General features: G+C 38.4%; 13 protein-coding genes and 2 non-coding genes across 18 annotated transcripts; 3 read left to right on the forward strand and 12 right to left on the reverse strand.

Moving 5' to 3' along the window:
• Positions 1-21,106: 21,106 nt before the first annotated feature.
• Positions 21,107-22,131, reverse strand: LOC115634119. The gene is made up of 4 exons (XM_030531686.1): positions 22,122-22,131; positions 21,820-21,929; positions 21,347-21,759; positions 21,107-21,290 (listed from the first exon to the last, which is right to left on the reverse strand). The coding sequence occupies exons 1-4, from the start codon at positions 22,129-22,131 to the stop codon at positions 21,107-21,109; spliced, it is 717 nt and encodes a 238-aa protein (XP_030387546.1).
• A 241-nt stretch (positions 22,132-22,372) lies between these two features.
• LOC115634125 lies at positions 22,373-23,135 on the reverse strand. Its single transcript, XM_030531694.1, has 2 exons — positions 22,612-23,135; positions 22,373-22,544 (listed from the first exon to the last, which is right to left on the reverse strand). Exons 1-2 carry the CDS (start codon positions 23,133-23,135, stop codon positions 22,373-22,375), a joined length of 696 nt encoding a protein of 231 aa, XP_030387554.1.
• Positions 23,136-24,776: 1,641 nt separating this feature from the next.
• On the forward strand, positions 24,777-27,937 carry LOC115634136. The gene is made up of 5 exons (XM_030531706.1): positions 24,777-24,893; positions 24,954-25,073; positions 25,131-25,402; positions 25,459-25,874; positions 27,736-27,937. The coding sequence occupies exons 1-4, from the start codon at positions 24,777-24,779 to the stop codon at positions 25,604-25,606; spliced, it is 657 nt and encodes a 218-aa protein (XP_030387566.1). The 3' UTR covers positions 25,607-25,874; positions 27,736-27,937.
• Positions 27,938-45,436: 17,499 nt separating this feature from the next.
• Positions 45,437-46,132, reverse strand: LOC115634080. The gene is made up of 2 exons (XM_030531634.1): positions 45,975-46,132; positions 45,437-45,910 (listed from the first exon to the last, which is right to left on the reverse strand). The coding sequence occupies exons 1-2, from the start codon at positions 46,066-46,068 to the stop codon at positions 45,687-45,689; spliced, it is 318 nt and encodes a 105-aa protein (XP_030387494.1). The 5' UTR covers positions 46,069-46,132; the 3' UTR covers positions 45,437-45,686.
• Positions 46,133-46,888: 756 nt separating this feature from the next.
• Positions 46,889-48,652, reverse strand: LOC115633667 (syntaxin-12). Its single transcript, XM_030531111.1, has 3 exons — positions 48,615-48,652; positions 47,379-48,052; positions 46,889-47,308 (listed from the first exon to the last, which is right to left on the reverse strand). Exons 2-3 carry the CDS (start codon positions 48,016-48,018, stop codon positions 47,133-47,135), a joined length of 816 nt encoding a protein of 271 aa, XP_030386971.1. The 5' UTR covers positions 48,019-48,052; positions 48,615-48,652; the 3' UTR covers positions 46,889-47,132.
• A 579-nt stretch (positions 48,653-49,231) lies between these two features.
• On the reverse strand, positions 49,232-51,310 carry LOC115622648 (40S ribosomal protein S4). The gene is made up of 5 exons (XM_030516659.1): positions 51,293-51,310; positions 50,691-50,949; positions 50,533-50,630; positions 49,834-50,005; positions 49,232-49,586 (listed from the first exon to the last, which is right to left on the reverse strand). The coding sequence occupies exons 1-5, from the start codon at positions 51,293-51,295 to the stop codon at positions 49,333-49,335; spliced, it is 786 nt and encodes a 261-aa protein (XP_030372519.1). The 5' UTR covers positions 51,296-51,310; the 3' UTR covers positions 49,232-49,332.
• Positions 49,652-49,800, reverse strand: LOC115620100. Its single transcript, XR_003995197.1, has one exon. It is a non-coding gene; the product is annotated as a small nucleolar RNA psi28S-3327 (small nucleolar RNA).
• Positions 50,367-50,508, reverse strand: LOC115620098. Its single transcript, XR_003995195.1, has one exon. It is a non-coding gene; the product is annotated as a small nucleolar RNA psi28S-3327 (small nucleolar RNA).
• Positions 51,311-51,527: 217 nt separating the features above from the next.
• LOC115633878 (serine/arginine repetitive matrix protein 1) lies at positions 51,528-58,242 on the reverse strand. The gene is made up of 5 exons (XM_030531379.1): positions 57,768-58,242; positions 56,672-57,612; positions 56,196-56,606; positions 55,432-56,006; positions 51,528-53,101 (listed from the first exon to the last, which is right to left on the reverse strand). The coding sequence occupies exons 1-5, from the start codon at positions 57,777-57,779 to the stop codon at positions 52,038-52,040; spliced, it is 3,003 nt and encodes a 1,000-aa protein (XP_030387239.1). The 5' UTR covers positions 57,780-58,242; the 3' UTR covers positions 51,528-52,037.
• A 1,301-nt stretch (positions 58,243-59,543) lies between these two features.
• On the reverse strand, positions 59,544-67,000 carry LOC115634346. Its single transcript, XM_030532001.1, has 5 exons — positions 66,965-67,000; positions 60,569-60,756; positions 60,341-60,501; positions 60,037-60,220; positions 59,544-59,727 (listed from the first exon to the last, which is right to left on the reverse strand). Exons 1-5 carry the CDS (start codon positions 66,998-67,000, stop codon positions 59,544-59,546), a joined length of 753 nt encoding a protein of 250 aa, XP_030387861.1.
• A 5,827-nt stretch (positions 67,001-72,827) lies between these two features.
• LOC115632348 (eukaryotic translation initiation factor 2A) lies at positions 72,828-76,959 on the forward strand. 2 transcript variants are annotated; one of them, XR_003996284.1, is made up of 4 exons: positions 72,828-72,989; positions 73,257-74,418; positions 75,571-76,121; positions 76,180-76,322. XR_003996284.1 is itself a non-coding variant. In XM_030529458.1 (4 exons), exons 1-4 carry the CDS (start codon positions 72,956-72,958, stop codon positions 76,638-76,640), a joined length of 1,932 nt encoding a protein of 643 aa, XP_030385318.1. In that variant the 5' UTR covers positions 72,829-72,955; the 3' UTR covers positions 76,641-76,959. The 2 variants fall into 2 exon arrangements, 1 of the variants encoding a protein (XP_030385318.1); XM_030529458.1 differs by having other exon boundaries at positions 72,829-72,989; positions 75,571-75,845; positions 76,180-76,959.
• Positions 76,857-77,455, reverse strand: LOC115632356 (small integral membrane protein 8). The gene is made up of 2 exons (XM_030529476.1): positions 77,185-77,455; positions 76,857-77,120 (listed from the first exon to the last, which is right to left on the reverse strand). Exons 1-2 carry the CDS (start codon positions 77,284-77,286, stop codon positions 76,962-76,964), a joined length of 261 nt encoding a protein of 86 aa, XP_030385336.1. The 5' UTR covers positions 77,287-77,455; the 3' UTR covers positions 76,857-76,961.
• A 1,078-nt stretch (positions 77,456-78,533) lies between these two features.
• LOC115621060 (nucleolar protein dao-5) lies at positions 78,534-81,954 on the forward strand. Of its 3 annotated transcripts, none has more exons than XM_030514603.1 (4): positions 78,534-78,749; positions 79,005-80,456; positions 80,516-80,677; positions 80,915-81,604. In XM_030514603.1, the coding sequence occupies exons 1-4, from the start codon at positions 78,651-78,653 to the stop codon at positions 81,362-81,364; spliced, it is 2,163 nt and encodes a 720-aa protein (XP_030370463.1). In that variant the 5' UTR covers positions 78,534-78,650; the 3' UTR covers positions 81,365-81,604. The 3 variants fall into 3 exon arrangements, with proteins under 3 accessions (XP_030370463.1, XP_030370455.1, XP_030370447.1); XM_030514595.1 differs by having other exon boundaries at positions 78,559-78,749; positions 81,461-81,954; XM_030514587.1 differs by lacking the exon at positions 80,516-80,677 and having other exon boundaries at positions 78,565-78,749.
• Positions 81,955-84,636: 2,682 nt separating this feature from the next.
• On the reverse strand, positions 84,637-88,913 carry LOC115621508 (delta-1-pyrroline-5-carboxylate dehydrogenase, mitochondrial). Its single transcript, XM_030515180.1, has 8 exons — positions 88,812-88,913; positions 87,341-87,469; positions 86,801-87,274; positions 86,508-86,679; positions 86,259-86,446; positions 85,974-86,196; positions 85,354-85,721; positions 84,637-85,290 (listed from the first exon to the last, which is right to left on the reverse strand). The coding sequence occupies exons 2-8, from the start codon at positions 87,397-87,399 to the stop codon at positions 85,056-85,058; spliced, it is 1,719 nt and encodes a 572-aa protein (XP_030371040.1). The 5' UTR covers positions 87,400-87,469; positions 88,812-88,913; the 3' UTR covers positions 84,637-85,055.
• Positions 88,914-89,303: 390 nt separating this feature from the next.
• Positions 89,304-89,744, reverse strand: LOC115634143 (prisilkin-39). The gene is made up of 2 exons (XM_030531720.1): positions 89,462-89,744; positions 89,304-89,377 (listed from the first exon to the last, which is right to left on the reverse strand). Exons 1-2 carry the CDS (start codon positions 89,742-89,744, stop codon positions 89,304-89,306), a joined length of 357 nt encoding a protein of 118 aa, XP_030387580.1.
• Between the last annotated feature and the right edge of the window lie 54,036 nt (positions 89,745-143,780).

Raw genomic sequence — 143,780 nt, forward strand, 5'->3', positions numbered from 1 at the left:
TTGCTGTGAAAAATTCGCCAACAAATGAAATTCCTGTACAACAGCAAAAAGGGTGCGACTCTGCAGTGAACTTCCGGCAGGAGTGACCAAAACTGCAACAGGACCCAGACTGCGTCGCCTTTTTTGTTGCTGCCTTTGCTTTTATTTTCATCGTCCTCGTCGTCACCGCTGTTTTGTTTGTTTATTGCCACACCATTTCGCTCTACTATACAATGTCCTTCCGGCCATTTATTAGCTTCTGTGAAACACTGCATGTCAGCACTGTGATTTTTGACTGCGAATGGTGCAATGTGGGCTCTGGTTTACTGGTCTCGGCCACCAATTCGATGTACATAGCTGCGACGATTTGTCACACAATCAAAAGATATTTCAGTTCAGTTGAATGCTGTGGTCTTACTCTACGTTTTCCTGTTGACTATAAAGCAAAACAAGTAAAGCAAATTTCTCTGCAAACTAATTTGAAAATATTCAATGTTGGCTGGAAGCAAATCGAAACTAAAGCTAATACTTGTAAGTCTCAAAGCCAAATTTATGTAACAGACAGGGGCAGACGTGGCTTATGTGTACGTCGAAATATTATCTGCATGCGAATCTATATAGACTTCTTCTGTCCGTCCATATGAACTTCGAGAACGCTTGAATTATGACAGCTATAAGTAAAAGTGTTATTATAAATTAAATTACAAATTAATGACTATTTATTAATGTTACTCATTCGCTCAGAATATAATGGTTAATTGTGATAAATGAAATAAAACCTATAGAGAATTGATTATTCTTTAAGTTTTACTTTTTTGATAAAAAAAATAAACATCAAGTTGTAATTGTTCCTGCCTTTTTCATACGAAATAAGGAACAAATGTATATATATCCTTAAAAAATAAACCAAGACGAACCGCTAAAGTATAGCTTTGGGCCAAAAAAAACATCCCGAAAAAAATAGCTATAGAATGAAGATTTGGATTCAAATTGTTTCACATCAAACAATAGCAGGATATTGTCCTTCATGATGATGTTGCATAATTTGCAACTCACATTTGGCGACCGTACTTGTGGAATAGCATTTGGTAGTAGAGATACAAATGGGCTACAATCATTTAGTCACCGACAAATTTATAACAGAGTCAGTATGGAAACATTTCTTTTAGAGCGAACCAAATTCGTCATAGTCGGGAAGCACATGCTTTATTCTTCAGCTATTTTCCAGACAGATTGAAATTGAATAATCTGTATTAAGCCTAACTGCTGACCAATAAGATATTTGCTCCCTGGAGCACAATGAATCCTGCCATGATTTTCTATTAATAAAATTGGTAAGAATTTACTTGATCTATTGAAAATTTAAATTTCAGGTTAGGTTTTGGAAATTGAGTCAAGAAAATAACACCCCCATCTATCTCGGAATGATATATATTTTGTTTGCGGTGCTCATTTGACAAGTATGGCAGAAATAACTGCAAGAACAGAGAACCCCACAAACGACTACTCGTATAAGCAGCTGGCTCTACTAGAACAAGTACTTCCTGCCTAATGGCAACAAACTACGTAATAATAATTGTCAATTGCCAACACGTACGATGATTACACATGTTGAAATGGCAGCTGGCTGGTTAGACGGCTGGATGGCTGGATAGCTGGATGGCAAACTATTACCAAGGCAGGCAACCAAGCTGGAGTCCAACATGCACGCAGACTAAAGTAATAGGTTTAATATGTGAGACAGCCCCTAAGTAGCCTTAAGGCGGGATAACAAGCATTATATGCGACACAGACACGAACGACCAGACGACATCCACACACACACACACACACACACACACACATACATGTACATGCATACACATGAACATGCCATACAAAACACGCCTCGCCCAGCTCTTACTGCCTGTTGAGTAATCCCCAATTAAATTTTATTCTAAAGCAATTTTGCCAAACATTCTTCGACGCTCCTGATAAGCAAACAGTGGCCAAATTCTAATGAAATTTCATTTTGGTTATTGTAAAAATTGACACGGGCGTGCTGCAAATAGCCCCGTAAACATGGGGATTAGCAGACCATTTCACTTTGTTCGTGTCTATAGTTGCCGACACCGCACCGAGTATCGCTCACCTAATGATAACTAGGAGTATTGTGTGTGGAAAGGAAACGGATATGTCACAAGATTGCCCGACTAGGCCAACAATGGCCATACACACTCGCAAAAGGAAGTTGCCATCTTATGTTGTTGTTGCTCTCATATATGTATGTAATCCTTGCTTGGTTCTTGCCCATTGTACCAATATTTATGTGTCATTCTCAATTGTATGCAAGACATTGATGGCCGACAGCACCGCAACGGGCCAATTGCTCAGCTGCTTCTCGCCCAATGTCTAAGTAAATACGAAACAAATGTACATATGACTTCCTCTAGGCTCTGCTCTTCTTTGTAGGTTTTATAGGTGTCGTCGCTGGGGATTTTCCCACTGTGCCCGGGGCTACTTGCTCTCTGGTTTGTCAGTCATTGTTGAAAAATTGTCATGAAATTGGCTTACAATGAACCATGCACATTGTCATGTGATGTAACGGTGTAGTACAAGAAATCTAACAATTTGTCCCAATTCATGGTCTTCAAATGGCCCATACAGGTATTTGGTAGCGTTACGTTATGGCTGATAGGCGCATCTAATGTTTTGCGGAAGACTTTTGTGGGAGCAGACAGGAAGTTGGAAAGACAATGGCTGAAAGAATCCTACAAGCAATACGAACCGGAAGGTCTAATACTGTGATTGATAGAACAGTCTTAAATACAAACTTTCCCAAACAGCTCCTACTTTTTATGTTAACTCCAAACGTACAAAAGTATAAATTATAAACGTACAGTATATTACGTATATTACTGCAAGATATTCGCCTTATTGTAAACATTTAAACTATCAAGCACATAAGGCAACAGATAATATACAAGTAATACTACAAGTATATCTGGTATCCCAAAGCCTTAGTCAAAATGTACTACTCTGCACAAATATGACCCGGAATTATGCCCAGAAATCTTTATGACTTCGATAAAGTTGTGAATGGTGTAAAATGCTCGAAGAGGCAGTGTTGCCAACTTTTTAAAGGGAAAAAAGCTGTTTTTGTCGGGAAGGAGAGTGAAAAAAAGCTAAAAATTATTGCAAAGAAGCGTAATAAAAAGCTACATTTATTTTTACAAGAAATGCTCTAAAAAAAACCTTGGAAAATACATTTTTCTATCATCTTGGTGAACATTTCAGAAGCGGTCAATCTGCGCTACTGCTGTATGCTGAGCAAGAAAAAGGTACAGAGCTGCTTCTTTCTTCAGTAGCTTTACAAAACTAATTTTGTTTGTCCCATAGAAAGTCTGTGTTTCTTTGTGAGTGAGCCAAAAATCACGGCATTTTTTATTGCATTCTTTCGGCATTCCCACCTTTACAAATTAAGCGCATTTTTGAGATAAAGATGGTTTAAATTAGTGATGTCATGTGTAGAATAACCACAGCAGTCTCTTTGTCAATACGTAGGGCCTACTTTCACAAGCGAGTGCCACTACTGTCATAAACGAGCGGCATTATATACATAATTAGTAATTGTAAGTCATTTTTTGCATAAAAATCACTCAACAATCTGCCATCATTAACCACACATAGGCAAATATTGATTTTAAAAAAATGATAAAGCTGCCTCGTTTCCATTTTTTTAACATAAATGTTGGCAAAATTACAAAAAGCGAAAAAAAAGCTAAATGTATTTTTAAAAATCCAGAACTCCGGCTTCCCGCAATTTCGAATATTTTCCCGCAATCTCATTTCGAAAACAACCAGATTTGACGGGAAAAAAGCTAAATTGGCAACACTGCTAAGAGGGTCCACACCCAAGATGTCCAGGAACATCAACTTATAAATAACACCAAGGGCATACGCAGCTTTTCCCAAAGGGGGGCCAAATATTTAAATTTTGATTAAATAATGCACGATGATTTAAAATATTAATTTATGCATTGGCATTTCTAATCGATAAATCAACACCATTTAAAGAGAAAACAAAAAAACTACACCACTGCTATCATTCTTTCTTGTTTATTCGCCAAAAATAAGACGCATATCGTTCCACAGCCTTTTATTAATTTAATTTTCTGGCTATTTGACAAATTGAAAAGACCACCTCGGGGATACTGTTTTGTCACCATAGAGAAAATGGAAGACTACTTCTGGATTGGAAAAGACGGTGGCATATGTGCAATGCATCCGAAGAGAATTACTTTTAACTTTAAGTTCGTTCCTGGCTATATGACCCAGTTCGAATCACGGCCCCAAACATCATCGCATAAAGCATGATATCAAAATTACTTACAGTTTAAAAATTCTGTGGCCTCTTATCTAAAAAATCTCGAACTGTGGTGTTATGGCCCAAACAAAAAAAAAGCAGTATATTTCAAATCACACACTATAATCATAAAACGAACGTTATTATAATTTAGTCAAAACCGGGACTTAAACTGCTTCCTGCGAACCATTTACAACTACCAAGTAGAATTCTCATTCAATAACTTTTAAGTGTCATTAGGATGAGATGCAAGTCAATCATTTAAATGCCATGAAATTGAAGGAATTTGATTTTATTGGACACAGCACCCAATCAGAAATAATTGCTAGCTGTTCTTACTGATGATTATACATACGGCCAGCGCTGGTGAGGTGCGTGCTTGAGTTTGCTCGAAAATTATAGGTTACTGCAGTCGTACCAAATTAATCCAAATAACTTCACAGTCGTCGCTGATAATTTAAAGAACGAAAGCAACAAATTCAAGGAGAAATGACGTTTGTCACGCAACGTGGTGGCTCAGGCGATTTTGGCAGCTTCGGCTTCAAATGCGGGACTTTTTATTTTTATTGTTGATTTTTTTTTTAGTGAACTTTTGCGAAATTGGCCGATTGCTTGCCGCTTAATTATATGCATAGTTTGGGGCACAATCAACGCTTCGCTGGTTTTTAAAACTTTTAAGGTGTATGCGCCCGAATAAAAAAAAGTTGACTACTTTTTCGTCACATTGCGCCCTAATGCTGGCAGTGCATTTTGCTCTCTTAAGATAAAGTTTTAGCGGTCTTAGCTCATTAATCACACGGCACAAAAGCCCGCGGCAAACTTTGACGGAGCGCACCAGAAAAAGCCTTGGGCTAAGAGGCAAAAATATGTATATATACACATATATATGTATGTATTACGTACCTCAGTAAGTCGCATGCATTCAAGTCTAACAAATCAACGTGCAATTTGCTCATTGAACTATGATCGCTTCGCAAATTAAAGTTGAAAGTCCTGAGGGGGAGGGGGGCGGAGCGGACGGAGATTGGTATGGCTTGGCAAACTTGATGACATAAAACTTCTGGTGCTACTGATGCTGTTGGATAAAGTTTGGGGCGACTGCGCTTTTGAAAAGTTGGTCGCTGCTTTGCGTGATTTATAACGCATGCCTGGCAAGCCTGGCATGCCTGGCGGGCAATGGAGACACGTTTTCAATAAAGTTTTCGCCTAGACATAGTATTCATATTTTATACATAAATTCACGCAAATGACATTTGAAAGCTGCAATTGAAATTTGAGCCAATATTAAAATATATGTATATACTTGTATGTACGTGCATGTATACTCGTTTATAGGGGAAGAGTGAAAGGAACGCTCTTATGAACTGGTCAAGCGCATACCCATCACAACAAAAACAAAAGACCCTTTCTTTCTGAAATCAGTTTCCACCTGCATCCTTTCAAGGGAAACAACGGGCAACTGTATCTTTTTTTGGTAGGCTACCTTTTCATGCAGGTATAAAACCCGCTCCATGCGAGTGCTCGGCTCCTCGTTCGATTAGCATTTGAAATCATTAGCCAGCCAGGCTGCAAGGTGCATTTTGTGGTCGACCAACATCAGACCAAACATCAACATCATCATCATCATCATCGTTGCTTTTATCTCGCATTGTGTATCTTTTTTTGTTTCGTTCTTTTGGGTCTGTTTAGTATTTTCGAAAGCCAGCGGCGTCAAATTTGTAAATGCACCTGGATTTTACGTTTGTTCTTCTTTTGTGTGCCTTCCGTACCCGACAACACGCCAGGCCTATATTTCTTTTCTTTTCTCCTCGCTGCATATCCTTTGACATTGACAGCGTGCAGCCAGTCAGAGGCAGGCATCATCATCCATCACAAATGATTGTCGAAAGATGTTACGGCACTTCTCTTCTGATTTATAATTCAAACATTCAATTAGTTTAATTGCAGATATTATACTTGTAGTTCTGCCTTTGCGAGCGAGCAGGTGAAGCTGCATTTTGCGAAATTGCTTATACTCGTATGCACCGAAAAATTGAAACGAGGATTAGCTACTATGCTATGGAACACCAAAGACAATAGGCCAGCTCAAAAGGCAGATATATAGAAGTGAAACAAGGGCACTTTCACAAAGTACTTACTACTATATATAACAGACATAATTTGTACAAGAACTAATGCATACACAAGTTAATGTTGTAGTTACTGGTAAAGCCTTTTTCAATCCGAGCAGAAGGATGCAGGTTAAATAATATTTAACTATACGAGTAGTATACTCGTATGTACGAGGTCTGTTCAAAAGAAAATATGAATGTTGATTTTTTAATTATCGCGGGCTGTTTTCGTTATGTTTGTACACATATGTTCATCATATGTTGGCAATATCAGCCAATGTAGATTAGTAGTTTGTTGTTGGCAACTGAAAAGGTTAGTCACGTTTTGGTATGTACTTCTATATTTGAATTTTGAAAAAAATGGATCAAAAAATATGTATGTATTAACAAAAACAACACGCAACACACAATCATGCTCCAACAACCGTATTCATCGGATTTGGCTCCCTGCGACTTTTTCCTATTCCCAAAACTGAAGATACCAATGAAAGGAGATCGTTTTGCCACAATTGATGAGATAAATTCAGAATCGAAGAAGGAGCTGATGCCATACCGAAAATCGCATTGCAGAAGTGCTTCGAGGATTAGAAGAAGCGCTGGGATAAGTGCATTATATCTGAGGGGGATTTCTTTAAAGAGGACATAATGGATATTGATGAATAAAACATTACTTTTCAAATAAATTCAAAATTCAGCATTTGTTTTGAACGACCTTGTATATACATATTTGAAAGCCTGCACTCCAAGTTGGATGACTTTGTCTATTAACCCAAAAGATAGTTATATTAATGAGCTATGTGTAAATTATATAAACAAAACGAACAAAAATGCAGCTACCAATTTACAAGTACTAGAAATAGCTACAACAAATGGAATCTGCGGATAAGTAGAAAAAGTATTTGGCTGTTGCGCTTTGGGAAGAAAGGGACCGCTGTGTTCCGTGATTACACGAGAAGAGTACATTAACTTCAATTACAAGGTTTAAGCTTAAATTAACAATTAAAATCTAAATATTCTACCTTAAATGACTAACAATTCAATTTTGCATCTATTAACTTAAATGACTAACAATCCAATTTCAACAATCCATAAATGCCAACTCAAATATAAAAATACAAAATATAATATTATAAAACAACACTATGCTTATAAAAAGAATGCGTACTTAGTGGCACTTTTTAAGCGGTTTGTTAACAATTGCTTACACTCGCAACAATCTGATTGTCATAATATACTTATTCTATTCTTTGGTAATGGGTTACATTAATTGAAGAAGGGAAACTCAGTTTTTGTTACAAATTCGTCTTTATTTACTCGACAGCATTTAAACATGTTGTCCAAAAGAATAGCAATATTTAGGCTTGAGTTTGGAATGAAACCTGTTCCGCAATCAGAAATCAAATTAATAATGAAACTCTCGTACCATCTGAATTGGGCAAAGCATAGTTATTATACGCTCGTATTTCAATGATAACGTATATTAACCAAAGAAAAATGTCGATAATGTCAACGGATTGGGGCAAGGGCCACTATGGAGCACTTGGCCTATCTGGCTGCTTATCTAAACCAAAGTTTCTTTTAATTAAAAGCAAAGCAAGGCAAACAAATGCGGCAACGCAGTCGACACACCGAGTCTGTGCCAATGACCCGCATGTCGTGGTCTGGCAAGCAGCCAAAAGCCTGTCCGAGCGGACCCTGTCGATCCGAGAGAGTGAAGACAAATGCAGTAATGCACCGGCACATTATTCATTCCGTTATCAGTGGAATTGGCCGCGCCGGCTGCCAGCACACCTAGCTCGCCGACGAATCGGCCATTCGGTCAGTCGACGCTTTCAAACGCAGACTGAGTTAAATGAGAAATGCGTGCCACATGCCCCCCGAATGCTCCATCTTCGGCTCTGTAAATATGTATGCACGGGAGTTGGCCACCTTCTTCGTTCTTGCTTTTTTAGCTTTGTAGGTCGTGGGTGTATTCTAACCTCCCGTTCAATCCCTGGCAATTGGCCACCTATAGGCTATCGGCATCGGTCGATCACTTGCGTCCGCAAGTTGCCTCAAGTACTTGAAACTTTTATTTTCAGACCGGCCTTAGCATGCGGCTATAACTTGGAAAGTACAGGGGGTAAAGCGGTGGCATAAAATGGGCAACGATAAGCAGCACAGTGTGTGAAACGTGGAAAAGTTATTCAAATGTTTGGTAAGAGACTGACAGTTGCCTCGCAAATAGACCAAACCTACAAACACTAAACTGCAGCTGCAAGTATTAAAGCGTCAAAGCGAGGACCACACCCTGATAAAGATCTGAAAACCCCTGGAGGTAAATGTCAGTGGGCAGGCGCCGCTGCTCTCTTTAATAGGACAACTCAGGACCCCGCAATTTAATTGAGAGTTTGCGTACAAGTGCAGCATTGCATTCAGTTTTCTTTTTAATAACGTGCAGCCTCTAACCTTTGTAGGCGTAACCCAGGCGTGCTTGCCTCATTCTAATCCCGGAGGATGCCTATGGAGGGATTTCTCTTGACGTACCTGTCCAGAGACATGCGGACGTATACTTGTAGAAATATATTAATTTAAGAAAATCGATAGCGAAGGGCACCAAAATAAAAAAAATGTGTTCATATAGGGACACTTGGCATTTGTAGAGCGCATTGATTGTTTTGAGCTGAAGAAAATGATGGACACAATTACTAATTACCGGGGTATCTAATCTCCCTGTTACAACTTGGTTTTAATCTGTTGCTGTCAGGGGTGCTTGCATTAATTGCAAGGTTGTTAAGTGTGGACCGTTATAGGTCACTCAAACAAGTGAGCCGGTTTATGTGCAGGACCCCAAAAGATTGGACAATTTTCTTGGAATTCATTCTCATCTTACGAGTATAAGTATGTGTGCCGGAAGCCTGGAAATCCTCAACTGCGCATAATATATGCAACTGACCCAACATCCAAGTGCCAACTATCGAGTGTCATTGCTACTACTTAGCATTTATATGGTCGTCGGCACATTTCCGCTCTCGTTGCCGCGACGGATTGTCTACCAAGGCAACACCCAAAGGTACGCAACGTCGAGTGCAATTGAAATTCCAAAGAGTTGATAGCGACGAGAACATATTAACATTTAATTAGAAATCAAATAAAGTAAAAGTGAAGTAAATGCTCCATTGCAAGGCTAAAGTTTTCAGGCCCAGCACAGCTCATTAGGAATGCGTGTGCATTGTCGTCCTTCTTTGTCGGCAATAGGTGGCAAAAGTCAAGCAGAAAGCAGAAAGCAGTCAGTCAATCGGGACTGACTGGCATTAGGCACCTCTCTGACTATTTCAGAGAATTGTAAAGACAGGCACATTAGCATTTTCAATACGTGTGTGCAATACATGAGAGCTAATGAAATTTAAATTGCCATTGACCGATCAACTCAGCCTGGCTAAGCTCCATTCAGGCTCAATAGGTCGACACAAAGTCTCCGGCTAGTTCTTTTTCTCTTTTTATGTTAATCAAGCGCCTTGTCCGAGGGGTGCAGTGCGGCCCCATGCAGCTCAAAATTTGTATAGTGTTATGTAAATTTGTGGCACCATCCACCGGCGGACAAAGAGATTATTTAATTTACGCATCACCCGAAGGCTTAGGGGCCACAACTTGGAGGCATTCGTCGAGTAGTCGTTTTATTTATTCGCATTAATTTACACGCATGTTATGTGCTAGACATTTTTTATCGATCTTTATGTGACTTTTCATAAATTCATTTACCACAGCTCAGTCCGACATTATAAAGAGGAAGAAGATTCTATGTACAGTTGTGAATTAGTTCTGCGCCGTGGGGGTGCTTTAGAAAAAATTACAGCATTTAACACTCTTCACCACATTTAATCATCTCTCAGACAATCCCAGATTTGCGCTTCCATAAAAATTCCGAAGCATGCGTGCCTTTCAGTATATTTGTGAGTTGGTGGTGTGCACAAATGTTGGTCTTTATAACTGGTTCCACTTTTCAACGCAGCAGACAAAAGTTGGCTTAATTTCATAGCAAGGCTAGCCATATCAGCTTCTGTCATTCTGTGTGACACACCAAAATAATCCCGACAGCTTAATTATGTACGGTGTAATGTGCGGCCGATTGCAAGGGACAATAGCCAGCGCAAATACATGTACATGTCCTTTTTTCAAGCGAGCTGCCAGAAAGGATTTATGCCACAGCCGCCCGCTCAGAATATGCAGGTCTGGGCAGCATTATGAATTTTCATAGTGCTGGACTGAATGGCTTAAGCGCTGGGTTCGGCTTTCCGTCGCTCTCGGTGTCTGGATCGGACTCAGTTTCGGGCGATATGCAAGAATTCCATGTTGAGTTAATTATTTCGAACAAAAGGACAATAAACTGTCATCAAGTATGACACTGTATAATAATTGTCGACCGAAAATGGGAAAATTTATCATGGGAACGAGACTCGCATGTGCGAGAAAGTGTGATTAAAATGTTTGTCGTTTCGCTGCAACAACTGTTAAATATCACACCCCGGCGAAAGGCACAACAACAAGCAGCAGCCGATAGGGTGTGGAAACTAACACTTCGGGCATTCAAATACGCAAATATTCTTATCGAGCACGCTAAAACAAATTACCGAGCCAGGATGCAGCTCCAGCTAAACAACTCCGTCAACAACAAAAGAGGCGGCAGCAGGAAGTCTCTTATCGGAATAAGAGTGAAAACATTTCATACTCGTAGATATCAGCAGCACGATGAACATTAAAAATAGAAGCAAAAGCCTGCCGCGACATGTGTAGGTGTTTTACAAATATTTGAGGGGATTTTAGAAAGTTCGAGTGCATTTAAATCAAAACTCCCGGTCCCCAGGCCGCCGCGGAAGTTTTTCTCTTATCGATGTGTGCGCGGTGTGTTTTTCAGTCTCCGTCTGGATAATCCCTGGTAATAATTTTCATTGCGCAGCACAGCAAGTGATACAATTAAAGCTGACATTGACATTGTCGGAACACGTGGAACAGCGATAAGTAGCAGGAGGAACGGGAACACGAAGGTGATGAATGTGGGGAACTTGAAAGTGATGCTGTCTAAGATAACGTGTGGAAATGGAAGTGGTGGTGAGGGTGGATGTGGATTTGGAGGCGTAGAAATTGTGGTAAAGACATATTTTTTTATTAATCCTATGAAAGATATCTAAGTTGCTTAAGGCTACTATGCTACTATGTAATGTTAAATAAAATACACTGACAGAAATTGTCATTATTCAATTTGGAACGAATCAATTTTTGTGGTTTCCATACAAAAGTTTCATTTAAATAACAAACGATACAAATAAATACAAATACAGAAAAAAATGCAAGAGTCGTTATAGCCCAAGATGAGTTAATATAGCTCTATTCGAATGTCTATGCAAGTACAAGTATTAGGCCTAGAAAAGAAAACTTAGCATACAGAGTTTTTGGATATACAAGTACTTACATTATTTAGCACAAGATGTAGTTTAATTATTATTTTCTGTCCAAGATCTCCACAGCAGCTGTTGTTTTTGTTGCTGATTTAGGTAAACTCTGTACTCTACATAGAAACAATCCCGACGTCAATTTATGCTTTAAGAACTTTACACCACTCTTGCATACGTTTTACATTCTTGGTTTATTATTTTCACATAATTTGTTTAATTACGAAAAATATGAATGTACTTCTATTTTCCACTCTTGTTTAATTACTTGCTGTTTACGAAGAATACTATAGTAGGGAACTATACATATATGTATGTATATACTATATATTCATGAACAGCATGAAAATACGGGTAGTCCTGCATCTATCGGTCAGTCATTTCATCTGCATAACTGTTTGGATGAGCGCAGAACCTCCGAAGAATAAGAGGTAGAACTTGGGGGGCCAACACGTTCTGTTATAGCTTCAGTAATTCTTGAATTTTATATCTCACATTATCTTATTTTTATTATTTTTGTATGGTACAAATCGATTTGGGTTAGTTGTTGCAAAAAAGCAATAAAGCAATCATTAATTTCGTAGCTAAGCTGATACAAAAATTCAGGTTCCTGTGAAGAATATTCGAATACGAGCCATGCTTGCCATATTAAAGACTTCAATAAAGGCTGAATAAAGAATGCGCCCATACAAGAATTTGGCCGCGATAAAAAGACGTTAATAATTGCCTTCTGTCTAAAGATTCGTTACATAACAAAAGCAGCCTCAAAAAAGGACGATTGCATTATCACCTTTTAGCAACGCAAAGGACAAACATCAAGGGAGGTCCTCGCACAGGCGCTCAAGCGGAGGGAACAGACAATGAGAACAGCAGCACCCTAGCCCTGTAGGCTCGTTAAATTTTCATTCGTTTGCGTTTCATTAGCAAAGCTGTAATAATTTTCTTTGGAACAAATGCAAGGAAAACTAAAGAAGTATATGCTGGGAGCCGTGCTCGCGCTGCAATGCTAGTGGCTTGGAACTGTTCTGATCTGGTTTAAATATTACAGTGGCAATGCGGCTGTTGCAACAGCGATTGTCTGCCATGCCGCAGTCTGCCGGCGCAGCGGCGGCAGTTCAAAAGGATCTGCGGCAGTCCGTGTGCTAAGTCTCGAATACATTTTGATTAACCATGAAGTCGTGTCGACGCCGGCTAGGGGCATGGGCCTTTTGTTTTTCCACATTAAAATCTTTAATTTATTTCTGAAAATGCAGCAGCGTCATCATCATGGGATCAGTTGTATTGAACTTGAACAAACAACACTCAAGTGCAAGCGCATTAGGCACAGTCATTCGGACTGGACCCAATCAAGAACTCGACCGGCCGGCTATATCTATTTGTAGTCTGGGTGTGAAGTGCCGCACATTTTCGTTAGGCGTTGCGGGAAAGGTGGGCGGGCGATTCTCCACAGCAGCGCAGGCATGTGTTCGGTGGGTGTGTGTGCTCGGCCACATTAGACGCAGTATGCGGCGGCATCATTGCCATTGGCATTGGCTCTGGCATTGGCCCTAACGCCCCTGCTCCCGACGACTAGAACTACGGTAAGTGCAGCAACTGTCAGCCGGCACTTGAGCGCTGATTGTGCAATAAAAATGCGTGCGGGCGTTGTGGACATGAGTGTGTGTGCTGGAAGAGGGCGTGGCATTGCAAATTGCTTTACCGCTGCCATGGCCACAGATGTGTGGTATTGGTCATGCTTTTCATTTCGTTTATTTACAGTGCGTTCACACTGCGGCTTTTCGAAAGGTGCGAGCCCATTGTGGGGTGACACCTTATGAAGAGCTCAATTTGTTAGGCAGCTGGCGGCGCCAACTTGCATTCCATAATGGGACACAAACAGATTTCTTATAAATGATGTTTAAATTTATGGGCCATGCCTAATAAATTTGATACGACAAGCGACAGTTGCGCGGATGTCCTCTAAGCTCTGTATCTCTATATCCACTGCTCGTATGTCGAAGTAAGCTATAAATTTAATTAAAATCTTCGCCAAAAGCAGGCAACCCTAAAGCAAAACTTGAAAGGCAACAGCTGTAAAGCAAGAATAAAAACTCAAACAAAAGCGAGTGCTCACAAATGTATGCACTTGCCAAGGGAATGCATGCAGGAGCAGAATAAAGGGTCTGCATTCTCTTGAATGAATGCCAATGACAAATTTATGTACACACATGCATATGTACATACATACATGCATACCTATGTATGCATAAACTTTAGTACTAAAGTGCCACTAACTAACTAACAAAACATGCGCGGCAGCACACACACACATCACGGGTGCAATGGCACACACGGCAGATTCGCAAATAGGCGGCGCACAGTGTCCCCAAAATGCAATTCTCCTAACTTCACTGTCGGGCTTGCTCGACTGTAGCGTTCGCTCTTGATAGTTTTGGGGGACCCCAAAAGAAATTAAAGAATGGTTGCGATTGTTACACGCTTTGTTGCCCCTCAAATGGGCATATTTTATTTCAAGCCTTCGTCTATCGACTGTTAGAGCTTATGTAACTAAAACCTTAACGCTTTACTTTTCCCAGAATATATTGCTTTAACCTTAGCTTTCTTACTTTTCGCACCAATTGCAATTTTCGTACACAAATACTATATAAGCAAATTTTTGTTGTTAAGCTTTCAGTCAAAAAAAAGAAGACAAGAGCCCGACTCTTGACTGCCCGGCCCGTCACACCCAGTTCTTAAACTTGTTGGCTGGCCAGCAACTCTAAAATGAGGCCGCGATAAGAATAACTTTGAAATTAAACAATAATAAAACCCAACAATTAGAACTACATTAAAAAGTACGGGCTGAGCAAGCCAATCTCAGAAAATATGCTTTAGGCAAATCAAGATAAAGCTAAATTATTCGATCACGTTCACGAAGTCTTAATGCTAACAATGATTCAACCTTTGAGTACAAGGTATTAAAACATGAACAGTCAAATGGAGCTTACAAGTATAGAAACGTTCCTTATATTATTGTAAAACAGTACACGTTTATCTGCGCTTCATTATCTGCGAGAACACACAATCTAGCACCGTATATATACTTTATATAAAAGTTGTTTTGCAAGAAAGAACTAAATAAGGGTGTAAAAAAGAAATATGATGGTACCGATATTGGTTGTGTTTGAGGTGTTTTCATAATTTTCCAATTTTCCAAGATCCACAATTCACGAAAGAATAAATCAACAACATTTAAGTTACGCTTATAAAAAAGTTGCATAGTATAAATGAATATTTTCATATTTAATTAAATTTTCTAATATTTCGTATTTAAATCAAATAAAAACAATTAAATTCCATAGTAAATTTTAATATTTCAACTATATTAATTTAAATAATATTAAACTGAAAATATATTAAATTTTAATATTTTTCATAGTTAATGTTTTAATATTTTCAAATTTAAAATAGAGACAAACATTGACTAGAATTCCCAAGTTGGGTTTCAACGGATATGCGGTATAAATACAAAATTTAACCTCTTGATATATGTGGTTGTTAAGAATGTAATAAGTAAGGGTATTCAATCAGCTATTACTCACTTTTAATAACGTGTAAGGGCTAATGATTACTTTCTGATAAAAATGGGTCTATATTAAAATAAATTCATACATATATAGTATTTATGAAATGTCATAATTAATAACAGCTAAAATACAGTAGAGGAGTAGGTCAAAGTCGGAAAAATATTTTATAATCATAAAAAAATAAACCTTTTTAATTTAATATGATCACACTTTAATTTTAATATTAAACTCGAAATTGAAATGTTGATTGATATCTACTAAAACATACTAAGGAAAAAAATCAATGGATAAAATATTTAAATCTACGGGTGCATATTAAAATTTACGTGTGTTTTTATACCCGGTACCCAAAGGGTAAAAGGGTATACTAGGTTAGTGCGAACGTATGTACACACAGAAGGAGGCGTGTGAGGCAGTATGACAAGACGAGTCTATATGGCCATGTCCGTCTGTCTGCAAGTACAAGAGCTAGGATAACAAAACTTGCTATTCAGGTTCTCCTGAGCCCTTTTGTGTGTATGAATATATGTACATATGTATGTAATGAATATTTTAATTTAATTAATTAATTTAATTTAATTTTTTTATATTTTTGTTTAATTTCGTTTTATGTGGAGAGTACAGGGTAATTTAAAGTTGGGCTTTCTCGGCTCTACCATTCTCTCTTGTTTTATTTTATGAGTATACTTAATACTTCAATAAAAGCATTTGCTTTTTCATTTTACTAATAAATAATAAACACTGCACATACCAACTTAGACTTTAAAAAAACGTAAGGTCTATAGACTTTTTGCTGTCCCACTGTGCCGTTGCGTCATCACAACAAGTCACGGCGCCTAAACTTATGCTTTATGAATAGTTTGAAAGGCGCTACCCAATCTATGAATAAGCGGGCAGGCATGCAAACAGCTCCGGCGACGCGGCGCTGCGTTAATGAAATAGGCTGCCATGAATAGGTCCAGGCCTCGGCTCACGTAAGCACTTACAATAAGCACTCCCGCGTTGATTATTATTACAACGTCTATGGATGCGTTGAAAGCGTTTCTAAAGAGCGCCATGTTGACAATGTCAATGTGCGCGCTGCCGCGCTGCCGCGGTGCCACAGTCGCCCCCTCTCTGCACTTAATGATTTATTTGAGAAAATTTGCACGTGAGCGCTGAGCAAAACACACAAGATGAATGGCGATGGCGCACAAAAAGCGCGACATGCAGGATGGCCAGGCCTAGGACTGGGTAGCAGGCTGGCTCACGCACTCCCACTCCCACTCCCACATGGACAGGCGTTTGGTTTTGTCTCTGAATTAAGTTGCCAGACCGTGAAATGCTTTGGCACGTACGTGTATACAGCGCCAATTCTTTGCTTAAACCTTTTTTACATTGCTTTGCATAAACAAAAGGCAAGTGAGCCGCGCTGAGCTCCCGGTGTTTTCGCGTATTCTTTTAACGATTTATCATGCGAGAATTGTCCGGGTCTGTGTTAACGTATGAGTGTCTCTGCGGTCGGCGACCGAATGGGTGGGAGGGGGGAAAGCGGGATCCGGTATGCTCTGAATCGCTTTACATATGCCCGTCAGCATTTCAAGCACGCCATACCCCACTGGGGTTATTGTTATTGTTTCGCTGCCAGCGCTTTTTGTGCCATGCTAGAACGAAGAGTATCTTTTTTCATGCATACTTTGGTGCTAATTCAACGCCCGACACTACGTAAATATAGTCACGATGCTTAAATAATAAACTGTGTTACTATTTCAAGCAGATGTATGATAAAATACAAGTATATGTGATGAATTATGCAAAAATACATTTTATGCTACGAGCAAATGGGAAACACTCGTGGACTAGTCACACGGTTGGCTTGGTTGGGGCGCCAACTGCCTCTACATACTTATATCGCCACAACTCCATCATTGTTCATTAAGCTGAAGCTGGACCTGGCAAAGAGATGGAGGCACAGGTGGAAAGAGAGTCGGCTGGAAACACAGTTGGCTGATAAAAAAATTAAACGCAATCAATTAAAGTTAATCACAAATTTAAAATCTCGGATTTATAATTAGTCTGAAATATACAATAAAATGTCGATCCTAATAGACCAATCAACGCTGGAGTTGTCTTGAATCACCGTTTCAAGCTAAGTAGCGATATAGATCAACGTCTAATGAAGCAGTTGCCATGTAGAAATGCTATAAAAACTAAGGTTTAAATATGAATTGTAATTCTGGACTTAGAATCTTTCAAAATAAATAAAAACTATAAGGGAAAGATTGACGAAAATATTTTTTAATATTACTCCAAAATATGCGCCCATCTTACTAAAAATAGGTATATAAATTTTTAGTAGAAATATGCAAAATAATGTCGCGGAATCATTCAAATGTGGCAATAAATTTTAAATATCTTAAAACGCGAGGAATAACATAACATACATAGTGCCAGAAAATTGATGAATTTTCAAACTACGTTGAGGCAAATTTTCTTAAGATATCTTATTTACATAAAGATTTTCAGTGTGCTTTTTGCACCGATTGATATTGGATCTATAAAAAAATAATTAACTAAATACATACTTTGTCTGCATACAAATCATGAGGTAATACTTATACCAAAAACCTTATTAAACAATCAATAACGTACTATATAATGTTCATAATTTGTTTAGGACCGATTGATTTTCACTGACCGCACCCTGTACCCGTAGATTAAAAAGGATATAGTAGGTTTGTGCAAAGTATGTAACATGCAGAAGGAAGCATCTCCGACCCCATAAAGTATATATATTCTGAATCAGCATGACGAGAGAAATCGATCTAGATCCGTCCGTGCGTCCGTCCGTCCGTCCGTCCGTCTGTCCGTCTGGATGATCGCAAGGATCTCAGAAACTATAAAAGCTAGAATGACCAAAGTTGGCATCCAGATTCTCCTAGGTCCGAGAAAGGACGAGTTTATTTTATTTTTTTTATTCCCCCCCCCCCCCTTCCCCGTCAATAGCGTCCACATTTCAAATGCTACCTAAACCAAACTTTGCACACAAAATTTATATATAATTGTCTACTGTTTATTCAGTTCGGTCAATTCTAAGAAAAGTTATTAGCAAAACAAATTCTCGCCAGTACAACCCCCCCAAACTGCAGCAACAAGTTCGCTCTTCTTCTTCCTCTTTTTGGGCGCATATAACTCAGTGACGGGAGTTTACCTGGGTACAGGGTATTACACTGTCGGGCTTGCTCGACTGTAACGTTCTCTCTTGTTTATTTTTTTTTCTCAAATTACAAAATACTTTTGAACATTTGACTTAAAGTTTAAGGTTTAACTTTTCTTAAATTCAAGCAAAATGCATATTTAACCCATTTGTAATTTCTACTTAGAATATCACTTTAAGGACATACGCGCACTCCACAGTCCATATTGGACAACCCCACAATTTCCAACAATTTGTTACATTTTAGCCCCGGAGCATAAATAGATTACACCAGTTAGTAGCGCCAACTATGGGCAATGGGGAAACAAAGAACCCGCAGGCAACCTACTTTCGCCTCCTGGCTAAGAAGGGGCTACCAAAAATAGCAACGCACCATATAAAGATGTAGTGTGCCAGGTTGAGGCATTTACGAAGTCTTAGAGACAGGCGGCGAGATGGCCAGTCGGGCAGCATCCTCTCTCTCACTAAGGCAATAAAATGGTTGTCGCTACGGGTATGCAACCTACAGTCGCTTTCCAAGGCGCACACACTGATTACTTCGTTAAGTAACTTGTTGCTTCAAATTGTTTCTAAACAAAGGCAATGGAAATACAAATTATTACTCCGAACAACAACTCCAAGCAGGTCGACATGGTTATCTTACTGGCTCCCTGGCTGCTTGTCAGCCTGTCTGGCAAGGGTTAAAGGTAATCACAACGACATGGCACAGCCGAGCAGAAGTTGTGAAAGGTGCAGTAAAAATCAGATGCATAGTTTGAAACTATTAGGCTGCACTAAAAACTGCAGCATTTTCCACCGATTATCTGCCCAAGATTTTTGTAGTTTATAGCACAACCTACAGACACATTCATTTTCCACTTGTTTCTTTTTGTTGTTGTCCAACTAGTCTTCTGTCAAATATGTTATTTGTTGCAGCCACAAGTCTTATCACATGTTGTCATCATCAATGGAGCAAATGCATGACCAGGGTGCCCAACAAAACACAACACAACACAACAAATTAAAAGCCTCTGGGAACTTCATTAGAGAAAGTCCCAACTTCCAAGTAGGCATTGACAAGAACTGGAATGACCCTTTGCTTACTAATTTTTAGTGACGTTGCCTTTTTATTTTGTTTGTATTTAGTTTTTTGTCAAACTAATTAGTTCGTAAAAACATTAACCGTGAGTCCGACCCCACCCTCAGTCGCAGATGCAGTTCCATATACAAGTATAAGAGTAGCTCTCTGGCCCAGACAAGAGGCGGTTGCTTTTTAAGTGTGAAAAGCATATTTTGACTGTCTGTGCTCCGAGTTGAAGGACTGGCAACTCATTGTTATATTGGAATTAGCATAATACCCGTATTATGCGTATTAATTACGGCGCAGACATTTGCATTTAAACGCCTACTTATTGGCAACAAAAAACAGCCGGCCAGACAAAGTTGATGACCACGACGGTGGTGGGTCTTGAGACGACTGGTAGCGAGTGGCCTAAGCCATATGACTACGGCTATGGTTGGCCGTAATTACTAATTTAAAGACAATGCGATGGCTTGTCTCCGAGATACGCATGTCTTGCTACGCAAGCGACCACCCGAGCGTGGAGCCCGACCTGGAGAGAGATGAGGAGCAGATACGAACAAAAAGAGTTATTAAGTAGAAATTTGCATAAATTTAACGTAATGCCATGCAGTAATGAGGAAAAGGAAGTATTTATGTCCACAATAGCGGAGGCTCGCCTTTTATATTTGGGGAATGAAAAACAAAAACAAGGACAGAGTAAATAGAAATCAAAAAAGGTTATATATTTTTCAAAATATTTTCCATAATCTCAATTTGTATTCTCTCTTAAACCATGACAGTACTACCAAAATAGACTTTTTAAAGATTTCAAACGTTGACATTGCTTTTTTTTGTTTTGGAATAAAATTATGGCTTTAGGTGCCAAGCCACAGCTGTAAAGCGGATGTTGTGTGAGAAGTGAAGGATGATTCCGTCTTTGCTGGTTGTTCTTTCCCAATTCTACGAAAACTTCTGGTAAGCAAATGGCTGCGTACCAATCACCGTTATACGTTCCTTCAAACATAGCTACATGACCAATTCTATAAAAGAAATTAGCGAGAATTTGCTTGAAAGTCCTTCGACCAAGGATTATTTTTACAACCTATACCAAAAGGGTAAAAAATGAGAAGGAATTATTTCCGACCCCATAAACTATATATAATCCTAATCGGCAGGACGAGGCGAATCGACGACGCCACGCAGCTTAATTTCGATACAATTGTCCACAATTCGAACCTGAGTTTAACATAGGGTTACGTACTTTATATATAATTCTCTTCCTCTATCTAAAAATTATCAGAAGTTATTAGCAAATCAATTCTAACTGGACCAACGACTTTTCCCTTCTTCTTCTTTTTTCGTGTACTACGCGCCTAGAAAAAGTTCTTACATCACTTTACAAGTATCCTAAAAACCTGGCTGGTAATTTTTGCTGCTCCTATCCACCCAACATTTTCAAAATGTCACTGCCCCAGGCATGGACATCGCTGAAATGTTGAAGCAACGACTTTGGGCAACGGGAATAGACCTGGTCACAGTCGGCGCCCTTGTGGCCCAATTGCTCTGCGTGAAGATAATCGTTATCCGTGTGCACTGATAGGGCATCCTTTGAGCTGGAAGGACTATCCAAAGAGTCAAGATTATCCGACAATACCTTTTGGGTCTCAACCATACTTACGTCAACAAGATATGCAAGAGCTCGCCGAGCAACCCGTTTCGCTCATCAAATGGGGTCATGGCGCTCTCACAGATACTCTTAAGTACACACTCGCGTCCATTAAGCTTCATGCGCAAACCTAAAGCCTCAAAGCCCTTATAGGCAGCCCAGCGATACCTGCTCAAGGAGTTCATATTTATATCCGGCTTCATCTCTGGTAAGTCAAGCTCACTTTCGCTTTTCGCCAGCATTTGCTCAAAGAAAGAAGCGTTACTTCCATAGTGCTCCTGCCGAGGCTCTGTTATCGAGTGCAAGTTTTTGGTGCGTAGTTGCTTAGCAGTACTTGGCAAATAGTATTGGGCCTTCAAAACGTAGCCGGTCAGTACATTTTCGACATACAGATCTTCAACGGGAATACCGAAACCAGCGATCATCTGAAGAAGTCAAATTTGTGCATTAGTTCAATAGTCTGTCCATTGTTCTCGATTACTTACTTGAAGTCTAGATGGGTGAGTGCGCGGATAGATTAGATAAGGTATCCATCGCTCCTTGCGTACCAATAGTTCCTTATCAGAGTGACTAGAGTTTGCATTAGTGCCAATAGCTGTAGCAATAAATGAGAAGCTAAGTACGCTCAAAAGCTGCATACACAGGATATTCATTTGAACGCTTCTTCCAATGCAATCCTCCATAAAATGATTACTAGTTGGCAGCTCTGAAGTTAACTTATAACTAAGCTGTTAGTCGTAAAAACAATTTCACTTTATTCACGAGTCGCCTCCGAGAAACTGCTTACTTTCCTTCATGGGAAAATCGAAAGTGCTAAAACAAATTCAAAACTAGTCATCAATTCTACCTATAACTGCTAAAAAGATGACACCATGCCTATAAAAAAAGACGCCAGTGTGCTCTCATTTGTCTAGAATACAAAAATTGATTGTGCCTTTTCAATTAACACCTCCCGTAAGATCGAGTTTGCTTTCTTTTCCTATCCAATACAGCGTCACAATACACTGAGCGTGATTCGAGTGTAAATTCATTTATTTTCTAAGATAAAATGTGCTCCAAATTATCGTACAGTTCACTGAAGTGTTGCAACAAACTGCGTCGGCACTCCTTAAAAACGCGCTCACAGCCAGCTCCCGATTGACCCATCTTCTCCGCGTGGTAGAACTCATTATCTGCGTGCTCCGACAGCTTGTCCACCGAGGAGGAGGGACTGTAATAAAGTTTGGCCCGCATACATATAGGAAATGCAACTTCCTACACTCCTCGTATACACTTACGTCAGCAATATGTGAAAGAGCTCTGCAAATAGTCCATTGGCCACGTGGAATGGCTCCTCTGCGGCCTCACAAATGCTTTTCAGCACACAAATCCGCCCTTGCAGGCCCAAGCGATTCGCTAAACCTTCCAGGCCCTTGTACGCGGTCCACCGATAGCTGCTCAGCACCTTATTGGTACGCGAGAGCAACTGCCGGGTATTCTTTCCCAGCTCATTTGCACCAACCAGAAAATTCTCAAACATGGGTCTTTGTCGACGACGTGCTCCCGTCACGGGACCCGGCGTAATGACCTGATTCACGGGCAGCGCAGTAGGTGTGCGCAGATCGTCGGGCGATATAGGTAGCCAATACTCAGCCTTCAGAACATATCCTGTTGTAATGGCCTCGAATTGCAGATGCTCCACTGGTATACCTATACCGCCGATGAATTGTACACGAGTAGGCGAAGTAGTGGGAAATATAAGCCACGGTATGGGTCCTCGTTTGCTGCGATTGTGGCTTGTAGCGTTAACATGTGGTAACATATTATTGAGTAGTATCACCTTGAAAACTATACTAACTGCTACTCTTGAATTCATTTTACTATAGCTATATTAACCTTTTTCAAATAATTTACTTGTAAGTATCGTAAAGCACGTTGTTTATGCTTGCGTTCCCGCTTCTTAACTGAACGTAAAAAACAAAGTTCTAATCCAAAAGAGCGACATCGTTTTACTCCAATCAGAAAGAACAGTTGGTAGAATCATGCTTTTGCCGTTTCGTTGGAGAGAAATGTCTGGAGAAATATTACACATTCCAACAATTAGCACCTTCCATCTGACGCGATCCACACCACCCATTTAGTCAGACAAACGGTTTTTGTCTTTGCGAGGTCATACTGGAACTGTGTTAAACTTGCTTGGTCCAGTTTTTTGCTGAAAATCGGAAACTTCTTGTCACGACTCACTCTACCTGAAATTCATTCATAGGATTGCTTTGCACAGGTTTTGGCTAATCGGATGTAGAAAATGTAGATTAGTCAAATAATAGCTCTGTTCTCGCAGGGCAACAAAAGGAAGTACCTATACATTTATTTTGAAAGTAGTATTCATTTAAAAGCAGCGTATCGAGTCAGTCCACCCATTACCTACCCAGCAGTACGACACTACTAGTCTTACTTCATGATTTTCTCCATTAACTTTTTACACACGATGCCATACGAAAGGGACAATTGCCACCGCCTCGCATACTTTGTACCAGAGAAGTACTAGCTCCTTGGTGTTTAGGCAGGGGACAATTGCCAACGGCTCGCATTCTATACTACCCCCTTTGCACATAAATATATAAAACAGATTAATTATAATGTACGGGTATAACCATTTAAATTAATTAATTATGTAATATATACTTTGATGTAAATATTAATTTGTGTTAATACTCATAATTTTAAAATCTCATTTTCGATCACTGCATTTCTTTGCGCAATTCGTCTGCTTCCGAGCTTCCAGTAAATTCTATAATGACAACATCAAAGCAATTTTTAATTTTCACAATTATGTAATTGTATATAGTTCATGTATACAAATGTTTTATACTTAGCTTTTTGTATTGATATACATATTTCATATTTTAACATTTACTTTTCCATGTCAAAAGCAACCCTTTGCGGTAAACTAAATGTGGACACAGAAGTCTAAGCCATTGGAGGCTGGAGAAATGGAAAAGTATAGAAGAGTAGGTAAAAAGCAACGACACTTGCTTAATATTTGTTACTGTAATTTGGCCAGCGAACAAATTAACGGGATTTACCTAATATTTGTTTGTGTTCCTTGACGAAAGCAGACAGCCTTCGTTCGGGAAACGAAAGACGAGCCCAAATTTGTTCGTAATTTTGTTTTGTGTCGATGTTCTATTGGTACGGCGCTGCTACACTATGGGACTAGTACAGAGCTGTAAGCTTGGAAATAGCGCTGTGAGTAGCTCCAAGAGGTCAAGTGTCTCTAGCCGAACTGCTGGGTAATTACTAACCAACTAACAAATTATTCACACCAACAGCATACTTTATAGGTGATTCTGAGGCGTTTCTTTTCACACATCTTCTTCTGCAACTTCAATTTGCAAAAGGGGTGCATGCCACATATTTGTTGCACTAAGCAATGAACAGTTGAGTTAACGCTTCGGCCGCGATGAGTTCAAACTATTCGCAAAGCTTCTGGTTCTGGAACTACTCTGTTCTACTCTGTAGCTTCGGAATAACACTGAGTAGTGCATTTTTGTTCTACACCCGCGGCAGCGCCATAGGCGTAGGTTTTAAATCGGATTCTATGCCAAGACATAGCCCTATTGCACTAATAAACTTTTAGTTTCTAGCGGCCGTCGCTATTCCTTTGGATCTACCAAATCGCAATGTATACATGGCTTTCAATTTTGAATCGAACTATGCTCTGCCCTTAAATGATTCATATAAGCAATGGGTTGATCGCGTAAGTTATAGTTTCTGTATTCGTCAGATTCCATTGTGAATTTCTTCCTACTGCTAGTGGGACTTGGATCAACACATTCTGGGCATAGGCGGTAATGTGACGCCTATCGATGGCCGCAGTGGTGGCGCCTACGATAATAAGTCCAAGCGTTCAATAGGAGGACCTCCTCGTTACACGCGCCACTCCTTTTATCGTAGCTTCGTGCATTATCTGGAACATTTTGGACTCAATGGCAGCGCCTGCTTGCTGCGCACAATTTGTGAGGTGAGTGCATCACCTTTAGATGCACAGAATGGTTTGCTTGGCAGCATATTACAAATTTTGTTCATGTAAGTTAAGAGACGAGCACTGAGCCCGAGCTAATTATATTCGACCACTGTTCTAGACCAACCACCAGCGCACCTGAGTCCTACCTGCAAAATGCAAATAGCGTCTATGAGGCCTCCTGGCATGGCACGTGCGGCTTCGACTGTGCTGATTACAGTAAGAACTGTGACCGCAGCGTGCTGGATATGATAAGCGTTGAACTCTGACTTCCTAGCGCTTATACGAGCATATAGTATAAACAAACATATACGTGTATGAATGAAAAGCCCTGATTCAAATAAAAGGAAATGCTGCAGCTAACGCTTTGGATAACAACCGAATGCAACCGTACCCGCCCCATCCAAACTCTCAACTAAGCCTGATCGCCTGCTGCGTGAAATGTTTTAATTTCGGTTAAAACGCTTACGATGCCTTGCCAACCAGGAGCACAATGCGCTTGGCTAAGCCCTCCACACAATAAATCCGCAAAATCGGGTATGCCGACACACATATTCACACATATTCACACATATTCATACATGGATATGTGATGATACTTCGGTTCGCATTTATGTATTTAAGAAAAAGGAACTGCGGCTTTTTCTTTCTTAGCTGCTCGCCAGCTTGATCGCTTTTTCCGCTGAAACCTTTGTCTGCACGTCAGGCGACTATTCATGGCTAAACTCTTTTTGTTTGCGGCCTGTCAACAATGGCATATTTTTCGGGCACGGCTTTGTGCCGCATCGCCTTGTTTGTTATTCCTTTGATTTGATTTGCCGCCTTAACACAAGCCACGTTATTCTTTATGAGACGACGGCTGTGACGAACCGGTGACTGACTCAATGGTGAGACCGAATTACGCCTCCTTTGATTTTGCAGCCATACAAAATATAATTAGAAGACAATTGGGGTTTGGAGTAGTTGCGCACAAAAGCCGGGGAACTGGCATTAAAACAGAGCTGAAGTAGTGCGCCATCAATTGAAGCAGGGCTCTACACAGAAAAAAATTGTATTTCACACAAGTAAAAACTGAATTCGTAGTCGTGGGTATAAAAATGTTAATAAGCTTTTTCGCTAATTTGTTGCTCTGGTAACTTTGTTAGGCTTGGTCGAAAAAAGGTTGTTTGAAAAAAGAGAAACAAAGATAATCAAAGGACAGTAAATTTGTACAAACTTTTTGTAGTTATCCCAATATTGTTCATAATTTCAACACACTGGACTACATGGAAGTCATAAAAGTGCGGCATCTGGAAATTGGTAAATTTCCGTAAGTATATTTTGCTGCTCGCTACAACTCTTCGGAGTTTTATACCCTGTACCCGAAAGGTATATTAGTTGTGTGCAAGAGTGTACATGTAACACACAGAAAAAGGCGTGGCAGACCCCAAAAAGTACATGCATATATTGTTCATCATGGTAACAGGACAAATCGATATAGCCAATGTCGTTTGTCCGTCTGTCTGCCTGTATAATGCAAGGATCTCAGAAAGAATAAGAGCTAGAATAACCAAACAAGTTTGTTAATTTTTTCCGATACACCCCGCACTTTCCCACTATTCGCCTTTTTCTATAACTCACCTGATCCTTGAAATTTCGGTCAAATTGGGTAGTTACATCCAGTTAGTGATTATGTGTCCGTATATTAAGATTCATTATGATAGATTAATCAGAAAGAAAGTTAGAGCCATAAATGTAATATCTGCCCAAGCTCAGCCCGCAGCTGTTGTTGCTGTTTGTTGACTTAATTATGTGCTTCACACATCTGTTTTCACTTATGTATGAATTGAATAATTTTTATTTAATTAATTTGATTTTTTAAATTAATTCTTATAATTTTAAAATTTTTATAATTTTATTCTCATTTTTAGGAGTGGCTACAGGGTATCTAAGAGTTAAGCTCGCTCGACTCTAGCAGTCCTTTTTTCTTGGCTTATGTTCATGTACATATGCTCGTAGCAAGTAAAGCACCAAGCATTAAGGCTTAACTAATTAAACGAATAATTCAAGTACGTTTTGTTAAATTTCCGGTTAGAGCACAACCTTTGATTCAAGTGCGTGCTACAAATAGACACACACATACTCACTCTCATTCGCGCTCAGAATGTGTGGAACCGACTTTCTCTTGGGCAGATTCTCTTTTCTATTGTCCCTTCCGTGTAATATTGAGAACCCGCTTAAACAGCTCTAAACAATAATACTTTGAAGCAGTCGCGATCGTTTTTTAGGCCAAGCTTATCGAGGCAAGAAGCGTTTCCATAAACATATGACTGTTCCATTTGATCCTGAGGGCAACATAGAACAAGTTAAAAAGCTAGTGTTCAACTGCAACTACTTAATGAAATACAAAAAACCACAGGTGCCTTGCGGTTGGCCCAACCCACGTGCGATCATCACTTCCTGCCTGTTCATCAGCAGCGATCCGTGGGGATTCAGTTTAGCACGGCTCGCCGACATTGTACCAACAAATTGATATGTAATTAGTTGCAGTTGCCACCAACAACATGATTAAGATGGTATTTTCCATGGAGAATATAGTACTATGTCCTAAGAAGCCCGCCCCTGTCTAAGGTTACAGTCTGGAGTCTCAGCTGTGCGCAGGCGCAACAGCTCGAATGGCCACGGATGATGCAGCACTTGAACGCATAAATAATAATGAAATGGTGGGCTATCCTATCCACTTCACGGGTAAGTAGACGGCTCAAAGACATATGGTGAGGACTTATAAGCACGTCTGCTTAAGGTCTGCTGTGGCTTACCGTTGACAGCCAACATGTGCCAGCAACTGGTTGCCATCCGAAGTATATGCAATAGTTGACAGTTGTGAACAGTCTATGCTGTAAATCAGTATAATGCATAATGTATTGCCTCGCCGGGGCGGAGCTGCTTCGCCCCTGCCAACCTTTGCTGCCCTTGTCCTGCGTGGCTGGATCCCGGACTCGATTTTGCAGTGGCAGCTTATTTAAGCAAGTAAAATCTATTAAATTTAAAGTGCCATGTATTCTAAGCCGATATATTTATTTATTTAGTAGTCCTATATTTGATTGTAATTATAAATCAAAGCTATATAAAGAGAATATTAAGTGTGATGAAGAAAGTGAAATACAACCAACACACAACGCTTAACAAAACCACTTTTAATACGAACTCGGTTGAACACGATTAAAAATTTGTTACCTTTTCGGTTTTAATGCGCTGAAAACCTCGTTCTTACATGGTAGAAGTTGAGAAATATTTAAAAAAGAAGCGTAGTACTTTAATTCAGTTTCGCTCACTCACAATAAATAGCTAAATCTGAATGTTTAAATACAAAACATACTATTAGGAGCATTTTAGGCGATTAGGATTTCAGATACGACTGAAACTGACTCCATCTATGTAATTAGTACTGGAAATAAAATTCCTATTCTTTTGAATTGTTTATTTTATCTCTAAAAGAGATTGAGGAGGCAACATTGAATGGATATTGGTAGAAATTATAACCAGTGGTTGTTGACAGTTTATTTTTCAAAAAGAGAACTACAACAAACAAAATAATGTTTAGCACAAAAATATCTTTTAAATAAATTATATGCCGATGGGACCAAATGGTTCTTGAATTTTATATTAAGCTGCTTTAACATTTTTTACACTCAAAAATATTTTCCGTTTTATAAGATTAATCTGTTAATAATAAATATTCAACACTTGTTAGTTTTGAAAATATTAGGACCTTTAAAACAGTGGAAATTTAAACCACATAAATTCGTTTGTGCATTTTTCAAAATCTATGAATTTAACACCATACATTTTTTTGGAGTCCATGTCTCGTTTCACACTATTTCGCTTAACAAGTTTGGTGTTCTATATTTATTATGATTCAAAAGTTATCGGCGTCATGTTAGAAAATAAAAGTCGGGTATAAAATTGCAAGCGATAAAGTAAGGGGTGCACACTTGCACTTATAAAGTCGGTCACATGGACAGACAATAGATATTTATGTAATGTTTTTATTTTTGAATTTATTAGTACAAGTATAAAATTAAAATTCTTCATTTTTTTTCCTAAATATTTCCATATGTATATGTTTAAGAAAAATGTATAACACTTCAAACTTAATAGCAGTACTACCTGATTCAAATAAGCTGCGAGCCACTGTACATAAATAAATATATTATAGGTGAAGGTAAGTATACTATTTAGTATGCAATGCGTTGTGGAATTCCATTAAGTACGTTTTTATGTCGATATACAGGTTATTAAATTAAATTTAATCCACTCTATGTCACGCTCATATTGACATTAATTAAATTTTTAAATGAGCACTTTATATAAATGAACTAATTAGCTTGCAATGTTGTTGTTTGGCTCTGACCAATTGGATTAAGTGCATTAAACAAAATGGCGTTTATTGTGCCGCAGGGTTCGTGATGCATACTAAGTGGAATTTCCTTTTAGTCTTTATTTGAATTTAATTAATTGAAAGTTATCACGACTTAAAAGTGGTTAGTGGTAAGAAGATTTTCACTACAATAATGAAGACGTGAATATATGTGTATAATCGCTAAAGTTCAAAATACTTAAATACTTAAAGTTTACCTCTCATTCAAAAATTTACACAAAAAGCCACACTGGAAAGTAATTTGGAACAAGAAAAGAATGAAAGGATCGAGCAGGCTCAAATCTTAAATACCCACTCCCACAAAAATGTTAATTTTTTTTTTTAATAATTTTAAAAAGTTTAATTATATAAATTATAAATAAAACAAAATATATTCAATATATACATACATAAGTAGCGATTTTAAAGAGTTCACATTTACATCGGGGTTGTATCTATGCGTGCCTATGTGCGTGAATGTGTGTCTCACAGAGTTAAGTCAAAACAGCAACAACAACAACAGCAGATCGCTGAACTTAGGCAGATTTTACATTTATCGCTATAAGTTTTTTTACAATTGACATATCATGATGAATCTTGACATAGTGGAAGATAAGCACAAAGTGAGTAAAGAATTGCACGAATTACGAGAGTTATCAAGTAACAAATGGGGGATGTAACAGGAAAAGATAATTTTCCCCTAAGCCGTAAGGAGGGGAGCCTAGATGCCAAGTTTAGGTATTCTAGATCTTGAACTCACTGAAATCATTGCGCTCATACAGACTGACATAGGGACGGGCGGACTTGGCTATATCGACTCATCTTGTCCTGCTGATCAATAATTTAAGTACACCAAATTCTGTTTTAACGCCGTAGATTGAATCCAGAAAAAAAAGGTTCCTTATCTCTAAAACTAAGAACAAATATAATAACTGATTGACAGATCCTTTCACACAAACCAATTATATTATCGATGTCAACTAATTGCTGAAACCTAGATGTGTGTTTTAACAATACATACTAGTACATCCAATGTACACTGTTCTACTATTTCTGTAAACATTTTAGATTAAGAGTTATTTACCTGGATATAATTTGAGGTTGTAAATAAATAAACAATTGTTTAACTCATAGCTTAATAGACGAGATTCGAAAACAAGCATTTCTTCATCTCAATTCGTTTTTCTTCTGTGTGGTAAGCGTTTGGATTTCCTTACCTGGCAGCAAACCAATGGCTTATGGGACAGTCGATTATTTATGTTTTGTTGATTTAGCTCAGCCATTCGGCTATCAGTTCATATCTAAATGATATGTGAGCCTGTCTGGACGGCTATCATTAGCTTTTTTCACCATTTTCTTAAATATACTTGGGACCTGTTGTTTTCCCACAGTCGCATGAACTGCAGTATCTCGTCAAATTTAGTAAGGTATCATCACAAATATAATAATATATTCTTATGCATAAGTGAAGGTGCAGCTGGGCACAGCTGAAGGCATCATCATCGAGCTCATTCATAATTCCATATGAAAAACGTCACAAAAAAACGTTTATTGCAGCAAGCCCTTCTTACCATGACTGTGCTCGCCTCCTTTGCATTCATAATTTGATCGATTGCAGGCAGCTCGCCAAACTTCTATGACATTAATTGACTCAAAATATGCACAAGCGCATCAAATTACGAAAATCGTATAAAAGTCAGCCATGCAGGGAAACCTTTCTGAAAAATTCACCGGGTGAGCTCCATAAATGCTAATGTGGCCGCCTAACTGACTGGCGGCTGAAATGATTGATGGTCTTAGCAGCCGCCGAGCAAAGTGAAAAACTTGACGCAACGCTTTCGGGTTTGAGGTTTTTATTTACTCTAAGTGCAAAATTATGTGGAAAAAAGGATCAATTGTCTCTGTGCTTTGTGGACAATGCGAAAATTCAGATTTACCTTGCGGAGATTGGGGCGTTGCCGACTACAGTTCCCTGAGCTAATTAATCCTATGGCTTAGACTTTACGAGCTGGGCTAACGCGCCTTAGCGGATGTTGCAAGATGCTTGCCCAGATTAAGTCTTTCTGCCACTAAACAGGACCGCAAAATATTTAAGACTGTGCCAATTTTGTAACAAAAAGAAGTATCCTAGAACGGCCAGAACTAATTTAACATCAGACCAGCCGTGCTGTCAGCCTGTCCACATGATTCACTCAAACTCGAATCATGTGATAACACAAGCGGGAGGAGATCCCAAAGCACTCCAGAACAACCTCTAGCCCACTAAATAAACAAAATGTCTGCAGGCCTGCCCGGTACGACTGCCTCATGCTATCACGGACCATTCAAGCCCTGTGAACGAATACTTGTATATACACACATGTATGTATGTATAGTACATACAAACATACAAGTATGTATGTATGTGCTCATATGTGGTTGGCAAGGCACGAGCATTGTGTGTAAATGCGGCGCAAACAAGTTTGAGACTAATTACAGAAAAAGATAACAGCAGAAAGCAAACCGCACCAGGATAATAATCTAAGCAAATTTATCAACAGACAAAGCACACTCGCCTACACGCCAACGCACCAGAAGATTGAAGTGTGGATGCGTGTCTGCCTCAGTGTGTCTGCCTGTGTGTCTGTAGTGAAACATTAAAAATTATAAGCTTTTTATGTATGTATGTATGTATGCTGCTGAGGCCAGCGAATGTGCATAGCAGAAAGTGAAAAATTATGCGCAAAAGGCGACAGCGACTGAATAACGGGACAGACGAAAAAACATGTGTACTCCTCGTCGGGGTAGCTACAGGGACTCAGCAAGAGCAAAACGGATGTACAGGGATGTGTGGGACGATTGGGGATTGCGGATGGGGGTTAGGAGTTTACGAATCCAAGCAACATACATACATACTACATAAATGCCACGCGCCACAGGCAGTGGCAGTGGCTATGGCTGTGGATTAAATTGAATGTACAAGAGCCCTGTGAAACAGTTAGTGGCATTTGTATGTAACTGTAATTACCTAAGAACTAACCTTTTAAGCTAATCAAGAGTAAAAAGCAAATCATTGCGCTTCACATATCTCCTCTTCAAAATATGAAGTAAACAAAATATCCAAGAAGAATAGTCTCGAGCAGACCAAACTCTGAATTAGCCTGGACCTATGTATTTCTACTAACAAAAATCAAAAACCTATTTTTAAAGTATTTGTTAAACCGAATTAATTTAATATAATAAAAATTTAATGATTATAATTCTTTCTTTTTTTATTTATTTATTTTTATATTTATTTATGTCAACACACATTGACTGTCGACATAGGAGGAAAATATATAAAATGCATCTTATAAGCTAGAAAAGCCTAAGAAGGAGAAATCTAATCAAATTACAATAATATATAATTAACGCCTCCGCCCCGTCTCTCAGCCAAGTGTGGTTAGAGGCGTCATTAGTTCTACCGGTATAAAAAAGAAACAAAAACTTAACAGAGAGAAGCAGCTTACAATTACTTAAAAGCTAATATTAAAAATAAAATAAAAATACTCTGTACCCCATCCCAGAAAAATAAGAAACCAATAATATTAAAAATTTAAATGAACCAAATAAAATTAATAAAATAAAAAATATGTAACACGTCATAAGTTTATATTTACAACAGAATTGTGTCTATAACGCACATAGTATGTATAATAAAAAATATGTAACACGTTATAAGTTTATATTTACAACAGAATTGTATCTATGACGCACATAGTATGTGTGCATAAAGAGTTGAGCCAAAACAGCAGCAAAAACAACACCTACTGGCCAATTATGGCTATGACTATTTTTTACATTTGTCTTATCACAATGAAACATAACATGGGGACACAGAAGTGCTAACTGGATGTAATTGTCAAATTGTAGTAACAAATGGGGTTTTGAGGAAGGAATGCATTAAGGAAAAACACAAACTTGTCCTTCTCGGAATTAGAAAAACCTGAAAACGAAGTTTAGTTATTCTAGCTTTTATACTTTCCGAAAAACGGAAATAGTTTGGCTGGGCATACTGATCAAGTACATACATATTGTATATACTTAGCAAGTTCTTCTTTGGAGTGTTACATATTTACCCTTTTACCCTTTGGGTACTGAGTATAAAAAGTCATTTGGTCACGAAATGAAATTTATTTATAAGTATAGAAAATGTGCAACACGATTTCGGTTTGTGATGAACGCATTTCGATATATTAATTCACTTAAAAGTGCAAACAACTCTTGGTTTTACCCATATTGTGCAAAATTGTAACACCCATACAGTGCTGTCATAATTTTTTGAGCAAAAACAGCTAGATTGCCAAAAAAAAAATAAAGCTAAAGCAATCCAAAAAAAGCTAAAAAACAAGCCGACCTTAAAAGCACTATTTTCTTTGTTAAATTCAAGGAAATATATGTTTTAATGTTTTCATATTAATTGTATATTCTTAATTCATAATTTATAATAATAATATGAGATTCTTGTAAAAATAATAACAGAAAATTCACATTAAAATCAAGCTAAAACTTCTACAGTTGTTCATCTAAACTCTCTGCCTCTTCGTCACGTTATTTTTGTTGTTACGATTAAGTCCGAATCTTAAATTGAAAATTAATTAATATAATTATGAATATGGTTTACTTTGCTTACAAAAAACGTACCTTTCGCTTAAAATGGAGTTAAGCGTGTTTAAATTCATCCCATTTCTTAATTTGGATTTAACTAAGTTCTCCTGGCTGAAGACCCGCTCCACTTCGCAAACACTTTGTTTATACACTTTAGACTTAAAGAAACGGTTTATGCTCGAGCCTGGAGGTGATTTTGATAGTTTTTATTATCGAAAGTCGTTTATCACTGCCTATATTCATTATTTTAAGTGTTGACAAAAATAAGGAAAGAAATGTATGGGGAAATATAAAGTAAAGCTAGAAAAAGGCTAAATACATTTTTTTCAAGATATAATTCCCTCAACCCGCTATTTTCGAATTTTCCCCGCGCTGGCATTAAAGAAAACAGATATTATGTCGATACCGACCATGTCTTTATCATACAAACTATAAAAACAACATCATTTAAAAATGGTTTCGATATAAAAAATGCGTATTTTTTTAAATATTGGAACAAAGCTGCATATTGTCAATATTTTTGCTTCATTCTTGGGCTGCGATACGTGACGAAATGAAAAGTAGGTACAAAATATTTTCTCATAAAAAATTCAATTGAAATGACAGAAAAGTAATTCAATCTGCTATAAATCGTTACAGTTGGAAAACGAAAAAATCATTTGAAATTTAGTTTCAATGCATTTCGGTGGAAACTCTATTTTCCTTCTTGATCGGAGGCTGAAATATGTCATTTGGGGACAAAGTTTGGACTATCGCTGGCTCTTATAGTCAAAACGCAGCACTTTAATAACGGGGGTAGGAGCTTCTAACGTTTGGCTAAAATGTAAAAAATTCATAAAAATAACTATGCACTATTACTGCTCGTAATCGTCCCCGTTCGCTTACTCATACCTGACCCGTCTATCTAAGAGCCTTTTAACCTAAATTTGCAGCCATGTACTCAGCAGGAAGTCGCACGCTTGCCACAATTTCCATTAGCACCACCCACACATTCACATCCATGCACACATACTCGTACACACATACACATATAGAGCTGCTCAAACATTTGACATTTTAAGGAGCGCCAAGCATCGCCCTTGCCCCACAGCCGCCGCGATTAGCTCCCGCATGTCATCGTCAGTCGTGCCCCATTCCCAGTAGTGTCACCTGTTTAGCACGCACAATTTGAGGTAGCAGCGGCAACTCTCGGAGGTAAAATGAATAAATAAGCGACCGAATAGCGCTAAGCTCATATACGAGTAGGCAAACGCAGCACTCAGTAAACACATCCCCAGACAAACAAACACATGGCAAAAACCTGATCCGCTGTCCGCTTCCCGCTCGCACTGGAGCTGTTCTTACACACCTGTGGGAAACGCTCGGATTTCAATGAATTTTCTAAGATCTCTGGCAATGTTGGAAATTAAACGCCAGACCGCATTTTAGACTAATGCCAAATGCCAAATTGCTCGCCATCATATCAACTTACAACAAACAGCATCCACCGAGCCCTCCTGCCTCACCGCAGGTATAAGCACATGCAGCTCTATATCCAAACACCAGAATCAACCACAACATGTACACCTACTTCCGTGCCGAAACTTGAGACGACACACCTTTGCGAATACAAAGATATAGACGGCCAGCCCACAATGGCAAGGAAGCTAGGGAGAGAGGAACACAGCTCAGCACTTTGTGTAGGAAATGGCTCATAATTCAATTTTAGTTTTCGATATTGCTCTCCTGATCTGATACTAGATAGCTAGGGTGGATTTAGTGGCTTGCTTTTAAGTGGTATTTAGTATGCAATTGTGCACAAAAATCTTAAGCCTATACAAATAAAATCAAAGATAATTTTATATTATGGACAATTTCCTTTTTTCTGTTTGTAGACCCTTAACGGGGGTCATACGTTTTAGATATATGTGTGGTCGATTAAACCCTGCACGGACTACCATCGCTGGTTAGGTATTTACTATATACTATACTATGTATACTGAGTATGTATTTATCAAACAGAACGAAGCATCTCTGACGTATATGCATACTATATAGTACATATATTCAATGACAGCTACCGGCGTTGGAAATTATTTATAGAGTCCATAGTAGAACAAAGTATAGTACATATATTCCCATCTTGAGGTGCAATCTGCTCCTAAGAGCTCATAAGTTGGGGCTGAAGAACGACTTTTATTTCCAGCAACATTTTTTTTTTTTTTTTTTTTTTTGATTAACAGTTGATTTAAATTTGCAATCTGTCCTAACGGACAATCAACAAATTATACTGGAGGAACATTGGCATTATGATTTTGTATTATGTGTGACTTTGTGGAGAGATGGATTGAAAAGTTTAGATTGTGCGATGAGGAAGGTCAAGCGGGTGGTATCTTCTCAGACGACGGGTGGAATTGCTGTTGTTAAGCAGGTTAATGGCGAGGGGATTGGTGTGCCTGTCCAGTCGCTCTATGTGGGCTCTGCTCAGCCTGGTAATCTCCTCGTGAACCCAAGGGACACCGAGTTCGTTCTAAATCTCCACGGTTGAGTGGAATGGGTGCGCATTGGAGATGGTTCTGAGCGCTTTGTTTTAAAATTTTTGAATAATATTACAGTTGGTTCGGCAGGCAGTGCCCATTACTCAAAAATAATGATCAAAGAGGTAATAATGGATGTCTGGCAGATGTCCTTCAAAGAAAGAAATACCCAACGAGCAACTAGGGATTCAATATTTTAGATGCATTCAAACTTATTTGTACACATTTGTATTTTCGTTCTAAGATCCAGTATGATGGGTAATATGTGGTTCAAATACAACTTCATTCATTTGAGTACGATTTCTTCTTTTTATTCATTTTGTTTTTATTGTTAACTAGCAGTTCCAGATGAGCTTTATTTGTTAATTTTTCTGATATTGAGAATTGTATGGACAAAGTCAAGGTCTTATCTTCTACTCGAACATTGGTGATAACCTATTGACGAGTAAATTCAATTTACAACCATTTTATTAATTTTATAAACAACATTCTTATTTTTTTCCACATTCGCTAGTGCAGATGGTTACTGACTTGGTTTACGATTTATTGATGATAACTGCGAATTGAAGACGAATTAATCCCCAAGCCGATGGTATCCACAGATTTATAGTAAATGTTATTATGATATTTGACATATTTGTTTTTCCCTCTAGTATATTCGTTGTACGAAACAAAATCATTTGAAAACATGAAAAAAATCACTGAATAGTCTTCAAGCAATGCTGTGATTGATTGGACACGGTATTTCTGTAATAAATTTAAGTTCTCGATTAGCTTGTGTAGCTCATCACTTTCTTCTAGTTTGGCAGCAGCTAGGGTCCAGGCTTTAGTAGATTGCGGACTAAGACAGCATCTTCTTGAAATTTACAACACCACCAAATTTGGTGTACATCTTAAAGCCCTTATATACATATGGACGGACAGAAGAACAGACAAACAGACATAGCTAAATCGATTCATGTATGACAAATACTGATCTAGAATATATACACTCTGTGGGGTCTGCCACTCCTCCTTCTGCCTGCTACATTTTTCACTTCCCGCACACCTAATATCCCCTTGAACATTTCGTGTACAGGGTATAGCAATTGTCTTTTTACTTCCGGCGGCTGACAGACAAGTAGAGCCCCACAGTGTATAATGCGCAAAGACTGTAAATCTCCCCAGCTGCATGGCAAAATACAATTGTCATCAAGAGCCAACAATGCTGAAAATAACTAGAATAGGTGTTCAAAAAAACACAAAAAAAAATTGTAATAGAAAAACACTTTTGACAACAGCAGGAGTATCAAGCAAAGCACATTCCAATAACGGATGTACATAAACCACAAAGGATCGATTACCTTCATCAGCGTTGCAAACAGCGGGGGAAAAAGTCCTTTTGTTACTGCCACAGCAGGAAGTTTAACAGCGTTTTTGCATTCCAAATATCAGTGAACTGTGTAGGCTGCGTGCTTCTGCGTGTGCATACACATCTAAAGGTTAAAGCAAAATGTATCATGACTGATACATCACCGGACACAAAAAAAGCCATCCTTGGGCAAGCCAGCAAAATCCTTCCAATGGCAACAGAAAAAATGTAGAGCTTTAAAAAAACGATGCCGACACTGTCAGATGAGCGACGACGAACACTTGTTAAGCTGAACAAAAGCACCAGTCCAAAAAAATCATTAAAGTATAGCACCTGGCGTGCCCCAAGTGCAGATGCCAGCTTAACGCACTTAATTGGCAGCGTTGTCCTCTGCATCTGCGCCGGCGCAACAGCGGCAGGCACCGATGCAGAGGAGAAACGCACGACAAGTAGCGAGACAGCGGACGCGTGAGGGCTCCGATATGAAACATATGGGCATTAAGATAAGATCCGAGGCAGTGCACTTATAGAGCTTAAAATGTGTTGATATTATTACGGTAAACAGCTTGATGCATTTTAAATTGAATTTAAAGCCTGACCGATGCACTCCAAATTAGCGGAAAAGTTCGCCATAATGAGGCTCATGAGAGAAACGATTTGGGCAAATGGTTTATTGAAAGCCACTCTCGATGAAAGATGCAATCACTTGGTAAACTTATTACCCCGCCCCAATGGAGAGAGATTGCACACTCTCCCCTGACAATGACCCACATAGAGCAACCGCCAATTTCAGCTGCCCAAATATTGTAAAACAAATACAAAAGCATCAGGCAGCGCCCAGTTCTCCGAAGCAGGCACCATAATTCAACAGTCAGTCCGCTCGATCATTGTAAACGCATTTACTTCTTGCATTATGCGTGTCTCTGAAAGGTGCAAAGAAAGCGGCCGACAAAGGCCACCGAACGAACAACGCCTTCTTGGGCACAATGCGGTCAATAGAAACAGGATCAGAAGCGAGAACAAAGCCAAATTGCGTCCATTGTTAGACGAAGTCAGCTGAAAATGTCCTGGACACACAAGCATTAATCATCAAAGGTGCAAAGCAAAAGACGGACAGCAATCAGAATCGAATAGCCAATTTTCTTTAACGCTATTACATACCTACAATATAAGCGACGAAATAATGTCTACATTGCGAGACATATAGTAGGTCCTTGTTCAACTTTCCCAGAAGATACCTCTTGATTTCCTAAAATATTGTAATTATAACCACAAATTTGTCAGTACAACAATAGGAAATATTTTCAAAAATAATATGAAAAGATATATAGCATATACATTTCGAGATATATGTAACTTTCCCAGAAGATACCTCTTGATTTCCTAAAATATTGTAATTATAACCACCAATTTGTCTGTACAACAATAGGAAATAGTTTCAAAAATAATATGAAAAGATATATAGCATATACATTTCGAGATATACTTGGATGTAACTTTCCTTGAAGATACCTCTTGATTTCCTAAAATATTGTAATTATAACCACAAACTTGTGAGTACAACAATAGGAAATATTTTCCAAAAAAAATATGAAAAGATATTTATTAGTATATAAATTTCCTTGTTCAATGTAAATTTCCCTGAAATTATCTTTTGATTTCATATTGTAATTGTAATCACAAATTTGTCTATATAAATAATAGGAGATACATTTTTTTAAATAATATGAAAAGAGTTTAGAGAAGTGTCCAGGATCTTGCAAAGAGTAAACTCTAAAGACACCAATATTGGGAAGCAGGTTGTCTCGACTTTGGAAAAGCGTTAGATTGTGTTCTTGATATTAATGATAATTGGCTTTGTACTTATCTTGCAATATTTTTTCTTAATGCAGATTTTCCATACGGAGTTTAAGGAGCTCTTTGAAAAAAAACTGGTGTCAAATTTCAGCTTCCTAACTCTTACCATTACGGTTGTGTGAATCTGTCAGTCAGTCAGGACCAAATAAGTATTGGGTTTTTAAAAAATTTCAATATATGTAAAAGATAATACATTAATTTTAGGTTTTGTAAATGTTGAATTTTTTATTTTTCTATTTTATAGTTGACTCTTTTACACCCTTTAGCTACATCACTTTTAGGCTTTTTTAAATTTAAGTAACTTTTATAGAAATATTTTGTTCCAACCAGAGATCAAGATAAATTGTTTAATAACCACACACCTCTACTGATCTTAGGCAGGTGAAACTCTTCACATATTCAAACACACACACACATACATAAGTCTCTGTTAGCAGCCTTAATCTATAGTAGACTTCAGACAAAAGGCATTTGAGTTTCGTTAAAGAAAAATTAAACAACGTTTTTGGTGCAATTATCCAGTCTAAAGGTGGTCGAGTGACTCCAGCAGGCATTGTTGCAAAATGCTTTTGGTCAAGACCCAGGGCCATGACAAATGCAATGACCTGCCAACTGCTGAGGGCGGAACCATTCAGGCGAAATACTCGTACTCCTGTAATCAGACGCTACCACTCAACGTGTGCTGTAATTTTGGTTCTTTTGTGTCCTGCAATTGTTTTCTGCGTGCCCTGTGTCGGCGTCATTTTGAACTTTTATTGGAAAGTATTTGCTATTGAAGCGTTATTATGTCCATCGCCTTTTCGGTTTTGTTTCAAAAAAAAAAAAAAACCAGGCAGAGCGCCATTTGATTTGTGTGCTTGGTATTAGTATATAAGCCATTTTAGGCACATAATATACATATACATATATGTATTTACTTGGGAAACTGATTTATAGTGAAATGTAGTAACGTTTTGTGATAAAATACATTGAAGTAAAAACTTTTCTGAACTAGACTAACTATATTTATGTATTATCTATAGCGTCTGCATAAAATAATAAAAATAAATACAGCAATATATGGGGAGTACAAAAGTTGGATAAGACAAGTCTTGATACCCAGTTTAGCGACTCAGGGAATTTTAATTAATTCGTGCTTTAATATAAAGCTTTAAAATAAAAACTCATGAAACTAAATATGAATGGGTACAAACGAGTGCTAAAGAAGTGTCCTGAGTTTTCATTTTATAATTTATTGTTTTATATGTTAGTCAGTTGCTTAAGTTCCTAAACTACCTCAACCAACCCATAGAAGCACATGCATATATCCTTTGAAAACTTTTAACGGTTTTGTCGTTGTTAAAAATCCATTATATTATAAATATTTTGTTGTGTTTTTATTGTAGGCATAAAACCAGAATATGTATGAAAAATATACACTCTGCTGGATAATGACCCCATAATCCCGAAATACACGAAATTTACCTGTCCACCCGAATTCCTAAATTTTAATACATAAATTAATGGTTCGAAACCAAAAAGCCATCATCAGCGTATACAAGAAACAATAATACAGATAGAAACAGGAAAGCGATGCGTTGAAATTCAACCTGCAGCCGGCGACTGAGTCGCACCCTCAAATTCGTGAGCAACCTATACATACATACATACATACATACATACATACGTACAACATATAATAATCCCATCAACATTTTTGGATACGCTTTGCAAATGAATTGAGGTGGCCGAGGAATCAATAGGCGGCAGTGCGAATGCGCCGCACAAAGCGCAGATAATGATAATGTGGAACCAGCAGAAGAAGACTGTGGAGCTGTGCAATTGCACCTGTACGCTGGCATGTTGATGAGCCGAGCGCAGCTTATAATTATATTAAAGAAGTAGACACAGTTGGGTTGCTGTCGGAGCCGCGTAAAATATCGAAATTTTGTGACAATGCCAGGCCTTGTACTCGCTGCATTTAAATATTCCTTAAGTCGGGGCAGAGGCTGGAATTAAACTCTAAAATGCACTGATCGAAGAGAGCACAGGAGCGGCTGCCACTGTTCTTGTTTTGTTGTACATTCATAAATCAAATTCCAGAGACACATATACACATGTACACACTGGCCAGGGAAGCGCAAAAAGCCGTGCTATTGTATGCAAAAAATGTCGCAGGTGGCCGCCAGCAGAAGCGAACCGTTTGTCGCTCAAGTGTTTCTCTTTGCATGCATTTCGACAAATTTACATTCTGCACAATGAGAAACTGTCCGGCTGGCCGGGCGGAACAAGCGACCAGCCGACCGCAGTGGCTCAGAAGCAAATTGTACACCTACCGATTGAAAATCTTTTTATACTCTATACCCTTTGGGTATATTAGGTTTGTGCAAAGGATGTACGGACAGAAAAATACATACATGTGTATGTTGTAAATCAGCCTGAAGAAACAAATCGATCTAGACATGTCCGACCATCTGGATAAGCGCCTGTATTACGAAAGCTGTATATGCTAAGTACATGCATCTATACGTGTATGTATAGTAGACTCTCCTAGTCCCTGGTTAATTTTTTCCCCTTTCATCAATTCAGTCCACAACTTCAAAGGTTCATAAACTAAACTTTGCAAATTTAAATTATATGGAGTTCAACATTTTAAATCGTCCACATGCAACGAGAAGCTATTTTGCGTTATATTTTTAGGAGCAAATAGTAGATAGTTAAAAGATCCTTATACTTTTGCGATCCTGTACTTTTGGAAGAAAATCAGACGGATAAGTTTGTTTTTCTCGCTGATGTACGTTTTCTTACGTGACATTCGCGAAAATGTTATCTAAGTATGTAAGAAATTTCTTATAGTTTGTCCTTTAACATAAACACTGAAATCTAAACCAAGTTTTTTTGCGATTTCCACGGCGGTTGTTTGGAGTTTCTTTTTAATTTTCCATAAAATCCAACGTTTGGTTGTGGAAGACAGTTTTACTTTCGCACCTTTTCCAAATTTATCTTTAATCAAGTCGTCATTTTTATAACTTTTTATTATTGCTTGAATTGTTGTTCGAGGTTTTTAGCTTTTTCGAAAATGTCTCCTTTGCGATAAACCTTCCAAATGGTAATTAATGATTCATTTTCGCAGGTCTAAGCGGGTACGATGCTTTGTTTTCTATAAGCTGTCAATAAAGTGACCTGCAAATTTATTTCTAAACAGGCCATTTGGTATAACCGTAAAGAAAAAACAAAACAAATTCTAACAGGACATCAAATATAGCCACTGACAGTCGCCAACAGCAATGTGGACAATTTATTTTTTGGCCATCAAATTTGAACTTGATTCATTCAAACGCAAATTGTAGCTATGCTATAGATAAATGACAATTTGCAAAGAAATTTCAATGATTACAGGATAACAAAAGTATATAAATGCAGCTGTTGACAACTAATTAACAACGAATAGAAATTGAAGGGATTTTTCGAGTCTCATAATAACTACAGTTGATCTAACGGTACCTAATCACCACTTATCTCTTTAATTATCTATTTGGTTTTTTACTCTTTAAAGGAAAAATGCCCTTTACTAAATGTGGACGATTTCAAATGTTGAGCAAAGTTTAAATCATGATCCTGATAAAGCTTAATAGCCAAACAATTTTCACTCGCATCTTCTTCTTCTACTATTAGCTCTTATAAACACGCATATAACGCATTTTTGTGGTACAGGATGTTACTTTTTTGTTCATCTTTGTTTCTGGAATAAGCTACGGTATGCTACGGCAATATTTTAGCCATTAAAGTGTTCTCCTGGTAAACATTAACGCAGTTATGGCAACAACGCTGTAACGCACTGCCACGCCTCCTTCCGTATGTTAAATACATACGCACTAAACTAGTACATATGTATGTACATATGTATGTATCCTTTTATTAGTTGGGTACAGAATATAAAAAAAAGCATCTGCCACTCAAATGTTTAAAATTTATGGGTATGATGTGATGTGTGACCTCGACAAGTCCATTTAAAAACGTGTTGATGCAATTTTCGAGATTTTTGCGTTAAAAGCTAAAAATTCGGAAAAATGCAAAAGTGCTTGGGGTGAATGGTGGGTATATAGCGGAACTGTTATCAGTGCTGGGAGCACCTGCCAAAACAAGTCGAGTCAAGCATCCAACAAAAAACAAACGCATATGAAAAGGGGCTTGGGAGTGGCGAGTGGCGTATAATTGCAGGCTGAGTGCATGGAATTTGCATTCTGCTGAATATTCAAAGGACATTTCAATTTTTGCACAAAACTAAAAACGTAAAGGGTGCAAATCGCCAAAATGAATACTGGTGGCAACTCATTTGCATGCGATTGATCCCCGTTGATAGTTTATGCGTGATGTGCAGCGAGTCGCTCAAAAGCCTCACACATAGCAATCATAGAGCAACGCGAATAATCATGGGCAAGAAAAACAAGTGATTGTCAGCCGATTTACCATCCTAACTAATTAAAAGCGCATCAAATACAACAAATTTGCATAGCAGACGAATACGTTGTGACAACAAATAGTAGAATTTTAGCAGCTTTTCTCGTTTTCCACTCTACAATACGCAGAAAAAACTTTTCTACTCGAATCAAATGGCCAATAAATGACAGCTTAAAATGCTACGTCGTTGGCAAACTATTTTTCTAATTTAAAAAACTTATAGCGATGAGGAAAACGAGTAAAACAGCATTTCATTTGAAAAGTGAGGCAATACTATATGCGGGTAAAATTTGTCCATTAATAAGTACAAATAAGGGACACAGGCATATTTTTACATATGTACACGTTTATAATACATATTATGGACATATAAACTTACTTATATACGTAATACTAACATTAATTGGTCCATGTCCATCTATACAAAGGATCAAATAAATTATAAGAGCTGGAATAACGAAACTTGGTATCTGGCTTTTGTCAAGCCCAAAAAAATGCCATTTTCTGATTTATTTTCATGATGCACTCTGCACTTTCACGCAAAGAGTGATTTTCCATAACTCCCGTAAATCTTCGAATTTTTGTTCAAAGTTGCCAATTACTACTTGTAAGTCAAGTATAATCGTGCGTCTATAATGATACAAAAAAGTTGTACTTGTTTATGGAAGTGTTATATTGCTTGTGGACTGACGTTTGGGAGTTGGGCCGACAGACTCTAGCATTCCATTCCTGTTTCAGTTGAAAAGGCTAGGTCCTTAATGGAGACAATAAAGGGCTGCAAATTTTTGAAATGTTAAATTTAACACTTAAAATTCTGTCGTACAAGCATAAGACACAAGACAAGAGTGATGGTTTGCCAGTGTGTCTAAATCTTCGCATAGATAATCTACAGAATCGGAGCCTCACCAAATGTGAAATTGTAAATTATTTATTTTGCATATGTACATAGCTGTGTGCTTATATTATACGTATTTTTCGTGCGTGAGGTACACATTCCTTTACAGTTTAATACAAATCTTTGATTCGCTTGTTAATTGAATCTCAAATCTAGGCAATGAAGTTTCACGAAGTCCAATTGACATGAGAAGTACTAGAATAGTCATTTATCCACCCGCATATAGATATACACATTTCATCAGACAACACGTTGGATTATTCCTTTACTCCACCTTGCTCGTTGTACTGGTGCTAGCTGCTGCTGCAGCAGCCGCAACAGAAGAGTGATGCTTGGCCACCGCCTCCTGCGCCTTGCTAAGCTGTATGTAGCCCTCGTGAGCACGGGAACGCAGTTCATTCTCCACACTCTTGTTGACTGATTTCGAAATAACTGACTTTATTTTCTGCGTCTCGTTAAACTTTGACTTCCTTGCCTGTATGGGCGCATCTGTAATGTTTTGAAAACATTGTATAAATATTCTGTTGCAGCTGTTGTTATAAACTGTACTTACTTGAACGTCGCGTGAATGCGGCTTGTTTTTGCTGCTTTTGCTTTTTCTGTATAGCAGCAGGCAGCTTTGCCTTTTTAAATTTACCCTGAGGCATTTTGCATATATTTAACTTGTTGAAGTAGGCCTAATTATTAGCACCGTGCACGTTTTTCGTTTTGTTGGACTCACAGCGATTCATTGCCATTCACATCAGCTGTTTGCCATTCACACATTACGGAAGCATCTGTATATGTTGTTTAGAGCAGCTGTGGCTGCCGGCGCCAATTTAAAAACACATTCGTCGCCCAAATAGGGATGTAACTTAAAATGTAATGTTCATACATCGATGCATCGAAAAAATAAATATTTATACAGTGTCAAATTGATGAAAAACATCGACCCATCGATTTAGCACATACTTTTCAATATTTTGAAGTATATCAATTTTCCAGAACGTTTTTAAAAAATTCGTTTATACCAAAACGTTTAAAACCTAATCGATCCGAGGATAAAGTAGTCCAATTTGAGTAATCTTTTAATCGCACTGGCGCAAGCACAACCAAACAAACTTATTGACGATATATCGTGAGTATAAAAAAACCGATAAATATCGATGCATTGTTTTCCAAAAAATCATAGTAACGTATTGGCGTAATGCAACACAACCTGGAGGCTATTTACAGCATGGAATCTACACTACTACAAATATGGGTCTCGTGTTACAGATCTATTCATATGTATAAGAGAGATTATTGTATATAAGAGATTCTTAATCGCAAATATAAATTATTTATTTTATGTTATTGCAGTGCATAATTGATGATACTTTATTTTAACAAATACATACATGAACGTTTATTAACATAGTTTTTGTTGAAGTGAAAACTAAATTTACTACCTCCAGTGATGCCTCCTTGATTTAGTCTCAACAAGAATTAGTTGATAACATTATAAAACATCAATGTGTATTTTATGCAATTTTTGGGTTTGTCGTTTATAAATACAAGTACACAGCTAAAAACTATTACGCATTCCAACTTGTCCGACCGCTTTGCGCGCGCTCTCTCACTTTGTGATGAATCATAGTTAGTCGATTGCATATGAAATGCAAAAAAAGGTCTTAAAATTATTACATATGTATATTACATAATTATTATATAAGTATGTATTATTAACAAATTAACTTAATTTGCTGACAATAATAATAGTTACAATTAATCCTATTATCACAGCAATCGCTAACAGAATCAAAATCTTGCGCCGCTGGCTCCGGTGACTTCTTTCCGCTTTAGCCAACTCTAGCCGACCCTCCTCCACATTTGCAGCTGTTTGTCCTATAACGGTTTCCACAACACCTGTGATTTCCAAAACATAGATGTTATATAGACTATTCGCATTCGAATCAACAACATTCCACAGCCTTACCTACGCTCTCGCCCTGCTGGTGCACCATCATACTAAGTTTGGCCATGATTTGTTGGACATCAAGTACATCTTCTTCCAATAGAATCAGTTGCTTTTCACGCTCCTTCATCATCACCAACTGGCGGGCCATTTCCTCCTGTTCCACATGCTTCTTTAGTGAGTTTCCCTGAGCAGACTCTTCTGCTTCTCCCCGTGCAATCTCCTCCTGCAGGAGGTAGCTGCGTCTCAATGAGGTTGAAATGTTCCTTTGCAAAGCCGAGTATTTCTTCACTACACTTTCAAAATCACCCTTTAATTTGTCAAGCTGAAGCTTTTGCTGCTGATCGCCGCGCGGTACCACTGTCGCTAAGCGTTGCAGATACGAAGTTGTTGTTTCAACATGCTCCTTTGTCTTACTGTTAATCTTGTGCACCTTATCGCGTACCGACGAGCTGTCCATATTCTTCAAAGCTTTTTCGAGTTGCTTGGTGCTCGAGTTGATTGCATTGATGTTATGGGCAATGTCCTCACTCAGCGACATAAACTCTGTGGGGCTGAAGCCGCCAACAAAGCTAACCTCTGGAGTGACGGTGGTCGAAGTAGTAATAGATCCATAGTCGCGATGAGAGGTACCTGCAGAATTATTTAATGCATGCGACATGGTGCTCGATTGTTGACTTCAATGCTACTGCTGTCTGCAATAAAATAAAAATGTATGTATGCTTATACATTGTTTAGCTATGAAACAGCAGCACACAACGGCAAAAGCCGAGATCATATTACACAAACAAATCGTTGAACCCAAACAACAAAATGTGATTCATTTATTTGTAATACGACGGCAATTCGAATATGTGTCCGCCTTTTAATTGCTAAGCGACACTGGAGTTATCACCAGAAACTTTGATATGCAAACACACACACTCACACGTACATACATACTTATATGTATGCATGTATGTATGTTTATAACGATGCTTCCCTACATGCACATAAAACGCATTTCGTGACCACAGTGTAGCCGCTTTTGTATGGTTTCTATGTAAAATCTATTTGGAGTTGCAGGGAAAGAAGGCGTAACGTATGTTCGAGGACAGAACACGAAAGCTCAACACAATATTACAAGCATTTAATACGTGCATTAATGGCCAGCAAACAGATCACCTCAAATCACACATATAATTTTCACATGCGTATTTAATTACCCAACTGCAAGCATATAATGACAATAAATTAATATTGATATAGTTAATTTACATTCTTTGTAAAATTACAGCTGCTCTGTCTGTCCCGATTTCTTGATACTAAGTTTCATGTACGTATATCGATATTGTGGATATATCGGCACCAATCAGAGGTGGAATGGATACAATGCATTTCTGTGGCATTATTTACTTTGGTCACACTTTTGAACCGATAGCGCCAAAAATATAAGCTTTCAAAGTTTAGGAAAAGCATCCTATAAACGCATGTATGCCCCACTAACAGCAGTTCAACCTAATAAAATAAAAAAGGACATTCGTTAGCGAGAGATTTCCATAATGTTTAACCACAGCTTTTCAATAACAGCTATTTGATGTCGATACGACTTTAACTTTCGTAAACTAACTCGTTATTCAGCCCATTTTAAACCCCAACATGTGTTCTGATATGCCTTCTATATCAGTTAAAATGTACTCATAAGTGATCTAAGCGAAAAAAAAGACCGTTTTACAAAGGCAAAACTGAACATTTTTGAACAAATTACATCTAGAGATTATTACAAAATACTTTGTTGGGAACCATACACACATTTCGCTTAGTGAAGAGCACACTAACACATGTATACTTTTTCTTTGTTCGAGGGCACGAAACAGAAAATATTATACTCAAACTTTCACGTTGTTGGTTTTTAATTTTATTCTGTAGTTTGCCGTACAGTTATACTAAAAAGAAAACATCATCCTCTTTAATCGTTTGTCCATACAAACGTCCATTAGTGGGTCTTGGCGGCCAATCGCTTGTCACGCTCCTCGGAAATGCTGAGCTTAACACCCTTGCCCTTTGGCAATGAAATGTAGGGCTTGTTGCCCTTGCCGATGATGAAGACATTGGTCAAACGGGTGGCAAACACATGACCCTGCGAGTCTTTTATGTGGACAATGTCGAAAGAACCGGGGTGACGCTCCCGGTTGACGACAGTGCCGACACGTCCCAAATTTCTTCCTCCAGTAATCATGCAAAGGTTGCCTGTGGTTTCAGAATGAAAGCATCATTAGTTACAAATTTCAAACTATATTTTAAATCATTTTTAAAGTTGTGATTGCACGAAAAGTTACTGAAATCGCTAGAGAGCTACGCAGATCAGTGACCGTCGTAACAAAAATTGCTATTGGCTTATATTTGAACCACGCCACTATATATATATGTATTATCGCTTTGTAGTCTTCGAACAAGCCAATTGTTTACCAATCACATCTCTGTATCGAAAACTCACCTGAGTCGAATTTGATGTAGTCGGTGATCTTGCCGCTGGCTATGTCCACCTGCACGGTATCGTTGGCCTTGACCAAGGGATCGGGGTAACGTATGGTGCGACCGTCATGTGTGACAAGGAAGGGCACGCCCTTAGGGCCCAACTGTGTCTTGCGCACCTTGCACAACTTGTACTGCAATAGACATTGTTCGCAATTAGTTTCAACGAAATATAAACGAATAAGATTTAATACACATAGAGTTTAGTATGGAAAACTATCGTAGGTGCCAAAAAATGAACTATACAAAAGTGCTTAAATTTGTTGTCACTATTTTTTGATTCATTCGGCTAAAATTGAAATTCTTTATTCATATAGTAATTATTTAACTTTAAGTATTTTTAGTTTTAATGCTTATGAAGTTTTTATCGATTCATTTGATCCAATCAACTTTGAAAGTAAAAAAGTTCAATTTTGTTATTTTTGAAATAAGTTTCTCAATATGTGAACAGAACCGGCATATTGTGTTCACAACAAAATGCATTTACAGTAGGATCAATGTTATTGCACGAAAAGTTACTGAAATTGCGTGGTATCCAACAAAATCAGTGACCGTCGTAACAAAAATTGCTTTGGGCTTCATTTTGAACCTATTCATACATTGGAGAGCACAAAAAGGTCTTCGATAAAGCCCTAAATATCAGAATTCAAAGAACATTTACCTTGGCCTCCTCGGCGGAAATACGATGAATGGTGAAACGACCCTTGACGTCGTAGACCAAGCGGAAGAATTCACCGGTCTTTTCAATGGTGATGACATCTGTGGACATTAAATTACGCATTCAAAAGGGTTCATATATACCCATTGCAATATACTTACCCATATAACCAGCTGGGTAGGTTGGGTCGGTGCGCACCTTGCCGTCAACCTTGATCAGGCGCTGCATGACAATTTTGGTCACCTCGGCGCCATTTAGGGCGTACTTTAGACGATTTCTCAAGAAGATCAACAACGGTAGCGACTCACGCAACTTATGTGGACCGGTTGAGGGACGTGGGGCGAAAACACCACCCAATTTGTCCAACATCCATGCCTTCGGTGCGGCTAAACGTTTCAAGTGCTTCTTGGGTCCACGCGCCTGTTAAATTTAATGAAAAAGCTACATGAATTGTCTCAAAACGGCTAATAGCCATCGTCAGATGACAAATAAACACAAATTTTGTAGTTTTGAAACCATCGTCACACACTGTTTGACAATTTGCCGAGCACTAACCACACGCGGACCGCACTAAACTGCTCACACGAATACACATTCTCTTGTGGCATGCTACAAAACTGTACACCTTTTCCACATAATGTACCACAACAATATTAGACGCGCACCTTTGTATTGTAACACTTCATAGAATTTCCCACATAATTAATATTATTGTAATAAATATTTATTATCTACTTTTCGGACCACATAACCACATTCTTACCATCTTGTACGATACGTAAAAAAGGAAAGGAAGTTAGCCGTGTGTCACTGCATTTGACAGCCATACAGTGCTGCCACTTGACATATCCGCGAGCTGACATATCTCTAGCGTGTGGGCAGAGTGGCAGCTCTGACACAATAGCGCCATCTAGCATGATCTAAGTAGGGCGCGCGTATCGTTTAAATTGAAATTTCTTGTTCTTGTGTTTATTTTAAATGAATGCCCTCAAACACAATTTTATTTTTCTTTGATATTATTAATTATGTGTTGTAAAACCTACTTATATAATATACGTGGTATTCTAAATAAACATGTCGAAAACTGCGAATATGCGACGTGTTTTTTGTTTGTTTTGAATATAATAATTTCGGGCATATCGTGTTTTCTTTTTGGGTTGGGTTCATGATTTTGTACATAATACAAATTACATTAAATTATGCACGCACAACTGTATGCAAGAAAAGTTGCTAGTTATTATTTTTCATTCTATAATAGTTTTCACGCGCAATTACACTTAAATCGTATAAAATTATGTTTAGAAATACATGTATGCATAAATGTATGTTATGAATGATAGATAAATGGCTACGTACGTCTGTCTGTATTATTATTATTGTTGTTGTTGCTGTTGATCTTGCTATTTTAGCTATGTATATAGTCGCGTGTGCATGTTGTATGTGTAGGAGTGTATGAGTGTCTGTATGTTGTGAAAATTCCTTCCATTGGAGTCCGTAAGTCAGTTCTTCTAATCCACCTTCTTCATTGATTTGAGTGCACGTTCACGTAGCTGTTTCTCCAGATCCTCATTGATGACTGCGCCGCCGGCGAGCAACAGAGCAGAGACCTTGCCATTGCGTTTGGGTACCACTGCGGTTTCTTCCTCATCACTGCTGGAGCTGGTTTCGACCGCCACCCGCTTGCTTCCACTCTTTCGCTTGTGTTTCTTGTGCTTTTTGCTTTTCTTGCTATGCTTTTTGTGTTTCTTGTGTCGCTTCTTCTTGGCGGACTCTTCCGCATCCGATGCCGAATCACTTTCCGAACTGCCTGACACAGCCTTCTTGGATTTCTTACGTTTCTTCTTCGGCACACGACCGTCATCGGAATCGGACTCGTTGGCTACTTCACGCCTCGACTTTTTGTGGCTACGCTTTCGGCTCTCCACACGCTTATCGGTCACTGGAGAAGCATCCTCCGCACTTGAAGTGACACGCTTCACCTTTTTATCCTGCCGACGTTTCTCTTTATCCGCCCCTTTGGCTACAGCCTGCTCTTTGGGCGACGGTGCACGTCTTTTTTCTGTTACCTGGCGGGCTGCAGCCTGCTTCTTCTTCTTGTGTCTCTCATCGCTGCTTTCATCATCCTCATCATCGTCGTCCTCGCTATCCTCGCTACTCGATGAACTGTCAGAAGTGCGTCTGTTCTTGGCCTTGGGCTCTGGAGCCGACGCATTCTTCTTGCCCGCGTTTTTGGCAGATTGCAAGGCCAGTTTTAATCGGCGTTGTCGCTGCTGCTCCTCATCATCGCTATCGTCGCTGTCCGCTGAGCTTTCAGAACTGCTGCTCTGACTGTCGTGGCTCTGCGCACGTGACTTCTTTTGTGCCGCAGCTTCCGCCGCTGCGACACGCTCGTGCGACTTAAGGAACGGAGAAGGTGTGCGGGATAGGCTGGAAACACTATTGCGCGTCTGCTTCGACGACTCTATAATAACTGCTTGGGACTGGGACTTGGGTAGTTGCAATACTACAGTTTCCTCGCGGCAGAGATCGATGGTGTTTACAGAGGGGCCGCTAAACTCTACGGATGAGCGCTCTGCAAAGAAATACGATATAATTTTAGGTTGGCATTCTGGATTGGACAATTGGGTTAGTAAATTATATAAACAAAACTCTGTTACATTTCGTGGGAACCAAAATATCTGCTCATATTACAACAAGCAAAAGTGGAAGGAAACGGAATGGCAGATTTGGTTAACAGACAATCTTCAGGGCAAACAAAATTCTAGGATGAGAAATGAACAAGATAGAACGCTACAGTCGAGCAAGCAACCAACAGTAAAATACCCTATACTCTCCACAAAAAAGGGAATTTAAAAAAAAAAAACAATTATTTAAAATTTAAGTTAAATTAATTAATTAAATTAAATATAAGATATTCAATTCATGATTATGTACAATTTCAATAGAACACATTTACATCAGAATCGTGTCTCTGCGTATTTATATGCGTCTATGTATGCAGCACAAAGTTGAATCAAAGCAGCAACAACAACAGCTGCGGGCAGAGCTGTGGACAGAGCATGGGCACCGATTTTATGTATGACTATAATTTTCTTCAGAATTGACCAATCATGATGAAACTTAACATACAGACACATAATCACTAACGGGATGTAGTTACCAAAATTTATTTATTTCAAAATTACGAAAATTACGGAAGTTATGGGAAAAACACGAATTGCGGGGGAGTGGAGGGGTGCATCGAAAAAAAAACGCAAACTCGTACTTTCTCGGTCTTAGGAGAATCTGGATACCAAGTTTGGTTGTTCTAGCTCTTATAAGTATAAGTTCTGAGATCCTTGCGTTCATACGGACGGACAGACGGACATGGCTATATCGATTCGTCTTGTCATCCTGATCAATAAAAATTAGTATAGTATTAGGGTATAAAAAGAAATCAAACCCCCAAGTTTATGATTAAATATTTTCCAGAACATTTTGCAGAATGTAATTCAACCAAATATTTTGTTGCAGAGAAAGCGATTATCCTAATAAGAATATAAATTATGTGGCCGCATTTTGACAAGGCGGTATATTTAGAGCATCTGCGAACATCTTCTAACCAAAATGAATTTCAAATCTAAATAAGTTGCAGAAACACCACTTATGTTACAATTTAAAACATTTCATCGGAACAATCTGGTTTAAAGAAAGTCCGCGTATCCATAACTAAACTTATATGTACATATGTTTGTATATTGTTTTTGCTGTCAGCCTGAAATAAATTATTAAATATCTAACTGAAGTGATTGAAATAGACATAGGAGAAGCTAAAGTCGGGTAAAGGGTGTATAATTGCACATTTACATAGCAATTGCGTCTATGTGAGTGTATGTATGTATGTCTATGCATGTCTATGCGTGTCTATTCGTGTCTATGTAAGCATATATGCAGCACAAAGTTCAACCAAATCAGCAGCAACAACAACAGCTGCGGACAGCGATTCGGCAGGATGTATTTTTATGGCTATAACTTCCTGTCATATCATAATGAAACTTGGCATACGGGCACATAATCACTAACTGGGGGTACTTGGAACATTTGCTGTGGAGAGGGGGAGGGAGGGAAATTCGAAAATACACATTTTCTGCGTATTCACAAAAGGCATCTTGGAATAAAATTTGGTGCTTCTAGGTCATATAGCCTCCGAGATATAGGTGATTATGCGAACGGCATTTCCGGAAATCCCCCATAGGAGGGAAGTGTGTGGAAAGTCAAAAAAATAAAACTCGTATAGCGTACACACATAAAGCATCTTTGGTGTCTCTAGCTCTTATAGTCTCTGAGATCCAGGTGTTCATACGGACGGACAGACAGACAGAACGACTCGTCTTGTCATGCTGATCAAGAATATATATACAAGTACTTTGTGGGGTCTGTCACGCCTCCTTCTGACTTACATTTTTCATCTCCCGCAAACCTAATATGTACATGTACAGAGTACAAAAACCTAAACAAAAACCATTAGTCCGTGAATTCCTGTGACCGTAAATATAATGATTAGGAATAAAAGGACATTTTTTTTAACGGTACTGACGCTCGGACGTCTGTTATAAGATATAGTAAAGCGATATCTTTAGCGATATCTAAAAGAACACAAATTAGAAATGTTTTTCCATCAACTTGCGGGATCTCGATTTGAAAAGTACACCGAACTAACTATCTTTAAGAGGTTTCACGAAAATTATATATCCATAGCTTGAAAACTATCTTTGAATGTAAAATACTGCATATTGGGAAGGTTGTTGTCAAAATAACGAGCTTTGAAATTTTGTGGCTTACGAACAAGTAATGGAATGGTGGCAATGAATAAGACTACACATTTGCACGAATAAGATGGCGAGGATCAGGCTTCAAACTTACCAGGAACGCTGCCATGACGGCGCGGACTCGGGGGACCACGCTTGAAGTTGCGCTCCGAGCGGCTGCGACTGCGCTCACGTCTTGCAGCCGGACTGGAGGAGCTGCGGCGACGATGTACACCCTGCGAGCTTTCTGAGCTTGAACGTCCAACTGGCCGCTGATTCCTGTTGTTTCGCTCAGGTTGAGTATCCCAGCGATTGAAATTGTCGCGCATAGGCGAAGAAGCGTGGCGTTCACGAGAGCTAACACGTCTCTCACGTGAGCGGCGAGGAGGCGAGAAACGACGTCCCTGACCCGATGGCGGAGAGAATTTGCGGAACTGGTTGCCACTACCTTGTGGCGCAGGTGAGCGACGATCTCGTGAGAATCGACGCTGTTGGGGCGAGGGCCGACGATCGAACCGACCGCCACCGCCCCGTCCTCCACTGGGACTACGACGCGATTGCCAGGGAATACGTCCACGCTGATTTGGACTGTTTCCGCGCCACATGTTGCGATTGCCACCGCCGCGTCCACCTCCTCCACGTCCACCGCCTCTAAAGTGCATACCTATGGGCGAACGACGTCGATTGTACCTGTAATTAAATCCATGATAGTACTTCATTTATTAGGATTCGTTAAGGACTTGACAAGCAGAAAATCAAGAAAACGTATACTCATTGAAATGCAAAACAACATTCATTAGATTTTCAATGCCTACATGCTTGACAGGAATTATACAAATTCTCCAATATCTACTTATAATGGGTTCTCTTTAAGCTTACCGCCTGGGCGAGCGGGAGTACCGCATAGGCGAACGCGATAACATACGGGACCGCGAACGACGGCGTGAATTAGAACGCTGAAAGCGACCGCCATTATCTTGTCGACCACCTGGGCTGCGTCCACGCGGTGAAAAGCGTCTGCCATGAAGAGGTGGACGTCGACCTCCCCCTCCACCGCCAAACTGGCGACCTCTGCCATCACCAGCACGCTCCATTGAGCTGGCTGAGTCTCCGCGATTGTTCCGATATTGTCGCTTGTTCTGCACGCTATTTTTATTTCGTCGTAGCTCGAAGTTGTCCTGACGACGCTCCGGAGAGATCGATATACTGCTGGAGCGACGTCTCCGATTGTGACCAGACGATGAGGATTTGGAACGGGAACGTACTGGTGAGCCTTTGCGACTGGTGGATCTACGGAAAATTAAAATTTTATAAAATAAGAAGCTATGCCCATATAGGGGGATGAACCAGCTTACCTAGAGCGACTGCGCGATGAGTTGGATGCACGATGCTGTTTTTTCGGTTCGGAACGACTGCGTGAACGCGAGCGCGACTTTGCCTTTGACTGAGCCGGCGACTTACCCAGCGAATGGCGGCCATTGACGGCACTTGCCGCATTTGCAGAACCTTTAGATGTGGAGCGCTTTCGCTCTTTGCCCGGGGAAGTAGATTTTTCCCTCTTGTTAACCGAGCGGGAACGCGAGCGTGAGGAACGACGTCGAGTAGATCGGTCACTGCGTCGTTGCTCCGGCCGCTGTATGCTACGCTCCCTGGAAGTAGGTCGAGCGGATGCAGAGGGTGATCGACGCTTGCGTATACGCGCCGCTGCATTGGCGGCTGCCTCGCGAGCAGCGCTATTTATGGCGGCACTGACGGCGCCATTATTTGCTTTAGAGCCAGAACGCGATCGAGAACGCGACTTGACAGCGGTCTCGTGCGACGGACGCTTGTCATTGGAGCGGTCTCGACGCTCTCGCCGATGTTCGTCACGAGAGCGCGAACGATCGCGCTGACGTTGCTGCTGCTCTTCCTCACGCTTGAGTATCTCGTCTTTCTTTTGCTGTATGAACTCGGCTGGAATGCCGCTGTCGCTCTCTTGCGCCGATAGCAGGAGCGTCCACAGCTCTCCCATAAATTGGCGCGCATTGCGACCGTTCAAAAAGCCTGTCATGTTTATTTGCATTTTCTTGGGACAAGGATACTTCTCTTCCTCCAGCTGATTATACACAAATTCCACCACCACATCGTCCTCGATGTGTAAAATGTCCGTTATTTTCTTACTGATCCATGGCCGTAGCACATCCAACTTCACTTTGGACATATCCACGCGCCTGTTCAGACAATCGCCGAATTTCATTTGCTTCATCAGCTTTTTCTCTTTGTCACTGAAGCGCGTGTCCTGCTGCTGGTTTGTGCCCTGTTTAGAATCAAAATTAAATTTATCTTATTAAGCTGAGGCAAGGAAGGCATAAAACAAGACATTCTGATTTAACATCGTTTATCGATTGTAACACAAACATCGACCTATGCACGCCCCCTACACATACGCAATAACAACAACAAGAAACGTACCGTGAACATCATTTTGCTGAAAGCCGTGCAGCTTTGGTGCTGCTTTGACGATGACACGAGCTGGGTGCAGTATTCTTTGGGAGATCGTGGGGAAGGAAACTGCCGCCAATTTCAGCGAAGCAATTTCATGCACATTTGTTTATTTACCACTCTACAATCTGCATACACGCACGTTTGCAATCAAAAATTCAATAAATATGTAACCCGGCACCACGCAACAAAATTGTCTACACACAGGCATATGCACGTATGTATGTATACGTGTGTGTGTCTGAGAGCATGAGTGCGAGTTTGTGTGTGTGTGTTACGGCCGGGGCAATAGCGTACGCCTGCAAAAAGTAATCGTGACGCACAGATCCGAATTTAGCGCTCACTGTAAATAGTAACTTTTCTTGTTTACAAACAACAACACAAATTGGTTGATTTTATAACGTTTAAACGTTTGTAGTTGTGAAAATCCTATTTCTTTTCGCAAAAAAATTTATGCGTGTAGCTAGAGCTGGCACCCACCAACGATACACCACAACTGCGTGTGGTAGCTGCAATACAATTAATCGAATACTCGATTAAAAGCCCATAGCCGTCACAGAACATTGGCCACACTGTGTGTTTTTAAATTTGCAGAAAGTGATATGACGTATACTTGTATAACATGGAGATTTCTGCTTATCTAATTTACCTAAAGCTTACACTTTTTTTTCCGTCCATATGAGAACATTTACACCATAAAAGGTAGGTACACATTTATTTTTTTTTTGTTTTGTAATTCATTTTCAGAATTTTAAAAAAGTTGAGTTTTTTTAAATTAATTATTAGCTTGGTTTATATTAGATACTAATTTTTCGTACTCTCGTCATCGATTCGATGCGAAATTTGTCCGTTTATTTATAAGATAATTATTTAATGAAATTTGATTATTCTACGAAAGAATTTGTCACGTCCAAAAAGATATAATTGTTCTCATTTGTCTGCTACATTCAAAGTAATAGGAATAACCAGATGTTATTCTTTCGATGCAAAATTTATTTTCGAAATTTTGTAAGTAGCAGTGTGGTTTCAGAGGGCATCTAAGCTCTGAACGACTATTGCAACAAAGTCTATATCGACTGATGGATTCTGTAAAAGAGAGGTGCGGGTGCAGGCTAAACAAGAGTTTAACTCTTGTCTTTGCATTTGGTTGGATTTTTATATGGAGCTTTTTGTTTTGTTATGAAGGCATGCCTCAAAAAATAAAGATACATTACATTTTGAAAATATTTATTTTTAAATACATAGTACATAAAATAATGCTGTTTTTGTCACGGCCAACAAAACGCTATAAACTGATTGTTATAATTAATTTAATATAAATACATATAAACTAAGCTGGTTCTGCCAAGTGAACTCATTGCATATTAACTTAAATTTTGCGCTGCTTGCTTTACTTTACTTACATATTTCAAATGCAATGCAATTCAAAACGAGCCCGCGCACGAAGTTGCTTTAATTCATATTTTTGCCTTAAATTTAGCATTATTTTTCGAGCAAATTTGCATTCCAATTTTAAATAGCGATAATTGTAATTGAGAAAGAGGGGGCTGGGGATAATCGAAAGAAAGTTAATAACATTGCAAAATTGATTTCGCTCCAAAAAATAATTCTATATTTAAGGAAATGTTGCGGTAGTAGCAATAGCAAGATGCAGCAGCAGCCCGGCATACCCACTTTGTCCGCTTTCCCTCAGCTCAAGTCGCTCAGTTCTTTTGGTTGCTGTCGTATCTACTTGTAGTACTAACCCTACGGTATCATGTTGGGCTCCTGGGTGGCGCCCGTTGAGTACTTGGGCTTGCATACGCATCCGCTCTCGACGAGCACATAGTCCTGGCCAGTTAGCGTAACTGGACCCAGCGGTATAACGAGGAAGAGATAGGGTACATATGTTTGCGTGCACTCGCCGCGAACAACGTCGCATTCGGAAGATCTGTTGATGACGGAAGATGTAAAATAATTGATGATAGGTATATTATTGGTAATTCGGAATGTGCTTAATGTTGCCAAACAAACAAAGTGATTAATGCTGGATAATGTATTTTTGTTTAAAAGAAAACGCTATGGTTAAAAAACTACCATGAAAATACTTGAACTTAATTCAAATGGGTTGCAATCAAGCAGAGTGGACCACTCTTCAATGAAGGGCATACAAATTGTCATTCTTGGGAGATCAGTTGAAGCCCTATTTCCCCTACATATGTATAAATACTATAGATGTATATATGATACTAGTACTCACTCGCACACTTCGAAGACAACTTGTTGCAGTAGATCGGGGAACTTTTGTACTATGGTCACCGGCTGGCCAGAGGTTAAGCTAACGCCGTACATGGGTGCCGTTGTATTGTATCTCGTCTTACAGAGACGGGCAGGTGTGTCACTCTTGCACTGATGTGCCGGAGAGGAATTCTTCAGCGAACGACCTGCAATCGATTAGCAATCATTTAATCAATCAGTCAATACTCAAGCAAGGCACATTCAATTGCGGCCACGCCACGTCTGTTATTAGAAATGCATTCACCGTTTGCGGCTGACCGACTTACCATAACGATCGCTTCCGATAGCCTCATTGTTGTTCACCTCGTCGTAGGCCCTGAGCAGTGCACTCGTGGTTATTGCGGGATCCAGCGTGGTGGGCAATTTGCTTTGACGTCCACGTCGTGAGTTTCCGTTCCAATTCGAGAATGTGCGCGCCACGGCCGAACTAAAGCAAATGATTGGGTTAGGTGTTAGGAAATAAAGGTAATGCTGCGCGTCCATCAACTCCTCACCTGGGATAGGGGGCATTATTCGGTCCCAAGCAGTCCGGTGAGTCTGTCAATGCGTCGCCGGATAAATATTTTAGACCAGACCCACCGGCACATTTACTGGACGCCTCGTCGCTCCTGTAGCTTGGCCATAACGCGGCATTTGTGGCGCATGTGAGTGCAAGGCTGATGATGCAGAGCGCCGTGAGCTGCTGCAATAAACAGTAAAGAATAAAATCAAAACTAAGCCTTTCCTAAGTAAAGTATAGCACAACGAAATATTCTCTATACTCGTAAGTATTCTTTCGAGGTAACGGTATAACTTAAACCCGACTAAATAGCTGAAAAGCTAGGGCATACGTATACAAATATTTTTCATTAAATATCTGAATACTTGATTTCTCCCTCATTGGTGATCCCCTACTGATTTCTATCTTATTCTCAAAATGTGTTCCCCACTCATTTAATCAAACCAATTTTGATCAAATCTGCCTTAAAATCAATGAAATGCTCACTTTTTACAAGCCTATGGCACATTTTCATTGTTTGTTTGTTTATTTTTCATTGTCCAGTGCCTTGATATCAAAGATTTAAGGAGATATACTTGTAGAAATGCGTAACTTGAACAGTTACATATCAGAGACACAGACAAATAGACGTTCATGTTCATTCGAGCTTCCACAACTTTGTTTTATTTTGTAATTCTTTTTCTTACTGAACTTGTGGCCTGACCGTGGCCGCGGCCGCGGCTTACTTCTGACTTCATGAGGTTCAGGGCGCACTTTGTCAGTTCTTGGAAACACTTGGCGGCTAGCAGGCAGATTCATAAAACCATTACCAGTTTTAGGTTTAAAAACATTCCTGAACAACATCACATTTCTTTTTTCCCATTAAAGTGCACTTGACCCGCCTAAGTGCCAATCCATACGCGAACGTAGATGAATTAATTAAGCTTACAGATTACAAAAAACAGCATCAACTAGTTCCCGACCGCCGGGCAGACATGCTCTCGTCGCTGGTCCCGCTACCATGTTGGTACGTGAAAGTAAAACACAAAAAAATTTAAATTGGCGCGGCCAAAATTGGACGACGATTACGACGACGGCAACGATCAAAAAAGTTAATACATTTTTCCAACAACATGTAAAGTTGACTTCTAATATGGTCTGAACTTTTTATGCTTCTTGCTAGTTTTATTTCACTTTTGTATTTTCTTTCACTTTCTCTGTGCGGATTTTTGTGATCAACACAAGTGCCGGCCAAAAAAGGCAAGAAACTAGCAACCGAAATGAAAACCAGTTTTGATTGAACAAAAATGCAGAGTCAATTTCATATTCAAAATGTGCCGTTAAAAATGGTTGAAGAGGAGGAAGAGGTGTAGGTTCGCTTAGCAGTAGCGTCTAGGTGTATAAATGTGAAATCTGTATCTGTATTAACAACTAAACACCTAAGGTTTGGGCCAAAAGAAGCGTCTACTGTTGAGAAGAATCGATATAAATAGACATGTCTGTATGAGGGCTTGTGATCCATAACAGCTATGATTAACTAACTTGGCATGCAGGCCAGGTTTGTTTGTTTCGATTTGAAACTCAAATATAAATATTTTCCCCATAAGGGGCTTATATTTTATGAATAACAGAACCATAAACAAAGGTACATACATACATATGTACATAAGTATACAAATTTACTTTTAATATCGGAATAAAATGGGGCATTCTAACAAAGGTGCAGACATGGAGTATCAAATATAAATGGATAAACAATTGCGTTACAATTTAGTTCGTTAAAATATTTTCCGTTTTATTGACATGTTTGTTACGCTATGCCATGGGGTTTTGTATTTTATTTATATCTTTTACAATTCACAACATCTTAATGTTCACACATTTGAAGTGGCAAAAGACTTAGGCAACACACTTTCTTTTCAATTGCACATTTGATGGAATGTTTGAGTGCCAGAGATGCTGTGCGGGTTGCGTGCCTCGTTTCATGGGAAAAAATGAAAGCGAAATTCTATTATTTAATTCTTTTCACATTCATTACATGAAATTAATGAAGTCGCTGGCGGCTGTAGCTGCGACTGTCAGTGCCAGTGCCAGGGCCGCATTCGTTGGTGTTCCCAGAGTCACACGCGAAGGCTCAGTTGGGTCTACTTTCTTTGCCCTTCGCTCCGTGCTGCCCAAACATTTGTCAAATAGCCGGGAGTGTGTTTTGTATTTGTTGATATTCGTATTATCCATTGTTGCTGCTTCTTCATTAAACGCGCTTTTCTTTTTTCTGTCATTTTTTATTCAACGTCAACTTTCGGTTTTTATGGCTCCGACAATTACAATTTTATTTATAAATGTTGAAAATAAACACACACACAATGCCCACTACCCACTAATTTGGCATTAAAGCTAATGTAATAACGAAAACGAAACATAAAAAAGAGACATTGTCATTGCCATTTGAACCTGTCACAAGCATAATGACTCCCTCCCCGCTCCGTCTCTTAATTTTTCTTTTTTTCATGTGGCTTAATTGCCTGCCGATTGGCAATGGCTATGGTGCTAGCACCTTTTCAATTGTCTGTCTGTCTGTCAGTCACAACGGGATCCAACGGCCTAATGAGGCATTTTCATATGCGTGCAAAGTTCATTCATTTATGTATGTTGGCAACATCCAGTGAGTTGACAGCTAAAGATGCAAATGATCACATTTACAAACATACATATACATATGTATAGTGTATGTACATACATATGTACATTCATAAATCCACATCATGTACATACATATATGTACATATGTACATTTATGGATTTATGAATGTACAATCCACATTATCATAATTGGGTTGGAAATCGCCGATAAATCAAAAAGGCATTAAATATGATGCTGACAGAATCAGAGACGGCAATAAACTTTTTGAACTGACTAATGCGTGATCATTAGGCGGCGTCATTCACTTCTTACATAACCGCAAAAACAACAACATAACACCAACAACAACTACTTCTTGGGCAAGTAACGCACAAGGCATTAAATAAACCGCGTCTACGACATGGCTTGCACTAAACGTTTGTTGTTGTTTTTGTTTGTGTTGTTGTTTTTGTTGTTGATGATGGCTTAGCTGTAACAACAACAACAAACAAAAGACAATGTACAAACTTAGAACGAATCTAGACACACACGCACATGGAGCACGGCAATGGAAACGGCAAAAATTGTCAAGAGCATACATACGAATGTATACATACATATGTATGTATGTACATACATATGTGTATATATCAGGTGCCGTTATAACGAGGTTAACGACCCACATCTCATGTTCGCTGTTGTTGTTTTTGTTTCTGGCTGTGGTGCTTCTGCACCATGACCATACCTTGCAGCATTTGAGAACTCATAAGCTCCAAGCTTTGGCTTAGCAATGGATTTCAATAAACAAAACTTCAAGCAATATTATAATGCGTTATTTTTGACTTCGGACTGCCCGACAATATGACAATATGGGGCGCCATCAGCTGATACAGTTTTATTGAGTGAAAATCGTTTCTGAGGTAGTACGAATGAAAAGCAAGGCGGGTGACAACGCCAACAGCCCCGCAGCGGCAGAACTGGTTTTTTGATAAGAGTCGTTGCCTACACAGCTGAGTTGGCGGCACAAAATTCTAAATTTTCAATAGAAATGATTGAATGGGAATTGAGTTCGGTTTGCCTGTTTGTTTAAAATACAATACTGAGACATTTTTAAGCCTTAAGTGACTTTGTGAAAAATATAGAAACATTGGCTTAATAGAGACGAGAAAGCCAATATGAACATACTCGTACATATGTTTATATGTATATACATATGTATGTATATGTATATAAAAAAGAAACGTAAAAAATAATACGAATTGTTTATTTTTATTGCTTTTAATTAATCACCGTGTTTTCTTGTGGCACAACAAATTTTTACAAAATTTTTCGAAACAAAATCGAAAAAAATGAAACTCTTTTGCATTATGTGTATTTCTAAAACTGGATGAGAATGTTTGAAAAATATTTGCCTGTTTGACCGTTACTTTAACTGAACATACATACATACATACGTATTGGCAAACGACATTATTGTTTTGAGAACCGAGTTTTTCTCACGCTGCACAGCACTACACGCCCACGTTTATTTGTCACAAAGCCCAGAACTTGACACTCCTTGTCGAGCATTGGAGTCGAAGCCGTGTTTTGCTTCGCGCTAATAAACTCGCATGCACTCGTACTTACAAAGTTGGACTCTGCAGACATCTATTTACCGACCGCAGATGGCGACCGTAAAACGACAGAGCTTCACGATTAAGCGTGACAACCACAAGCGACAAACTCTCAATGGGTTTCTTTGCAGAAGAAGCAACAACGTACCGATATGCAAAGCACGTTTCTCAAACAACAATGGTCCAAGTAATGCCATAAAACCGTGAGACGGAGACGGAGACGCAGCGACAAGTGCGACGACAATGGCAGCAGTTCCCTCCCACAAGTTGCGACGACGCGACGCGAGAACGCTTTCATTTTTGGACCGGCCACTTGGTATGCTACGCGCAAGCGCGCGCGGTCGTTGTCCAGCATTAAGGCAGCCAAGACGTTGTGGAAACGAGGCTAAGAGCAAATAAAGTTTCGCCGCCAAAAAGTAGAACCAATGTAATTACAGCTTGTCTGACACTTTTACTCCATGCCCATCACAGAAAACTGAAGTATTTTGGTCAAAGTTTCACTTGATAATATCAATGTTAATCACTGTCGAGGCTACCTCGCCTTTATCTTCAGATACAGCTAGTCTTTTTTTTTAACGCTACATTAAATAAACAACATGTAGTGGTGTGTACGTATATGTTTATGGAAATATTTGAGACCTCCCCTTCGCAGTCCATCGCAAAGTTTTCTCATGCCTACGCATTATTTCCCTGTCCGCACCAATCAGAACGACTTCAAAAGACGCGAATCATTTGACCTAGAATCGACTTGAGAGTTTTTGTTTTACAGTATTTAATTCCGCTTTTGCAAAATTAAAAAACTGTTGCTTTTAAGGTTGGGTTCTCGTCACAGACGGAGAAGCTATCCAGCTGAACAACAACAACAATATCATATATGTATTTTCATGGGGGCACTAAGCTGGAAACACTGCCATAGCATCGATGGAAGAGCGTGGCTGTGCGTGTGTGCTTGTGTATATTTTAAGACCGGCTCCAAACGCACCTACAGCGAAAATAAACATAAACATAAAGCAAAAACCAACAACCATGGGACACCATAAAAATCAAAGTATGAATATGTTTAGCCTACTTTTTATAAATACTTTGCATTATGGCTCGCGACCTGACCAACATCGAAAAAGCTTTCGTTCCGTGAATCATTTCTTCTACATGGAAATGCGTCAATGTTACGGGAAGATGGAATGTTAAAATAAGTTTGATTCGGTGCAGGTTAGTAAGATAAAGGATATATTGAGTTGGTCTTGGCACAAAAAACAATATTTTCAAAAATATATGTAATCTACTTCATACGGTGCATAGAAATGGTTTTTTTTCACAGCTGCGGAATATTTTTGGAGCCCAATTTTGCAATTGCAGGACTTTTCTGAATTTCAACAATTTCCATACTCTTCTTACTCTACTTAAAATTCACTCTTTGAGTTCTATGATCTATCGTTTAGAGCTCAGAAAGCCAAACGGTTGACTACTCTGGAATTTCATTAAGAAAGCGCAATTTTTAAACGTGACGAGACTAAAAAGCTAGCAAGCTAGTAGTAAAAGTTATTTGGCCAAAAACTCATTAAAAATTCGTTTCGGCCAGCAAAGTTAAATGGCAAGAAGAAAGTCCCACCAAAGGTGCTAATTTTTGCAATGGCATGTGGCTAACAACAAAAATGGGTCGGCATTGGCATCAGTGTCTGTGGTGGTTCTGAGGCCGTTGGCAATACAAATTCCAGAGGAAGCAACTCAGCACCAGCCACAAAGTGCAGCAGCAGCAGCAAGCGCAGCAGCACGAAAACGCTAATCTTCAATGGACCACCACGGCAACTGCTGGTGGGCTGGGCAGCTTGGTTGAGAGGCAATGCCAATATATATTTTTATGCTATACTGGTTTTAGCCGAAGGAATACAGACACATACAACAGACGACGACACCGATACCGACACTGACACTGACACCGACACGAGCGCCTACTGTAGCTGGGGCTATTGCTAGCCGGGAACAATACCAAGTTCAAGCGAGCTGCGCATCGGAGAGCGGCTTTGGAAGAGCGAACTGTTCCTTGTGGGCGCTTTATTGGCCAGCCAGTCAGTCAGTCGCTCTCTTGTTGTTTGAAATCATGTACATATGTATGTACAAGTATGTACGTGTATGTACTCGTATGTAGGTATTTTTTGTGCTTATTGGGGTCACCACTTACTTTGACAGAACTTCTACTTAAGCACCGGTATTCCATTTTGAAACTGTGAGTGTGCGCTTCGGCTTGATTTGGTTTGGTTATTGCTTATTGGTTATTGCTTTGCTGTACTCTACTTGGCACTTGACTTAAGTGGATATATGTACATATATTTTGTTATACTCTAATACAAGCTCAATTGCTGCAAAAATTTTAATAGCACTCTTTATTGAAAAATAAACACAACATTAACGGAATCAACAGCAAACGACAAAAGGCACAACATCAATGCGTCGAAAGGCGCTCTTTGTGTGAGAGCCGAGACGGACAAGCACAAAACAATTTTTTCTTTCTTGTATTTCTGTTTAGCGGCAAAATCGCGGCACAACCGACCAACTCGAGCGCTCACTTTAGACTGACACGCCAGGTAACATTTACCATTCCTTAAGCACTTGGCGCTGCTTCTGCTGCGAGGTTGCTGCTTTTACTGCTGCTGCTGCTGCTGCTGCAGCCGACGACATAGCCGTTATCGTTGCTTCTCATAGCCACCAACAACGGCCAGGGACGCCACGCTCTCGGCCACTGTCAATATGCGGGGCTTGGGCCATTGCAAGCGAGCTCAGCTACGTAGAAAGCAGCATCTTAAGCAGCAATGACGCGGACTCGCACACAAGGCAAAACGCAATTGGTGAGAGCATTATGGGGCCAATGAGCAAAATCATCCAGGAGAGTATGTTCGTACTTGTGAGAAGATATGAGTTGAATGTTTTACTTATAAAACATAACGATCTGACATCCTTTTATGACAAAATGGTTTCTTTTTACCTTTCTGGCCAAGCTCTCAATAGCCTTCGCGGTCCTTTATGGGAAAACAACAACAATAACCTATGCAGCACAGCAGTAATATCAGCAGCAGGAAGCCCACTAGAAAGAACGCCAAGTAGACACCGGGTGTAAGCCAGGCTAGGTCGTCTATAAACCTCATTTTATAGGAACCTAATCACTTTTAAATTTGACAGCATTTTCATGCTATCTTTGCTATTTCAGCTGTCAACTAACCAAACAAAATTTAATAAAAAACAAAACGAAGAAAACGTCTTCGTCGAAGCTATTTATTTAATTTTATTCATCAACAAACAATACAATAGAGAACTAAAAAAGTAAAAGCAAAAAGAAAAAACCTATAAAATAACATTAATATCTAATAACGAATACGATTGGTTGGGAGAATTTTAATTCCTCACCTGCCAGTTATAGCCTTTATTAAACCTGTTAACAAAAGGAAATTGGAATAAGGGATAAATTAAAAAGCAAAAATAATAATTAATTAATAAAATAGGGGAAATGGCTTAATGGAGAATAGTTATTCAGTTGACCCGATAAGGGAATGTTCTGTAGCCAGTCCGGAAAGCCATGCCCCAACCCACTGATTGCTTTGAAGTGCTTATTTGATATTATATTTGGAAGGCGTTATCTATTAACAATAACATAGCTGAAGACTGCAATAAAAAAATATTACAGATCCTAGAAAAAAAGAAAATATATTACTAATGACAAAGTTCCTGTCATAACCAAGGCTTGAAAAATATTGGTGCGGGTATGTAGTACATTTTAAATTGTGGAAGGTGGGGATGTCGAATCACAATAGATATTGTTATGTAAACAGCGTTCAGAAGAATATACATAGATATGGATTAGTTGAGTTCACGCAGTGTCCTACGAAGGAACCGAAAAAATCTTGGGGCGCGACGAAGCTTCCTAGTAAAGTATTATTAAAAATTATTGAAAACGCCCCATTCTTGGTCACTTAAAATTGGCAGGGGACCAGCCTTAAACTGATTGAGACACTGCAACAAAGACCACTATATCCTTTCAGCCATATTTTGTTTTAAAGCTTTTCTCATACAGCAAACACATGTTACAATTTATGTAAACTGTTTTTTAATGGTTAATCCATTAAAAGCGAAGCCTATAAAATAAATTCTAGTTCTTATTTACATTGTAGATGAAAATCTATAACAGCGGTCTCACTTCGAAAAATTGGTTTCGTTTTCTAATGTTATAATGTATTATTATGCATTTTAATTAATAAGTTGCTTTCATGAAGACACAATTACCCACATATTGTAAATATGTATGTACATATACTGTTTTAAAAATGGTACATCAAAACTTTTTTGTGCGCTATGAATTTCCAATCAGAATTCAAAATTCAAAATTTGAAGCAAAGAAATGAGTGAAAAGGGGAAAAAGGGTGTATTTCAAGTCCTCACCATTGTTATTATTGTTTTCGTTGCCTTTTGTTTGTTTTGCTGTCTGGTTCTTGTTCTTGCAATGTGCTGTCCATGTCTGTTAGTATCAGCTTGCTGCGGCAATAATGAAGATGAATACTATGAACCAGACGACCCAAGTAGGCAAGGTCAGCAGTCAAGCCGAACTCCACGATAAGAACGTGTATGGCATAATGAGAACACTAATTATCGGGATATGATCCTACTGAACGGTTCTGTCAATTGCTATATGTTCCGAGTTATGTTTGAAGAAAAGAAGAAAACATAAATTAGAGAACGGATTTTATAATCGTTTTTACCGCTTTGTTTTCCAGACATGTGTACTTGTATGTATGCTGCATATACACAGCATAAATTATTGAGTGAACTCTGCGTATATCTTTGTTGTAATTCTTGAAAAGAATTATGAAACCTATACAGATGTTCATTGCCTGCTATTTTTTTGAGCAACTATTAGAAATTCCGATTTTACTCGTATATAATGAAAATGTACATAATTACCAGACAGGCCGTCTATGCCTGTGATGGTGTTCTGATAAGCCGAAAATAATATTAACAGACTTAACTTTTGGGAAAGACACTATTATGTACCTCCCCCTACCGCGAAAACAATAATAAATAAAAGCCGAATTAATTGAATATCATTTAATAATATTATGTAACTGCCTTTTCTGTCGAAATGCACGCATTCATATTTAGCTATTATTTCTGCTGTTTTTTTCGTGGCAAATGCGCTTTTCATTTTGGGAAAGTTACTCCTCTTGATACAGACATACACATATGTATATATATGTGCATACCCAAGTGCGAGTACATGAATGTTGGTTTCAATTTGCAATGGGTATTATCGAAAAACACACGGAATGACAAAACTTTCAAAGCACTAGTAAACTTTTCTCTTTGTTAAATGCAAGGCATTTGAAGTCAATTGTCGTCGGCAATGTCGGGTCGACAACGGTCTATACATTGTGCAGAAAAAGTAATTCTACACACACATGTGTGTAGTATACTCGTGTGTAAAAATAAAATAAAATTTGATTGTAACAATTGAAACAAATGACGTAGCGCAACAATAAAAACATTGACCAATAAAAAACGAGTGCCGTTAACAGCTCAGGTTGCTGTCTACGCGTCGTAGCTGTTGTTGCTGTTGTTGTTGGTGTTGTTGTTCCGCAGCTGGCACGCTACGCATGCGCAAAGTGTCAACGAGCCATACGATCTACAACGGTGCGGTGTGGGTCACTTGGTGATGAAAGCGGGCGCGTGAAAAAAAGTAAAAAACTCGTGATTGATTCCCTATTTGTTTCACGCAGGCCAAGGATGCGTGTTTAAATTCTTAAAATTTTATTTTAAGAAAACGTTGGACCGCTGTCCACGTGATGAAAATATAATAGAATCTAAAGAACTTTCTACTGGTAGCTAGAATACACCCAAGGTATCTGAAGCACGTTTTCAGGGTTTAGAAGATTCATTATTCAAACCGGCAATGCATAAGCACTAAGCACGGCCATCGACATATCCAAATTCAAAAGTTGTTAACAATTATGGGACTTTCATGTTCAAATTCATAACAAACGATTTGTGTGTGTGTGTGTTTTTTTTAATCCAGTTGAAAAACATGCATATTGAAAATAGAGCTAAAATAAAGACATTATTTCTGTGCGCAGGTGGAGGCCCGAAAGTAAAAATGATAATCGATCACCGAGAAGTGTAAGTTTCAAGCAACAATCCGTTTGGATTGTATTGCGTATTTATTTTATCACATAGATATTGGCAAATAAAAGCAATTGCATTTTATATTCCGATTTGCCGTAAGGAAGATTCTTTTGAAAAATGCAGTAATATACTATTTACACAAAATTTAGTAGACAAACTAAAGCCGGGTGTCCCGACTTTGAAATACTCTGTTATTTGTGTAGAATAAGTATGCGTGAATGTGTTTGTTTGTGTGTGTCTGTGTATGTCTCCTGTGCCTGTGCAAAGCAGTAAAAACAACAACAGCTGCGGGTAGGACTGGACCTGACATATATGGTTATAACTTCCTGTTAAATCGGCCGATCATAATGAACCGGCACACGGACGTATAATCACATAAGGTATCTAGGACTAAGACTTGGTGTCCTTAGATCTTATAGTCTCCGATATAGGCGATTATACGAACGGAAAATCGGGAAATCCCCCACAGGGGGAAGTGGGGTGGGGGAATATCAAGAAAATAAAACAAACTCGTATAGCGTACACACATAAGGCATCTTTGTGGAAAATTTGCTGTCTCTAGCTCTTAGTCTCTGAGCTCCAGGTGTTCATACGGACAGACGGACAGACAGGGCTGGATCGACTCGATCGGTAATAATATACATATATCAATAATATTGATCATCTAGTATCTACAGATATCTCAATTCTCACGAGTTCATCCCTAATATGCGCCGCAGCTACTTCAATGCTATTTAGTCACATGTTCAGCGAAAGTAACTAAACGAGTTCCAATGCACATTGTTCGTTGGACATGTGCGTTTATTTGTACTTATAATTAACTGTCGTAATAGTTGCCAAAAGCAAAAAGAAAACGTATGCATTGGTCACACAAGGTAGTCTCGACGCATAACTGAACAACAAGTTCAAGAATAAGGTACCTACAAGTAGTGAAAGTACAAATCATAAAACATAGTTCCCGCCGTTTAACAAACTGTTAATCAACACCCCACTCATACAATACTTATGTATGTATATCCGCCCAGTATTTTGCTGACGAATCATCTGTATGTTGTACTATAGAATTATTCTAGGTTTGAATTGAACTGACATTATAATCATGACATACTGGTAGAAGCATGGCTTACGTTGGCAAAACCGATTTTACAGATACAGATATGAACAAATCGAATGAAATTACCAAACCCAGCGGTAACTCCTGAAGAGGTCATTATTTACTTATTATCAAAGCCAAAAAACTTCAAGAAGTCGATTTGATTTATGCCCTGTACCGAAAGAGATATTAGTTTAGTGCGTTTATTACGAGACGAGTTGATAATAGCCATGTTTTTTTATGCACCCCCAATCCCCCATTAGTGATCTTCCATATTTCTTTGACTTTTTAATTTGGTAATCATATATGGTTAGTACTCTTTGTCCTCCTTTCCAGTTTCACTGTGGTAGGCCGACTCTTAGCAAAGTTCTTGTCATATACATACATATGTATTTACATGTATGTTATCTCTGCTCAAGCTCTGCCCGCAGCTATTTTCGTTGTTGCTGTTGCTGGGTAATCCCTGTACTGTACACATACATATGTATGTAGATACGCCCATGCAAAAAAAAGCGAAGGCAAAAGACTAAAGCCCAACGGAATATACATATGTATGTCTTTGACAACTAAAAGTGAAATTCGGTTGAAAAGGATTTCTAAGATACCCCTGACAATAAGAATTTGTCGATGTTTTTACAAATGGCTGAGCGGACTTGACTGTTATATAGAGCCCTTTGAAAACCTGATGAAATTCGTTAACTAAATTGTTAGTATGAAAATGTTTTTAAATTTACGTAGAGCAAAAATTGTGTTGCAGTTCAATTAAGTTTGGTTGGTGTTTAACGTGCTCGTTTTTTGCGCGCCTAATGCATGTAACTTATCGTTATCGATACCAAAATACAGCCGTGTTTACATACATCTGTTAACCAACACAGCGCTGCAACAACAACACCACCGTGTGTGAGATTGAAGACAATGGCTGCGGACGGTGTTGTTCCTACCCTTGCAAGTAAATATATGTTTACGCAAAAAATATCAATCCAATTACAAATGATTAATCAAATTATTGTTGTGTTCATATGATGACGTCGTGCCTTGCCAAAAGTTAACAGATGGGGGATGGCAAAGATGCTTAATCACTGCACGCACTTGCCATCAAGCGCTGTCGTTCACCGCAGCTGCCAGCGCAGCGACTGCGCGACCTCGTGTGTGGCTGCCGCCTCATCTGTAATATTTTATTAAAAACCAAATTTTTTCTTTCCTTGCTTTTTTGTAGTTCGCTCTAGCGTGGGAGTTGAGCTGTGGTCGTCAGCGGGCCCAAAGCAGCCATACGAGCACAAGCCCGATTTGCCACGAGAGGAGACTAAGAATTGTCGTTCGATTTCCTTTAGTCCCGACGGACATTACTTCGCTTATTCGAATGGAGTCGAGGTAAAAGTCCTGCGCACGGGCAGTGCCGGAGCATTATGGCCGCTGCAGTGCACCCTGCCACGTCCCAAAGCGTTCTACCTCAAGTTCTCACCTCGTGGTAATTATCTGTGCACGTGGGAACACTATGCCATCACAAAAGACCGGCCTGAAGGTGCACCAAATCTACTTGTTTACGAAGTGGCTACGGGCAATGAAATATTTGCAATTGTGCAAAAAAACCAAACGGACTGGGAGCCTTCCTGGTCATCGGACGAATCGATCTTTGCATTGGTAGTAGGTGGCGAGGCATTGTTCTACGACCTGGACGGTGGTGCTGCTGCTGGCTTTGCATCCACATCACGCAAAATCGGTGGCAGCCGTGGTGGCATGTTGTCGCTTGGTCCTGGTAACTGTCCGCCCTACCTGGCATTCTACACGCCCGGCGCTAAAGGCGCACCATCCATGTGCAAACTGTACAAATATCCAGCGCTCAGCCAAAATCAGACAGTAGCCTGCAAAAGCTTCTTTCAAGCTGATCGTGTGGAGATGCTTTGGAACAAGCGTGGCAGTGGTCTGTTGCTGTTGACTAGCACCGAAGTGGACAAGAGCGGTGCCTCCTACTATGGTAACCAGGCAGTTCATTTTATGGCTACCAATGGCGATACGTGTTCTGTACCATTGTCAAAGGAGGGGCCTGTGCATTGTGTCAAATGGAGCCCACGCGCCAACGAATTCCTTGTCGTTTACGGCTATATGCCATCAAAGGCAGCCTTGTACAATCTAAAGTGCGATGTAGTCTTTGATTTCGGTGAAGGTCCACGCAATTGCGCCTACTTTAATCCTTTCGGAAACATTGTTGTTCTGGCAGGCTTTGGCAATTTGCCCGGCGCCGTCGAGGTCTGGGATGTCCAAAAGCGTGAAAAGTTGACAAATCTTAAGTGCGCAGACACCACCCTCTTTGAGTGGCATCCGAACGGCGAGTGGTTTGTTACGGCCACCACGGCACCACGCTTGCGCATCAGTAATGGGTAAGCAATCTTTAACAACTTTTAGCGGCATGCCGAATTTTTGAGATCTCAATTCGTATGCTTTTTTTTATTTCGCTTCGATAGAACGCATTATTATTCGGAAGCTTACATTATTCCCTAGCCACTACAGGCTAGATTGCGAAACCACCTGAAAGTCATGTGCATTTAATGCATTAGTACTAGACAATAACAAGTACGAATTTAAACAAATTGTAGAGATTTTAAGATAAAAGTAATTATGTACATATGTATATACATGGAAAAATACGCTGTTAAGTAATTTATTTAAAAATATGAAAACGACATTTTAAGAGTTACAGGGACCAGCGAGTATAGAAGACCGGTAACGAGGCTTATGATTTTTTCCTCTATACTTTCCCAGATCCTAACATCCATCCATACAGACGATCAACAATATATGTATATACATTTTAGGGTGTTGTAGTTGTTTAATAATACAGAGTATAATTTAAATTCAATCGTACATACATACGTCTTAAATAATTGTTTTCTATATTATAGCGATTTTAGAAGTAGTGCAATTTTTATGCCCTGTAGGTTAGTGCGAATGTATGTCGCGGCAGATCCCAGTTGGGCGTGTCGATATAGCAATGTCCGTCCGTCCCTATAAGCGCAAGGATCTCAGTAAAAAGAAACTTTGGTTCCCCAAAGCTATCGACAGATCAGCTGTTGTTGTTGTTGCTGTTGCTGCTTTGACCTTATTTTGCACTTCACACATACAAATAAATACACAAATAAATGGAAGCTTTAAACTGTACATAAACATCCATTGAAATTACGTATTAAGTGTTAAAGTAAAAAATTTTGGCATTCATGGAACCGGCGAAATTCAGTTATTATAACTGATAGTCGTATAAGATTTATTTTAAACGGTTAGTGTAAACCAAACTAAGTAGGGCGATTACCATTATAGTTAAGTGTATATGATAAATTTTTGCTATAATAGCATCAAGTTTAAACTCAGATATAACATTGAAAGATTTAAAGTATATCAATAGTTTCTTGATGATAGTGAGATTAATTTGTATGGTCGTATAAATAAAAATATACCAGTTAATGTTTTTATGAATGTGATCCTCAAGTTCATCTATCCTTACTAAATATTACATATTTTTCATTTTTTACTTGCAGGTTCAAGGTATACCATTACTCCGGCGCGCTACTGCACGAGACCATGTGGCCCCAGGGACAGGAATTGCTCGGCGTAGAATGGCAGCAGTGTCCGGATAATACTTTTGCCGAGCCAAAGGTCAGCAAGGCAAAGCAGGAGGGCATCAAGTCCAGCCAGCCAGTGGCCAGCAAGAAGGCCTACACACCACCCCATCTACGGCTGCTCAAGGAAGGCAAGAACCCAGAGAAGTACTTGCCGCAACCCCAGGCAACGGTACCAGGACTTCCAGCAGCAGGTAATGCGCGCAAATTTTGGCATAGGCAATATGACTTGGACAATCCCATAATGCGCCGTCAGAGCGAACAGGGACAGTTGGTGCAGGTGGTGAGTGTGGTGCAGGGTCAGGTGGCTGTGTCGGCGAACGGCAAGTCGGCCACAGCTAATGTAAGCTCAAGCCGCCCAAACCGACGCTATCGACCCTACCAGCACAGACGTTACTAGTTTCAAAGCATCCACGCCACCACATCGACGTACACAAATTTATATGCATTGTAGGATTAGAGATGCAGCAGTAAGTAGGCCATGCGACGTATACGCTAACTGCTGTGCCATTTCTTTGCTGCCTTCAGGTGCGGGCAACAACAAGAAGAAGAGCAACAAAGCAAAGGGCAACCCCGTGCAAAATAGACGCGAACCTGCCATCAATGGAGGGGACGCTGATGCCTTATCCGCGGTCGATGGCGCTGCAGCTCCACCAGTCGATGAATCACCACGCAAGCAAACGCCTAAGCAACGGGCGCCGTCTAAACAACAACACCAGCAGCAAAAACAGAATGCCGAGCATGCTGCTACGCCGCCCGCTGATCAAATTGGGACACCAAGGCACATCAATGGCAACGGTCATGGAAATAGTAGTAGCAACGTCGAAAAGGACCGTAAAATACGTAGCGTGGCCAAAAAGCTCTCGGACATCAAAAAGCTAAAAGCGCGTCAGAATCAGGGAGAGACACTTGAATTGAATCAACTTCATAAGATCGAAATGGAAGGCAGATATCTAGAAGAACTGCGTGCACTTAAGCTGTCCGCCTAGACGGACAAAAAACTAGGCAGGTCGCTGGAGTATATCAAGCGTCATACCGTTTGTGATATAGGCACACACACAAATAGATACTGCAACAATATAATGCCTCACCCCACACACACTTCATAGAAAAACATTGTGCTGCTTTACGCAAATGTGCGCCGTCGTTCTTGTTTTATGAATGCGTCGCGAGCGGCGGCGGCGCGATTTTTATAGTTAAAAACATTTTTCTACTATTGTGATTATTATTTTTGGAAACAACAATAACAACAAATTTATGTACCAAATTGTGCTACCGAGTAAATAAATTTCAAAAACAGAAAAATAATCCTATTGTTCCCACTTTGACTGTTGCTTGGTAAACACCTCCTGTCCGTTTTCTTGCACAGCTGCATAATATCCAAGACTTACATATTTTTGGCGCATGTACGCTATGTATCCGAAAACACCAGCGAATGCAGCCAAGCCCAAGCCCATTATGATTTTGTTCTGTGTGGATGAAATGAATACAATTTAATATAAGGATGAGTTTGTGGTTTGCTTTTGCTCGCACCGGCTTCGTATATAGCTCGAAGTTAATTAACCTAAAAACACTTGTGCTACGGAGAGAGCGTATGCCCTCACCCGGGTTTCGTGCTTCCTTGGAGTCGCTCATCAAAAGAATTTAGTTAGCCAAAAATGAAAATTGCAGGTTGCACAATTTAAATGGACATATGTATATACAACACAGCTGGAAAACAATCGATAGTTCGATGTTTATCGATTTGTTTTACCTTCGATGTTTTTTGTCTGTTCAATTGTTATTCCCCTCTACGGTCCAATAAAAGTAAGAGTAACAAATAGGTATGTCCGTAAAAATGGTAGCGCATAGTTAACAACGATTTTGAAATAGTGGAAATGAAACAAAAGGCATTCTATATTTTGGTATTATTTATGTTTAATATGTATATACATAAATGTATACAAAAACTACTTACGTTTCATTAAAAGCCTACCTCCTTATAAATATATAAAAAAATATATATAAAAATATATAATTTATTGAAATTAAACAATATAATAATGAACAAATTTAATAATGATGTATGTTTTATTTATTTATTTTATTATAACATGAAGTTTATAGCCTGGCTACCACCATATTAGTTTTTGTGAAAGTATTTGAACTATAATTGAATTGCTTAAACGATTACCTATTTAAAATATAATAATACATTATTTTATACACTATACTATAATTTTTTTGTTAGACATTGGTTTGTTGTAGGAAGCTTTTTTTTAGGTTGTTTGCTGATGGATTTAAGTTAAACTGTAAAAACGGATTTGTGGCTGATAATATTTTTATTGGCTTACACGGTGTTTAATAGATTAAGCAAATTCGTGAGTAGTTAGTTTCTTAACTATTTTTCCAGAGAAGAATGTGGATGGGTTTTTTCTTAATTTGCGGAATACTGGACTCGCCAATTAAGTTGTTTGAAGGTGTTGCTATCTAAGCAGATTCTTATTGCACTATTTAGAATTGATTTAATGGCTTTTCTTAATTGCATCGTCGGAACGTAACTATGAAAAATCAAGGGATAACATATTTTCGCTACTATCATTGCTTTCAAAATATTTAGATGAGTGGATGACATTTTCAAATATGTAATATTTTGTATAGCGCTAGAGTTCAATTTTCTAGTTATGTGTTCTATTTGTATATTTTAATAATTGCTAGTCCTAATATTTTGTATGTATGTTTTCAAATTTCTTATTATATAACATTTAATAGTAGATTATTCACGCTTCATTCTGTGCCATTTCAACAGCGAATAATTTTATATCCAGTGTTATAAAAGTGTCGTCAAAACAATGTTTCGCTGTCACCGTGAACAGGAACAAAAATATTACGCACATATACTGAAATGCCTACATATGGCAACTTCACCCTACAACACGTGTGTGGAAAGAATTTTGGCGTGACTGCGGCCGCATTAATATCTTGTAGTTCACGAATTTCAGTATAGTCAGAGTGTAATTATGGCGGAAATAGCTAAAATAGCAGATGCAATTGTTTTAGATTTCTTAAAATCGAAAGACAAAAATCTGGCTAAGGTTTTTGAGCAGAAAACTAAGGCGGTATGTATTGCATCTTTACTCTCATTTGTTGCAACTGATTTCATGCGCAAAGGTGTGTGTTTGCGCCCGAAAGGATTATGTACATACATATATACAAGCAAATGCATGTACATGTACATACATACATATGTGCGTAAACTTTAAAAATTAGTCCGTCGCTTCCGAATGATACAGTTGTGCGCAAAACTAAATACTTTTATCATGTTTCGTTTGAGCACGTGTTTACATTAACCATAAACATTATTTTATGTACAGGCATCTGTTGGCAAGAACACACCCAAGTTGAACGATATATTAGCTTTTTATCAAAAAAAAAGTGAGAATAAAATACCGGCCATAAAAACAAATTCTACTAACAGTGAAAGTGAGGACAGTGATTCCGATTCGGACACGGATGATGCACCCAAAAAGGCGCCGGCACAAGCACCATTGACAAACGGAAAAGCAATCAAAAAGGCTTCATCTAGCAGCGATGATAGTTCCTCAGAAGAGGAGCAAAATAAGTCTTCCTCAGTTGCAAAAAAAACAGTAGGTGCAGTTGTTGCTAAACCGTCTGCAAAGAAAACCCCCTCCTCCAGCAGTGAAGACAGCTCCTCAGAGGAAGAACAAAAGAAACCTGCAGTTGTTGCTAAACCCTCTGCAAAAAAAACCGCCTCCTCCGGAAGCGAAGACAGCTCCTCAGAGGAGGAGCAAAAGAAACCTGCAGTTGTTGCTAAACCCACTGCAAAAAAAACGGCCTCCTCCAGCAGCGAAGACAGCTCTTCAGAGGAGGAGCAAAAGAAACCCGCAGTTGTTGCTAAAATACCAGTTGCTAAAACTAATAAAAAAGCACCTTCATCCAGCAGCGAAGACAGCTCCTCAGAAGAGGAGCAAAAGCAACCACCAGTAGTTGCTAAAACTCCCAAGAAAAAAGCTACTCCATCCAGCAGCGAAGACAGCTCTTCAGAGGAAGAGCAAAAGAAGCCTACTGTGGTAACTAAAATACCAGTAGTTGCTAAAAAAGCAGCACAAGACAGCAGTGAAGACAGCTCCTCAGATGAGGATGAACGGAAGCCACCATTATCCACCCAAAAATCGCCTACCAAAACTCCCGCGAAAAAAGCGGCTTCATCCAGTAGCGAAGACAGCGATTCCGACGACGAGTCAAAACCAGCTGCTGTAAACAAAGCTCCTGCTAAAATTACACCTATTAAGAAGGCAGCCTCTTCAAGCAGTGAATCATCTGATTCCGATGAGTCAGAAAAACCTGCAGCTAAAAAGCCAAAAGCGGCGGTAACTCCTAAGAAAGCTTCATCTAGTAGCTCTTCCAGTGAGGATGAAAGCGTGCCCGCTGTCAAACCGGCAGTACAAAAAGGTAGCCTTCTAGCAAAAAAAGCTGAGTCATCGGATGAGTCCTCTGACTCGGACGATGACGTTAAGTCTAAAGCTAAGCCGGCAAACAAGGCGAACAAACCAGCTACTAAAAAGGCCGAAAGCTCAGACTCCTCATCTTCAGATGAAGATTCGCCGCCAGCTAAAAAACCAGTCGCAGCTAAAAAGGTAGAGGCATCCAACGACAGCGAAGAAGAGTCGGGAGAAGTTAAGCCCAAAGCCAATGGTGCCCAAACGTTTGGGAAAAAGAGAAAATTCAGCGGTGGCGACACTGAAGCTAAGGACTCTCCTAAACATCAAAAATATAACAACTTCGTTAAGTCGGGTGAACAGCAGGTGAGTCAAAATTGTATATCTTGAAACCACTTTTCTGTAAACTTAAGGGATTTGTCCAGCGCAACGTCTTTGCGTCCACACCTAACAATAACAATAAAAACCAGAGCCAGCAGCTAAACAATAGCGGCGGCCAGGGACGACGTCGGTCGCCCTTTCGTCGCGTACGCACTGAGGAGGTGCTTGTGGATCAACGCGTAAAAGACATGTCTTTTGAAGCGAAGGTAAGTGTCGCAAATGGTGTGTGCGTGTGGGGGAAGGTTGGATCATTGGATTAGGCTTTAGATAACAGAGTAAAATATGATGGAGGGGGGGATGTAGGGTAAGCACAAATTAGCAACACGCGCCATATGCTTAAACCATTTGCGGCACTTATTGACTGCCCAAAATTATCTACTCTTTCTATTAATACAATATTTTCATACATTTGCTAATTTGTGTTTACCCTTTATTCATTTTAGGATGGTGGCTTCAAGAACTCTCGCGGACGCGGCGGTTCAGGCTTCGGAGGACGTCCAGATCGTACCAAGTGGGATAACGACAAACTGAATGGCGAGGGTGGTGACAAGAATGGCGGTTTTCAGAAAATGGGCGATCGCAAGTCCTTTGGAGGATTCGATAACAAACGTGGAGGCGGAGGAGGAGGCGGCCGTGGATTCGGACAAGGAGGAGGCCGTGGATTTGGTGGACGAGGTGGTGGTGGCCGTGGTGGTGGTGGTCATGGCGGTGGCCGCGGTGGCGGTGGTGGCCGCGGTGGCGGTGGTGGCTTTGGCGGTGGTGGCCGCAGTGGCGGTGGTAGCTTTGGCGGTGGTGGCCGCGGTGGCGGCGGTGGTTTTGGCGGCAATAGGTTCAACAAGTCATTTGACTCGGCGAATAACACACAGAATAAGAAAATTAGCTTTGATGATTAGGTTTAGTTTAAGCAACCACCCCTACAAGCACACACAAAACCACAGTATGCCCCATTGTTACATAACTATACCAATATATACATATATATATCATAGAAAAACGCAGCTGGCTCCTGGGGCGAACGCGCCAATTATGACTTAAAATTTACACGCGGAAAATCTTTTAAGCACGAGAAGACCAAGAAGAAGCGCGGTAGCTACCGGGGCGGCCAAATTGACACAGGCGTGAATTCTATCAAATTTGACTAGATTTTTTGGTAAATTTAGGAAGGTTTACCAATCTTCGGGTCACCCATGCTGGTTAGAATTAAATGAAAATTCAAATAGCGACCAGTAAACTTCTTAGTCATAAGTAACTGCATATATGTATGGTAATTGTAGTTTTTAAGGCCGGATATTTTGCTTGAATTGAGTAACTAAAATTTTCTATGATGACGTAGGCTTCATAGAAGTGCGAAAATACCATACAAACACTTAAACTACGGAAATTTTTGTTTCTAAAATCATGAGCATTACTTCAAATTGATTTTTCAGATATGACTTTAAATATTAACAACACATTAAATTAGAGTGTAACGAGAATGTAAACAAAAAACAGATTATATTTAAAAATATATGCGTATTTTTACTCTAAAATGAAAAATTTTATGAATTTGCAACTTTAATTTAATTCAAAGTTATTAAGAAATACATACATACATATGTACTTCGCAATTAGATATGATATTAGAGACTATTTTCTATGCTTGCTTTGTGCAAACCTACTGGAAACGAAAATAATGTTTTCGAAATGCACTCAAAATGGGGATTGTTTCAGAGATAAAACTATCGTCCGACGTTTATATTTCACCCGGCTTAAAGCGTGAATCTTGTTTTGATAGGAGAGCTCCTCTTCCGCAACCAATGGCCAGCTAGCTTCCCCACCATCAGAGCCGGATCTCTATCAAAACCTATGTATTATTTTGACGCTGAAACTCAGCACGATTGCCGCAGCCTCGTCTAAAACGAGACATTTTTATACCCTGTACCCGTAGGGTAAAAAGGGTATATTAGGTTTGTGCAAAGTATGTAACATACAGAAGGAAGCATCTCCGACCCCATAAAGTATATATATTCTGAATCAGCATGACGAGAGAAATCGATCTAGACATGTCCGTCCGTCTGTCCGTCTGGATGAACGCGAGGATCTCAGAAACTATAAAAGCTAGAATAACCAAAGTTGGCATCCAGATTCTCCTAGGTCCGAGTAAGGACGAGTTTATTTTATTTTTTTTAATTTTCCCCCCCTTCCCCCGCTACAGAATTTCGTCAATAGCGTCCACATTTCAAATGCTACCTAAACCAAACTTTGCACACATAATTAATATATAATTGTCTACTGTTGTTCAAAATTTTATTCAATTCGGTCAATTTTAAGAAAAGTTATTAGCAAAACAAATTCTCCCCAGTACAACCCCACCAAACTGCTGCAACAAGTTCGTTCTTCTTCTTCCTCTTTTTGCTGCAGCTATGGGCGCATATAACTCAGTGACGGAAGTTTTCCTGGGTACAGGGTATTACACTGTCGGGCTTGCTCGATTGTAGCGTTCTCTCTTGTTAAGACTGCGCGGGGATTATTGTAGTGAGACTAGAATTGTGGCATTTAATGACACACTCGTAAGTACCTCATATTTTTGTATCATGAGCAGAGACTACATTTCCGACTACAACTTCCTTTAATATTTTCTAGTGGCTAAAACTGCTCTAAAAGAATACGATTTGAGATTGAAATATTAAGAATTCCGGTATTAGATGAACTTTCATTACCTGCTGACCAAGAATATATATACTTTTTGGATGTACTTTGATTCTTTAAAAAATAATCAAGCATGGAATGCTAGAGTCCTTTTTGTGGGAATGGGTAGAGATTTTTAAAGAGTTAATACCGTTCTTGTTATAACCTGTATCCAAGGGGTGAAGGGGTATAGTAGTAGTTTTGTGCGAATGTACATATGTAACAGACAGAAGGAGGCGTGGCAGACCCCACAGAGTATATATACATATATTATTGGTCAGGATGACAAGTCGAGTCGATATAGCCATGTCCTTATGAACGCAAGGATAAAAGCTAGAATAGCATAGGTATCCAGATTCTCAAAAGACCGAGAAAGTAGAGTCAGTATACCAAGTTTCATCATGACAGGCTAATTATGAAGAAAGTTATAGATATAAACATTCACTCTGCCGACGCTCTGTCCGCAGCTCTGCCTGCAGCTGTTGTTTCTGATTTGACTTATTTCTGTACTGCATACATACACACGAAGATATAAATGTATGCTGTTGATACTGTACTTTGTATGTATGTATTCAATATTTTTTATTTGATTTAATTAATTAAATTTTTTTAAATTTATTTTTTTGTGGAGAGTACAGGGTATTTTACTATCGGGCTTGCTCGACTGTAGCGTTCTCTCTTGTTTTGAATTTAATTTGTGGGGTGTGTTTTTATTTTGCTTCCATTCATTTTAAATTAATTTAATGTTGATAACTAAATTTTCGCTTAATGTTTTGGATATATTTTATTTTGTTTTCCATTCTCTAAATATCTCTTTTTACACAATTCGTTTTTTGGTAAGTCTAATAACATATGTTATTGGAATTTTAATAGCTTTTTCCCTTTTGCTTTATACAAGTAAGTATCCATTTTATTGTCTTTGTATTGTTTGTCGATAACTAAATAAAAGTCATATTATTGCTAGAAGCTTTGGAAGGGATGGGAGTGCTTAGGCGGTTTATTTGTCGTTCGACGCGCAGCGAACGTGGCCTTTTAAATGGAACCTTTCCACGAATAAAGAATCGATTTTCTAATTATTTTGTGTATGTCCGATGTATGGTTGGATAGCGAAAGCATTTATTGATTGGCAAATTCCGAAGGGAGAGTTATTTTTAATAACATAGTACTTGCAATTTGAAGACGAGTGTCGGGTGTTAGAATCTAATTGCTGGGACACGTTTCTAAAGTAGGTAGTTCAATCTTAATGGAGAAGATTGTGTTATATTTTTACTGGCTGGAAGACACAAGTAAGTATTAATATTAGGTGTCGAGTTAGTGCTATCAGACACATTGCCTCTGGAAATGCTTCTGGAAACAGTATCAACAGACAAATAATATTTTTGTTTTTCGTTATAATTTTGACAGGTTTTATTTGTTCTTTTTACTTATAAGCCATGTTTGTGATTTTTGCTTCTCTACCTTTCCGCTCACAAATAGTATTCAAATGTATTGTCAACTGTTTGCTTTTACAAATAGCATCTTTATATAGTGCTGGTATTTAAAACCAAACTAAAAACAAACAAAACGGGTAACAAAATACAAATCAAATAATTGTATAAATAATCACAATACGTTCAAATCTTGATGTATATATCATTATATAGATCGAGTTTCATACATATGCATACATATTTCATTATATGGTACATAAATGTAATCAGCATATCAATTACTATAATTTGCAGAAATACAGCGTAAATTTTTTAAATACAACATTCAACTATGTAAAGTTTTACGTGAGTGGGCATTTGTGTTATTGTGTATGTAGGTAAAAATAATTTAACAAAATACATATACATACATATTGTTTTTATATAGGTATAGGTATTTATATAGAGATAGTAATTTATGAGATTCCATTTAGCTTTTTCGTTTTCCTTACTCGCTCATATACGGATAATTGATATCGCGCAATGGCACAAAGGTCTCCTTGATCGCCTGCGGTGAGGTCCATCGTAAAATATAGTGTGGTCCGCCCGCCTTGTCGTTGGTGCCGGACATGCGTCCACCTCCAAAGGGCTGTTGTCCCACTACCGAGCCAGTCGATTTGTCATTGATATAGAAGTTGCCGGCAGCCATTTTGAACTCTTCTAAAGCGCGATTGATAAAGTTTCTGCAAAGGAGCAATAATATACAGAATCCATTTTAAGGGAAATTTCATTTCTTATTCACTTACTCATCCTGTCCAAAAACTGCACCTGTCAGCGCAAACTTTGTCGAGGTGTGGACCAGATTCATGGTTTGCTCCAGATCCGATTCTTTATAAACATAGACTGACAACAATGGACCGAAGATTTCCTCTGTCATGATGCGATCTTTGGGATCTTTGGATTGCACAATGGTTGGATTGATAAAGTAACCTTTGCTGTCAGAATAGGTGCCACCGGCAATGATTTCTAGGTTTGGGCTTTTCTTAGCATGTTCTATGTAGCTGGTAATGCGTTTAAATGCTTTGTCATCGATGACGGCCGATGTGAAGCTGCTAAAGTCTTGCACATCGCCAATGTTTAGTTTCTCTGCCTCCCTCAGCAAGCCGGACTTGATCTTTAATAAAAGGGAAGAGGGCATGAGAGACGAGCATCTTTCTACAAACTTTTTTGTGAATATGCAAACTAAAACAAAACATGTTTTAAAAAGGGTTTCTGTGTGTGTTTCAAACTAAGTTTTAAGATCTGTGTGCTCAGACAGACCCAGAATCTCAATACAAAAATATAAGATTTTATAATCCTTTCAAAAACATATTTTAACGCAATATACGTTTTTCCTGACTGCACCTGCTAAAGTGTTAACACTTACATCTGGCCACAGCGATTCGGGAACAAACATACGCGAGCAGGCCGAGCACTTCTGGCCACAATACTCAAAGGCCGAACGAATAGTGGCGGTCACCACCGATTCCACATCCGCTGACTTGTGGATAAAGTGGAAATTTTTGCCACCGCACTCACCAATTAGGCGGGGAAAGTTGACATAATTGTCTATGTTATTGCCCACTTGTTTCCACAAGCGATTAAATGTGCTGAATTAGGGATAGGGAGCTAATAATTAATACTCATAAATAAATATTTGTAGTGCACTTACGGAACGGAGCCAGTGAAATTTATTCCAGCCAAGTGAGGCGATTCGGTAATGGTATCACCGAATACGGGTCCATCGGCGGGTACGAAGTTTACGACTCCATCGGGCACACCTGCTTCTCGCATAATGTTAAAAATGCGCCAGTTCGAAAGCAATGCAGTATCAGATGGCTTCCATAGGACAGCATTGCCCTGCAATGTCAATAAAATGTAAGATAGTCAAAGAGAGGCAGTCATTATGCACAGGACGCACCATTAGAGCTGGTGTGTAGGCCAAATTTCCTCCTATGGCCGTAAAATTAAAAGGGCTGACGGCGGCTATGAAGCCATCGATGCCACGATATCGCATTGAGTTCTTCGTGACCTTTATGTTTTCACTAATGGGCTGATACTTGGCGCACTCCTTAAGAAAGTAGGCGTTCAGACTGCGGTTCAAAAAAAAAAAAAACAAAATGGGTGAAAATGCGTCGAGTTTAGGTTTAGTTTCGGTACTTATGACAAACTTAACCCCAATATATGTCATTATATATAAATTAAATTATTTACCGTATAAAATCAATCAATTCTGCGGCTGAATCGATTTCTGCCTGTATGGCCGTCTTGGACTGTCCCAGCATAGTAGCCGCATTTAATTCTTGACGGTACTTGCCCGCCATCAGGTCGGCAGCACGTTCCCAAATTTTCAAACGTTCAGACAGGGGAACCCTGTCCCATTTGGGCTGCGTATTTACCGCCGTCTTAATTGCCTCCTGCAAAAGCTTTTTGTCCGCATAGTAGAACTTGGCCAGCTTGTGCGCATGATTGTGCGGCATGACCTGATGCACCACTTTTGACGTCTTAAATTCCTTGCCACCAATGACAATGGGGACCTCTTCGCAGTTGGCTGCTGTGTGTTCCAAAGCTTGGACTAGAGCCTTCCGCTCTGGTGAATTTTTGCGGTAGTCTAGTATGGGCTCATTAACCACATTGAAGTCTTGAAGCTTGGTTTCGGGCACCACAGAGCCCAAGCTGCGTGCATAACTGTTGGAGCAAGAAGTTTATTACATGGATCTTAGATATGTATGAGTTTATTTTTCCATAACTTACTGTTTCAGCACGCTTTGCGGCACTGTGCTGCCGGTTGAATTACGTAGCAGTTGCAACATGTTGTGTGCCTCAGTGGATTGTTATATAACTTGTGGAATTATCGGGAACAATGTTGTTCTTAGCACTGAACTGCAATCGGAAAAGAAACAAACGTCATTAGTAATTATAGTAGTATAGTATAGTAAATTTTTATTATCAGCAGCCTTGACAGCACATTCAGTTTTTTTTTTTTGCTTTCGGGTCTGCCCTTATCGTTCTAGTGACGTAAAAAGTCCAAGCTATAGCCGCCTGCCTTGTCTGATAAGGTAAAAGTATCAAACGTGACACACCCACCAATTGCGCAGATAAGATTAGACAACTATGGTTGGCCTGGTAAAATGATTTATTTGTTTGCAGGTTTATATTCTTTGTTTGCAGCATTTGATTACTCAGCAATTACCGACTACGCACAAATTGTGATTGTCTCGTGACAAACAAATAATGGTACGAATGTACATACATATGTACATACATACATATGTATGTATGCATGTACCTTCATATGTAGTATATATGTCTGAAATGGAGGCTGTCAGGTAAAATTGTAAGACCACCAAGTTATTAAAAGAAATGGTTTTTTTTGCAAAACAAAATCCGCACACGTCGATTTTGAAGCACATCAGCTGTTGTGCCAATGGAAAATTCTATACTCAAAAAGTAAGGAACGGAAGGGGGAGAGAGAGAACTAACTCGCCGACACGCACTTCGTTACCGTTTGACGTTTGTTGTACATAGTTTGTTAGACGATACTGCCGCTGCCTCGATTTATGCAATTTAATTTAGTGAGGAGAGCACGGGCCGGGCGACGACAAAGCACCCCAGCGGTGTTGTTATTGGCGCAGGTGACAGTTGAAAAGAGAGCGAGAGAGCGAATTGGCATTTTGGACATAAAACCGCGGAGCAAGCACTTATTAACTTGAAATTCTGTATGTGCTTGCTTATGTACATACATGTCTGTATGTTCTTTGTTTTTTAATGCTATTAGTTGTTTAATTCTTATGTACACGAACATAACCAACTAGCAATTGGAACTCGACAAATATACATATGTACATATGTATGTATAATTATGTTTAGTATATGCACACATACTCGTTAACAATTTTAGTAAATTTGTATTTTTTACGACAGCAAATTATAGATTTTATAAATGACATGCTCATACGTATACGTATGTTTATATGTATGGATGATTTTACATGCTTAATAAGCATTACTAGGATGCACAAGCTCACACACATACGCCTAAACCAACGGACAAGATGCAAGTCGGTTTGTTTTGTTGGCCTTGTTATGCAATATTGTGTTTGCTATTGCCATTAGATCTTTTGTTTTCATTAAATTTAAAAATACTTCACTTTCTATTTAACTTTAATGAAAGCGATTTGATTGTTTTAATACTTTTTATAATTAGTATTACATATAGGCTTACTTTTAAAACCGTGAATCAACGACTGCGTCTATGCCTGCGCTTTTGTTTGGCCTGTGCGAGACTACGTGCTGGCAAATTACAAGGGTACTGGGCAAATCTGAAAAGCAACTGATGTATTCGATATTTTATATCCAGATTATCGATATTTTTCGAAGCGCGGCAACACTGCTCGATGGCACTAGTCAGCACTGTTAGACGAAAGAAAGTGTTATCGGTGCCAATCTTATTTAAGTTATTAAAATAGGTTGTTATTCTTTTATATTTATTTAAAAGCTTTAAAATATGTTATAAAGTAACAAACATTATGGTTAAATCATTTCATTGCCTTTTTATTTCAATTACGACTAGAAATGTTGGTAAACGAATTTTATTTAGTTTATACATACATACATACATACATCCTATTTACACAGACAACTTAAGTACTTAGTAACTAACTGGTAGGCGAGTAATTATGCTTATTATATATTCGTAGTCCTATCCTTTACAGGGCTAGCCGTAAAACCCTCCACCACTTCCCGCACTTGCGCTGGCAAATCCACCACTGCTGCTTGCGTATGCGGTATCTATAAAAGAAAACATGTCCAGAACACTTGTACAATGTACGCACCACTTTAATAATTGTCTGTCCGTATCAGTCGCATACTTACTCATTCCGTTGCCGTAGGGGTAACCGAACCCGGGATAGCTTTGGCCATAGCCTCCGTAAAATGTGTATGGATTATAGTTGTAGTTATAGCTGGGATATGAATAATAAGGATATCCCATACTAGGGTATCCATAAATGCTGTTTCCGTAAAGGCCTCCGTATCCAGAGCTTCCGTATCCGGCGCCACCATATCCCGTGCCGTAACCTGTACCATATCCTGGATAACCGAAATATTGGGCGAGTACCTCGCCCTGCTGCAACAAAGCCCACAATGCCAGCCACATGATGGGGCGACACGTTATTTGCTTTTCTATCATCATAATTTTCTTTAATTCCTTTGACGCGTTAGCACGATTCACTATTTGACCAAATACTGAATGCAAAATCGGAACTATTTCTGTTTTTATACGTTGTTATAATACATTTTTGACATGACGGTTGGTTGAAACGTTTTTTTAATAGCGCTTAATCGCCCCTTTCATCAATTGCTTGCCCATTTGTTTGCATTTTGTACTGCTCGTTCACGCGTGAGCCACGTTGCGTATACAGAATATTTAAATGTGCTTGTAAATACAATCATTACAAAAGCAGTTGTAAACAAGAACCTATGAGTATAAAACGTTTAATGTTTTCGTTTTCATTGAGCTCTGAGGTGAATACCACATTCACCAATTATTCAATTTCATACAAATGTGACTCAAACTGTTTTGTTTAGATTATACGCATTTTTAACGTGCTTAAATTTTTGATAATCGCTCCAGCAGGGGTTTACCATGGATAGCTTTGCTGATAAACACTGTCATTAACCTTAAAATTTGATGACACGACATTTAAAAAAGAATGTGGCGCTTGGTTAGGCATTTGTCAGCCACCAGTTTAGATAATGTCACTAATTGAAGTTCGCTTCCTAGCCCGTCGGCGGCAGTGGTCATTGCTCATCAACGCCCTTCAAATGAGGTCAGTGGATGGCAATTAATGACGTTCTCTATTCTTTTTTTTTTTTGGTATGAACAATTTAACTGACCATGTATCCAACTCAGTTTTCGCTGGAGTTCATTGTGAAGGACATTTGCCTCTTACTGTTTCGGATCAACAATTTGAGTTATGGCTGAATAATGAAATTAAATCAATTGTCGGACTGTTGCGTTTGCGAAGGCCATCACATGCCTTCAGAAGGGAGGTGTATGAGTTATATACATACACACATACATATTTGCACACACGTAAAAAATATATTACTTTTCGCTTAAAAGTTATGCATAAAGAAAAATATAAAGTTGTTATTGGTTTTTGGCCACCTTTCTAATGTGCGTTTGATTGTAAAACACTGTTACGTTATATTTCACCTTTTTCGAACATGCTGATAGAACAGTGAATTACGAGTATGTAAGTTTAAGTTTAAACTATAAGGAAGTTTTTGTACCCTGTACCCGTAGAGTGAAATGGGGATAGGTTTGTGCAAAGTTGTTTCAGGAGATAAGCAGCATCTCCGACCCCATAAAGAATATACATAAATATATGTATTCTTAATCAGCATGACACCAAATTTTGCACAAAGATGCCTTATGTGTGTATTCTATACGAGTTTGTTTTATTTTTTTGATTCCCCCCACGTCCCCCCTATGGGGGTTTTCCCGATTTTCCATTCGTATAATCGCCTATATCTCGGAGACTATAAGACCTAGGAACACCAAATTTTAGTCCCAGATGCCTTATGTGAATACGCAGAAAATGTATATTTTGGAATTTCCCTCCCTCCCCCCTCTCCACCGCAAATCGTAACTCCCGTAATTCTTGGAATTTCGAACTAAACTTTTGGAAATACCCAGTTGATTATTATGTGTCCGTGTACCAAGTTTCACTATGATAGACCGATTTAACAAGAAGTTATAGCCATAAATATATTTGCTGCTGCAGCGCTGCTCGAGCGCTGCTCAAGCGCTGCCCGCGACTGTTGTTGATGCTGGTGCTTTGGTTGACTGCACACATGTTTACACAGGCACGAATTGATGCGCATAGACATACATACACTCACACAGACGCAATTGCTATGTAAATGTACAATTATACACCCTTTACGTGAGTTCGAATACCGAGAAAGGTAAAATCGATCAAATTTTTTTTTTTAATTTTCTTAATTTTTTTTTATTTTCTATAATTATTGTAAACATATGTACAGAGTATTTCAAAGTCGGGACACCCGACTTTAGCTTTTTTAATTGTTTTATATGCAGAGTTGTGCCCATGCAACAGCAACAAAAACTTCTGGTAGAGCACGGGCAGCACTGCGTTTATGGCTATAACTTGCTTTAGAATTGTCCGATCATGACGAATCATGACATACAAGTAGATGAGTTGAAGATAAAACAAGAATTTTGTAATCAATTGTGCCCCTGGGTATTCGAATTGTGTCTGTACATGTCTGTGTGTGAGTATGTGTGTAGTATAGGGGTGACCCAAAGCAGCAGCAACAACAGCAACAGCTACAGGCAGCGATTAGGCAGAGATTACATTTATGGCCATAACTACCTTACAAATTCACCTATCCTGTTATAACTTGGCATACGGACACATAAAGACTAACTGGAGGTATTTTAGTTATAAATTCGAAGAATGTTTCCATTGCAAGGATCTAATAACTGAACTGTTTCAACAATACTTATTGGACACCAAAATAGTACTTAGTACAACGACAACAAAACAGGAATGCTTGATTAAAAAACAGCTGACTTTGAGGGCTGTTGCAAACTTCCAGGGCTGGAGGGAAAAGTATTCACTACGCTATTCAAACTCTTTTTCAAAAATTAAAAAAAAAAATTTTTATGCAAAAATTTTAGCAAATCCGATCAGTGTGGAGTGAGTATCGGAGTATAAACAAACTTCCACAACGTATACACATAAGGCATCTTTGTGGACAATTTTGTATCTCTAGCTCTTAAAGTCTCTGTGATCCAGGTGTTCATACGGACTGACGGACAGACAGACAGGACTAGATCGACTGTGATTAGGTTGCGATTTGCAAACATATTGTTAGTAACTAAGAAAATAAATAATCATAAAGTGTAATAAAAATCGAATTCTATTAAAATCGGGTTAAAAAAGTTATTAGGCAAACAGTTTTACGCGAGTACGTCAAAATGACATTTATTAAGGGGCCATCTCTCTTTTGCTTCTATTGCCAACATAGTTACTCCAACTCCAACTTCAACTGCGCCTTTCACTGCAGCAAGCAGCAGCAATAACTTTCCTGAACATATCCTAAAAGTTGCATTACACTTCAGCATATTTAAACGCTAATTGCTTGCTGCCGCGCTCTCCCGCTAGCTTTCCAACGAGATGTTTCGCATTGAATTTTGGCATTTCTACATGTAATTAATTAAAAATTTGTTTTGGCAGCAACTTTTGCTATGCCAGAATTAGGGGAAAAGTCTAATTAAAACTTAAAATATGGGACAACAATAACAAGCAGCAGACAGCAGAAAAAACTGACCTAGAACATTGCATGCGAAATGAAACAGATCGCAACTATCAGAAATGCGCTCAAAACCGAGAAAAGTCACTCAAATAATAAGCAGTGCGTGCTGAGAAAGCGCTCAAAACGAAATACACGGCAAATATTACGCATCCGCCACGTGTGCTGTTGTCTCGTTCTGCAATATGAGAGAAAATGTGCATAAAAAATCAATTAAAACGCACACGAGTGCATTTTGTGTGAACCGACACCGCACTCACCCGCTGAGGTCCTAGCCCTCCACAATAAAAATGTGTAAGAAATTTTCGTGAGCGCTGCCGAAAATAAGCGAAGAAAGGGGAATAAAATCGCCACCGAGGCGCTTGTGTGCACCGACTATTGCGTTTGTTGCTGCCTGGTGGCATTGCTCATGACTTTGCTCTCTGGCATTTTATTTCAGTTATTTGTGCAGCTTCGCTCAGTAAAGTTGTGTGTCCTTTGCGCTTCACTTGCGTCAAATCGCAAACAGCAAATCACGAACCCAATCAAACCACACTGAATCGAATTCGAAAAACCTACACAAAATCACACAAACGTATCAACAAAGCAAAAATCCAGAGTCCGTATTCAAAAAGCCAACCTACTCGGATGACAAAATTGTCATTACTACCGCCTAAACGCTAAACAGTAAGCCAGCATTAAGGGCTTTTAAAGTTCGAAGCGACGAAGATTTAAGTATTTGTGTCAGTGCTCGTGAGTGGCGCGTTATTGTTTTCATTTTGCACTTTAAGGCGCAGGCGGCAGAGTTTTTTGAACCAATTACCATCAAAGTAACAAATGAACAACCGAATCCGAAAAACTAAACCGAAGAATTTTTAATTAATGCAATTTTCCGTATTGACAATTCCTGTATCGAAAAAAAACCTGCGGGTGAGTTTGTGCAACAATCCACAATTTCTATAAACATTGTATTGCGAACCCGGCAGATTATCGCTTACCATTCATATAAATTAACACCGCGCACTATTGGGTACACTATCAAGCATCATCGACTCGTATTTCTGTATATATTTCAGCAGAATATCAGATCAAATGGTTTCATGGTACATCGTATGTAATTTATTAAGTTTTATATACATGTCCCCTTATGAACTCGTAAGTTTACTTTACAAAGTAAGTTTATAAATCTATTACGGTTCTGTAAGAAATATAAAAACATTTTCAACGGTGGAAACTTCATTTGATAAACACAGTAATGGACACAAGTGGAGAAAATAAATAATCTCAGGGCCTATAATTATTATTATTATTTTATTGGTGGGTTGCAACACTGGGGCACATCCTTGGAGTCATCATAGTCAGTTTTTCTTTTTTGTTTTATAAATACAAAAATGTTTATTTTATATATTTATCTTTCTTTATTTACCTAGAAACATACGTTAAGGACAAAAACTACTACTTGTAGCTTTAGGAGCTAGGCCTTAATGTTAAATAGTAAATAAAGATGATTAGATTACGTGCAAGTTATTAAACCTTCTACAATTACATAAATCATAAGACATTGTACACTCTCTTGCTGCTCCATTTGTCTATCGCATTTACCATATTGTTGGATGTCTTGAAAGGAATGGATTTGTTTGATTATTATCTGCTGAGACATAATAAATGATTTGAAGAATGTGCAGAGTTAAATATACTATGGGGGTCTACACGCAAGGGCGTCGGCAGGGGGGCCGTTGGCTAGACTATGCTATGGGATTTGTCATACATTCTTCTGTGTGTTACATACAGATCCACTGACCTAGTATACCCATTTAGCATTTTGGTATAGGGTACAAAAAGAAGGTGAACGAAAAGCCATGCTTCCTTCTTCCTACAGTTCCGAAATTTTGGGCACTTCATACTTCAGATGTCCACTTGATTCTCATTGGAGAATCTGTAATCCACCCACCACAAGGATACTGCTTATTTTCATTGGAATTATTTCGGGATTCTTTATTTCGATAATTATCACAAATTTTTCGACATCAATCTATATTTACTTTACACTAATAAATTGGATATGCAGAATAACAGAATAGAAAGAGTTGAAATAGCTGATTACTCTAAGAGAAATATAGATAAAAGGAACGTTCGACAAATAAAAATTACCTATTTCTTTCATTAGCATTCTCTTACTAAAAGAACAGTTTAGTATTAATTAAAGGACTTTATCAACAAAAATATAGTGCATATTTGCATATTTTTTATGAAATCTTCACTTGTTCTCTCTTCAAAACTGTTTTATTAAGAATTATCATGTTAACCAACCACAATTCCTTCCAGAGGATAATTTTATTCCTTTCCTTTTGTTTGAATACTCCATTTTGTTTCATTTATGCAAATGGTGCTCAATTTCCATATTACCGCGAAGACAACTTTTGCGTTTATTCCCTTACGTTGGTTTTGAGAACGCGGACCACTTGACAACATTTGAGCGATTACCATTTCGATCTGTCCTCCTTTCATACTAATAGCTTCAAGCGTTTTGACAATGCAATTTTAAACCATTCGTCTAGTTAATTCCATAAAATTTGGAAAAGCTTTGATTTACGTCATAACCTTTTGCTGGGATAGGACAAAAGCTGAGACAAGAATTCACGCTGGCAAAGCCAACTAATTAAATTTCCAGCGCCAGACATTACGAGTTTCTGACCAAGAGGAGGTTGAAAGCAGTTGCAACTCTGCTTGAGCAAATTTGTATGGAGCTGCAAGTAAATAAACTGAAAGCAGGGCCACAGGACCAGCGATTTTTATCCAATAGTGCAACCATGGACCAATTGTGACAAGCTGCACGAAATACGGGAGGAGGTATGTAGGCGAATGGCACAAAGCAACATGCCGCACGTTTGTACAGTAAAAATAGTGAAAAGAAAATAAAGAATATGGCGCAGAAGTAGAAAATATATATGTATGACGTGCACAGTAATGAAAGGCCTCGGGCATAAGTTTTAAATAAATATTTGTATGAGTGTGCATGTAATTTAACAAAAAAACAAAAAGAGAACTCTAATGGGGAAGGGCTAGTGCGAGGCTGGGGGAACTACTGCATACAAAAATTATGAAAAATATGACGACGATGATGACGAACGGGCGTATTCTGTTCGCTAGGTAAACATATATATGTATGTATGTACATATGTACAAAAAACAAAACGATCTGGTACAGACTACTCGTACTTGGCTGACTGACTGCTTGACTGCTTGACTGACTGACTGACTACTGACTGCATGTTGTTTCCATAGTATGTAAGTATGTATACTATATAGTCTTAGCTGTAATGAAGGGTACGGCGACCACGGCGATGGTGTCGGCTGCCCAAAGTAGGCTGAGGTAGTTGAATTGCTTCGCAACTGCCAGTGCGCCGCGCCGTCGCTGCCGCTGCCGCCATTTTTAGAAAATGCACACAAAGCATAAGGCCAATACAAGCTTTCGGGGATGAGGATGAGCCATAGCGCTTGGTCTGCAGCCAGAGTATAACAAAGGGTTTGCTTAGCTTTCATGTAAAGCGTAAAATACAAACAATTATGCAGGAAGGTCCCCTCGCCCCCCTCTCCAGTTGTACTCACGCTAGATGCTTACTAGGCCGCTGCAATGATGCACATGCATGCCACTTGAGTGAACAAAGGATCTGAATAGCGCTGAGCGCGTGACAAATGGATAAATGAAGAAACTCAGCACGCAGCTTCAAGGAAAGCTGTTATGACATCCTTAAGCTTACTAAAGACCTTTTGCAGAATTATTTTGAACATTGATGAAATTTTAACTTTTCGCTAATTACAAACGTACATAGGCGATAGGCAATACACAAAAAGCAATACAACAAAAATGCCAATCAAAATATGATGTAGGATATTTTTTCTATTTTGGTTTTCCAATCTACCCTACTGTGTGTGTATTAGGGATTAGGGATCTAGCAATTAATAGTCTGGGTGTAGCTTGATACCTTGATGTTGGTCTGACAGACTTAAGAGGTTTGTCTCCTTAGTGCCAGAGCTAACACAGATAGGTTATATAACAGTCGACAGTGTTTAGTGAGAATCATCAAGCTTTTGAAACTGGTCATTTATTCATTCATTGCCTACAATGATCGCCAGCGGGCTATATTTATACCGCAAATGGGTAAAATAGTACTGTAATGATCAATTATTCGGAAGATTCCATTTTAATTGATTCCAAGTGGTACTTGACATATTTTAATATCCTTAAATAAAAAGTGTAATGCAAGTTGTTTTTAGTGTTTAAGAAGAACAAGTTAGAAATGATAGCTAGATGTTATACTTAAAAACAGGTACCAAAAGATAATTAAAAGTTGATTAATCAGTTAATCATTTAAATTATACGAGTTCATGATCATATCGAGTTTGCACCACAGCTTTTTTTTACGAAAATATGTCTGTGTGTATGTAGATAATAAATTTGTGTCAACAATTATGTATGTGTAAGGAACTACTTATTCGAAGTGTGGCTTTATAGTCGTTCTAAACAGTAGGACTTTGTATTGCAAACTTAATAGTACATACATTAAAGAAAACAAATTAATTAAGAAGATACAACAATCATTATGCTTATAATATGTAAGTATTCAAATGTTATTTAAAAATATGTTAAGTACCACATGGAATCAATTAAAGTGAAATCTTCCGATTCATTTATCCATGTACGTACATACATTTAAGTACAAATATTTATATTAATTTTAATTTGCAATTAAAGATACAAATTAACATGATAGAAAGATATATGTGTAATTATATATAGAATAAAGTACACTCACAGACAGTACAATAAGTGAGCTCGCTGTTATTTTTTAACTAATTCAACATTCAACAAGCCTTTGTTTCCACAACACATATAAGTATTTAGTCACACTCTCATCTCTAGAGTCAAAGTCTTGTCATTTTCCTACGCGATATTTTGATAAAGGTGGAAAGGGGGCGGCAAACGCGCGTTGGCGGACGGAAAATATGACAAATTACAAAATAATTGTGCACACACTGAACCTTGTTGTTGCTGTCGCCGTCTTCGCCGCCATTCAACATCGTCGTCGTCGTCGTCATCGTCATCGCCAACATAGCAGTCGCAGTCGCCTACCTTGCAATATTAATGAACTCTTTTACATCGTCTACCATTTCCACGCTATTCTGTGCTCGGTGCAACCGCAGCGAGCAGCGACAGCATAATCTTTACGACCCTTACCCTCAGGCCTGGGCCTATTTACATTGGTGCAGACTAGAGGTGGGCAAAGGCCATGCTTTTGTTCGTGGCCCAGGCACGAAGTAAACACAAACAACACGACTGAAAAAGAACTTGAAATTGGAAAATGTCATGCATTTGTGCATATTATTATTTAAATCAAATCATGAGATTTTTTAATAAAAATGGGAATTATTTAAATACAAAATATGTATAAATTAATGTTTGGCAAAGGCGACAGCATAACCTTTCGACCCTTACTCTCGGGCCTGCGCCTATTTACATTAGTGCCGACTAGAGGTGGGCAAGGGCCGTGTTTTTATTCGTGGCCCAGGCACGACCACAAAACGACTTAAAAAGAACTTGAAATTGGAAAATTTCATGCACTTGAGCATATTATTGTTTATTACAAATCCTGAGATAACAAGAAAGGAACGCTAAATTCGAGCGAGCTCAACTCTTAAATACCCCTGTGAATCAGAATAAAAAAACACACTTGACCTGCCTAGGGCTCAAGGGAACCTGTATACCAAGTGGTGTCATTCAAAACATGTATAGCCTTTAATGCCCTTTAGGTACAGGAAATTATGGGAATTATTTTAAGCGGTAAATGCAAAATATAAATTAATATTTTGCAGAAGTGTGAGCCATTTACCAATATTACCCTTGGTTTTATACCCTGTACCCAAAATTTTAAATGGGTTTATTTTGAATGTATTTAACAAATGACACAAGCCTGTTTCATGGCCGTTTCGTGACTGGCAGAAAGAAGCCGGATTTTGTCCATCTCTATTGCAGACCTACAACGTAAGGCGCGTTCATTTAACGCACACAGCCATGCATACACATACACACACACACACATACAAGAGAGAGTGCAAATATTCGCCATCTGCGGGGGTCGGGGTGTGCCGGGGTCGGGAGAGGTTGTTTCTCTCGTACATGCAATACACGTACAAGTATATCCCCAATGAGCGCGGTGCGCGCTCCTCTGTGCTTTAAGTTTTGTGCAAATGCAAATCCAAATGCATTTTATTCGGCCCGTTACTCGTGACATTTTTGTGGTAGTACGAAGTTGTTACTGCTTTTACTGCCATTGGTTGGCGCATTTATTAAAGCTGACAGCTTTAAGCTGACAACTTTCGGGAGCGGTGAATGCTGCGCAGATAGCAAAACTAAAAAGGAAATTAAGGGAAAATGTGCGGCTCTCCCTGCTGACTGCCTGGCACTGGCTGGCCTGCGCTGGTTTGAGTAATGGAACTTTGTCAACTACACAAATAGACTGATAGGAAGACGGACAGTGAACAGTCAGACAGACCAGGCCGGCAGTTGGACTTGGCTTATTACTTGCCATACGCCCACCTATTCGGGTGTATTTTTTTGTTTGTTTGTTTGTATGTTAGCTAGAAACTTATTAGACAGTCGGAAATTGAATATTGTTCCTGTAAAATTGTTAAATGGTTGTGCCAGTTGTTTCTTGTGAGTATTTCTGTTGCTGGATTGTTCAAGTGGAGCTCATTCTGTTTGATCTTCCAACTTTAATTTGAACTTTTGATGACATGTGTGGTTTGCCATATGACTCTGGAATTTTGATTAAACATACGACAAGTAATTAGAAAGTTGATGGAATAGTTTAAAAGGCTACGTTCTATTGAACGGAATACACAAGAGAAAGCCATACGAGTTTTTAGAATCGCAAAATAAACTTCGCCGAATAACAAAACTCGTACTTACTTTTATGTAAACGAAATGTTTTGTGTATGTATGTATAGTACATGTCCCTCTCATTGATGAGCTTAGACAAGTATACTATTGTATACTAATTATACTCTGTACATGAAATGTACAAGAGTATATTAGGTTTGCGGGAGCTGAAAAATGTAACAGGCAGAAGGAGGCGTGGCAGACCCCACAAAGTATATATATTATTGATCAGCGTGACAAGATGAGTCGATCTAGCCCTGTCTGTCTGTCTGTCTGTCCGTCTGTCCGTCCGTATGAACACCTGGATCTCAGAGACTATAAGAGATAGAGACACCAAATTTTGCACAAAGATGCGTTATGTGTGTATTCTATACGAGTTTGTTTTATTTTTTTGATTTTCCTCCCCACTTCCCCCCTATGGGGGTTTTCCCGATTTTCCATTCGTATAATCGCCTATATCTCGGAGACTATAAGACCTAGGCACACCAAATTTTAGTCCAAGATGCCTTGTGTGAATACGCAGAAAATGTATATTTTGGAATTTCCCTCCCTCCCCCCTCTCCCCCGCAAATGCGATTTTCTCTAACTCCAGTAATTCTTGGAATTTCGAACTAAAATTTTGCAAATACCCCCAGTTAGTAATTATGTGTCCGTATGCCAAGTTTCACTATGATAGACCGATTTACCAAGAAGTTATAGCCATAAATATATTTGCTGCTGCAGCGCTGCTCAAGCGCTGCCCGCGGCTGTTGTTGATGTTGCTGTTTGGTTGACTGCGAAAATGCTTACACAGACACGAATAGATGCGCATAGGCATACATACACTCACACAGACGCAATTGCTATGTAAATGTGCAATTATACACCCTTTACGTGAGTTTGAATACCGAGAGAGGTAAAATCGATCCAATTTTTTTTCCTTTTTTATTTTTTTTTTTTATTTTCTATAATTATTGTAAACATATGTACAGAGTATTTCAAAGTCGGGACACCCGACTTTAGCTTTTTTACTTGTTTTACAATGTGTTTTATTATAAAAAACTATAATATTTTGACGTTGCCTGATCGTTTGTTCTCTTTTGCGAAAACTACGTTTTTGTATCTTTTTGACAAATCGGAACTTTAAGCAAATCAGCCTTTTGGTTTGTTATATTAAGGTTAAGGTTTAAAGGTTATTTTGTGCTGTTATCTTTTAATATATAACCAAAAGAAGTTTCGATATAAAAATTGCTTAAAAATGATGAATTACAATTGTACATATGTTGGCAAGCGCTTATGGCCTCCGTTGTCGAAATTATTAAACGTTTCTAGTCAGACGTTAATATTGCTGCTGCTTTTTGCTTTTAATCTTGTAATGCCAATTGAGTGCTGCTCTTAACTAAACTTTCAAAGTTCAATGCTGCAGATTCAGTCAAGTAAGGAGGAGCTTCAATTCTACTTTGCATCCACAAAGAATATACAACACATTCACACATATAGTACATACAAGTATATGTTCCATCTTCTGAAGCAAGTACAGAAGCCAAACCCAGAAACGCATGTAAATTGGCCAATTTTGTGCTACTTCTGCTCTGCTTGCCACTGTTGCAGAGAAAAATTGCATTGCATTTATTCGGGTCGTCGAAAAGGAGAAAAATGCTTTCTTGTTTCCGTTTTTCTGGTACTTCTTTTGATTTGTAGCTTGTGTAGTTTGTTGATTTTTCACTGCCCGTCTTTGCTTTTTGTCTGACAGGCGTTGAAAGTGCTATCTCCTAGGAGATGCTGCCACGCAAAATGCTTAGAAATTCAAATTGAAGTACATGTCACATCAAATATCTGGATGCACGTACACCTACTTATATGTTTACAATACGCACAACACATGTGCTCACATCTGCAGCCATTTCCATTCCCATGTGCTGCTGCTTTTGTGCCCGAGCGGGGGCTTGTCAATCAGACGGATTGTGCAGCACAAAAGTATGCTACACTAATTGTAAGTCCTAGTTCGGTGCCTTTTAGTTGCGTGGAGATTGATAGTTGCCACTGCAAACCGCCATTCCCTAGCAGTGGCTACTACCGCAATTTGTCTTGCGAACGACCGCAATAGCGCATGTCGTGCGATGCCGCATAAAACACTTTATTATACTTAAATCAAATTATTTTCAACCGCCGTAGGAGGGCATAGTTAGTTGTGCGAGTCTGTTCGAAAGGTAAAAACATATTACTCCGTTAAGCTGCATATATATTTTAGAGTTGGCAAATAAATCGGGAGAGATATTTTATTTTATGTTAGATATAATAAGATTGCGAGGGGCGGAAATATGGAAATTGTTTCAATGCCTGCTTTAACACGATATCAAATACAGGGACGCTTTTACAAAGCAGTGCAAAAAGAATTAATTCTATATTAATTACTATATTTATTTATATTAATTTATTGGAAACACTAGAGGCTACAGTTTCGAGAAAACAGATGTTGTTAACAATGGTGGTGATATTTTGATTATATTTCAGATTACAATAGAACCAAGTGTTTCATGATATTAATTATTTATGTACTCTCTAATAATTACTTAAATATTAATATATATATTTTATTTAAAGCATGTTACAATGCAAATTAAAGTACGAACATATATAGTATACTTGTATTCATACAAATCGTTTCTTCTTTAGGTGTAGACGAGAAAATTTAAACATATGCATTTTGTCTGATGTGGTTCACAGAGGCGAGCACTGACTTCTACCTGCTCATTAGCCTTGTAAATAAATGTTATCCATCTACGTGTGTAAATAATTAATAAGAAGTAATTCGGCTGCGGTTAACCATCGCCGCTGCAACACTCGTTGCCTTCGGATCCTGCTTTGCTTTCAGAGACGCCAATTAATTCTGATGAGTTACAATTTAGTTGACCGCAGAAGTATATAGATGCGAATACCTTTTCTTAAAACGTTAGTTTGAACGTACAGTACCTATAAGAAGAGTAGTTTTGAAGCTTGAAATGTCCTTCTTAAATTATACATAGTGGTAGGGCGCGCAGTAAACTCTGCCTCTGTCTAAGGAAACAACTATTTCACTACCAGATACAATGGCAGTGCAAAGTCTCAGCATTTTAATTAAAATCAGCGGCCTTTGATAGTAAAAAAAACCACTATAATATACAGTTAATATTCAACTTTAATTTGGGTACCCAGGAATTTATAAACACCAACTAGTATTTGGTCTAAATCCTAAACTTTCTAGAATTTGTTTTATTCATCTGCAAGCATTTTGATGTAATTTAATTCTGGTAAGTTTCATGCACCTGCAAGTGCACAAGAGATTTAAAAAATTGTGAAACAATATCCAATATTCCAAATCCTTTTCTCGCTTTTGCCGTTTGTGAAAATTATTTTTAATTGGAGCAGACTCACCAACTCAACATTTCAAGTGTGTAAGAGCACTTGATTCGAGTTTACACACAAAATTTCATCAAATTCTTTTGCTCAATTTTTTATTATAATATAAAATTGAAGAGCGCACCAAAATACCTCTAACCTTTTTATCTCTTAAAAACAACTAAGTATACTATGTACTTGAAACTTTGAGCATAAAATCGGGACATGTGTACAACCACAACAACAACAACTTTATAATCAAATGTACGTTGCCCGCGAAAATTTAAAAGTGCCCTTCCCTTTTGAGCACACCACGTATATGCAACGCATAGATAGAGGCGTTGCAAACCCCACAAAAATATATATTCTTGATAAGTGAGACAAGGCGTCTTTATAAATATCCATGTCCGTTTGTTCGTCCTTACGTCCGTCTATCCTGTCGTAGAATACTAAAATTCGTAATCTAAATTCTCCAACGTCTTAGAAAGGACAAGTAAGTGTTTTTTGTTGCCATTTTGAAATTATTTTTAGATTTTTGTCCTCATGTCAAATTTAATCTCTAATGGATTTATAAGATAGAAGCAATCTCTGTCCAAGCCCTGCCAGCAGTTGTTGTTGCTTTGGCTGAACTCTGTATTGCGTAGACACACAGTATCGATCTAAATGTATGCTATTGAAAACGTATACACATAGTATGTACATTTTACATATTTTTTATATCCTGTATAGGTATATTAGGCTTGAGCAAAGTATGTAACATGCAGAAGGAAGCATCTCCGACCCTATAAAGTGTATATATTCAGCATGACGAGAGAAATCGGTCTAGACATGACCGTCCGTCTGTCCGTCCTTCCGTCTGACCATCTGTCCGTCTGGATGAGCGCCTGAATTTCGACAACAGCTGAGCGTACATTAACCACACTTGGTATATAGATGTTCCTAGTGCCTAGGCAAAACGAGTTTATTTATTTTTTTGATTTTACTCCCTCTCCCCGCTACAGAATTTCAGAATTCACTCCACATTTCAAAAGTTACATGAACCAACCTTTGCACCTACTTTTGTTTTATCGGTCAATTATAAAAAAAGTTATTAACAAAACAATTTAAAAAACAGAAAAAAAAGTTTAAATGTTATGCAATTTTCGAGCTATGTAGCTTTTAAATTGTGGAGTGTATCGACCAAGTTCTGCAGGTGGGTAGTGGGGGAAAATGAAATAATCATCAATAATCACGTAATGCCGAGGAAGTAGGAGAGTCTGTATATAAAGTTTGGTTCCGAAATCCAGGCGTTCATGTCTGGATCAATTTATATTGTCATAGCTGTACACATATGTATCTATACTTTATGGGGTCGGATATGCTCCCTGCTGCCTATTGCATAATTTTACTTTACACAAACCTCAAATACCCCTTTTACCCCTTGGGTAAAGGCTACAAAAAATGTTTTCCGCACATAAATTTATTCGCACGCTCTTGAAAAATTTTATTACATGACAAGCAAATTCTGATGATGCCCAAAACATGCTAAATGCATACTGTCAGCTCTATAGGAATATAATTTAGCAGACTTGATTCTTTCGCCAATAAATGCATAACTTAAACATAAACTTTTGCGAGTTGCAGTCTAAATATGTATGTTTTTTACATCGTAAAGCGGTTTTATATCGATTGGATATATATACTTGTACTATACACGACTTGCGAATTGCAAATCTTTGTTCATATAGCATGCCGTAGATATTTTATGTATCTAGTATACCTCTTTGTATGTGTTTATACGAGCACGAGTATGTTCAATAGTTCAACGTTTTCGGCAGCTGCTAGCGTTGCTGCTCTCCGTGTCGTTGTTGTCGCTACTGCTCTGCAACGAAATTGAGTGACTTAAATTAAATTAATGTGAAATTGTGCACAGACCGATGCTATTTTTAAGTTGTTGCTAGTGCTCGGCCTTTCCCTCTCTTCAACTACACATACTCGTACATATATGTATACCTGCATATCCCAGACCTGATACTATAAGACGTTCGATAAGTACTATAATATACAGTTTAATTGAAATTTCCGCTATGATGAATCCAGAACACGATAGCGCGTTGGCTGAAGTTGTAGGACCTTAAAGCAGTCGTTGGAATATATGTATGTATGCTTATATGTATGTATGTTTTTGCAAATGCTGTAGGCGGCCTTTATCATGCAAACAAATTTACTCGACACTACGAAAATGTAGGTATTCGGCTATTTAGAGGGCAAGGTGGACAACAGAATGCTAAACTCTTGGACCGACCTGCCGCTGACAATGTACAACATACAATCGAATATGGGGCAAAAACAAAGGCACTCAAAAAACTGAACTCAGTGTCAGGTTGAACATTGACACACGCTCTTAACGTTGTTGCTGTTCCTGCTGTTCTTGTTGTTGTTGGTTTCCACTATCACACACAGGTTGCACCTTGAACATCGTTCAACCAACGATGATATCGACGGCGTTCCTGTTCAGTGCTTAAGAGCATCAATAAAAGTGTAATTGAATTTTGATTTAAAGTCCTTTGATATCAGTAGCACACGCGCACATAAACTTTCACTTCACACTTCTTGCTACATGGGTACAGTTCCTGGCCATCCACTTCAAATTCTTGCTTCATCGTTCATGTCGGCGAACATCCCGTTTAGTTGGAACTATTCAAGAATTCCCAAAATGTATTAGCTAGTTTGACTTGTGCGGAAAAGTGAAAATGTGTGAGCTATGAATAGCAAGCGAAATAAAACCTTATCGCAAAACCTGTACAAAACGATCGAAATTGATTATCTACGACCCTCCTTGGAAACAAATTATATTCAAGTGGTAACAAGTATAACATACTAAGTATACTATCATACTATTTATTATGCTTATTACAAAAGTTGTGGCTTCTACTCAAAATATCGGAACTGTCGGAAACTGTTGAAGTTAACTCCAAAAATTCATTTAAAAAATTCGCCTTCTTTAACGAGTATAGTAGAACTGAATACACTCAACAAAAAGTTGCATAGTAAAAATGAATATTTTTATATTCAATTAAATGTTCTAATACTTCGTATTTAAATTAAAAATAAACAGCATAAATTTAACCAAAAAAATATTCAATTAATGATTGAAATACGAATAATATTAAAAACTATGTGTAAGGTCTTATCATTAAATTGTGGCATGCTCAAAAAACAAATAGTTAAATTAATTATATTTCATAGTGAATCTGAACATTTTTCTTAACTTTAAAATGTAGTTTTTTGTAGTTGATTTAAATATGCTAGAAAAATATTACATTTTAATATTTTTAATAGTTAATTCGATTATTTTCAAATGTAAAATAAGGATGAACATTGACTAGAATTCCCAATTAATACTGTTGTTAAAAGAGTAAACAAAAAGTGGAAAAAATATCTTATATCTAAACCATACGTCACCTGTGATTTAATATCATCACACTGTAAAATTAATATTTTAATAATAAACTTGACTTAAACGTGCACTCTTTCTTTCTACTAAAACACGCTGTGGTGAAAAATCGATGGCAACAATATTTAAATTTATGTGTAAATATTTAAATTTACGTGTGTTGTTTATGAGTATACTGAAATTGTTTAGTATTGTAAAGTATTCCGACTTTGCAATGAAATCTATAGTGTCAGCTCACATGAGCATACAACTCCCATAACTGTGCGACTGTGGTTGTCCGGCTATACTCTAAGAGCCAATCAACACTGTATTAAAAGCAGACTATATTGTGATAGGTTTTATTTTCTGGTGGACCATGTTTTTTATTAAACATCTTCGTAATTCTAGCATTAACCGCGTTATCCAGTGCAGTATTTGTCCCCATCTATTAAGCCATTTTATGACTGTCACATATAATGAGTTGCTTAATAATTATAACGGCTTGTTTTCCCAGCTAGCTCGTTAGCTCAATTATAGCCTTTTACCTCACTTCAACGCAAATTGAAAAACTGGTAAAACGAAATGTCGAGGTTGCTTTATTTTTACCTGCGAAACTGCACAAAGCTCTCTCCCTCTCAACTAATTGGCGCATATCGCCGCAGCTCGCAAAACCAACTCTAACGAAAAATATTTTGTAATTTAAAACACCCGCCACACACACATACTTACACACCTTTTGTGGTGAAGATGTTTCCCCAATGGCAGATGCGATGCGAACCGCAATATGAGCGGCAAGGAGGAGAAGAGTCGGTGGAGACAACAGCTGCAGTGCCAGCGCTAATAGATCCCAAAGCTAAAGCCCAGAGAGATTTTGCCGGTATACGAGCACTCGCGGTGTGTGCGTGTGAAATAGGGGCCAAGCACCAGGACATCGAGCTACACACAAAGTCAGCCAAAATGTGTTTTCGGAAGAGCGAAAACCAAAGCAGTGCACAGTTATTTTAATTAGAAACGAAGTAATTTGCATATTAAACATCGCACAGAGTGGGCGACACAAAGGGGAGATGTGAGTGAGGCGGCTTATGCGATATAGGGAGCGACTCTTGTGTAAAATTGAAAATTTTTCAATTAGGCTAGAGTGGTATGAAGTTTTACATGACATTGGAGACAAACAAGGGCGCGCCTGAAAAGGGAAAGCGAGCAAACAATTTCCAGCATGATTTAAGGAACAGCAGTGCTTTAAGATTCTCATCCAACCAAAGCGGTCCAATCAAATGTCATAAGAAAATATTTTTATGTATGTGCGAACATGTTAACGAAAATTGTTATGCTTATCTAGAAAATAACATTACCTTTTGTTCTATTTTTTGGAACACTGCAGAAACAAAACGATGACAATTTACGTACTAAGGAAGTTCCTTAATACATTCACCGACTAATTAGTTAGGCATGATCATCGGTTAATTATATTTAGAAATACGAAATATAATTTTCAAGTAAATGGATGGCTATCAAACAAGTTTGAAGGGGATATATAAATGTCAAATAAATATGCCGCCATGTGGGTTTTTCAAACACACTTTGCAAATAATGTTGTAGCTTCAGAATTTGAATTCATATCTTGAATGGCTCACAGAAATCACATTATTTGTTTTCAGTAAATCGGTGCACTCTGCCATGTTTTTCAACGAAGGACTTTCATTTGATTGCTGCAAAGACTTTCTTAAATGAAGGAAGCTTATAAGAAAAATAATCTTGTCTAAATATGGGATTCCTAATGCATATGTACATAATTCGTTTTAAAGATAGAAGAGTATGTGGTTAGTTAGTAAGAAGGCAGTCATCAGTCTGTCCATCAAGGGAAAAGTTTGTAATAAAACCACGGCAAGCGAAAATGATACTGTATTATTCTTTGTTATGAGCCAGGCAAACAAATTGATTATAAAACAAGATAGAACGCTACAGTCGAGCAAGCCCGACAGTAAAATAGCCTGTACTCTCCACAAAAAAGAAAAATTACAAAAAACATTAAATTATTAAAAAAAGTTAATGAATTAATTAATTAAATTAAATTAGAATACATGTTTATGTTCAGTTTTAACAGCATACATTTACATCACGTACCTATGCGTGTTTATATGCGGTATGTATGCAGCACAAAGTTGAACCAAAGCAGCAACAACAACAACAGCTGCGGGCAGCGCTGCCGACAGAGGCAGCGCATGAGCAGCGATTTTACTTATGGCTATAACTTTCTTCAGAATTGACCTATCATGATGAAATTTGGCATACGGTTAGTATTATTAGTACTAACTGGATGTACCTACCAAAATTGATTTCAAAATTCCGAGAATTACGGAAGTTATAAGAAAAAACACGAATTGCGGGAGAGTGGGGGGGGTGCATCGAAAAAAAACTCAAACTCGTACTTTCTCGGTCTTAGGAGAATATGGAAACCAAGTTTGGTTATTCTAGCTCTTATACTTTCTGAGATCCTTGCGTTCATACGGACAGACGGACAGACAGACGGACAGACGGACGGACGGACAAGGCTATATCGCCTCGGCTTCTCATCCTGATCAAGAATATATATACTTTGTGGGGTCTGCCACGCCTCCTTCTGTGTGTTACATACATGCGCACAAAACTAGTATAGCCTTTCACCCTTTGGGTACAGGCTATAAAAAATAGGTATGGATATGGAATGTATATATTTAAATCTCTTTGCAACCTGTTTATTCATTTATAAACCGTCAACCCCAGCCACAGAATCTTGGGACTGAAATGTGGTTAAAGTTTCCTTTTGCGGTGGAAAATTGTCCTATTAGTTGGGAAAAATGGAGGTTAAAGGGTGATGGGGCAACTTTCAATTTAATCCAATTGACTTTTTGTTCTGTTTTCAAAATTTGTATTAAAGTGTCAGTGTTTTGGTAAGTTTTTATCAAAACATTGCTAGCTGGGCGTCAAAAAAGCAACTAAATGTGGGCGTGAATAAAAGCTAGAGATGACCAAATGTATTGATTTGTGTTGGAAAATGTTGGGATAAATTGTGAGGAGTGTGGGCAGAAATCGTTGAGCGAGATAAGTACAAAAACACTTAGTTACACTTAACATTTTTCCCAAACTAATAGAATTCAACACACACTGCCGCTCAACTGAATAGGTTCAATGATTCCCAAAAGTTAAAACAGTTATATCTTGTGAACCAAATCGTCGATTTTGATCAAATAAAATTGTATAGAAGAATAATTTATTGATAATGGACCACAAAAGCTTGGGGCTTAATGAGTTTTAATGCAATTTGGCGATGATTTAGTGCGGAATTGTGATAACCTTTTATTTAACCTTTTTCATAGTCATTTTGCATAGTCATTCAATAGTTTTCCGCAACCCATTCCACAAAAAGCAACGGTAAATACTTGTAATTTCAAATAGAAAAAAAGTTGGACCCATTTACTTGACGCGGTCGATTACAAAGTGAAACTGAAGTAGTTGAACCTATTATAATAAACCCAAAATATGCAGAGACGAAATTTAAATTCTGAACATACGTTTGAAAAATCCCAATACTTTTTTGTGCTATATTAAATGTAAGCAAATAAAGGTTCACAACATAACATTAAAAAATATATACATATTTGCAATACACGCTGAAATATTGGACGAAATTTAAGGAGCATTCTTTGATGATTTTTCATTTCTTCATAAATTAGTGAGCATAATATTGGAGTTCTAGTTTTTCAAAAATCTTTCGGATTGGAATAGAGAACAACAACCTTAAAACGCTTACCTCAAAAGCTCAGCATGGTATTCAATTTTTGTCAAAAAGGCTCCAAAGACAAAAGCTCTAGCTAACGGTAAAATAGCTTTTGTTGTGATCTAATCGCCCAAGCAATTCTTCAAAAGCTCTTACAACAGATTCTGTAGTTCCATTGTACCCTGTACCTGTAGGGTATATTAGGTTTGTGCAACGTATGTAACAGGCGGAATGAAGCATCTCCGACCCCACAAAGTATACATATTCTTGATCACCGTGACGAGAGAAATCGATCTAGACATGTCGCGCGTCCGTCCGTCTGTCCGTGTGTTTGGATGAACACCTGGATTTCGGAAACGGCTGAGCGTACAAAAACCAAACTTGGTATGCAGACGCTCCTATTCCCTAGTCTATACGAGTTTATTTTACATTTTTGGATACAGATTCCTACATAAGGAACATTGGACCGTTATTAATTTTTATAACTTTGTATCTACAGTACACCAGACTTACCACACTATACGAGTATATGCATAAGCATGTATGTATTTGCATACATATATTATAGTCCATACATGTATTCATATACGAGCGTATAAAATTCCAATTCCAAATTCATCGCGCAGTCCTTTCGTCCTTCGGCGTTAAATGTGCAGCGTAGCGTATGAAAAACCAACAAATATTCACATCGTCATTATCAGGAAAACACTGAAAATTATGCCTGTCCAAGTGCCTACAATAACTGCCCCACAACAGACAGCGATGCTCCCGCATCCAGCATCCAGCATCCCTAAAGCATTTAAAGCAACAAGGACGGTGTCGCGCGGCAGCGGCAGCGGCAGCGACGGCGACGGCGATGGCGTTGTCGCGTCAAATGCCTTACGGGCGGCACAAGACTCAATTTTGTTGTTGCATTTTCTGTTGTTGTTGTGGTTGTTGTCGTTGTAACACGGCAAATAAAAATTGAAAGCAAAAGAGACAGCAGAGACGGGCATGCTGTCGTCGTCCTTTCAGGAAACGCTGTCGTTGTTGTACTCGTGGTAGTCATGTGTGTGTTGTCGCTGTCGGTTTGACAGCTTGTGCTAAAAAGCTGAGTGTCGGCGCTAGCATTGCGAAGGGGAGGGAGGTGGAGGGGGAGGGGTGGGGGATGAGAGCGATGCGTGACAGCCAGCCATCCGGCAGTCCAAATTTGATGGAGGCTGCCGCAAAAGCAAACCGGTGTATGTCCTTCTCGTTTGTCGCTCGGAAGTGGAGCAGCAGGCGGGGCGGAAAACACGTCCTTTTCGTCTTGGTTGCCTCAGTCAGAAACAAAGTTTAAGCGAATTATATTATTTGCTTTTTAGATTTCAATAGAGATTTCCAAAATAAATCAAGTACAGGCGAACTTCTTTAGAATTAACATATGCTTCATAAGCCATTACAACATTTCAAATATCATCTGTCTATATTGTAAGAAACCATTATGGACTGATGGCTCCTACCTCCACCTTATGGCACAGAAGCAATAGGGCCAATCACGCGATACATACATATTTTAGTAACTATGCGTTTATGTCTAATTGGACGCATCTCGTCATACTGTTGTGGGATCCGTCACGCCTCACTCTGTGATTTACATACAAGTATATTCGCTCTAAATTAGTATACCTTTTTATACATTGGGTGCAGGGTATAAAAAGTACGTTTCACTTTAAAACCGTTTTCGCAATTTTTATAATGATTGCATACTTTTGGGCCCGTTTTAAAATGCCGCACGACTTTCCAACTCGTCGAAAACTCGTGAAGAAGGAAGAACACCGCAAAACGTAGCACGAAATCATTAAAATAAATAATATATAAACAGGCATCCAAGTCAAACGTGGCCACGTAAGCAGCGTGCTTTTTATGCCATTTAAATTCCAAGTCTAATTCAATTTTTTGCGCTGAATTGCCTTTTTCTACTGGTCTAGCAGGCAAATTACCTAGACAGCAAGCACTGTGAGAAGACGAGGGGGAAGGAACCGTAAATAAGAGCATAGTATATATAGTATACGTAACCATTTGAGAAGGGGGAGGTTGAGGAAATGTAAGCAGGATTATTATGAGGCTACCCAAAGTTTTGCCAGCGGCACAGTATTGACCAGCCTGGCAGGATATTCGAATGTAAACTCAAACACATCCGGAAACGAAGGCGTCGAAGAGAACGCTGAGAGAGCGATAAAGGCAGGGAGGGAAAGGGGATGTGATGTACGAAAAATGTTGCCGCGTTGGCGGAGTATGTACTGTTTCCCAGAAGTATGTACGTGTGTGTGTGTGACTGTGTGTGGAAACTATTGAAGCGCAAGAGCAGCAGCGCATTCATTTAGTGTGTGCGCCTGGGCCTGGGTCTGGGCCTGGCCGTGTCCGTTGGTTGGGTTGAGCAAGTCCATTGCATGGTTGAACGGTCGCGTAAAACATGCCATCATCATCATCAAAGGGAAATTAACCTAAACGGCCATGAAGCTGTTGATGTTGATGTGGATGTTGCTGCTATGCCTCGCTTTGCTTTGCTTTGCTTTGTGCGCTCTTACACGACAACGAGGTCCGACGCCTGGCTGAAGCTGACTCCTTGCACACTTTTCGAGGTGATTATGAGGTTGAGCAAGCTGAAGTGTATAAGCCCGGTCGGTCGATCCCATGTTTGTTCGCTTTCTGTGTTGCACTGCGCTCAAGTTGTTTCCTGTTGTTGTTGTTGTATAACATGAGTGTGTAAGTACGTGTATGTAGTGTGTCCAGTGCCCCGTGGCTTACAGTTGCTTCAAGTGAGCCATTATGTTGGTGGCCAGCAGTCCCGCTTATTTGGTGCTAATTGTGCCTGTTTGGCGGTTAACTGCTTGCTGATTAAAGTTCTTGCTATTTCCAAATTTTAATTTGGGATTATGTATGTGCCATCTACAAATCTTCAAATTCACAAGGACATACTCGTACATTCGGACGTAGCTGGGTTGATGTCATTTTTTTTTCATTTTTTAAAATTTATTTCAATAAACATTGAGTGTCGACATAGGAGAACAATATGTTAAAAATTATAAAAAGAATCTTGCAAGCTAGGAAAGCCTAAGTAGTTTAATCAAATTACAATAATATCTAACAAACGCCTCCACCCCGGTGGGGGAATATTAGTTACCTTTCGGCGACCTGGGCCTCGTCTCACAGCCAAGTGTAATCAGAGGGGTCCATACTATAGATCTACCGATATAAAAAGAGAAAAACTCAACAGAGGGAAGCAGCTTAGAATTCATTAAAAGCTAATTTTAAAAAAAGAACAACAATGGAATCTCAGACCCGGTGGGGGAAGATTTACCAGCCAGTCCGGCAAGCTATGCCCCGTCTCACAACTGTTTCGGGTCAGAGGTTCTGGAGATGGCTTTTTATTAAAGGAAGAGACTTTGGTTGAGAGCAGATGAAAATAATCAATATAAGTTGAGCATAAAACCCGAAAATGATTGTGTCATGCATAATCAGTTGTACATCTACTAAGGAAAATGAAGAGCTTCTAGAAGGAACTGAGAAGTGAAGACGATCTAATAGGAAAGGAGAATCGACGCTACCGACAGTTTGTGGAGAAATACAGCTCCAAGGACAGTCCTCCGATTAGCCAAAGAAGAAAGATTTATGAGCAGAAGTCTGTTTGAGTAGGGCGGTCAACGAAGGTTGGGATCCCAGTTTAAACAAAAGGCATGCACATTTCACAAAAATATACCCTTTGTTTTGCAATAGAAATAGCCTTTTTAAAATAAAACATTGCTGAACAAATAATTAGTTCTCAGATTGTCCGACTTGTATATAAATTCATACTACAAGGTGTGTTCCAAAGTAAACAGGACTTTTTGAATCTAGCGCTCCCTGGTGGCGCTGTCCATATGTTGACTGGTGCGTTAGAACCTGCTATCTTTATCGATTGTCCAGTGAGAATTTCATGACATTTCATCGATTGGAAGTGAAGTTATTGCGTTTTAAGTGTCAGTATGTTTGTGTTATCGGTGCGAAAATGAGCTTCGAACAAAGAGCCAACATTAAATTTTGTTTTAAAATTGGTAAAACTTGTACCGAAACATTTCAATTGATGGAACAAGTTTATAGCAATGATTGCCTATCCCGTAGCAGAGTGCACGAGTGGTTTCAACGTTTTCAAAGTGGTCGTGAGGACATAAATGACGATGAACATGTAATAATACACTAATACAAAAAGCAAAAAGCTGTATTGAAGCAGAAGGAGACTATTTTGAATAAAATAAATTGATTTTGCCGAAAAAACCATTTATTCTGTTTTTTTTTAAGTCCTGTTTATTTTGGAATACACCTTGTGTGTAGTAGAAATGAAATCAAACTTTCTGTTACCGAGCATAGTAGGGATCGCCTGTTTTTCGAAAACCTTCCACTTGCCTGATATCCATAAATCAATTGAACTGCGGATTGTGTCCGATTTAAACGACCTCGGCCACACACAGATGGGCGGACTTCCCCCGTCAGCATGTTGCGAAATATTGTTCGGAATATTTGCCTAAAGGTAGAGAGCTATTTTGTATAAAATGCTTTTAAATTTCTTCCTCTTGCCCCACTGTGTTCAGAGCCTTAAAGCTCGATGGATGGATTGACGAAAGCATAAATGGTCGCACGTTATTGTTGTCACTGTTGTTACCCCACCACCAGTCTCGTGGTAATTTTTGTTGTTGTCGCGCTTAATGAACCAAGTGCACACAAAGGCGACCGAGACTGGCGACTAACCACAGCGGCAGGGACGTCCGCAGCAGCGTCGTTTGCCTTATTAAAGGATTTAGCACTTAGTGCTGATGAGGCTGCACTCGCAAAGGAAAGTACACACAACAGACACAAGCGAAAGCGTTTGAAGGTAACCAATTATATAAAAATAGCCCTAGGAGAGAGGGTTGCTGTGAGCGCGTACTCGTACAGATAGATACTCACATGCCATACCCACACTTTACTCTGGGGTCCAAAAATAGATTTTCATTTAGCTTTGTTCATTGAAACATATTTAAACTAAAGAGCAATGGCTTGTGAAATTCTTCCACAAACTCACAAACACGCACTTTCGAAATCGATTCATCGAGCAGGACATACAGTCAGCGAGTGAGTCGCCGATGGCAGTTATACGAGCATGTCCTGCCTCTGCTGGTCACTAGTTCGATGAAATTAAAACGAATGCTCATGTGCAACCTCAATCCTTTACAAAGTTTTCGTTATTATTTATCTCACTCTGGGTCCGTCCTCACTGCAGTTCGCCAGTCATATTTTAATTTGAATGGGCAGCGACGTGCAGCTGCTGATGTCAACAGTTCCATATGAAGCTCGAAGTCGCAACATGTTTCCAACTCTTCACTTATGCACATCGGTAATTGGAAATCGCAGCCACTTCCCACTCTTATTGGCCATTCTTAGCCATGCTATCGCAATGCCACATTGGCATGATAGTCGGGCAGGCAGTGGCAGTCCAATGACAGCCATTGATACATTTAAGCATTGATTCGTGGCAAACGGCCACTGCAAAAAGTGGTCGGGTTGTGACCCCCGCCTTCACGGACGCAGGCGAGCATATCCTTCCTTCTTTTATTTCTCACATTTGACACAAAAAGTCCAGTGAATTTCGAAACCGGCCTGCAGTTCCATGATAAGCGTGCCATCGCCGAGGTTGTCTCATTTTCTGCCCCCACTTGCTGACTGATGTGGACACATGCCCCATCACCAGTAGCAGGCGGCTTGTGATGCATTTGCTGACTGGCAAATGAGTTGCTAATTAGTGGTGTGTGCGAAAAATGGCGTAAATCACAATGAGTTTTCGCTCAAAGGCTACGAGGGGGGAATCGGCATATTAGCCGCTGCGTGAGGTTATGGGAACCCAATTAAATGCTAAGTGCTGTCTGTGCTTGGCTTCAGTGCCATTTCTGATAATAATTAGTTATAATTTATGCAATGCTATATGTCGAATGCCGCTGGTGGAATAGGATCTAATTTCATCCGCCTGCAATGTGTATATAATATTATAGTATATTAACGGCTTTAAATACTGACTATATAAATGTCAAGGTTTCAAGTAAAATTTTAGAAAAAGGCCATTTGGGGCTTTCCTCTTTAATATTATTATTATTATTGCTTATAAGTACATAGTATGTATGTATTATCTATTGGCAATATTTTTAAGTTTATGTCTTTTTTCCGCTGCAGCTCGTATTAGTCTCATCAATTTCAAAGTTCTAGCAAATCCACCAAATTTTTGATGGCTCAACGGTAAAGGAAGCTATAGCTATAATAAGTATATATGAGTATGAAACTTACGTATGTACGTATGAGCATAGCTATTTGTATTGTGATGCTGATCAAAAATATCGAGTGGGAGATACTTCATTCTGTTATATACTCGTACACTTGCCTAATATTTTCTCTATCCCAGGTACAGGGTTTGGGAAAACGTCAATTAATTGAATTACTATCTAATTTTAGAAATAGCGAATATGCGATTACTTATTTGGTTTTTTTTTTATCATACTTACTATCTCTAAAATTATATTAATATTTGCCGGGCTGCGAGTTGGCTCTAAAGGCTTATTTTGGTTTAATTTTTTGCTCAGGCAACTCAAAAGTAAGTAGAGCGCATAAGAATGCTTTTCACTTTATCTATTAAACGTTAAGTATAGAGATTTATTTATGAATTATATCAACTCCAATACCGTTTAATGCATACCTTCATTTTAGACATTAGTCAAAGTTATTCATTCGTTTTGCACAGTCTCTTCGAATCGTATAATTAAAATGTATGTTTAATTCCTTTTGACGTTTAGCAATTAGAAGAAAACCCGCCGCAACGACAGTTTCGCTCTCCTCTCGATGGGCCTGCATATACTCGTAAATGTTCAGGCATACATAAATACATGAGGATAGACATATGATTTACAAACGCTTCATAAATGCAATTTACATTTTATTTAAAGCAGATTTTTGCAGCCTATTGCAGTGCTGCTGAAAGGGCTCGAAATATAAATTGAAATTATATTAAGAATGTTGGGGCTCTCTCTGTCTAGCATCCAGACGCAAACACTCGCACAGACACGCTCAGAATTACACTCAAACAAAAAAAACCTGCACATGCATAAATTGGTGGAAGATGAGAAAACACGTACCTAGAGTAGGCATGTGAGCTGCTTCCTCAGGTCCCGCCCGATCCCACATACTTTTCACTTCAAAATTGAAAATGTGTAATGGCTGACAAGCATATGTACGAGTATGTACGCGTATGTATCTATGTATGTAGGTGTGGGTATGTGTGCGTGTGGAGGCGCACTTCACCGACTTAATTGTGTCGCGTTAACGTCAAACACATGCAACAAACTTAGCCAAACAAATGCGAGTGTGGGGCATATGCCCGGTGTGTGTTTGTGTGTGTGTGTTATCTCTGTTGACAGACAGACTCCCCTGCACCCCCCTTTACCCACTACCCTCTACCACCACCCACCTCCCACAAGCCAGGCCCTTGTCACGCATACAAAAGCCACTCTTTTATTTTATAGAAACACATACACAAATATTCACTCAAAACATATCCGCGCACATCCGTTGCACAGCCCCACAACCACCCACAACCACCCGCAACCACCCACACCACAAGTGGCCACCTTCCCCCATCTTTTGAACACCGACAAGCGCTATTGCCACCTGTCATAAACTTGCATGAACGCCGCAGCAAGAAGGGACTGTCTGAGTGACGGTAGACAGTAGCTTAGATACACTTTGTTTGTTTATGATTTTAAAAATACGATATACCCCAAGAAGAAACCAATAAAACCAATACAAATAAAAAAAAACTTCAACAAATCCAACTCAGATACATTTTAAGGCGAAATAGTGCGTCATAATAACGTGTGGTCGACTTTATATGGCAACGGTCCACCCCCCCTGCCCTCCCTGCCTACGCCCTTGTATACTACTTATATACGTTAAATTATTTAGATGTTTAGTCCATAATTTCGATGCACATTCAATATCCTTCCTATAATTACGAGTATAAGGAGTACACGTAGTTGCCATACGATCGCTAGAGCATTGCAGAGATTATTGAAAATTGTCGGATTATTTAAACTTAAATGCACTTTTTCTAAAAATATCCGCACATGACGGCAAAACGGATCCATATTGGGTCGCGGTAAAGTATTTTAATACTATATAGGTTATGTCAGCCAATGAATGAAAAACAATTATATCAGCACTGCAGTCCTTTGAATCTACACCTATTTGCATATGCATACATTATTTTTTAAATGCATCGTGCATTATTTATCAAAATATTCATTTTTGGGCCCCCCTTTGGTAAAAGCTGCCTACGCCCTTGTTGTTTACTAATTGAAAAGTGTAGACCAACCTTGAATAATTACATGTATATTTCTCATTTTCCAATATTGATAAGTCAATTGCTTGATTTCAATGAATACAAAAAATGTATCTGAAATAAGTAGGAAGTGCTATCGGAAGGATCTTCCCACGAGATCCCTTCTATAAAATATATAATATTATAAAATGTATTTCATATTTGATTTAAAAAATATTTTAAATATTGCTTTGCTTATGTACATGGATGTACCCTATAGAGAATTTTTGTATTCCCCATTAATTCTCAACTAGCTTAAGTCGCTATATTGGCAGAGAATACTGGTTTAAAAATGTATATAGGTTTTATAGAAATTAAAAAAAGAAGAAAAAAGTAGAAGGAGGTGCGAAATATAAAGACGTGGTAGATATCACAAAATTTATTTTCTAAGTAAATATAACATTTTATATTATGTTCAGAAATCGTAAACGTAAATCAATAAGACTTATTTTCTCTACATTTTTTAATTAAATTTTAACTCTCCATGGGATAGTCTCTTAATATGAACAAACATATTGTGTCCAATTGCTATTTCCATTATGTTGGTTGTGTTTCCCACGAAAAAGCATTTTAATTGTTTAAAAACCCGATTTTATTGAAATTAAGAACAGCATAAGCTTAGGGGTATTTTTTCCGCTTTTGCTTCCTGCCCACATCATCAATCTTTTGGGTAGGAACTGAAACACCAAAGCATCTGTTTCGTGGTCCCTGCTCGCCCTCCGCATAAAACATACAACATATACTTCAATCACAATCATATACTCTGCCACATATGTACTACTTGTATGCACATGTATGTATATGCATATGTATGTATGTATGTATGAAAATGCAATTTCAATAACCAGCTCACTGACTTGCTGAATAACTGAGTGACTGAATGAATGGTTCGCTTCGATGATGACAATGCTGAAAATGCCGCGGGAAAATTCATATGCAATTTTCAATCAGCGCCAACACGGCACCTACCTCTGAATGATGACCAGTTATGAGTTTTTCTTCTATTGTGGACCGTCATTGTCTGTTCGAAAATTAAATTTCCAATTTGACAAAAGCGAGTTCTGTACCTGGCTGCCTGTTTTTCTTCTTTTTTTTCGTCACATAAGCTGGTTTTGTGTGTATATACTCCTACATACAAGTACATAAGTGTTAAGCCAAAACATCTTTTTATGCTTGCCACCCAAGTATGGCCAGAAACACATATACATTTTCCGATGCACCAAATTTAAAATTAAAATTTTTATTGGGATCGATAAAGAGCTTTCTAACATAATAAAAAAGAACTGTTATTAAATTTCTTGAAAGAATGATGTTGCTGATAGAAAGCTACGCATAACCTGAGAAAGCTTATACCAGAAATATTGGGGAGGATGTGCAAAAGAATTATAAAATTATTTCACTGTGAAAATCCCAGGGACTGTAATCATTATGAGTGTTATTATAAAAATTAGAAAATAATGATTTTTTTTATTCATTCGCTCACAACATGATAAGTTTTGAGTTTTACTTTAACCAATAATCATTATTTTTAAGCAAAAAAAATAAAACCTATAAAATAATGATTATTCTTGCAAGGTCTAATTTTGTCTTTTTCCTAGGGATTAAGGACAAAATGTATATACATATATACTAAGTCAGTAACTCAAAGCGAATATTTACAAGAAATTAATTTTACATTAATTTATTTATTATTTTTAAAAAACATTTCTAAATTGTTTTTTATTTTATTTTTATGCCATTAAATATTAATTTGAACCATCAATTGCTTAATTTTACAAGAAGTAGCTTTGAAGTCCCTGGAAAATCCGCATAGAAAGTATTATGATTCCAGCTCTTTCATTCTTTTATTATTATTATTTATTAGCGTTAATGCAGGTGGAAAAATGTGGTGGGGGTTCCAAAACAAAGCTAGCCTTTTGCTCATAAATCGTTTATTCCGTCTAACCTAGGTCGACTTCACTTTCCCGTTCCTTATAGATGAGCAAGGAACGTTTCATCATTTGAGTGCTTCACTTGCACAATTGCTTTCGTGTTTGTAACAATCATTCTCATCAACTCAACAGAATCCCCTCCAATAGGTGCAGAGTATTTCACGACTTTAGCTTTCCCACTTGTTTTCGAATTTGGGTAAACAGTTCCAGGACATTCCAATGAAAAACAAAATGCCTACCAAGTTTGATTGTGCTGTCTCTTACACTTTCCGGGATCCTTGCATTTATACAGATAGTACTGATTATATACGGGTACATATTTAAATTGGTTTAAACGTAGGTAATGAGGTAACTTATTCTTAAGTTGCTAAATCTAATGAACACTGACTTTTTCTTTGCAGGTACTCTTAAAAAGTTTTAAAATTCGCTGCACTGTTCGTCCGCCTGTTGCTCGGCAAACAAATCGGGTCGGATCTGCCCTTCACGTAGTTAACTAATGCATAGATACTGGCTGGCCGAGAGTGCAAAGTGACTAAAGCATAGTATAAATAGAAGACGGAAGAGCAAGGGTCTGGCGCTGTGGCCAGTTGACAGTTTCATTAGTTGGTTTACATGGCAGTCGTGCGGTGTAAGCTTGTACTAGTGTGTGTGTGTGTGTGTACTGATGTGGCTCTTGTTGCCTTGTATCGCCATGTTGTCCAGAATATTGGTTGCCGCTGTACGTGGATATGAGAGGATGTCGGTTTCTTGCTTGTGGGCGAGATGTTGTCTTGTTTTGTCATACACCGGAAGGCGCTTGATAGGTTTGGTTGACATGTTGCTGCTCCTCAGTTGCTGCTTCCCCTGCTGCAACTGGATGAGCCATCAACCACAGCTCGGCTCCAAGTTTAGCGGCTTAAAGCTGTCAAAATTAGATTTCAATGTTAAAATGTTGCACAATTTCTCTCTCTTGTACTTTTACTCGAATATTTGTCAGATTATGAACAGCAAAACAATTGGCCAACATTATTTAGAAACAGACGAAGCCTTCTTCTCCCTTCTAAGTCTCCTCTCCATCTACGACGCCACTAACCACTTGACTTTTTTTTCGTCCTAGCCACTGGGCTTTTGCACCGCCGACAGGCATTTGAACTCACACGTACAAGTGTTGACAGCTAATTGGAAACAAGTACTAATTTTTTGTGTTTACTGCAACCACAAACGTCCTGATCAAACAGTTTCATCTATTTTTTCATCTTTTTTTTTTGTGTTGTATCTTTTTCTTTCACATCGATTATCCACGTGCAATTGAGTTGTGTAAATTTGTATGCCAGCTAATTGTTGTTTTTTTTTTTTGCTTAATAGAACACATTTCAATGCAACTTGTCTAAAGGACATTGATAGATTATGGCTCATGGCAAAACTTGCCAGTCATGCGCAAGTCAATTCTTGTCCATTATAACGATTGTGAATTGCATTGGTTGGGTAAAGAATGGAAACACCATAGTTCCCAACCAACAAACTTTTTGATCTGATGAGGAGATCTATTCTGTCGGGTATTATAGTAGATTAAAGATTGTTCAATTGACACTGCTTTCTACACTAAGCATTTACAAGTAAAATGTTGTGCGAGAATTTAGACACATAGCTAAAATGTAGGAAGAATCCGGTCTATCCGCTCCGAACTTTTAGACACTATTAAGTGTGAAATTTTAGTAATATTAAAATCTGAGCGTTGACCAAAGACTAAGACTATAAGCCACCTAAGCTACCCGCTACACAATCTATGATGTTTGAAGCTATTACGGGTTTCAACGCTCTTAACATTATTAAAAGTATAACACCATAACAAATGTTCAACACAAAGTAAGATCTCGTCAAATTAGGGAAACACATGAATAGCCAGATTGTGTGAATTGCTAAATTGAATTCCCTAAGGAGAACTGCAGACCACATGAATTGTGGTATCTAAAGAGCTCTCCACTATTCATAAAACTGTGGAAGTAATGGTTGAGATTAGTGAGCCGAAAGTATACAGAAATCAGCTTTGTTTGTTGGGCTTAGGACACATTTAAAAGAAATTTGAATTCAATAAAATTCGAAGCAAAGTAAGCCGGATGAAGAATTAAAACCAGCTTAAACAATGAATAAATATACAAGGAAAAAAAAAAAGCATTAATGCCTTAAATAAATGTTTCCTAAGCTTTGGCTTTGCTTGCATTGCACCTTATCAAGTAATTGCTATTTAAACAGTTATACATTTTTAAACTGAGAGTAGTTAAACAATTTAAACAATTTATTTAAGAAATTTGTGAATTTTGAATTTTCCATCATTCATAATTTATTTAATGCACCCTCTCCTTCAATCGCTGGCTTATCTCACTGCAGCTCCTCACACACAATTTTCTGTGTCGAACTAAAACCAAGTCCATCAAATTATATTTCCAAACTCAATCCCATTTAAATTCTACAAGGATAGAGCACACATACACATGCATATGGCACATCTACGATTATGTAGAAACACACCACACCTTCAGTCCAGTCACATGGGCAGCTCGGTCCTGCACACGCACCGGAAATCGTTAGTGGGACCGCGCTCGTTTGTTGTGCTGACCCATTGAAAGTCAAAGAGGTAACCTACCAGAGCAGACAATATTTCGAGTAAGAAGCTCATGCAAAATTAAACAAGCTGTCAGTTGCAGGCCGTGTGTGTCGATGCGAGTGTGAGTTTGTCACGAACGACCTACAAGCCACTGCAGAAGCCAACACTCACACTCACACTGCACTACACAACACCAGCCTCCCATTGTCTCCACGGTGGCGTTTGTCCTCCCCTATCCCACTCCGGAAGCACTATGCCTAAATATACATGCATGAGTCAAACGACGGTGATGGTGGCTCGGTGCTTGTAACTTTGTTAGTCTTCCCCCCGCCGCTATTCCCCCATGTACCCTTTCTGTCTGTCAGCCAATCCCATCGTGTGTTTGCGTATAATAATGGACCATCGCGCTGTGTACGTGTAGGAGTACGTGTCCGACTACCCACTCTCCACTCCCCACTCCCCACTCTCCACTCCCCACCACCCACTCCCAACTACCCAACGATGCTCGGCCCCTCGGCTGTCGATCATCATGAGGTGGGCCTGAATGTGTGTGCCAGCACCTACAAAAGCGGAAGTTAAATCCTTTGCATTTTTCCCATGTGCAGGTGGCTTCGCCGATTTCGCCGATTTCTCCGATTTGGCCGATGCTGCTGCCATCGTACTTGTTGTTTCTGTTTCGGTTGTTATTGTGCAAACACGCCAAATTGAATTACGTTAATACGCCTATGGTGGCTGCATGGCATGCAATACATACATATATATAGTATATTCGTACTATAGCTATGTGGCCAGCATTAAAACGCGTATGCAATTCCGCGAAAGAGGAGTTCAACAACTGGGTTGGGGAATCGAGTGCAGTACTGAAAAGGTTTATTAACCCAAAAAGCTGCAATGCCAATTTGTGTTAGCTTAACTTTCTGTTGAGTCATACCTTCTAATGGTATTTTATATTATCAACAATTGCAGCTATTAAACAAATGCTATTCTGAATTTGATTTCCGGCATTTTGACCAATTGGTCGGAGTTTGCATGCAAACTTGAATGTCCAACTGTTGTTAATGCCTGAGTATAAATATATATACAAGTATGTATAACTGATCAAAACGAAAAGGGGTGTATGTAGTCGCGGCAACAACTTACTTCTTATACCTACCAATTATAATTGAGAGCCATGCCACCTTGATTTCACATTTTATTCTTTATACTTATTTAATTATCGGTCCGGGGTGGGTAAATAGCCTTATTTCTTTCTTATAATTGCATGGCAATAATTTATTTCTTGCGTGTTTTTAATTATTATTACATGTGCTAAATTATTAAAATTGAACTTGTAAAAATTCAAATCCCGGATCTTTATTATTCATGTTTAATGAAATACTTTTAAACTGAGCATTTTTGTGAATCATTTATTAGTTACCATATAATTCAATACCTCTTCTTCCAAGTGGTTGTTTGTTTTTACACAACTAGTATGTATCCAGGCTATAATCTAAGAAGTATATGCAGTAAAAATCCCTTAGTGGACACCCGTTTTAACCGGACACCCCTCTTAGACAGGTACTTTTTCTAGAACATTCCTTTTGGTGTTCTTTTAAAAGCAAGCCCGACTATATTTGGCAAACACTCTCTTGACCGGACACGGACGTTATTTTTCGAGAAACTCGATCTAAAGCCTTGGTAATGGACCTTTCAAATGCATACAAAATAATTGTAGCGATACTCTTCATTAAGTTTGATTATCCATATCCCTTTTATTTCTAATTATTTCTTTCTACCTAATTGAACTACTGCAAGAGTTTTATAAAACATCCCTTAACTTTCGCTATTTGTGCATATATTGCATGCAAAATAAATTAAATGCGTTGTTATTTAGTTCAGGAATGGTTGAAAAAGGGAAAATACTTTAATTTTATAATAATTTGCAGGATACTTTTTTATTCTATGGCTGAAAAAATTAAAAATTAGAAATATGTGTACACAACCTCTTAACCGGATACTCCCCTAAGCCGGAGAAATGTTGATCGACGGTGAGTGTCCGGCCAAGAGAGGTTTCATTCTATACGAGTATTCACTATATGTATTATTATGAAAAGTTTATAAATACGACCCGGCCTTATATTTACAACTTTCAAAATCTTTATTTGTTATTATTATTTATTTAATATAATATTATTCATTAACATCTAGGAATGACCAACTGCCAATCCTCGAAACAGTCTGAAAATACCTTTGGTAGTTCCATTATAACCGACAACAAATAATTCTTGCAAGGTATTGATTTTCGTAGCCATTAGCTTTAGCTATTATCCGTATAAACTCGTCAATGTTGTGATTAGAGAGAAATATCAAGTAGCTGCGTCAGTTAAGTTATCAGTAGATCTTTTAAACAAAGTTCCATGTAATTTGCTCCTTTTGAGATTGTGATTTCAATTCATGTAATGGGCTTTTTCGTATTTCTGGGACGACTTAACGAGCTGCCAAGGTCTTCCTTTCCGGCTTGTAGAACCTAACAGCCGAAACCAACCCACAAGCGCAGACCCAATCATAACTCATAGGCGGCCCACTGTCTGTCGCAGATAGATTTCAGACGGACAGCATACATTTTATTTCATAGTCTTATGTGTGTGAAATAAATGAATTGGTCGTATTGTCGATTGTCTGCGACTTACTTGTAAATGCCGTGTGCTTAACTTTTTAATTTCCGACGTTTTCAAAGCTGCTTTCATTAAATTCCTTTGTCGCCTTGACTCAATTCTTAATCTAAGAGTTCGCCATACTTCATATAACCATCGCCAAGCCAAATGAATCCGCTGTCCTTATCGCATTCGTTGTCTTGGCAAAGTGACATTATTATATATTATATGCTCAGCTGCAACCGCTGTGACGGTCCGCTTCGACATTTTCTTAATACACTAAAAGCTCACGTCATAGTTCAAAGTCAGAGGCACTTAGTCACTCGTGCAGCCTTACCAACTTAGATCCAGCTTCCAGCCTTTGGCTGCACTTCTCCTCCCCATCCACTCGTTCACATACTATTTTTTACTTTGATTCAATTTCTTAATACCTTTAAGTTAACATCCGTTTGCTAGCGCCTCGTACCCGACACGGACACCTACACCCGCACCTACATCCCTACACACTATACTGTACAGTGTACACACACGCACTTACTCAGAGCTAGTCTTATAGTCTTGATGCGACTTACTATATACTCGTACTTCCGTGCACCGTCCCCCTGGACTTGAATACACATTGGCAGGACGACGTGCACAGCACAGCACAGTGCTGGCTGGCTGGCTGGCTGGCTGGCTGGCATCATCCTCGCAATCAGCGTAACTGTAAATCACACGCACACACGAGCATATGCCAACTATTATAATAGTTGACACAACTAAAAATGGCGAAGGAAATGATGCTGGCTGTCTGGTGGTTGCTCGTATTTCTCCTCCTGCCTCCTCCTCATCCTCTTCCTCCTCCTCTGCCTCTGTACCTATGTTTCGCTGTCTGATTCTTTTGTATTATAAATGTAACTGCAACACGCAAGCAAACGTCGTTCATGCAGGCATAGCCACAGCTACAGCCACATCCACCCTGGAGGTATCCCAACCAGCAGGCGGCATACATTTTTCTAAACTCAACAGAACGCAACTCTCGGAACTTGCTGGAAGCGGCCATGACAACAACAGCGAGACCGACGATGGCGACGATGGCCGGACGCGTCCCCACACTGACGGATATTCCGGTGCTTGTGTCAAACGCTTGTCATTTTATTTGCCCCTCAGTGCAATAACCAGCCCGTGCCTGTATCCCATCTCGCTTCTCCAGGCCTTTTATCGGTTTAAATTGCGAAAATTGCAAATAAATACTCGCAGTTTCTGTAGCAATAAGCTCCATTCCCTGCCGCCCCTATTCTGACGCTGCTCTGGCTTTGGCTGCTAAATTATTTACTTGGTTTTTATTTGACGTTAAACGTTGCAAGTGCTCTCCGTTTCTGTCTGCTTCTCCATCAGGCTGCCGCCAATCGTTAGCTCAATAGTACATACGTACCAGAAGTATGTAAGTCCACTGTGTTGGATTAAGTAGCCGTGTGTCCAAATACACCTTTCCCACGCACTCCCCCAATCCTACTCCTGCTCCAGGATCCCACGACTTGTATTTGTGCATTGTACTATTAGTTGCCATGTTCATTTCATGCGCTGGTCGAGTGCTGTCTAAATAGACATCGTGAATGGTAGCGGGACTTCCCATCAAATTGGAACTGGAATCAAACACATTTCCCACTACACATGAGCACATATACCCGTCTACTAGTTGTTAGTCGGTTGTGTGAATTCGATTTTTCCGCTTTAGCCACCGAGGCCAGCTCTTTCTGCTATGTTAGTTAAAGATATTCGATTTGCGTTGAGTGTTTTCTGCTGGCAGTTTGTTTGGTTTGATTCGTTAAAAGCGTTGTAAAGACTTGCATTTACACTGAAAGGGGAAGCTAAGCGGAATTGTGATAACATTCAGAACAGATTCAGAACCAATTTTGTATATCGTACTTGTATATAGATACTGTCCATACACATACACTATTAATATATATATTACTAATGAAGAATAACCATTTAAAGCCATATATATACCTAGCTCTAGCATAAAGTTCTTCTTTGGTACAACAACGGGATGTAAGAAGACAACAAAAAATTTGTTTGTCCTTGAGACATTATTTCGCACAGTTATTTACTTAAGATAATATTAAATACAAATGCTTGCTATTTTAAGTTATGCACAAATTTATATTTTACTTTTAATTTATTTATTTTTTGCAATAAATCAACAAATTGTGCTGTCGATACATATTAAAATACAAGTAGCTATGATTTATATTATAATATTTTATATAAAAATAAAGATATGTAATAATTACATTATAATTTCAATTTTAATGATAAGAAAGCCTCTAAAATAACTGTACAATTACGACGATTAATGCCTCCGACTCATCAGGGGAATTTTATTTTTGATTTATTTTTATAGCCTGTACCAAAGGGTGAAAGGCTATACTAGTTTTCTGCGAATGTATGCAACATACAGAAGGAGGCGTGGCAGACCCCACAAAGTGTATATATTATTGATCAGGATGACAAGACGAGTCGATCTAGCCTGTTCCGTCTGTCCGTCCGTCCGTCTGCATGAACGCAAGGATCTCAGCAAGTACAAGAGCAAGAATAACCAAACGTGGTATCCAGATTCTCCTAAGCCCAAAAAAGGACGAATTTGCTTTTTTTTCTGGTACACCCCCCACTCCCCCGCAATTCGTATTTTTCATAACTCCTGTAATTCTAGGATTTCAAATTTTTCAAATTTCGCATATGCATCCAGTTAGTGAAGTTTCATCATGATTGATCAATTCTGAAGAAAGTTATAGCCATAAATAAAATCGCTGCCTGCAGCTCTGCCCGCAGCGCTGTCAGCAGCTGTTGTTGTTGCTGCTTTGGTTCAACTTTGTGCTGCATACATACACGCATGTAAACACGCAGAAATACGATTCTGATGCAAATGTATGCTGTTGAAACTGTATTCAATTTAATTTCCTTTTTGGTGGGAGGTGCAGGGTATTTAAAAGTTGAGCCTGCTCGACTTTAGCATTCCTTTCTTGTTTTATTATGTGGTCGTGGTCAGAGATAATATACAAGTGTGTTCCAAAGTAAACAGGACTTTAAAAAAAAACAGAACAAATGGTTTTTTCGGCAAAATCAATTTATTTTATTCAAAATAGTCTCCTTCTGCTTCAATACAGCTCCGTCCGGATAACGCTTTCTTTTTATGGGCAAATGCATTTTTCCGAAAAGGTAGAAGTCGCACGGTGCCATATCAGGTGAATACGGCGAGTGGTTAATGGTTAAAATGTGATTTTTGGTCAAATAATCGGTCACAAGCGTCGACCGTCTGAGCAATTTTTGGTCGTCAGTCAATTTGTGCGGAACAAACCGTGCACACACCTATCGTAAGCCCAAATGTTCGGCCAAAATGCGATAAATCGATGTTTTGGATATGTTCAATTCCACTTCCACCAATTTCAATGCTGATTTCGGCTGATTTTTGATGAATTCACGCACAGTTTCGAGGGATTTTTCGGTGATCACGAAGTTTGATTGCCCTACATGTTCATGGTCATTTATGTCCTCACGACCACTGTGAAAACGTTGAAACCACTCGTGCACTCTGCTACGGGATAGGCAATCATCGCCATAAACTTGTTCCATCAATTGAAACGTTTCGGTAAAAGTTTTACCAATTTTAAAATAAAATTAAATGCTGGCTCTGATACTGACACTTAAAAGGCAATAACTTCACTTCCAATCGATGAAATGTCATGTGGAATGCACCTTGTAGATCTATCAACTAAAAAAAATAGTAAGTAGAGGAGAAAAATAAATTCTACTTAACAGCTAATTACGCAAAAAGAGAAGGAGTTAAGAGTCGCTTAGCTACGATAGAGCGAGGCTGTTTGTTTCGGGGTACGGTCATAACCGATGACATTTGTTGGCTCTAATTGCCGGCGAGCAGTATTCGAATTTTTTCCCTCAATAGCTTACAGGAATTCTGATTCCAGATAGTCTAGAGACTTTGCTTGTATGTACTTTTTAAGAAGTTATTTACTAATTTTTTATTTATTTATTTATTAACTTGGCGTTACAAGTACCAGATTACTTATAAGTTATTACGTTAGTGATTACATATTTATTTCTGATTTAATTCAGCTTAATTTAATTTAGTTACAAATTTGATTTAGTTTTATTTGACCTTTAAAATTACATCTTTCGTACAAATAATTTGAGAGAATACAAATAATGTTAGAGAAATATAAAGGTTTCCAACTGTTTTATTCAGATAATCTTTCCGAGAATATGTTTCATTCATAGTTATCCCTAAGTTAATTACCCTCTCTACGTATTCGATGGGCTCGGTGCTTAGCCGCAATTTCTCTAAATTGTGTTCTCTAATGTGTTAACTTTCATTTTGTATATTACTAACCAATTTGACTTTGAATCTTAATATCTATTTGATAAATCCGTTTGGCCTGATTAATGGGAGAATGTAAATCAACTAGGATCTGAAATCATGTAAGCATGTAGCAGCTGTTTTGTCATTATCATTTTGATTAAATGGTGCGGTTTCGGATTATTAATAAAATCATTTCATTTCAAGGCTTTAGAGCTATTTATAAACTGTCTTGCTAGAGGTCGTCTGTCTGTCTGTTGTATGTACTTGTACACAACACATACGAGTATTCACCTCTTCGCTAGGTGCCCATAAATAAGACAAAGAGCCCACTAATTGAATGAATGAGCCATATAACAAAAAAACAATCCAGGCAGCAGAATGGGAACAAAAAGGACTGCATATAAACGTCAAACTGTCCGCTTTTGCGTTTGAAAAAAAATCACTCAAGCCTGTTCAGAACGATACAAAACTTAATCCAACTCGGACAGTTATGAGCAACATCTGCCAGAATTAAACAGAATGCATTTGAAGTGTGTTTTTTCTAGTAGTGGGCAGTAAAGTGCAGTTCTCGCCTTTGTCCCTTCACATGCGAAAGCATACATTTTTTTTGTTGACTCCATTTCATCAGAGTTTCTTCATTTTGTGAAGCGATTGGCGGCGGGTTGAGTATCTGAGTATCCGCCAGTTGAGTTGAAGTATTGCCAGGTCGTCCCTTTGCTCCAACATCATAACCTTTCCACATGTAAATAACATTTCGAATGCTTGAAAGACGCCCACTGTGCGGCTGGGACGCTAAGGAGAGCTTGTGCCTAAGTAAACACTGAGGTTTTGCTGGGATCGGGCGAGATAATTAGTACTTTGCGCCGTTGTGGTGACCTTTCACGGTGCTTTGGCTATTGCTTTGGATATGTAAAGGCTCGTCCTCGAGTCCTTTCGTATTGCACTGACCGTCGCGACGTCTACTCTTATTTGTATTGGAGAGTGTATTTGCCAACGTTTCGTAAATTTAATTGAATTTGCTTTTGAGGTATGTATGCTGTCGCAAGATGAAGGAAGCCTGGCGAATCTGTGTCGATTTCAGATACCTGATAAAATCGAAAATAAATATTAATGAACTGAGTTGTGCGAAAAAGGTGTTGTTACTGTTTACCTTTGAATAAAGTTATTAGAAAATAGTCATTGAAGTCTGCTAATCTCATTTAATTATTTTTTTAAAAATCAAATATACAATAAAATATTGTTGTGTTCGAAACAAAACCATTTACATACATTTTATATAACGTATACGCACCGTGGCTATACTTTTCAATTCCAACAATTCAACCCCTAGTTACTTGCTATTGTTTCAGATTGTAAGAAAGCAGAAGGAACCATTGCTAGCTCCAAAAAGAACGCATATTTTTGTCGAAACAAAATAGCCGTCCGGCCATCTGTTTCAACGCCTAGATTAGGAAAGCGACCTGAGACCACAGTGCTCATAGCTGGTATGTAGATTCCCGCGCTGAATTTCTTCAAACGATGTTAAATGAAAATGCATATTTCCGGATAATAGGGCATTAATTTATAGGAATTTTCTCTTGTGCACTAGGAAATAATAATAATAAAATAAATAAATAAATATATCAAAATCAGAAATGGTCTAATCAATAATATAATAGTGGAGAAACAATTATCAGATGAAACGTGAATATGGACCACCTCGGCTTCGTACAAATCTTTTATATCAAATCTGACTGAGCTATGCTCAAGATTTTTAGAGATTACAAAAAACTTTTTTTTTTATTAAGCATACTACTATATATATAAGAATTTTGAAACCTTCTGTGTTTGGTAACGGTTTAAGTACAAAATTGTTGGTACAACTAGTGTTTTAATTTGCGGATTTTGTTCCTGCCACAGAATATCATATACCCACAATTCCAAAGACAAAGATTCCATCTGTATCTATTTCGAATTCTCACTCACATCTGCTAAGCTTTTATGAAAACAAACTGTTTCTGCCCAATTGCCCATTTAAACTTGCTTTATGTTTGCACATTTGTATAGAGACTTGTTACGCATCATGAAATTGTTTTTAAAGGCATGCTGCTTATAAATAGTTGGCTACATGCAAGAGCACGCAAATAATATATATACTATATGTGTGTTTGTTTTTTTTTTTTTTAAACATAGCACATATGTATTTAAGAGTATGGCAGAAAATATTTACAAAATTGTACATCTTTTAGTATTTTGCCTTAAAATTGTTCTTATGCGGCTCTTGCATGGAATTTATCAAAAGTATGCGTGCATATTCGGATTTAATTACTTGCTAAAGCAATGCGGTCAAAGGTCAAACTGCATTAATTTTTGTGCACTTGCAGTAGCAGCAACAACAGCAATTGCTAACAACAACCGAAACAACAAAATAGTAGCTGGCGAATTTCTGTGTATGTTTGGCGTGCGCCAAAAAAGTTTTTAATTTGCTTTCGAAACGTTTTCAACTTTTTGCTGGTCGCCCGCCTCGTGCCGTAAGTTTTGTGTATAAAATGAAATTTTGTGGCAAATTAAGTACACAAACGAAGCGTGGCTGGCAGCCACATATGTACGTGTACATACACCGCCCAGACACTCCCCCACGTCCCCACTCGGATTCACACGCCGCCAGAGTTCATATTCATGCAATGTCGCTTCGCTTCGTCTGAGTTGCTCGCGCGCGCCGCAAAGTAGGCAACAAAAATTTACCTAAAATCGACTGCTCTCCGCTTAAATCTTTAACTGCAACTCTTTGGCATAATTGTGGACCCGTGGGTGCTGCTGCGAGGATTTGTTTGCAGGCCGCCTTGTATTTTATTGTGCAATATCGTCTGCGTATATGTTTCTAAGTATACGACTATAATATTTTTGCCTTTTTACTTGAGTGTATGTGGCACTTGCACCACTTTCCTGCTTTGCCACAACTTTAGCTTTCAATTTACTTAATTAGCAACTCTTAGTAGTTGAAAAATGTACACTCAAAAAAAGTAAAGGTTAAAAGAGTCGAAAAATACAAAATATCTAAAGTTTCAAAGTAACTGCTGTGAACAAGAAATTGTTGTGTAAATACCCGTATATCCTGCATATTAGAATCCTTCTAATTTTCTTCTAATTTCCTACTAGAGACAAACTAAATTATAAATGAATTTAATATTCATCAACGTGTGTATATTATTTGCCTTTTATTTTACTAACTTTCATTTTTCAGCTCTAGCATTCCAATTTTGTTTGTCGTTTCTTTCATGGCACAACAATTGATAACTAATATTCTATTCGCCCATCCGATTTGGTTTCATTTTATAATGTATCCAATTTAATTTATTTTTATTAAAATTATTTGCTCCATGACGATTATACTCACAACATATGTATATGTACGAGGACTTCCAGAGCAACCCACTACGCGCTTACAAATCAATTATAGTTAATATTTATAGCATTTATGATAGTTAAAATACTATTTTGCCAGAAGAACGGTTATACATTCCTAGACAGTAAATTTTTTGAGTGTAGTTGCATGTCGCTTGTCTGGTTGTGTATCGCACTTTTTATCACATTATTTTTGCTTGTATAGAATTTTAGTTGTGCTTGAAGTTTCAGCTAAAGGAATAGTCTTTTGAAAGGCAACCACAGCGCTCCGTTATCGGCATGCGGTATTTCTCATTTCAAAATTGATGATTACATCGGTGTGTATATATGTAAGTGTATCTAACAAAATTATCTGTTCGTCTATTGTAAGACGCTGAAGCCGTGCAGTCTGGCTCTCAGATATATAATTAAAACAAATACGAATAGAGTGCTAGATTCGAGAGTCTGGCCCAACTCCTAAATATCCTTTACCCAATCTGTTGAGCCAAAGCAGCAACAACAACAACATTTATGGCTATGTCTTTTTATACCATTGACCTATCAAGATAAAATACATAAAGTCTAACTGGATGTGCGCAAAAGAAAAAAAATGCATCTGCCTAGGGATTTAGGGAATGTGAAACCCAAGTTTGGTTATTCTAGCTATTGTGTTTTCTGCGATTTGATCACACAGTCGGATAAAGAATATATAGTATACATATACTCTTGGGGTTCGCACAAGACTAGCCTACCATTTTATTATTTCGGTACAGGGTAGAAAAAGTAATTCAAACAAGAAATAAACCAGCTCTTATAGTCTGTGGCTGATTTTGTCAGATAATCTGAACGCGCAGGTATTTATTTATAGCACGACAGCTTTATAACTGAGGCTCCAATTTGCATAAAAAAAGGCGGACGGACATACCGAAATGACTATATATATCGACTTGGCTCTCTAAATTATAATTTTCGGACAAGATGTATGGGCTGCCACGCCTCCTCCCAAGCCATACCTATTCCAATGATAAATAAAATGTATCTAGTTAAGGTAAAACGTGAAATGCTCAAGTCTTTACATTTCTGCCTGATTTTTATTTTAAAATACTTTTATGGGTGAAGTTTTTTTTAAAATGACTTTTTGTTACCATTTCTGCATCAAGGCCCCGTACTATACTATACTACCAGCCAAAATGTGTAGACCCATTCCGATTAAAACAACTGGAAACTAACTTATGACAGGTCTTAAATATTTTCCAGTTTTTAAAATTGTTTAGTATTCTTTGGACTTCTTATCGATATTTGAAGAGCCGCACAGATGTACACATGCAAGCATATTTATATTCTCGCGTTCCTTTGGCAATGATTCAGATGATGGGCCGCACATTAAGCGGATTAGTTTTGTGTGCATCGGCAACATTTTCCTTTGCGAAGTAAATGGCGAGGGTGAAGTTTAGGTCAGGTGGGCAACCATTAGTTTTGTGCTCAGTGGCCCGCTTGCCCGAGGCTGCTGAGACTGTTGAGGCTGGAGTATAGCCGAATGCTCAGCTTAAGCAGAAATTGTTGGCTATTAGTTTAATGAACTTGTAGCTTTGCTCCTTAAGTACAGCTTGACCATTTTCAGTTTGAGGTTGCAGCGCCAAGACGACAACAAAATGGTTTTGGGTTTGCTAGCTGGCAGGCGGACAAAAGTTCAAATATCCATAAAATATCTTAAACGGGAACTGCTATTACAACAACCAGACTGAAAGTCAAATAAACCAAAAAAAGGTCAGTGTGCATACTTGATTGCTCAGCTTTAAACTATACTTTTTATAACATGTTTGCTTTCCAAATTTTAAGCCCTTTTAATACTTTGAAGGATCAAAGGTACTAGAGTGTATTAAGTTTACCGGAAGTGGAAAATGTAACAGGCGGAAGGAGTCTTGATCAGCATCACAAGACGAGTCGATCTAGTCCTGTCTGTCCGTCTGTATGAACTCCTAGATCTCAGAGACTTTGAGATATAGGGACACAAAATGTTGTACACAGATGCCATATTTGTGTTCGCAGTACGAGTTATTTTTATTTTTTTGATGCACCCACCTCCAATTCCCTTCCCATAATCATCTATATCTTGGCGGCTATAAGAGCTAGAAGCCTTATATGAATACGCAGAACATGTGTATTTTAGAATTTTCTTCCTCCTAATAAAATTTGGCAAATACTTTCATTATTATGTGTGCCAAGTTAAAAGAAAGTTATTGCCATAAATGTAATCACTGCCCAAGCTCTACCCGCAGCTTCTGTTGTTGTTGCTGCTTTGTCTCAACTCTATACTGCACTTGCTCACACACAGACCCGCATGGACACGCATACGTACAGAGTATTTGAAAGTCAGGGCTAACGACTTAAGCCTTTCCACTTGTTTTTCAATTCATTCGGCGCCATGGGCAGCACAAGCATGTTTAAGGTTTAAGCAAAACTGGGAGTATTGATTTAGTTATTCATAAAAAATTGATGTGGATTTATGGCTTTGTAGGTTTTTGTGTTTGTTTTATTCGATTTAGTTTGAAATACCCATGTACATTGAAATAAACCCCAAAATAAGGCGTAGCCCCCAAGCAAAAACCGTAATCGTTCATTGGAGTGGTGAACAGAGTCAGGAAAAGCATATGTGTATGTACTACGAGTATATAGAATTTACGCTTCTAGTGGTTCCCCAGCAACGAAATTTCTTTTGATTATTTCCCTTAAAAACCGGGTTTTTATTTTGTGATTTGATCCCGTTTCTAACATTTTAGGAAATTTTAATTAAAAACCATTGCATTCATTTCACTTTTGATATAACAACAGTTGTTGGCTATAAGAATACTGTAAAGCTGTGTTTTTATGAAAACTTAGGATAACTAAGTTCGAGGAGAATGTGTTTCCATCATTTGAAAATCAAATGCCAAGACTTAGTGGAGTAATAATGAGGCGTCTATGTAGGTACAAGGTCCCAAATGAATTGACAGCACTATCATTGATATGGTCTGTTCAAAAGAAAAGGGCAATTTTGGATTTTTTTTTGAAAAGAATTTATTTATTTATTTATCAATATCCATTTTGTCCGCGTTAAAGTAATCTCTCCCCCCAATTCCGACTTGGCCATCAGCTCGTTATATTAATTATTAATTAATTAATTAATTAATGTTATGTTAGGTTATCTTAAAATCACAAGCTTTTAAAAAGGCATCATATATTCAAAGAGAGTCGAAAAGACGTTGAGGTCCGATCAACACTATTTTAAGAGAAGTTATGGAACTGCAACCCACTGCACTCGTTCTTCTTGACCATTTTTCCAAAAATAAGACGCATATTATTCCATATCCCTAGTATTCACCTAAAAATAGGAAAATATTACTCTGAGAAAACGGTTTTGACATGATTGAGATTAAAGCCGAATCAACGAAGGAACTGAAAGCCAATCCATTTTATTTTCGAACATAAAATAGATTATAATAAACAACATGAATGGGACTGTGGCCCTTAAATGGATGGATAGATGGACATGTCTATATTGATTCCTTTCGCCTTCTCCTTGAAGGCATTTCGTCGGGTAAAAATCAATTGAAACAATGAATTCATGAAACATTTAAACAAAGCAATTAGTTTTCAACTGCTCCAGAATTTGCACAGTCATACAAAAGGACCACAAGTGACCACGCGGACATATAAATTCGAAGCTGCCCCTCCATACTTGTATGTACCGATGTGCGACACCATTTTCCCTTTTTGTGTTACAAACATGCATACCATTGATTTGCGGCTAAAGTGCCATTTAACTCAACATCACATAAATTAGTGTCCTTAAATAAATAAACACTTGGTACGCCGTGAATAAACTTGAGGCGACTTGAATACCACACAGGTGCATGCTAAGTATAAAGCCAACTGTCGCAATGTGAACAGTAGGTTAGAATTTAATTTGCATTACATTAAATTCCTATATCGGTCGCCGTGGCAGAAACATCTCTGATATCTGAAAGAAGGCGTAGAATTAGGTCAATAGTGTGTTTATTACAGCCGACCCTCCTCCTTTCGAAAAGCTGGCGATATTCTTGTAACTTAAAAGATATGAAAAAGTGAACTATGAAACTTATCTTTCCTTAAGAAAGTGCAGAGCTCAAATCTATGTTGCTTTCAAAGCTAATTTCACTTCAAAAATTGTTTTAGCTAAATACTTGTACTGTGATGTATCAATAAGCTGTGATAGGAATAATAGATAGGAATAATACAAGTAGATAGGAATAATAGATAGGAATAATAGATAAACCTGTGCAAAATGTATTTCTTTGACCCTATTTGCTGAAAGGTTATTCTTAGGAACTAGAAAATCTGGGTGGATGGCCGGTGGACCATTCCATTCCATTTGAGAGATCCGCGAATGGAACCTCTGCATTTATAAACGCAATTATGCTGGCGTGTGGAGCTTTTAGATCGAATGCTACGCTTGAATTGCAGTTCACTTCATCTTTCTTTTTTTTGAGGCAAGTTTGATCAGCCTTTAAATGAAGTCCTTCGAATCGATGAAAAAAGATAAAGCCAGAGATGCTTCTATTGATAACTGAAATGTCTAATAATTGCCAAAGGTCTCGAAGTTATAATGTCAAGTCAAAAAGTTGATGCGACAATAATAAGAGTCTTATGAAAATATATTTCCTTCATTTGTTAATTCTATTATTTATTTACATTATTGTAACTTAAAATTAATTCTTAATTACAATGTCAAGAGCCAGAGCAACTAAGGCTAAGGTTTTTTTTTTAATCAAGTTCCAACCACATTATAGTTTCAAACCAAATATTTCCAAATTTAATACGCACCTTAATATATGCTTCTTATTAGATGATTTGTCGCGATTGCTTTAATAGTGGGATTACTATAGTATTAATAGCTAGTTATTATTATATAAATTTATTCATTTATTTACTTTAGTTACTACTACAATATATAATTTTAGTATCAACTCTTCAACATGTATTTTTAGATAAGTTGTTAAGCGACATATATAAGATAAAACCGTTTTAAATACAATTTATGGTAATAGAAATTTCTAAATTCCCTACTGCTATAGTATCCACTGTAATTTGTAGAGGCGGTTAAGCTTAAAAACATTTTCTGTTTACATATTTTTTCTCCTTGTTAAAAAAGCGCCCTTCGCCCTTTGCGTGTATGTTATAGTATATACCGTCTTGCAGGAACAGTCATGGGTAGCTATAATGGAAATGGCCTGGGACTAGCGGTGGACATTGAATGTGTTTTCGGTCGTGTAACAAATTCCAACGGCTAGGCAAATAACAAGAAAATAAATAAGTAACCTGCACACTCATCACACTATAAATGTAAGCTGTACTGTCGATCCTGGGAAATAATTTGAATTTGCTTAGATAAATATCCTGACACACACTCAACAGGAATGTTGAGCTGGGGAACCAGTGAACGTGTTCATTCATCTTCTGGCCAAGATGAGCACCGGATACAGACTCTTGAAATTAAAATTTGGATTAAGTAATGTTTCTCCATACATATTTGTAATGCCATTCTAATATTAGAAACACAGATATTGACAGGCATTCCAAGGTGCTAATTAGCGACTTCCAATAGATCAATCGAACATTTTCTTCAATTTTCTCCTTAAATTATTACACGTTCGTGTTGTTGGGCAGTGTAGCGAAACATATATTTAAAGTGCGTGCAAGGTCCTGTTTTAATGTCCTTTTTGTAGCCGTGTCGTGCGGGATGAAAAAGTCGATCCAATGCCATCTCTAAGTGGGACTGAGTCAGACTTTTTTTGTAGCCGCGACCTTAAGCGGCAGTGGCCAAACGATAAGTGCAAAATTTAATTAAATTTTCATGCAGTTACAAATACTTTTAAAAAAGAGAAACACTTCACAAGTGGCAGAAAGAGAAAAAAGAGAGTGGGAGTGTGGGAAATGTTAAATGGCGAAATAAAGATGCAAAGTGCATTAAGCTTCCGAGTTTAATTAAATTATTATTAATCACATTTAGGGCAAATGAGTTTGTCAAAAGCGCGGCCAATGCCGACACGACAAAAACACATATACACACACACACACACACTCTACCAAACCATATCGCATGGATTTTTAATTACATTTTGCCAGTAGGTGGGTGGGGCAGGCGTTGCATAAAATTCACAAATGCGGTAAAAAATTGTACAATCAATAATAAATGAATGCAAAACGCGCCAAAAAACTTTTCAGAACCACTCTATGTGCCCGTACTCATATGTAAGAGTATTCACACACACATACATACATATGTACATACATACATAAGTAGGTATGTAAAGCAGTAGACCTGTGCATACATATGCAAATAAGTTTGCAGGTGTGGCAGATGAATACCGAAATTTAGTATCATCCGAATGGTGGGTCGGAGCCTGCTTTGAAAATTAGGTCACTTGAATTTTGAATTAGCTTCGATTGTTATAGAGTGTCTTACGATGAGCAGGCATAACTTTTTTGCCAACCAGCCAAATCGATTTATTTTTGGTCGTACAGAATCGCACGTGTCCTTTTGAAGTGTAGTCAGAATTCCACTTAGAGAGTCTTAGTTCGGCTCTCGATCAGAATTGCCCGCTTATAGGAATCTAAAAAAAAACAAGAAAGGAATGCTAGACTCGAGCACCCCACAAAAAAAAATGATTAAGCAAATTTAATTAATTCATTAAATTAAATATAAAGTATCCCATACATGCACACATACATTTACATGTGAATCGTGTATATGCGCGTTTTTGTACTTGTACATATGTATGTATGTATGCATTACATAATTATGTCAAAGCAGCATCAAATACAGGTGCGGACCGAGCTTGGGCTTGGTTACATGGCTATAACTTTCTTTCAAATCAACCTATCATAATGAAACTTAGCATTCGGACGTATAATCACTATCTGGGTGTGACTATCAAATTTTAGTTTAAAATTCTAAGAATTATGGGAGTTTTTGAAAACCCTGAATAGCGAGGGAGTGGGGGGTGCATCGGAAAAAATGAACAAACTCGTTCTTTCTCGGGCTTATGGTAATTCTAGCTCTTATACTTTCTGAGATCCTTGCGTTCATACAGACAGACAGACGAAAGGCAGACAGACAGACGAACATGGCTATATCGACTCGGCCTGTCATCCTGATCAAGAATATATATACTTTGTGGGGTCTGCCACGCCTCCTTCTGTGTGTTGCATGTACACTAGCACAAAACTAATATACCCTTTCGGTACAGGGTATGAAAACAAGGAAGCATCGATGTTCAAGTATTTAGATTTTTTTCTAGGGTCTACCGCCTATTTTTCAAACTTTGTATGTTATGAAATTTCGTAGCTTAATATGATAAGAACGCTATTCTTTAATAACAAATACTTTCAAAATAACCCTACCGCTTTCAGAATGCTTTTCTAAGCGCAGATTTTCCTTCTCTGCATATTTTGGTTGACAGAAAAAAAAAATGGAAAATAATGCTGCTCTGACATATCTACTTATATATACTTCATGTGTACAAAAATGGAAGTACAAGTTCCCTATAGAGTCAGAAACCGCTAAAACCGCTTATCAAATTTTGTGGCAATATTGAAAATAGTCCAATGGCTGATCCTGCGAGGTTTCATGTCAATTGGATAAATATAATTTTTAGATTTTTCAGATTTTTTTGAAGAATTTTGTTCGAAATTTGTAAAATTAACTAAGTTGTCGATGAACAAGTAAAATGAAATGAATTGAAAAATGAAAAGGATTTAAGGCAGTTGAAGCACCAGTAACTGATTTAGTCATTGAAAAAACAGATCTTCTCCGCACTCTCCAACTAAGTACTCAGTCGAAGTTTGTTAAAAAATATTTACAAAATTTTACGATTACATTTAAAATTAGTCTTCTCTCTGCACTTCTCATACAAAGCACCAAAAGCATGTTTAATATTTATATTCACTTCTTTTTCATTTAAATTAATTTTCATTTTCAATTCACATGCAAAGCACCTAATCAAAGCCAAAAAAAGTGAAGGAGGTGTTGGGAAAGTTGTTCATATTGTTAATCATTTGATATTAATTTATATTTTTGTATAATGCAAAAGCAAGTTTTTCTTTATAATTCTTTGCTTAAAACAATTAGGGTTGTAGTTAACGTACAAAACATCGATGTCTTACACAATCGATCTTGCGTCAATTGCCATCGATTGTATGCTGATATATCGCGACAAACTATCGATTTTCCCCTAAGTTTACGAATTTTAAAAACCCAAGCAAAGTATGTTCCATGCAATTCAATTTACAGCGGTGGTCAAAAGTTTTTACACAAAGGACGTATTTCAACATGTTCAGACACCCTTGGATATTGTGAAAATTTGAAGAGAACTGCCTTAAACCATAGACAATGCAGAAAATTATTGCAAACATTCATTGAAAATTCGAAAAAAAAGTCCTGTCAAAGTTGGAGAATCATCGGAAAAACTATTTGGTAAAAAGTTTGTGATGCACACTGTGTTGCAGGCTTAAAGAAATTGAGAAATTGTACGCAAACAGATATTGATATTACCCCAACAAACCAGGCAATACATATGCCATTTGCTTTGGAGTATAATTATAAAGAAACCTATACAGTTTTGGCATAATGTGTTATGGACAGATGAGTCCGCATTTCAGTTCCATGGTTCATTTGGTAAACACTTTATGCACGTAGGTGAACACCAGTAGAGTAAAGCAGTACAGCTAAAAGTTTTGGAGATAGTTGATAGTTGTGATGTTTTAGGGATGTATGTATTTCATGCTGTGGATTTGGTGATTTGGTTCCGATGGAGAGCCCTTAAGTTAATACGCTTAATTTTGAATAATAAATGAAAATGGAATGGAAAAAACTCTTTTCCAACCATTGACGACAATGCTCCATGTCATAAAGGAGGGATACATACAAACATTTTAATAGACTTATATCAGGCTGTTCTCCATGGCCGCCCCAGAGTCCCAACCCAAATATCATTGAATGTTTGGGCGTTAATAAAAAGGACCGAGGACTATCGATTAGAATCGAAAATGCAATGATACCATACATGGGGAAATTGATAAGGGAAATTTGGATCATAGTGACTGTTGAATTTGCCAGAGACTTGGTTGCAGTTTGCAGAAAGTTGTTGATGCACACAGCGGTGTTACTAAGTATTTGTTATGCTAATGAAGTTAAAAGAAAAAAATGGTGAAAAAAACATAAAAATATAAATAATTTGGTTAAAGATATGTGTACTTTTGACGCAAAAAAAGTGTGTAACAACTTATAGGCATAACTCCTTTTCCTTTCTTTTCTGATTTTTCTTTCATTTGATACTGCATAGATCAAACTATGTGACAAAAGCATTTGTTTTCGGAACTAAATTCCAATAACAACAAGTAAAAAAGCTAAAGTCGGGTGTCTGTACATATGTTTTGCAATAATTATGGAAAATAAAAAAAAATAAAAAATAAATTTTGATCGATTTTACCTCCCTTGGTATTCGAACTCACGTAAAGGGTGTATAATTGCACATATACAAAGCAATTGCGTCTATTCGTGTCTGTGTAAACATGTTTGCAGTCAACCAAACAGCAACATCAACAACAGCCGCGGGCAGCGCTTGGGCAGCGCTGCAGCAGCAAATATATTTATGGCTATAACTTCTTGTTAAATCGGTCTATCATAGTGAAACTTGGCATACGGACTCATAATAACTAACTGGGGGTATTTGCAAAGTTTTAGTTCCAAATTCCAAGAATTACGGGATTTACGATTTGAATGGGAGAGGGGGGATGGAGTTATATTTTTCAGCTCCCGCAAACCTAATATACTCCTGTACATTTCAAGTACAGAGTATAACAAAGAGCTCCTTTAATGGAATATGTTAAAAAACAACGAATATTTTCTTCATTTTTATTAGTGTTATAAATTACAATTCTTAGACTTGATTTAAACACTAACATTTGAGCAGCATAGTTGAATGCCTTAGAAAACATCAGCTCAGATGGCACAGAGTTGCACACCACCGGAAGGTATTTTCGGGCTACTCCGTATCTGTTGAATCCTTCAATCCCGGATTCAACAACCTTCCTCTAGCCCGCAGCTGCTCAGCATGA

Source organism: Scaptodrosophila lebanonensis, unplaced genomic scaffold (assembly GCF_003285725.1).
Source record: "Scaptodrosophila lebanonensis strain 11010-0011.00,11010-0021.00 unplaced genomic scaffold, SlebRS2 tig00000001-arrow-pilon, whole genome shotgun sequence".
In the NCBI taxonomy this organism is placed as follows: domain Eukaryota; kingdom Metazoa; phylum Arthropoda; class Insecta; order Diptera; family Drosophilidae; genus Scaptodrosophila; species Scaptodrosophila lebanonensis.

Bases quoted from the DNA above. Each gene is read 5' to 3' on its own strand.
- LOC115634136 (XM_030531706.1), top strand. From the start codon at position 24,777: ATGAGTTCAAACTATTCGCAAAGCTTCTGGTTCTGGAACTACTCTGTT. The intron at 24,894-24,953 runs GTAGGTTTTAAA...ATAAACTTTTAG, and splicing joins CCCGCGGCAGCGCCATAGGC to TTTCTAGCGGCCGTCGCTAT. The intron at 25,403-25,458 runs GTAAGTTAAGAG...CCACTGTTCTAG, and splicing joins ATATTACAAATTTTGTTCAT to ACCAACCACCAGCGCACCTG.
- LOC115632356 (XM_030529476.1), bottom strand. From the start codon at position 77,286: ATGAGCGACTCCAAGGAAGCACGAAACCCGGGTGAGGGCATACGCTCT. The intron at 77,121-77,184 runs GTGCGAGCAAAA...TCATCCACACAG, and splicing joins TCGAGCTATATACGAAGCCG to AACAAAATCATAATGGGCTT.
- LOC115633667 (XM_030531111.1), bottom strand. From the start codon at position 48,018: ATGTCGCATGCATTAAATAATTCTGCAGGTACCTCTCATCGCGACTAT. The intron at 47,309-47,378 runs GTAAGGCTGTGG...TGGAAATCACAG, and splicing joins CCAGCAGGGCGAGAGCGTAG to GTGTTGTGGAAACCGTTATA.
- LOC115634125 (XM_030531694.1), bottom strand. From the start codon at position 23,135: ATGTTACCACATGTTAACGCTACAAGCCACAATCGCAGCAAACGAGGA. The intron at 22,545-22,611 runs GTAAGTGTATAC...ACTTTATTACAG, and splicing joins CTCTTTCACATATTGCTGAC to TCCCTCCTCCTCGGTGGACA.
- LOC115632348 (XM_030529458.1), top strand. From the start codon at position 72,956: ATGGCTGCGGACGGTGTTGTTCCTACCCTTGCAA. The intron at 72,990-73,256 runs GTAAATATATGT...GCTTTTTTGTAG, and splicing joins TGTTGTTCCTACCCTTGCAA to TTCGCTCTAGCGTGGGAGTT. The intron at 74,419-75,570 runs GTAAGCAATCTT...TTTTACTTGCAG, and splicing joins CGCTTGCGCATCAGTAATGG to GTTCAAGGTATACCATTACT.
- LOC115634080 (XM_030531634.1), bottom strand. From the start codon at position 46,068: ATGCCTCAGGGTAAATTTAAAAAGGCAAAGCTGCCTGCTGCTATACAG. The intron at 45,911-45,974 runs GTAAGTACAGTT...AAAACATTACAG, and splicing joins CGCATTCACGCGACGTTCAA to ATGCGCCCATACAGGCAAGG.
- LOC115621508 (XM_030515180.1), bottom strand. From the start codon at position 87,399: ATGTTGCAACTGCTACGTAATTCAACCGGCAGCACAGTGCCGCAAAGC. The intron at 86,680-86,800 runs GTAAATAATTTA...TTTGAACCGCAG, and splicing joins GAATTGATTGATTTTATACG to TCTGAACGCCTACTTTCTTA. The intron at 85,722-85,973 runs GTAAGTGTTAAC...CTTTTATTAAAG, and splicing joins CCGAATCGCTGTGGCCAGAT to ATCAAGTCCGGCTTGCTGAG.
- LOC115634119 (XM_030531686.1), bottom strand. The intron at 21,760-21,819 runs GTAAGTAATCGA...TGACTTCTTCAG, and splicing joins CTCACCCATCTAGACTTCAA to ATGATCGCTGGTTTCGGTAT. The intron at 21,291-21,346 runs GTAAGTATGGTT...CTCTTTGGATAG, and splicing joins CTCTTGCATATCTTGTTGAC to TCCTTCCAGCTCAAAGGATG.
- LOC115621060 (XM_030514603.1), top strand. From the start codon at position 78,651: ATGGCGGAAATAGCTAAAATAGCAGATGCAATTGTTTTAGATTTCTTA. The intron at 80,457-80,515 runs GTGAGTCAAAAT...GGATTTGTCCAG, and splicing joins TTAAGTCGGGTGAACAGCAG to CGCAACGTCTTTGCGTCCAC. The intron at 80,678-80,914 runs GTAAGTGTCGCA...TATTCATTTTAG, and splicing joins ACATGTCTTTTGAAGCGAAG to GATGGTGGCTTCAAGAACTC.
- LOC115633878 (XM_030531379.1), bottom strand. The intron at 56,607-56,671 runs GTAAGCTGGTTC...AATTTTCCGTAG, and splicing joins TCATCGCGCAGTCGCTCTAG to ATCCACCAGTCGCAAAGGCT. The intron at 56,007-56,195 runs GTAAGCTTAAAG...ATTTAATTACAG, and splicing joins TACTCCCGCTCGCCCAGGCG to GTACAATCGACGTCGTTCGC.
- LOC115634346 (XM_030532001.1), bottom strand. From the start codon at position 67,000: ATGGAATACCGGTGCTTAAGTAGAAGTTCTGTCAAA. The intron at 60,757-66,964 runs GTAAGTGGTGAC...TGTTTATTGCAG, and splicing joins TAAGTAGAAGTTCTGTCAAA to CAGCTCACGGCGCTCTGCAT. The intron at 60,221-60,340 runs GTAAGTCGGTCA...AATCGATTGCAG, and splicing joins TATCGGAAGCGATCGTTATG to GTCGTTCGCTGAAGAATTCC.
- LOC115634143 (XM_030531720.1), bottom strand. From the start codon at position 89,744: ATGTGGCTGGCATTGTGGGCTTTGTTGCAGCAGGGCGAGGTACTCGCC. The intron at 89,378-89,461 runs GTAAGTATGCGA...TTTCTTTTATAG, and splicing joins CCCCTACGGCAACGGAATGA to ATACCGCATACGCAAGCAGC.
- LOC115622648 (XM_030516659.1), bottom strand. The intron at 50,006-50,532 runs GTAAATGTTCTT...TGTCTATTGCAG, and splicing joins TTTCCGCCGAGGAGGCCAAG to TACAAGTTGTGCAAGGTGCG. The intron at 49,587-49,833 runs GTGAGTTTTCGA...CTGAAACCACAG, and splicing joins CTACATCAAATTCGACTCAG to GCAACCTTTGCATGATTACT.